A 144,179-nucleotide genomic window follows, 5' to 3' on the forward strand; every position below is an offset into this window, starting at 1 on the left:
CATTATTTTTTAACTTTTTATTGACTCTTTGTGAATTTCATATCATGTACCCCAACCTTACTCATCTCCTTCTCTTCTTGTACCCTCCGTCTACTCTGGCAACCTCTCCTTCAACAGAGAATAAAAGAAAATCTTGTTATGGATGCTGTAGTGTGTCACAGTGGGCCCTTATAGTCTACTTTCATCCACACTTTTTATTTGCAAATGTTCATTGCTCTGGTTAGGAGGCCTCTGGCTTCTGTTACTCAATCAATACTGGAACCTCACTGAGACTCATCTTGGATATACAGTTGTTTCTCTGCATCATGGAGACACTGTGATTTTGGATATGGAGGACCAGTCACTTCATTCATTCCAGCAGCTCATTGATTGTATAGATGTTGGGTTGGGCCAATTCAGAGCCCTGGATCTGGGCCTGAAAAGTATCTGGGTTGGTCTCCTGCTCTCACACCTTCAGGGCCTACTTACCTACAATGCCCCACAAACAGTACCAGCTCTACCCTGATGTTCAAGCAAGGTGCAAGGCCTGCTCTCCCAAGTGCCACAGCAGGTGAAGAAAGACAAGACCAGCTATTCAGTTTTGATGACCTCAGGGCCAGCTCTCTTGCCTGCTGTAGGTAGCAAGGGGTGAGTGGGGGAAGCATCTCTTCCTTGCCCATGTCACCAGAGAACAGACAAGTGAGGGGGTCCAACTTCTTGCTCAAGCCCCACTTTCACCCAGGAGCAACTCTACTGTGCTACCCAGAAGAACCGTGGGGCCTGTGCTCCCAAGTACTGCAGCTGGTAAGGGACAGTGACAGCTCTCCTGCTCTCATGACCCCAGGACCAGGTCTCCAACCTGCCGCAGGTGGTGAGAAGTGTGGAGCGGTATTTCTCCCTTGTCCATGCCCCCACAGGGAAGACAAGTAGTAGAGCTAGGTAGTCCAACCTCATATCCTCAGTGCCAGCTCACCCACAATGTACAGGGCCAGCTCTCCTGAGTACTGCAGCCGGCTAGGGCCAGGTTCACCTCTATTAATCTCACACTCCCAAAGCCAGCTCTCCCATGATTCTCAGGTAAGGGATGGGGCCAGTTCTGCATAGGCCTCAGACATCATCAACATGTACCCACTTGGCAGTCTAGACAGACAGCCTTGTTGTTCCTTAAAATCTTGTCATTCTTTATCAGCTACAAAATGACATGACCTGTCAGTTACTTTTCTACTGCTGTGAAAAAAACACTACAAGGCCACCTATAGAGGTGTCTATTTGGCTGACGATTCCAGAGGGATTGAGTCCCTCACAGCAAGGAAGCATGAGAGCAGGCATCAGTCATGGTGACTGGAGCAGGAAGCTGAGCTTTCATATCCTCAACCAAAGTACACAGCAGAGAATAAAATGGAAGAAGAGTGAGGCTTTTAATTCTCAAAGTCATCCCAGTGATACACTTACTCCAAAAAAAAAAAAGAAAAAATAATAAAACAAATCATATATCCCCTAATTCTCCCCCCAAGCAGTATCAGAAAGCCAAATGTCTTATTGCCTAAGCCTAGGAGAGACACTTCTCATTCAAACCACATCTTGATTTTATTTTTAATGATTATCTTGACTTTTATTAATCCAAGTTTTGTAGCAAACATCACTCTTCAATACTTTCTAAATTTTTTATTTGTTTGTTTGTTTGGGGAGGGATATGTACACCCCAGTGCAGAAGTAGAGGGAAAAGGACAACCTACAAGAGTAATTGGTTCTGTCCTTCATGTTGGTCCCAAGGATCAAATCCAACTTATCAGGCTTGGTAGAAAGCATGCCTCTCCACTGAGCCATTTAGCTGGTCCCCTTTTAAAAGTTTTACTCTAAGATGATTTTGAAAGTTAGTAGCCACATGCTCTGAGGACACATGAATAAAATGGACACTGAGCATAGGAGGCCTCCTGAGGATGAGACAGTGGCCTTTTGAGAATATCTTATACTGCATCCTGCCCTGATTTACATTAGGAAAAGAGTTGCTATCATACATCTTGTGATTCAAAACTAGTCAAGTGTACATTCTGTTCATAGTCTTGCACAGATAGTAGAAAACTCATTACAGTTTAGTTTTCAGTTCTCCATCATTCTCCAACTTAGGACTTCTGTGCACATCTGTGCACTCGCTTTTCTTCACTGTGAGCTTCATCTCTGCAAGTTCAATTTCTGAAGAGTCGATTTCCCCAGGGAATTGAAACTTCCTCATAAGTATCAGAATGAAGAATGCAGGAAGATAGCTTGATCCTCTCAGTGCTGCAGGCAACACTAGGTAAATGCGCCTATTGAAAAAGAGCTAATCTGTATTACATCTTAATGTGTGCAGTGAAAGCTAATTTTGTATATTGTTACAAACCCTTTATTCTTCAAAGAAAAACATTAGGTGGTTATCTTTCCCATGTACTTTACGTAATCTACTGTGCTGCATTATTAATTATGATTGTTAATATGTCAAAAAAATCCACCATAAAAGTTTAAATGGGACTACTTGGCAAGAAGCTGACATGGGCCAAGGACAAGAAAATGGGCTGCTTGGCAGGAACATGACATTGGCCAAGGACAAGGAAGTAGGCTTCAGGCAGGAAATCTGACATTAGACTAGAACAAAGAAGTAATTTCAAGCAGGAATCTAAATATTAGGCTAGAGTAAGGAAGTAGGCTTCAGGCATGAAAATGACTTTAGGCTAGAACAGGGAAGTTGGCTCAGATACTTTGGTCATCCTGATAAGCCCTTAGAAACAGTGATCATGGGAGTGTTCATGGAACTTTGTTTAATGCCTTGCTTGTTCTTTGACTATTTGTGTTTATTGTCTTGCTTGTGCCTTGACTATTTGCACCTATTGTACTGCTAGTTCCTCAATCTAGAACTGGCCTTAATATTTGCATGTAATTAAAATGGTATAACAGCAAAAAGGAGGAGGGGGGATGGGATGGGGGTTTCTAGGGAAGGGAAATGGGGAAAGGAGAATGCATTTGAAATCTAAATGAATAAAATATCCTATTAAAAAAAAAAGAAAAAAAAAAGAGCAGCCTTTGGAATTTCCAGAGATGAAGCTGAGAGCAAAACTCACAAAAACAGAAACACTCAGTGGTACTCCTTCCTGTTAAGGTGGCAAGAGCACTGCAAACTGTTCAGAAAATCCTGTGTAGCATAGCTCATGGCTCAACAGAATAAAATGGAAAAATACTTTGCAGGATGAAAAAAAAAGTTTAAATGTATTTCCTTAATTTTGATGATTGCTAGTTTCCATTGCCATCCTGAATGGATTTGTGGTCATAGAAATACATCTCTAGATGTGTCTGTGAGTATGTTTTCAGAAAGATTACGCTGATGATTAATTTTCACCATGAGTGTGAGCACCAGATGCTAGGCTTTAAGCATTCAGTCCTTTATAAAGGAGCATGTAATGAGACGGAAATCCTCCCACTTCACCCCCATGCCTCCCCTACCATTACTTCACACTAGGCAACCATGCACCCTCTACCATTAACACCATGTAGGTAATTTTACCCCAAGCAGCAACATAACACTACACACAACTTTATGCATCTGAATCTCAGAGGGCCAGCTCTCTGGTTTCCTGGTTCTTGAGGGTAACAGTTCCAGTTATTTCTATGTGTGGCATCATCCTCTGCTTTAGTGACACTCTCAGTGGGTTTGTGCCACCCCTTGACTGAATCAATTTGTATTCACAAAGCCACTAAACACTAAGACTACAGTGGGGCATCTATAGGTTCCCAGACATGAGACCAGTAGTAAAATGTAGATAGCAGGTTTCTTTTCCTGATAGCCCATGGGTTTCTCATCTATTCAGGCTGCAAGCATGAGAGGTCTGTGAACTTTCCAAGACCTAGAATGCCAGAATACATGCTGCCTGAATGTCCTGGGACTCTGTCATCCTAAATGCTGCAGAAGGGCAGAGTCACTTCTCTGTGTCTACAAATATGGGGTTATAGGAAATGAGATATTTGTTTCCATATCGAGTGCTCTTGTTCCAGCTCTCTATCTTGCTGTCTTGTTTACCTCCAGTATTCCACCATGATTGCTTGGCTCCAGATGAAGCCCTGCCTTCCTGCTCCAGGGCCTCTGGGCAGAATACCTGTTCCTTTTCTAAAGTATTTTCAAGGGTCAGGGTAGGAAACCCACTAAAGTTTAAATGTATTAAGCACTTTATAAATAATGGGAAGATATTCAAAAATGTATTATACCATCCATGTGCAATTCTGAAAATGAAGCTACATGAAATCTTGTCACTAAAGAGAATGTTAAATATGAATGGAGATAACTTATGTACTACATAAGTCTCAAAAGTTATCTTTACCTGAAGCTGTTTATATCATACATCCTGCAGGCCCCTGGCTCACCACATTTCAGAGCTCCCCAATGTAAACAGGTTCTGTCTATCAAAGCTCCAAAGTAAATAGGTGCCGGAATGCCAGCTGCAATGAAGAAAGAAAGAAAATCAGCTCATTGGCAGGAAGAAAGAAAAGAGAAGGATGTGTTATTTTGTTTGGAACTAAATATATATGTACATGTATTGTACTATATATTGAAACATATATATGAACTCTAAACTTAGCTTTAGAAATTATGTTAAAATAAATCTTTTAGATAACAGAAAATAAAAACTATGTATAAGGTGCGAAGAAATAATTCATTAAGTTCATAATCATGAACATCATTCATTTTCTGAAATGTCTTCTATTAATTTTCTGTACATCCAACAAATGTAACCATTCACTTCACATTTTATTTTTACTCTTCTAGAAGATTAAATGTGTAATTAAGTTCAAGTAAATTTCTTAAAGACAAGGGAAAACATTTTTCATTTCTGCAGTTACTTCATTCTCAGACTAATTACATATAGCCAGTTCTAAACACAAAGGCTTATAAACTAGAGTTCAGTGTAAAGTGAGTATAGCATACCTATGTTAAAGATGCTACAAGGTCATGGAACTTCCTCAATGTGGATACTTAGGATATTGCAGATTGAGAGACCAGTTATCTCTACTTCTTTTGGCAAATATACATTGCCCCACCCCTGTGTCTGACCTTATTCAGATAACTATCACATGAAACCTTTGGAAAGATCTTGGCTTAAGAGGTCTATAGTCTCTACCCTCCCAAACACTAAGAATGCCATCAGATGGCATCTGAGCATACAGCACAGAACTGACTGCTTTGCTGTAAGTTACCTACCTGATGTGCCCACAGATATATTTAATAAACACCTTCTTCATGGACTCCTTTGCTCTCTAGCTACAAACATCACAAAATTGCCCACATGTTGGAACATGATATTTTGATGACCTGAATCTGTGACCCAAGTAATGGTCACTTCACATTTGAGTCTAGAATAAACCCTTATTCCCTTTAAGGTGAGAGTTATGTTTCGGATTAACAAGATAGTTACTATCTTCTTATCCATATAAAACTAATTGATTTACTAAGCATTTAATATTGATTTGATATGTTAGGGAAATTCTTCATACCAAATACTCTTGTGCAAAATGCATGTAATCCAATTCCAAGTGACTTCTCTTCAGACTTGATACACCTGAAAAATATACACATACATACACATATACATACATAAAATTACATCATGCACATCTATATCTGCCCTAGCATCTTCCCAATGGCAGTTGTAGTTCCTGATTCTAATGCTTAAGCTTTTATCCTGAAGTGATGTTGATACAGCTCTACCTCTGTTACTCTTGAACAGAAGGAGAGTAAGAATTTCTAAAAGCTGTCCTCTGACCTCCACAAATCTAAAGAAGGGCTGAGACCTTTAACAATTAGAAATTGTCTGGTAACCTAGATGAATAGTTTTCTGGTTTCCATGGCAACCACCATGCCATACCCACCATAATGGACTCAAACCTTTGAAACCACAAATCAAATACATCTTTCTTCTCTTAAGTTGTTTGCTAGGCATGTTGCCATGTTGTTAAAAAAGCAACCACACATTATATAAAAATTCAAGATATGGTAAAGGTAGTGATATAGATAAACAAAAATCATGTAGGCTATGACATTTTAAAAACTGACTTTGTTATATGGAGTTAAAAATTTAGACATTTGTCTTTCCTATTCTACCTACAAGAGTAGATTTGAGGTGGTTTTGAGAAATTCATTCAAAGTGGAGTCCTAAAATACTGTAAGAATAAAAACTAAAAATAAATCTTAAAAATTAGGAATATGAAAGCTATTGTAAAATGTGGTCTTTTCCTACCAAATACACATTTGCATAAGAAAATCATAATATATGTAATTGTTGGGATTTCACTTTAGGAAGTAATTCCATGAAATAGTTGAAGAAAACACAACAGACTAGAAAATTAATGTTATTATGTCAACAGTAATATTGTATCATCCATAATTTACATTGCAATCTTGAAATTCACCAAGAATGAATGAAGAAATGTGAGAAAAATAATTTGAATACATCTTAACCTTGTTACATTAGGAAATTATTATGTTAGGGCCTACATGATGGCTCAGTGGGTAAAGTTGCTTGCCACAGAGACCGACAAACTGAATTCAATGTGTAGAACCAACATGGTGGAAGATGAACCATTACCTGTGAGATGTCTTCTCATTTCAACATTCATGGCATGGCATGCAAAAGGGTGGCATGCAAGCAAACACACACACACACTTGTGTATACACAAAATATTTCAAATAATCATACATTAAAACATCAATGAGCCATGTTTTCCCTCAGTGGAAGAGTCAACATCAGAAAGTAAGATAATTGAGAAACTGAGTTAGGGATGGAAGTGGGAACAGGCATGTGGTAAACATGAGACCATCTCTTGAGAGTAGTACATTTGGAAGTTCTGACAGGAGAGTTCAGGTGCTCATCTGCCCTTTACCTATGACCTTCCTCCTCTATGAGGAAAGCCACCCATATCAACTGATCATGCAGCTTTGGAACTGAGGTATCTGGAGTAGTATGGAGAAAAGAAACATCATTTAGCCACAACAACTGAATCTGCCTGGCACATGATGAGGTAATAGAAGTCACAGCCAAATGTCGATCACTTGGATGAAGAAATCTTTAAAACTAGCAATAATCTTTGCTGTTATCTGTCTTTAAACATATGAACTAAAACAAGGCATATACCAAATCTACATTTGTGCAAATATATGAACATTAAATCTTACAATGGAAAATAAATATATATGGACATATATGTAGCCTATTCCGGTGAGTGTGTACGATGAGTAAAAGCAGAGGAAAGGAAGAACAAAGGTGAGGGAATAAAAGAAAAGAGAATTGGAGGGAGAGGGGGAGGGGGAAGAAAGGAGAGAAGAAGGGAAGAAATGAGAGGAGGAGAGAAGATAGAGAGGAGAGGGGAGGAGAGGGGAGGGGAGGGGAGAGGAGAGGAGAGGAGAGGAGAGGAGAGGAGAGGAGAGGAGAGGAGAGGAGAGGAGAGGAGAGGAGAGGAGAGGAGAGGAGAGGAGAGGAGAGGAGAGGAGAGGAGAGGAGAGGTGTCAGGGGAGAAGAGGGAAGCAATGGAGAAGGAAAGGAGAAAAAGATTAGAAAAAGGAAGAGAATGGGGTGCAGAGAGAATGTGGGCAAATAATCAGAAAAGTACAGGGAAAAGGAGAAGCGATAAACTTGTTCCAGTCTGTAAGGATAAAATGTTTTATGTATAAATGAGTTACACATCATGGTTAACTCAACTTGCCTCTGAATTCCAATGAGACAAAAAAAAAGGCAGGTTAAACTGTTTTCCCATTGTTGGTGGGTGTATAGTTCACTAGACTAGAAAGAACACCTGCTCAGAAAATAAACTTTGAAACTTGGCTCTGCAATGTCCTCGGTTTATGTTAGAATTGGGCATCTATCATTGCATTCAAATACCTCCTCATTATCTGTTATTTGATTCATGTTTTTTGTTAAAGACAGAATGAACACAGGATGTCAAGAGAGCCTGGTCCTTTTACACAAAGAGTTTCACACTCTGCTAGTCAGTTAGCTGAGTGGCAACTACTCTCCACCTGTCAAAATGAGATGTCCATTCATAGGCTTAATAGGGGGTGAAAACGGGAAAGAACAAGAAGAAAAATACCAGCAAACTTGAAATTATCATTAAATTTAGCAGTGCTTAGTGTAAGAGTATTGACAAAGGTATGTTAGAACATTGGAGTTCTAGGAACCATGACTCCAAAGGCCTTTTTTGGAAAAAGAAGTTTAATAAACTACCAAAAATATCTAAATGTCATCAGTAGGTTGCTTAGTGGGTAAAGGTGCTTACCACAGAGGCTTGATGACCTGAGTTTCATCCATAGAATCCAGGAATATATGTTAAAATGTTAAAATAAAAAAAGGCCAATTCAATATCATGCATTTATAATATCAGCATTCCCACAATGAAAAAGGAGGCGCAACAGAATTGCTTGGAAACTTGAGGACCAGGTATGCTGGAGTACACAGGGCAACACAGGGAAGATGTAGAAATGATAAGAGAAACCCTGTCTACAAAACAACATGAAAAGAGAGAACTGAGTCTCCAACATTCTGACCTCCCTGTGTTTCTAGTGTAGTGTCACATGGGAGCCTGCACACACACACACACACACATAAACACACACACACACACACACACACACTGAAATTTTAACATAGCAACATGGCTGCTCTGGCAAAAAATCATAAACAAAGACCTTCTAGGTCTGTGTGATCTAGCTGGAATGACACACCCTTAATCCCTCTGGCTGGAATATAAACACACACTTTGTACACACCTTTATGGTAATGTTGGTTTATAGAAGAAAGAAGCCATGTTTGAAAGTGACATCTAATTGAAAAGCAGACAAAGTGATAAACCAGAGAAAGATTGGACAGAATGAGTCAGAGATAGGATACACCCAACTCTCACAAGAACAGCACAGGAAAGAGAGATGACTTAAGAAAGCAGCACAGAGAAAGAAAAAAGACAGTATTACCAGGACAGTTTTATAGAAATGGGTTACAGAGAGAAAAAGCTAGACACATGTGAAGACAGAATAAGGCAGAGAATAGGAAGGAGCCAGAAGTTGAACAAATTGTCAGAGCTAGTTTGAGGCCAAGTAGAGCAATCCAGTGAGAAACTGAGAAATACCAGTTTGAAGCAGTCAGCTGGGAGAGTTTTGAGCTAGGACAGCTGAACTGAACAAGCCAGCCAGAGTTTACAAACAACTAGAAAGTGTGAGTTTATTCAGTAGTAAGTCTTCAGGAAGACAATTATATCTAGTGAATAAAAGTCACTTTTATACAAATGCACACACACACATGTCACATCACACACTTACATATGAACACACTACAAAGAAAGAAAGAGAGATTAAATGAAAGAGTTACTTATTACCTCAGAAGAACCATGTACCCAGGTATGGCTGTGATTGAGTAGATGAAACAGAGAAATACTGACATGATTAAGAAATACTGCAGCTTGTTATCACACTCAGGGCCTTTCTTACACAGCCCCAGGACTGCAGATGAGTTTCCTGATGACCGAATGCAGCTGCAATTTTGAAACACCTGTCAAATAAAAAGTGTCCTATTAAAGAAGAAACATGTTAGTATGAACCTTCAGAATTGTCTGCATACCAGTTAGATCAAAATGGAGAGTGTTGGGTCAATGACATATGACTCAGAATAAGAGCACTCACCTAGTTTGAATGAGGATATGAGTTTGAGCACAAATGCCATTAAATGAAAATACTAAATAAGTAAAATACAGGCTACTTTTCCTCTTTATTCAAGTCTGTTTTTTTTTTGGTATCTCAGAATTTTATCATAAAATATAAAAAGGTAGATTTTTTAAATTTATATTTTTTTCTAAATGCATGGAGTAAACTTGCAAAAATTCAATTATCCTGAATGCACACTATATTTCTTCACATGTATTTGCTTTTTGGTTTGGTTTTTCTTCTATGTGTGTGTGCATATATGTGTGCCATTGCATGCATGAAGAAGTCAGAAAAATGTTATGAGAGCTGATTCTCTCTTTCTACAATGTGAGTATACCAGGACAAAATTATGCTGGTAAGGCTTTGTGGCAAATGTATTTACCCACTGAGCCAACATTCTAGCCCACACATAGTTTTTTATAAAGTAAAAAATATGGCTTTGTTTTATTTTACCTATTGGTAAGTACTAAAAACAACATGTATCTCAGGTAGTTAATGGAATAGCTAGGTGCTTACTCATGAACAACAGAGGAATTTATCTAAGAAGTAAAATCAATACTTATGTTCCCAGGTCTGATTAGAGTGAAAATTCATATTTCATTTTGATTACTAACCATATATCATAAACATGTATAACATATTATAACATGTTTTTTAAAGGGGGAAATGCTTGATTCCTTATCATACTAAACTACCATAATGAGGTTTGGGGAGATGAAACAGTCAGTAACGTCCTGCACAAGCATGAGGACCTGAGTTCTCATCCCAACACACATGTGACAGGTGCATGAATAGAGGATGTGCTTGAAACCCTGGATCTGAAGCTGGGAACAGGTAACTCTCTAGATTCACTTTCCAAGCAGCCTAACAGAACCAGAAAATACCAGGTCAGTGACATCCTTTCTCAGAGGCACAAAGTGCATGGACCTGAGAGTCAACAGCTGAGGTTGCTTTCTGGCCTTCATATGCACAGGTACCGGCATACCATGCACATGTACATGCACACAGACAGACGTACACACACATACACACACAATGCATGCATACATACATACATACATACATACACACTAAATAACTAAATGTGTAAATACATAAGAAAACAAACAAACAAATGGATAAATGAAAGAAGCTACTGATATGAAAAGATAAATTTTTCTCTACATCTCAACTAGACATCAAGTTTGAAGCCAGCTTAAGAGTCACAAAATATTATCACAACAAAAGACAGACTCTATCCAGAGTAATTTATAGCTTTAACTTTAATGTTGATTTATGTGTATGGTTCTGTATCTGTGTGTCTACAAACAGGTACAAGTGGCATAACTGTATCTGAGGAAGGCATAAGAGAGTGACAGATGTCCTTGGAGCTGGAGTTGTGAGCTGCCTCATGTGGGTGCTGCGAACCAAACATATCCTTTGAATGAGCACCAAATGTTCTTTACTCCAGAGCTATCTCTCTAACCCACCCAGGGCATTTTAATTCAAGTAACTTCAACAATGATCTCACCTGCTTTGAAATAATAAAAAAAAATGCTCAGACTCTGTCAAGGATTTACATAATATCTAGGAATTACAACATCAGGTTTGAATACACAGAATAAATTGAATTGTCCACGAAATATTAATCTGTGCCAAGCATGACTACTTTTTTGCTTTTTAGCAGATATAGGCTTAAGTCATAGCACATGTTAATGGAGTACACAAACACCAGCCCAAACACTGAAAGAATAGTTACCATGTGGGTTCCAGTTCCAACAGACTTCTCACAGCCCGCGAGGCAGGCTGACATGTATGCTAGGCCATTGTCTCCACACACTGGATCCCATGTGTTTGTTACACAGCTACACCTTGTGTTGCAGTCAGCAAGGACCTTGTTCTCCCCATGTAGAGGGTTCTGAATTCTGAAATTATTTGAAATAATGTTACAGATGCATAAAAACCTACTCAAGCACTTTATTTTGTCCTCTTCATCTCAGCACGTGCATACATACATACACATACACAGTCAGAGAGAGAGAGAGAGAGAGAGAGAGAGAGAGAGAGAGAGAGAGAGAGAGAGAGAGATTTAATCTTTCCCCCAGAGCAGAAACATCCAAATGTCAATATGTGGTCCCTATACTATGTCCTTGGCAGACAAGTTGTCTTTTACCGTGGTCACATGAGTCAAATCAGATAAGTCAAATCAGATGATATGAATATACAATTTCTTATAATTTTATGTTTGAAATTATTTAAATATAATTTTTACAAGCTTTGAAAGAAATATTAATTTTACTCTCTCTCTCTCTCTCTCTCTCTCTCTCTCTCTCTCTCCCTCTCTCTCTGGGTCTCCATCTCTCTCCTCTCTCTCATGTGTGCTGTGTGTGCGTATGAGTGTGTAGGCACATGTATACATTCACGTGCATTTGGATTTCAGAAGACAAACTTCTACCTTGTTTGAGACAAAGTCTCCCATTGTCCAGTGTTCCAAAGCCCAAGGAGCAGGCCCATGAACTATCAGAGCTTTTTGACTATACTGCTCAGATCATAGGAGGAGCACAGAGATTCCATTTGTCCATGAGGAGCCATCTAGGAGAAGCTAAAGCTAGCAGGGAACTTTTCTGGAGATGGACCACTGGGTTTTTTGCATGGTCTACGATGGGTGGGTTCTGAGAATCAAGGTCCCAAGAGACTTTATCACAGGATTGCTTCTTACTATTTATATGTCATTCCTGTCACAGAGCCTAAGGATTCCTGGACACTAGCCCACCCTATTGAGCAAATTTCCTACAGATCAACATAACGATGAACTTTCATGAATTAATAATATTTAGATAAATTGATGATTTTATAGAATACCTGATTTGATTCGAATAATTTTAGGAAGAAGGTTTTAAGAAATGGTTTTAGTTGTTTTGCCAGAAAAACACAATAAATTTAGAATCAAGAATAAAATGTGCCCCCTTCTCATAGAATAGTAGGGGGTGCATAGTAAGAAATACAATGAGTTTTCACAATTACACTAAAAAGAGAAACACAGTTGGGACAGATTTATAATCAAAGCAAAACATTCATAGGTCAGAGCCGTGGATGAAGCCACAGGTGTACACTATAATAAAGCAAGAGCATGTGGAACTTGCTTTGAACTTAATGAGCTTACAGAATGAAACAATGTGTTGAACTTAACATCAAAATACTCCTGTGACTCCCCTTTTGTATAGCATTTCATCTGTGAAGTAATTTTCTAAGAACTTTGGTCTATAAAAAGGTCAGAGCCAAGAAACAACGTGCTGGCTTGGGGACCTATCTCCTATCTATCCAGCCCTCTATCCAAATATATGTGGGAGGTATTTGGGCATCAGCCCCATGCACCAAATGTATATATTTATAGGTCTGTTTGTCTGTACATATGTGTCTAAGTTTATGTGTAAGCATGCATAAAAACTTGTACAGTTGATTGAGGCAAGTGGGTGGACCTGACCAAAGTGTGTGTGTGTGTGTGTGTGTGTATGTGTGTATGTGTGTGTGTGTGTACCTGTACATATTTGCCTGTGTAAGGGATTTTAATTCTTTTCCTTTCTTTTCTCTCTGGTTCAGGAAAAGTTAATGAGCTCCAAACCTCTTGCTGGGCAAATGAGAGCCAAACCTCTTGCTGGGCAAATGAGAGGTCCTTGAGCCAGAGAGGAAGGAAACCAGCACTTACCAGCACAGATAGTAAGAGAGTTACAGAATAAGAGACCAGCACTTATGTAAGCACAACTAATAAGATTATATGACCAGGTATTGTCAGTCTTTGGCCTTCATCTAACACTGTGTCCAACCCAGTACCATTCTCCAAAAGACCAGGGCAGGCCCCAAGCAGATAACCGACCATGTCAAGCTTTACATGAGTTCTGGAGATCTGAACTTGGGATTTCCTGCCTGTTGAGCAAGCACTTTACTACTTTTAAAGCTGTCTCATTATGGGAGTACAAAATACATAAATAATTTAGGCTAAAAGCTTCAGATTTACTAAGATATCACCATGGCTCCACACATATGTGTGTGGAATCATCAACTTACTCACTCACTGGTAGTCCCTAGACCCTTTTTATACACTTACAATTTGTATGGGGATGCTATAGGATTGATGGGTGGATGAAAACTGCAAGATAACCGTGGACCACTGCCATTAAGTTATTTTAAAAAATGATCCATTTATATATAACCCTTGGAGAAAATAGACTAGCAATTGTAAAAATACTATGGTGTTCATTGGGAAAAATAACATACCCTTCATAAGAGGTAGTTAAGCCAGCAACTGGGAAATTATCACAGGTTATCATAAAGTGAAAGAAAGACAGAAGGTACTCAAACAGGGATAGGCAGAATGCCATGTATGCAGCCTTCTTAACAGTAATCTTGAACTTCTTCATAATAAAGCCAATAAGTAAATATCCAATGCATATTGGAGGTAAGTTATAAATACCTGTAAATGCAAGTAAAATAGTATTTATAAAACAGCAGAAAAATAAATATGTTATCAATTTATCTAATACATATTGCTTAAATGATGGAGCTCTGATATACAAATAATCTTAAACCATACTCACTTGCATATTAGATACAAAGAGGTTTTCAAATGCTCCATGACATCACTTTAAAAACACAGTTAGCAATTACAATTATTTGCTATAAATACTTATACAAGCATGTTATAAACACTTTATGAGCAACACACAAACACATGTACACACATATATTTATGATATTAGATGTTTTGTGTATTTTTTGACTTTGTATACTGGGAGTTTGACTCAGCTCTAGATGATTTTTGCAGGTTGCTGCTGAGCCATGCTTCTCATAGTATAGAACATTGTAACATTGTTGATGTTGTCCAGCATTCTTACTCCCTCTCTTTCCCCATTCAAATTTTTTTTAAATGAAAGAAACATAAATAAATAAAAGAAGGAAGGAAGGAAGGAAGGAAGGAAGGAAGGAAGGAAGGAAGGAGAAGAGAAGAGAAAAAAGAGAGGGGAGGGGGGGGAGGGGAGGGGAGGGGAGGGGAGGGGAGGGGAGGGGAGGGGAGGGGAGGGGAGGGGAGGGGAGGGGAGAGGAGAGGAGAGGAGAGGAGAGGAGAGGAGAGGAGAGGAGAGGAGAGGAGAGGAGAGGAGAGGAGAGGAGAGGAGAGGAGAGGAGAGGAGAGGAGAGGAGAGGAGAGGAGAGGAGAGGAGAAGAGATCTTGCATAGGGTGGATTCACACAAGCCCAGCACCAAGCTTGGAAGAATTTAACCATCCTTTGCAACTCCACACCACTGCATTTAATTTTATACATTTGAGGGTGAGGACTGGGACTTGGACTTTCAGAGAATTCTAGATAACGTAGATGTGCCCAGCCTGTAATCCTCAGTCTTCAAGAGTAAAGGAAGATCCCTGGAATTAGTATACTAACAAGAAAAAGAAAGTGTGGCTATACAGACTCATCAGACTAACGGGGTCTGAGCAACTGAATTAGAAGTAATATGGAGAGCAAGAACAGAAGCCCAGATGTACAGTGTGCAAGTAACATACAGAAGCCCAATGAGTTAACTCTCCATTCCTCTTTGAATTAACATGTTGCCTGTCTGAAAATTAACTGATACAAGCTTCACCCAAGATTTCAGTAACTATGATGGTTTCCCATTCTGCTTGAAGAGAGATCAGGGAGGATATTTCTGATCACTTCCTTTCCCTATCCTTTCTTGATTTCCCTGCAGACTTCAAAGAAGAAATTTACATGAATATCCTAACGGATTTCAATCTTTTCATCACCCAGTCCCATCATCTTATTGTTTATCATGCCCTTGGGTCTAGTGTTTACCATGCTATTTTGGGAGGGAGGAGTTCTATGAAGGGAATACTGAGAGTACATACCTATGAGAAGGACTACCTCTGCAGTCGACTTTCCATATTGCTGTTCCAGGTATTTGGGCAAGAAGGTAAACATATTGATAAATGCATTTATCTGGAGCACGCTTGTAAGGATGAGAAGCATGTAAATCGGATTGCAGGAGAGGCTCTTCATGAATGGCAAGAAGTCTAAAACAAAAGAGCTCATTTGGCCTTGCATTTCACGTCCAGTGTTTTCCTAAAATCATCTTACAGAGTCTGTACTATGAGACAAATGCATTTGATAGATCTTTACCCCTTTGAGGTTCTATATCATTGCTTTAGTCACTTTGAAGTTAGTGACATAATGGGCTATACATGAACCAGAACACAATTGTGCAAGCATGCAAAACTATAAAGACGTAGATTCAAGTCTGTGACCATACTTTTATTTCTTTTTCTCTCCTTTATTTCTACTCATATCCTTCATACACCAGAGAGTGAGTAGTGTGTTCTCTGGAATCTGCAAGAGACTCACTTTGATGAAAGTTAAGTATAAACATTGATGCTATCACTGTGGTGTAAGAATGGATAAACTAACAGCTTAGGAAGGCTGCAGGAATCATACTGCTGCCCAGACAACCACAGCATCTTACCAGCACTTCACAACAGGCCATGCCTTAAAATCACCTAGTGATAATTTTAAACAGCTCAAATCTCTACTCTGCATTGTTGCGTAGGAACATTCCTGCTTGTTGTAAAACAGTCTGTCCTAAAGGAACAATTGTCCTGTAAACTACCACACACCTTCAAATATAGAGGTTTATGTCACCTATCATGTTTTCCCTTTCACCCTTGACTTCAAGGATGCTCACAGCTAAACATTTTCCTTATCAAACTGATTTTTATCTTTCTCTTTATCTTGAATTTCTGGCTATTCATGTTTTTAACTTGGAGTAATATTTCTGTAAAATAAGCTTTAAAAGATAGGAAAATATATTTGCTCATTGAGTGTTCAGACTGACTTGAACTTTTAATAGAGTCTAATCTAAGATAAGTCATTTAAGTCAGGTTCCCTATCGTGTCAGTTGTTTCTGAGTGGTGACTGTGGAAGACATTTAGCACAACTGAGGAGTGATGATTAGTGACAAACTATCTCAACTCAGCACATGACAAGTGACCACTGACCACAGACCCATCTTAAACTAAATAGAGTTTAAAGTTTTCATGTTTGCCTTTAGTGATCCCTTGTTGTTCCTCTTTGGCTTTTTCTTTCTGTTGCTCTTCTTTGTCATTTTTAGTTTCATCCACAATATCCTCTAATCCTTCCTTTGGGAGTGTCTTTGGAAAGAAGAAAAAGGGGATGCTGGCCAGGATATTCACTCCTGCACAGATCAAAAAGCCGATCCACCAAGCACCGACCCAGCGTGTATCAGTGGGAGTTATGGTCAGGTCATCTGTAAAGAAATATAGATATTGCATTAACTTGCATTATTCATTCTGTGTAAACTGTAAAAAGTCATTGAGATTCACAATTTCATCTGAGCATAAACTTTGTATATTATTTGTAAACTATTCACAACTTGTTCTGATTCTTGTTCTTGGAACTTGAGCTTGTGATCCTCTGTCTCTGCTTCTTAAATGCTGAGATTATTGGCCTCTGACACCCCACTGGGGTCTAATTTAGACCTTTAGGAAAATTGTGTGACATTAATCAATTGGGTGAAGTTAAAGTTAAGTAAGAAGAAAAGAGTGCTACGTGGCATAAGAGTTAAAAGTGCATTTCAAACGACAGAAACAAGATTTGAGGCATGTTTACGGAGACAGCTTTAACCTGACGTATCGAAACACCACAGTGGTTGAAGAATGGGGCTGAAAGGACATTTCAGTGGCTAAGAATTACTGTTGCTCCTGCAGAGGTCCCTAGTTCTATTCACAGCACCCACATAAAAATTTGCACCTTCCTGTAACTCTGTTTTTGGGAGATCTAATACCCTCTTCTGACTTCAGCACATACCCACAATCACAGTACATACTAATATACCTAAACACAGACAAACACACGCACAACCATAAACATATACATATATAAATACAATCGCATAAAATATGTTATCCAATAATTTTTTTATTTTGTGTATTCAATAAAAATAATTTTATCTAGCAGTATCTGGTAATATATTTTGCAGCAGTAAATAATCCATTTGTCATATGAAACATTTATAAATTGGGGCTTATCACATCACTGAAAGATCTGTTTTATTAGCCATAGTGATTGACTCATTGGGGAAAAAAAAAACAATGGAAATAAACTTTAAACTAAACTGTGCCTGAGATATGGTGGGAGAATAGTGGATTTTAAATCAGAATGAGGCAATTTACCCTTACCCCTGGCCCCCTTGGGTCTGCCATCTGTAAGTGGTGATAATTTACCTATCTAAGGATCAAAAGAGGCAGAGGTATAGCATTCCTGAGCATTCTCCCAGACTCTAGAAACCGGCTGTTAGAAATAAAATGCACTGTGTTACCTATATTCACAGATCCTGTGTCCACATAAATTCTTGCACAGAAGGATCCCAACAAAAGTCCAATTATTGGGCCAAACACCTTTCCTGTTTCTAAAATCCCTGGAAGCAAACAAACACAGGATGTTACATAACCACACATTTTGCGTGCATAAGAAAGCCTTGAAATTGAATTATTTATAGTCTTCAATGAGCTACATATGTTACTACCTCAGATATATATTTATACATATAAAGAAATGAAGTTTAGTATGTATATAGCATGCACATATATATGTTACATGTACATATGTGAGTTATATACACCTACATTGTTTTTTTTTATAAATATTGAGAAAGAAGCTCCCATTGTTTCAATATGGAATGTTCCCCAGACCCCCTCTGTTACAGACTTGTTTCCCAGGGGGACACCACTAGAATCTAATGGAACCCTTCCTGTGCAGGGCAACATGGTTGGTCTTTAGATCATGTAGAGTAGAACCATATCCCTTCATTTACTTCCCAGTCACAAGTGTGTTTTTCCTCCACCAATCCTTCCACCATAATCTCATGACAGGCCTCCAAAAACACATAGTTTAGCAACATAGATCATATACTTCCAAGCTGTCAGCCAAATTAATATTTGTTCTTATAAAATGTCATCTCTGGCATTTATTAAAGGTAAGAAAGTTGACTGACAGAGAAGCCATTACTTAAAGCCACCTTCCAAATTCTCTTTTATGCTGAATTAAAGGCAAAGGCCGTACTATCACAGGCTGTCCCATCAAAGCAATGATGTAAGCAAGGTCATCTGATGCTTCCATAGCCATGTTTTCAGAGGGTCTCTGTGATGGCTACCTTACATTTTCAACTTGACATAACCTAGAATTACCTGGGAGGAGCATCTTAATAAAGTAATGCCTACAGTGGGTTTACCTGTGGACATGTCAGTAGAAAATTATCTTAATTGATGTAAGAAGACCAATCCCACTGTGTGCAACACTATTTGCTAGGCAGTGAGTTCTGAACTATGTAAGAGTGGAGAAACAGCTGAGCACAACCATGTAAGCAAAGACACAGTGTATACACATTCACTCTCTGCTCTTGTGAGTGTGACCAGCTGCTTCAGCTTCTGCTACTGTGACTTAGTTGTGGTGGAACTGTAAGCCAGATGAACCTCTTTCTCCAAATGAACCCCTCTCTCTTCAAAGTTAGATTTTCTCTCAGAAACAGAAATGAAATTAGAACAGTTTCCAAAGCAGTGTGTGTTGTAATGAATTTCTTGTAGTGCGTCCTCATGAAAGCTCCTCTCTTGGGACTTCCTTCCTGAGAAAGGATGTACCCAGCTTGGCAGTGGCATCTCTCATTCTCTCACTGAGCCACACATGACTGTTGAGGAATAGCAGCAGCAGCCTGGCATGGGATACCCCAAGTCTGAAGGTATCAGAGAGACTCAACTCATTCACAGCTTCTAGCTCCTTGCAGGAGCCCTGTGCATTGCAATTGCCTTGGCTCCTGTCCACTTTTGATATTTATACTTTTGACTCACTTGATAGTGTTGGCCAACTCCTCTTCTATCTGCTTCCTCCTAACACCTTCTCCAAACTGTACATGCATTGTTCACTCTGCTCCCATGGATAGCCCTGTTGGCTTTTCTTTCTCTCACTCGACACACTAAGTAGAAGAATCCCCCCAGTGTGTGGACCTATAGATTCTTAGGACATATGTGTCTTCACAAGACAACCCCATTTCTTCTTGATTTAACTTATTGTCCACATAGATAGCTCTCAGTGTTTACATTTGACTTCTATATCTCTTCAGCTACAGAACCATATATAAAATTGCAGCCTAAGTTTCTAATTTTTAGTTAGTTGATTATATTATTCATACATTTATAGCATTTATGTAATTATACAGATCAATTATGAAAATGAACTACTTATGTACTAAATAATAGACATATGAATTATGTATGTTATTCACCTTAATATGGTTATAATATTTTATATACTTATAGTTATGATATTTAATTATTTTATACATTTATGTTTATAATTTATATAGTTTTGATAAAGAAATTCATATTTTTAAAATTTATTGCAGGAAAAAGATTCTTTTTTTTTTCCTTAGATATTGGTAAAGGAATCTGAACAGAATGACTAGATTAACACTACAAAAATATTGCTAAATTAAAAAGTCTCTAAAAAGAGACAAATGCTATTTTTAATTTAATTTTTTGTAATTAATCCTAAATATACTCTTATCTTCTTCCAGCCCCTTTGGTTTTTTGTTTGTTTGTTTGTTTGTTTGTTTGTTTTTATTAACTAGGTCTATATTAATCAAAATTTCTCTATATACAAAGTTATGGATGTATAATCCACTTATAAACTGAACAGTCTCATGATCTACAGAGCAGTAGCACACTGCCCACACCCTGAAAACCACTAAACATCCAAAGTTCATGGATTTACTCAAGAACATACACAAATTATTCATAATAAACCAAGATCATTTAGGAGGCAACATGAGAAGGTGGCCACTAAGTTGGCTCTTGCTTGGGAGATGCATAGACTGAGAGATTATAAAGAGGAAAACTGTACCATTAACTTCATAGAGAAGCAGAGTACAGAATCCCAGCAGTAAAAGTGAAGCTGGTCAATAAGAAATCAGTTGGTATGGTGAACATGATAGACAAGACATGATCAAAACAGTGTTCGATAAGGCTTACTCTGTTAGAATGGTTTTTTTTTTTCACTTTTTTATTGGATATTTTATTTATTTACATTTCAGATGTCATCTTCTTTCCCCATTCCCCCCAAAGCTCCTTATCCCATCCCCCCATCTTCTGCTTCTATAAGTGTGTGTCCCCAGCCAGCCACCCATTCCCACCTCCCCACCCTCGAATTCCCCCACACTGGGCCATTCAGCATTCACAGGACCAAGGATCTCCTCTTCCACCTATGCCCAACAAAGCCATCCTCCCTTACATATACATCTGGAGCTATGGGTCCCTCCCTAGGTGCTCCCAGGCTGGTGGTTTTGACTCTGGAAGCTCTGGTTGGTTGGTTGGTTGGTTGCTCTCCCCATGGGGCTACAAACCCCTTCAGCTCCTTCAGTTTTCTCTCTTACTCCTCCATTTAAAACCCTGTGTTCAATGGTTAGTTGCAAGTATCCACCTCTGTATATGTCAGGCTCTGGCAGAGCCTCTAAGGAGACAGCTATATTAGGCTCCTGTCAGCATGCACTTCCTGGCATCCACATCAGTGCTGCCTTTGGTGACTGCACAGAATGTTTATGAGAACATGACAAGAAAAAACACAGCAGGGACAGTCAGATGGCTCAGCAGAAAAAGGCATGTGTCCACCAAACATGAACCCAAAACAACAGTTCAATCCCTGGGCCAACACCCAAGAATTGTCTTCTGACCACCACACTGGCATGCAAGTAAAACACACACACACACACAGAGAGAGAGAGAGAGAGAGAGAGAGAGAGAGAGAGAGAGAGAGAGAGAGAGAGAGAAAGGGAGAAAGTAAAATCGTAAAATTATATTTTAAAATATTACAGACACAAAATGGGCAATAGTGAAATTGCAATAACTTATAGGTAAACATCTAAGAGCATTAAAAATAGGAAAAAAAAAACAAATGAATCTAAGAACATTTTCCAGGAAATATTGGAGAATCTGTTAATAGTTTAGAGACAGTGTGGTGGCATCAGAGGACTCTAGGGTCAGCAGATCTGAGGCTCTCCAACAGTGAGAAGTAGCTGGATGAAGGTCTTGTCTAATCAATCCATTGAACAATCTCATGACCTACAGAACCGTAGCACTCTGCCCACCCTCTAGAAACCATAAAACATCCAAATCAATAATCAATTTTTATACTCCAAAAACTTGCTTTCCTAAAAATGATCCCAAGGCTGATTTTTCAAACTTACCAATGTATAAAGGAGAGTTTTCAGATTTGGCAAAGTCTTCTATGTAAGAAATACCCAAGGGCATGATGGGAGTTTCCCCAATTCCACGTATAATGTTTCCTACCAGTACATATATCCACATTAGTGATTTCATTTCTCTTACACACTCTACATTAAAACAAAAGAAAAATACATGTGTATTTTGACAGTATTTAAACTGTTATTGACAGTTTAAATTTTTCTGCAAATGTTTCACAAGTTACAAGCCCATGACCATTCAGTGACTTACATTACTTTGCTAGTTGTGACTCAATGAGTCACTCTTATGGTTCAATTTGAAAGAATTCTAACCAATGGAGTGTAAGTGCTATGGTGGACCCAATTCCCACTCAGGTGGAAGACAGGACTCTAAAGATAGATACCCCTTCCCTGTTCAGTGTTTAGTGGCAACATATTGGTTGAAAGTATTTACACCATCGGAATAGGCCAACAGTAAAAACAAAGACTTTTCTTCACCTCCAGGGACTGTTTTCTACCAGCCAGGGAACCCAGTTAGTTAATATGTGCACTGCCTCATTCCTTCACAACTCTGAGGAAGGAAAAATAAGCAAGTGTGTGTGTGAGTAGGTGTGTGTGTGTCTGTGTCTGTGTGTCTGTGTCTGTGTGTATGTGTGTGTGTGTAGCAATTCATGTTGTATTTACACAACACAGACCAAGGTTTAATGGAAGTTTGAATTCCCTGCAGCCTCAATTACTTTGTTCAAATTAAAGAATTTAAATGCCTAGTAAACATATATTTTTATATAGAGTCCATTATTTAAAACCAACCAAATAATCCCAACAGTTAGAGTAGCAGGTGATTGGTGGAATAACAAAACTAAGCCAAAGAGAATTGAAAGGTGAAAGGAGAAATCTTTGAAGATTTGCATGTACCTCCCAAGTTCTTTCAAAGCCAAATGAACTGTCACAGCTAAATGAAGCTGTGACATCATGTTTTCAGGGAGGTGAAGGACAATGTACCCTCTCCCTTCAACTGGTCAGCATTGCTCATATATGTCTTAACTACAACTGGGCCAGGAGGTCTAACTCTTATCCTTTCCTAGTATTATAAAATCAGTTTCTATCTCTAGGTATTCAGATTCTTATCTTTGATAAACAAGATGGTTTCTGTCTGGAGATCACAGGGAGATGCTGAACCCTCTTCTCAGGTAAAGCAGGAAGTATCAGATACTAAAAGGATCAAGTGCTTTTCTGGAGCTCTCCACTTGGGGAGAATCTTAATTCATGAACTGCAATGAAAGATGTGTAAGGGGGCTTTTCAAAAATCAGATCAAGAGAGGCAAAAGCTAGCATGGAGGTTACTGTCTAATCAGGAGGTGAGATGCTAGCATATGCCACTGATTCACGTTGCTGTGCTTCTGAGGCTTCTGTGGCTCAGAGCTTCAGACATGGCTGCTCCTTGACTCGCAAGTATTTCTGATCTCCACAGATTTCCTGAGGACAGTGACAGCCTAAGTCACAGAAACTACTGCAATTTCTATGGCATGAATCCAGCATAAAATGGAGACATTGTAGCCTGAGGTGATTCTGCTGAGTCAGCTCTAGACTAAGTATTTAGGAAATCTGTTGAGTCTTTTACCATATGTAACTTCAAAAACACTTTGTAAAATCTATATGCAAATGTGTGCACCTTCCTGAGTATATGTGCATCACATGTGTGCAAGTACCCAAGAGGGCCAGAAGAGGGCACCCAATTCCCCAGGACTGGACTTAGATGTGCTTATGAGCAACCCTGATTTCAGTGCTAGAACCAAAGCAGGCCCTCTGTATGAATACTGTGGTAGTTTGAGTGCAAATGCCCCCCATAGGCTCTGGTATTAAATTCTTAGTCTCCAGTTGGTGGTGCTGTTTGGGAACGTTTAGAAAGAATGCCACTGGAGACAGGCTTCAAGAGCTAGAAGCCTCACTTCACTTCCAGATTTCTCTATCTCTCTCCTATGCTGATAGCTGTGATGTGAGCCCCAAGCTTCCTGCACTTACTACCATGCATCCCTGGTATGATTGCTTCCCATCCCTCTAGAAATTTAGTATGTCAACTAAGACCATCAGAAATATCAGATAGTCACACTATGATTCATAATAGTAACAAAATTACAGTTATAATGTAAAAACAAAAATATGTTTATGGTTTGTGTCACCACAACATGAGGAGCTTATTAAAGGGTTCCAGAATTAGAAAGGTTGAGAACTGCTGATCTATAACTATAAACACAAAGAACTTTTCCTTTATAAATTTCTTTCATCATGGAGTCTATCAGAGTAAAAGAGAAACGACTAATACATGCAGTACATTTACTGCATGTAAATGTGTCTGTGAGGGCATGTCCAGATACAGGCCATTATGGCTCTGACATAATCAGTGGACTAATTTGTTGATACAGTCATGAGACTTACATTATTGAACAGTACTGAAAGGTAAGAGTTGTGCCTATTTGGAAGAAGTTGGCTATGAGGATCGCATGTTCACAGAGATTATATCTCATCACTTTCTGCATCTTGTTTGCTATTCTTCCTGCCCATCAAGAAGTGAGGACCAGTATCAACCAACGCTCATGCCACTATGATGTTCTGTCCATAAACATGGGGCCAAGTGACCCTCTAAAACTGTGAGAGAAAACAAAGATTTCCTCCCTTGAGTTATTCCCTTGGATTTTAATAATAGTAATATAAAAGTAACTAATACAACATATGAATAGGCTTTAAAGAAGGAAAGGAGATTCAAAGGCAAATTCCTGGGTAATGAAAGAATTTTGAACGGTAACATAGATGCTCACTATCCCATGCTACACAACCCAGATCTAGGGAAGCTTCTTTCTGGCTGTATTTTCTACTTGTATAATCGCTGTGATGAATAGCTTTTGTCAAGTTGATACAAATTTAGACATCCAAGAAGAAGAAATCTCAGTTGAGGAATTGCCTCCATCATATTGGCCTGTGGGCATATCCATGATGCATTTTTTTTCTTGGCTAAGTGGTGTGAGATGGCATAGACTCCTGTGGGAGGTACCACCCCTGGGCAGGTGGACCTAAGCTGCATAATAGACATAGCTGAGCAAGCCAGAGAAGCAAGACAAAATGCAGCAATCCTCCATGGCTACTGCTTTTGTCTGCCTTGGCTTGGCTTCTCCTATGGTGGACTATAATTGGTAAGCTATATAAACCCTTTCCTCCCTGAGTTGCTTTTAGTCAGTGTTCTACTACAGCAACAGAAAACCAAATAGACTAATCACATAGACCATATGATATGTCTAAATGTATCCTTCTAAGTTATTTTTCCTCGGAAGACTAATTCTACAATGTTTCCTAAGAAACTAAGGATTCTTAATACATATATTCAAACTAAAGAGGGAACGTATTCTAGGTTATTAGACATCTCCCTTCTCTGAAGAAGGAAATAAAATTTGTTCTTTTGTCTTAAATATCTACTAAACCCAGTGTCCTATTAAAGCCCTTCATTCTATGGCCAAGTGTCTGAGCAGAAAGCAATGAGAAGCAGGAGTCAACCTGCTGGGTCTTGCGTTGGCTTTAAGGTCTGGGATCTGTTTTCCACACACAAGAAGCTGTTTGAGGACAAGTTGCTTGTAGGTGAAATCGTTGTTTCATATTCGTATCTGTGTGGACACAGGAAACATTCACTGTGAGGAGTTGAGTGCAAGGAGAGCATCTGCAGAATACTGAATCCTGATTCCCTGAAAGCAGGGGGTCGAGAGCCAGTGAAGACATTTCCAGAGCAGGCAGTAAATCATCATGAATCCTAAGGTGGGACAACTGAAATGATGCAGCAGGTAAAACACTTGCTATACAAGACTGATGGCCTGAGTTCAGTCTGAAACCCTCATGGAAGTATAAGGGGAAGAATGACTGCATAAAGTTGTCCACTAATTTACACATGTACACACACACACACATATGTACATACATACACACATACATTTATACATATATGCAAAGACATAAACACAAACACATACATACAGATACACAGGTAGACAATAGATAGATAGATAGATAGATAGATAGATAGATAGATAGATAATCTTGATGATGAAGAAAGGTGGGGGGCAGGGGAGGATCTTTATCATCAGACTGGACATGTAGCTCTTGGTTTAAACTCCAGAACTGCATGAACTGTGTGTAGTGGTTCATGACTGTTACTGAAGCATTTAAAAGGTGGGGATGAGAGAATCAGAAGTTCAAAGCCACCCTCAGCTACATAGCAAGTTGGAGGGCAGCCTGGGATTCATGAAAGACTTCTCCCTAACCCCCAAAAAAATTAAAAATGAAAACTAAGTAATCAGTATTATCAAAAGAGACTGATAATCACCAAAAATATGCCCATACATTTGGCTCTCAAGTCTCTACATGAAAGTAAACTTTCAGATTCTCTAACATCAACTTTCTGTGGTTTCTATATGATTATTTCCTAGGAATAATTGGTGTTAAAAACAAAAGCAAGAAAAGAGAGACACAATAAAGTAGAATTAAGGAGACAAAATCTTTAGAGAGATATAAACAATACAAAACAAGGCACCTGCCCTGGGCTCTCTCTGAGCTGTAACTCTATTGTTCCTTTCTGTGAATTCAAATAATCTTCCATGTTTTTCAATGACTTCAACAGAAGAAAAATATACACATCATAATGACAGGTGACAAAATCCATCACCTGACAACACAGTGTCATGAGACCAAAAGTGCTAATAAAATATGATCATTAATCTTAAGCAAATCACCAGGATCATTGTCCTAGAAAGAAAATGACAGAATACAAACATAGAGGAAAATGTGTCCATCTAAGTCTTTCTCCATCAAAGAGGATGCTGGATTTATTTCTAAGACTGAATTCTGTGTGAGTAGAGAACTATACTTGCCAACATTTTAATTTCTGTGCTTCACAATACAGCATAAAAAAATCAAAATAACTTTCCCTTAAAACAATTAGCTGGAGATCCACACGGAGTTAGCCAGTGAACTGTGGACAAGAGTCTGTGTCTCTCTACTCATGATCTCAAGAGACTAGGACAGATTCAAAGAATTATCACCTTTGGAAGAAGGTAGAAAAACACAATAATAGTCAAATATTTCTTGATATTGACTTGAATAGAACAGAAGGTAAAATATACTTTTAAAATTCCACCTAGTAACTTTCAGTTCCCTTTAAAAACACTGGAGAAGATAAAACACCCTTCATTTGGTCCATTAGTCACTTAAAATAGAATGATTCATTTAAAGTCCATTTATTCCCCAAAATGAAAAAAAATGATAGAAAATATTTCAGACCAAAAAGAGGGAAAGTCTATTTCCACAAATATGAAGAATTCAGATATGGAGACGTAACTTAGCTCCTCATTGGTGTTTGGCAGGCAGGCACCACTCCTGGGTTTGGTCCTGTGCACTCTGAGCACCCAGTAAAATGAGACCTGCTGGGGAGCATCTGCAATCCCAGCACTCAGCAGGCAAGAGGATCAGAAATGAATGCAAAGCCTGAACTACAAAGTGAGTTTGAGGCTACCCTGAGCTACATGAGACTGTTAAAAAAAAAAAAAAAAAAAAAAAAAAAAAGAGTCTTGTGAGATACCAGATGCCTCTGTGGTTAAAGATGCTTGTATTCAAACCTGACAACTTAGATTCCACCTAAGGGACAAAGCTAAAAGTAATTTTAAAAATTTAAATGAGAGATTGAAAGTATAACATATAGTCAACTTTAGCTCAAAATTTGAGACTGGGACGTGGATATGGAAAATGGCATTGACTCAAAAGTAATGTAACCATAACCATCATGCTGTGGAAACAACAGGATATGTTCCAGGCCTCCCTGGAAGCTGCATAAAGAGACTCCCGATGCAGGGCCCAGCTGGGCACACAAGGCAAAGTCTAAAGTGATCCTCAGGCTTGTCTTTCTTCTCTTCAAGTGGATATGCTCACAGGTACAAGAGGCTCCAAACAGGGAAACTGAGGACACAGAGGCCCCAAAGGAAGGTCTGAAATGGCAGTTTCCATTTTTAAAAACTTTACACACTAAAAGATGATATTCCCATTCCTTTTCTGGCTTGTAGCCAAGTTTCTACCACTTTTCAAGGGTAGAGAGTTCCTGCCTAAAGTCGTAGGTTACACACGTTTCCCAAACAGCTAAAAATTAGCCAGTCTACTTCAACCATGTATTGACTCATGCTACGGGAGACAAAAACGACTCCCATTAACCAAGTCTAAATATGTATACAGAATTCTGTTAGCTTTCTGTTGTTATTGCCTTTTAGATAGGAATAAACAACCAAGATAATCATAAAGAAAACTCTATTGCAGTAAAATCAGAGAAATGAAAGCTACACTTAAAGGAGACAGAGACAATGAAGAGAGATAGAAAGAGTCACACAGGAAGAGACACTGAATTCTTGAGAAAATAACAAGATGTTCCCTCAGAAGAGATATTTGAGGTGGAGAGATTTTTTTTTTTTTTTGACAACAAAAATTTATAAATATGACAATAGTGACAAGCCCATTCTAGAGACTGGATGACAAAGTAAAATCTCCCAGGAAGCAGCAAGGAGATGAGAAGACATAAAGTTAGAAGTGAAGATGGCAAAATATGAATAAAACTTAGGGTTCCATTGCGCAAATAGCTGCAGAAGGAAAAGGGAGTGAGGAAAGAATACAGTATAAAGGAGAAAAAAAAGACAAAAGTTTCATAAAATGTCCTGACTGAAGGCACATGATTGAAGCGTCAAGGGATTTATACCAATAATTATCCATTTCAGAATGTGGAACTAAAAAGGAAGCCTGTCATGAGAGTGATAAACTGGTCATGGGCTTTAGAATACTAATTCTAATTTTAACCCCCACAGTCTTTGAGACAATGTCTTCAAAGAACATACAGATTTTTTTCTCTAAGGAATGAAGTTTGGGAGTTTAAACAGCAAAGAAGTGAATAAATAAGAGCAAGATAGAGACAAAGCAAGGCCATTGTTACGGCTTGTTCTTATAGTGCAACACTTGGAAGACTGGAACAGCAGGATCACCACAAGTTTAAGGCCAGTCTTAGCCACATATTAAATTCTAGACAAACCTGTGATACATAGCAAGACACTGTCTCATAAAGAAAAGCAAATGGTGCATAAGGTGGCTAGAGAGAGAGCTAGGTGGTTAAAAGCACTTGTTGCTCTTAAGAGGACCTGGGTTCATTTTCCAGCAACCACAAGGTAGCTAACAATCACCTAAAACTCCAGTCCAGGAAATCTTACACACTTTTCTAATCTCTGTGTGCCATAAGACATACAGATAGAGCACATAAATACATACAGGTAAAACTTCCATACATATAAAATAGATAAAAGATCTTAAAAACAAAAGAAAGGAAAAGAAATAACAAAAAAAGAGGAGAAAGAGGAAGAGGAGGGAAGGAAGAAAAACAAATTCATAAAAGAGAGAACAATGGAGAATTCCAACGAAATGGCAGTGAGCTAACCTAAAGGTTTACAGTTCTGAGGCAGAAGAGTATGGAGGACAACAGCAAGAGGCATCCCCAGGACAACAGTGAAACACACGGCCTGTATTGGGAAATGTCACACTAAAAGGCAATGAGGGACTTGTGCCATATCAAGAGACACAAAGCCAGTCAAACGAAAAAAAAATATCATGTGCTAAATATTAAATCTATGTAAAAATTGAGTTCTATGACAAAGAACAGCATGATTTTATGTGGGTAAGATTTTATAGTCATGCAAATATAAGTAGTAAATTCTGTATATCATTTAACATTTAAGTATTAAAAACTTACAAGACATGAAGACAAACAAAAGAACTGAAAACTGTCCCTAGAAACCAGGAATGAGAATAAGAAATAACTGACCATACTTTCATGTTTACAATTTTCTGTGTAAGTTACTTCGGCAAAAATGAGAATACAAATCGGCCTTGACATTGATTTATTTCCTGGTGACTCACAATAATGTCAAAGTGTGGACCCCTGGTTACCAAAGTATCAAAGTAGTCCTGAGGAAAGACTCAGCACAAAACTTAGCAGATTCAGAAAATCCAGTTGTGTGTCTCAACTTCATGAAAGAAGTAGATCAAGTCCTGACTTCACAAACAGGCTGGATGGGTCCTTAAATGGCCCCAAAGCCACAGGAATCACACGTCATATTGGCTGACTAGAGACCACTTCCCCTAATTTCCAAATTAGCCTTCTATACTTTGGGGGAGCACTGATCCTCTCAGAGCGGAATTTCTGAGCCTCATTTCTTGTAGGTTAAAGCTGAATCTAAAATATCATCAAGGACTAGAATACTCACCTGCCCATGAGGAAATGAGGTAATGACATTAAGAAACACCCCAGGCCCATAACCACACATCCAGCACCAATCATGATAGGTCTGTGCAGTTTTGTTCCGAAATAACTCACAAGTATGATCAACAAAAGGTTTCCTGGGAGAGGGAAATGAGAATTCATGTTTTAGTAAAGTATTGGCAGCTGTTAGTCAACAGACTCTCCAGCATTTAGACTCTAGAGTTCATTGTTTCACAACTGCATTAAGACTTAAGACGGGGATGGGTGCTTAGGATGTTTTGTGTATTGTTTTAATATACAAAGCAATTGTGGTCCTGAGGGGAGAATCTCTTCCTCTCTGGAGAATACTAAAGCTCCATTCAGGATCATCCACCCAGGGTATTGTATAAAAAAGCTAGTGTAGGCCTGCATTTCACCTCTGACCACTCCTCTCATGCCTGCTCTATGCAGATTCAAATGTGTTCACGTTTTTTAGCTTACTATTTAAAACCACCTTCATTGCTCAGCATGGCCAAGCTGGATGCCTGCTTCTATTGTCATTTCTTCCCTTAGATGACATAATACTGTTCAGAGTCCTAACGCCCCAACTAGCCCTTAGGTCTACATTGCAGGAGTCAAATGGTCAGAGCAAACATTCATCTTCATAGTTTAGGAGAAAGCTTGGTTTACAAAACTTTCTGGGAAGCTGCATACTGACAGAGATGCTTTGATAAGTATGTTTGAGTTGAAAGAATGAGTGGGACCTGTTAGCACAGACCTGCCTTCCCTAGCTACTAAAAGGCCAGGAAAGGAAGACTACAAGATCAAAGTCAGCCTAGGCTACAGAGTGAGGTCAAGGTAATCTTGGGTAACTTAGTGAGAATTTTCTGTGCTGTTTTATTTTAAGTATTTTAAACACAATTTCACCTTGAAGAAAGTAAAAACTATGATTAAACTAGAGACAAGAGATACCAAGTGTTCTGTTTACTTGGTTTATAGAGGGAACCTTTCTTTTTTTCACCCTTTGTACTCTCATATCTCAGTTTATCACCCAAAATCAAGGGATATGAAGTTCATTCACCCTTCTTTGGAATTGTGTCTGACACAACTCAAACACAGGAAAGAATCCTTATTTTCTCTAGGGACTAGGAGTGGAGAGCCATCAATCTCACAGAGATGGTAGAGGACAAGAAATATTTGCTCTCTCCTTTGGAACACAAGTTCTCCACGTCTCCCAAAGCAATCTTCTAAATTGGCAAGAAAAAATCCTTAGCTTCTCTTTGAGTTATCAATGATAGAATTAGATATTGTTGTTCTTAATCTTCTGCCACTTGTCAGGAAAAGGAGGACCTTGTCAGGGTATGTAGCAATAATTAGTTGCCATCATGAGGATATTTAACTAAGTGGCTTCTTCACACTAAATCAGGTATTTCATCAACATCAAGAAGCATGTAACTCAGTCAGATTAAACAGCATAATTTAGGAAATGAGGAGAAATTTTTATATGTCAACATATAAAAATAAGTAAATGTATAAATAACTCACCAATCTCAAAGCTCCCATTAATAAATCCAACTATAGATGTAGGGATATCAAATTGTCTCTCTATTTGTGTGAGCATGGTGTTCATATAAATTCCTGATAGTGATTTGGATAGATATGCCCATGTTAATGCCAACAGAAACATCTAGAAAGAAAAATATTTGAGAAAAATGAGAACATTGTCTTTTGATTATATGTCTGTCATCTACAGACAAAACAGCCTCTACCATGAGATGGATGACTGTATCCAACATAAACATCCCTTTAACATGCAAGAAACTTTGAAGTATAATCTTTCCTCTGCTGTGCTGTCCTTACTCTAGACACACAGAATAGTTGGTTAACAGTTGTGTTGGTAGATATGGCTTTACTCTTTTATCACTGTACCTTATACATACAGAAAGACATGGAGTTGTTCTAAACAAGACACAGGTACTGATTAGTCTTTGGCTCTATACTGTTACCTGCAGGATAAGTGTTGTCCTATTAAGGAAAAGAAGGAAGAAAACACAGAAATGTACCAAGGCATTGTGTCTGCAGCAAGTCTACTATGTTCTCTACAGGAATGACAGTTCTCTGGGTGACCTTGGCCAATCACTTTATCCTCTTGGTTTTTTTGTTTGGTTTTTTTTTTCATTTTGGGGCACAAAAAGCTACAGTCTCACTGCTGGGAGCAATGGCCACAGCAAAGTGATCTCTTTTTATTTCTCCTGGTGCAATATTCTTTGTAACACCTTATCTGAGCAGCCCAAGTGGCATAGAAACACAGGGAAGAATGTTTTGGGGGATCCTTAGATGCAGAATAAAGGGTGGCTATATACTCAAATTATTCTGTGTTAGATTAGTACTTATTTCTCATAAATTTATTGTCACAAATAACAATTAATCTAGGAGCAGAAACATATGCAAAAAATGAATTAAAAAATGTGAATGCCAAGTTCAGTGCAGTTCACAAGTGTAGATATTTGTCTTCTAACTCAAAATCCCATTTACAGAGATGTTCTCTGTTCCCACTGTCAATCTTTCAGAGGATGTGGATAATAGTCACATGGCTTTCATATTTCATTTTTCATATTTAAAAGCAAGGTCTACTATATTTAAAAATGATCAGAATTGGGAAGATCATTTATTTTATTTATATTTTGAGAGAAAAAAGCTAAATAAGCAGTGAGCCCACTATTCGCTCTCTAAAGTACTTGACTCTCTGTAGAAGTAAAAGAGACCAGTGGCCATGCACACTCAAGTCTTCTGCTATGTAACATCTGTGTCATGAAGCCAATCCTACCGACTTTCACCTCAGCACTGCAGAGTCTAAAGCAAACTCCTTTGGAGCAGTCTTATCATGCTTCCTAGGGAAGTTTTCTTTTTCTCCTTTTTTTCAACATGTCTTTATGTGTATGTGTGTGTATATGTATGTCTCTTTGAAATTATATATATATATATATATATATATATATATATATATATATATATATATATATATAGAGAGAGAGAGAGAGAGAGAGAGAGAGAGAGAGAGAGAGAGACCAAAAGACTACTACATGTGTAATTCCTCAAGAATTGTATGGAAAAAAAAATTCACCCAGGAGGCTGGCTCATTTGTGAGTTCCAAATATCTGCCCAACTCCATCTCTTCATGATGAAATTAAAGTCATATGATAAGTTTTTAAATGTAGGTTTTGGGGACTGAACTTGAAAACCTCCTACTTCCAAAGAAAGTACTTTACTGGTTGAGGCATCTCCCTAGGCTCCTTAAGAAATTGTCCCTCCTTTTCTTTAATAGTTTTTATTGGTTAAAATTACTGATTGGTGCTTTCATACATAAATGGTATGTTTGGGTTATTATTTTCTTCTTCTCTTCTTCTCCCCCATTCCCCATCAGTACCCACACCCCTAGAAGTGTTTTTCTAAGATTCATGAGTTTGGGGGATGTTTGGTTGGTTGGTTTGTTGATGTGTGTGTGTGTGTGTGTGTGTGTGTGTGTGTGTGTGTGTGTTGCTTTGCTTTGCTTTGCTTTGCTTTGCTTTGCTTTGCTTTGCTTTGCTTTGCTTTGCTTTGCTTTGCTTTGCTTTAACCCAGGTAGCTTAACCAGGGCCATCTGTGTAACCATTGGTTTAGACCTAAACATCAGTACATAATGAGGTCACCAGGGTAGACATGGCTGAAGACCATGAGTGTCATGATCTCCCCTGTCCTGGGAGACTTTTCTAAATGATTACATGTCTAAGCTTAATAGATAAAAGCTTCAATATAGTACTGTAAACCTTTTGACCATCTTAACATTCTCGATAGTTCGAAATTCAGAGGACAGAATCTATCTTTAAACAATTAAGTATAAGGTTTTCTTTGAAAACCTGTGGTTTAACATGTTCCTATAACATACACACAAATATCTACTGTCATTAACCTCCCAAGTAAAGTAACAGTGGTGGTTTGAATAGAAATGGCTCCTATAGGCTCATAGATTTGAATGTTTGGCCACCAAGGAGTGGCACTATTAGAAGGTGTGGCCTTTTTGGTTGAAGTGTGTCACTAGAGATGGGCTTTGAGGTTTCAGAAGCTCCAGACAGGCCCAGTGCCCCAGTCTTCCTGATACCTACTGATCTGCATATAGAATGCTGGGCTCCATCTCTACCATCATGTCAGCATGCAGGCCACCCTGCTTCCTGCCATGATAATAATGGACTAAACCTCTGAACTCTAAGGCACCATCAATTAAATAGTTATTTTTTAATAAGAGTTACAATGATCATGGTGTCTCTTTACAGCAATGGAAATTCCAAGTAAGACAATAACCAAAGATGAACTTGAGAAGTACTGTTTGTAATAATACCTTATGATGTTTCTCTACAAATGCTATAAATACTAGTAACCAATAATTACAATACTCATCATTATCCTAACTTTGATGCTGGATTTACAACTCAGCAATTAAGAGCACTGGCTAATCTTTCTGAGGACCCAGATTAAGTTCCCAGCACCCACATCCTGGTTCAAAACCATCTCCAGTTCCAGGGGATCCAACACCTTCTTCTGGTTTCAAAGGATAGCAGACACACAACTGGTACACCGACATATATAAGGACAAAACATCTATATACATAAAATAAAAAAAATTTAGAGAAATTAAGGCATCTTAAAGATGGAAAAGAAGGTATAAATTAGAGACAGAGGAGTTATCTACCATGTGTAAGCAGCTGAAGTTAATCTCTCATACCAGTAGTACTGGATATCCCAGAAGGGTGAGCACACACACATGCAGACATAGTGGCAGGCATAGCCACCACACACAGACAAATGTACACGTGCACAGAGAGAGAGATAAAGAGAGACAGAGGCAAACAGAGACAGAGAGAAAAAGAAAGAGAGACAGACAGAGAGAAACAGAGACAGAGAAAGAGATCTTGGAATGTTTTTTATTTTAAAAACTTGGACTACTGCTAGGCAGTGGTGGCACATGCTTTTAATCCCAGCACTTGGGAGGCAGAGGCAGGGGAATTTCTGAGTTTGAGGCCAGCCTGGTCTACAGAGTGAGTTCCAGGGCAGCCAGGGCTACACAGAGAAACCCTGTCTCAAAAAAACAAAAAAACAAAAAAAAAGTTGGACTACCATTTTTTTAATTAAAAACACTAAAGTATAAACAGATTGCATAGATTGCACAAAATGACACATAATAAGTATCTGGGGAAGGTTAGCATCTAGGAGATCTGGTCTCCTCAGAAGCCTGTGAGAACTGAAGGATAATCTGAGGGGAGTTGTCTTCCAATAATTCATACATCATTTTAGGTAAAAATACTTTCCAGGAGCTGAGTCTGAGGCCTCTTTTACATTAATATATGGACTCCATTACATGTGAATAAAGGTAAAACTAGTTTTTGATAGGAGACAGTAGCTTAGCAAAAGAATGTCTGAGGGACTCTACAGAAACTAAGCCAATGCTCAAATTTCCTGGGTTAATGTAAGTGATGTAAACTTAATCCTAAATTCACATTTTGTGATATAAAGATACCCTTGCAGCTAATGAGAGCAGTAGATGTCTCCAAAATACTGAAAAACACCAAAGCAGCCTACAAAATGCAGTTTTCTTAAAAACAATGATTGTTATGTTGTTATTCTAATGCTTGAAAAAATATTGGCCTGCCTGCGTCATAAACTCATCTTTGCATATTAATCAAGAGAGTGCTTCTGTCAGGGAACCTTTTCCTACCCGTGACCTCTGACCTCCTGTCAGGAAGCCGTGAAGGCTGAGTATTAGATTGACCTCTGATTTCAGGCTAAGTTCCACCAGAAAATAATACACACCTAAAACATTTTAAACGCCATCCTCCCTTAAGGGACTATAAATAAGTAATTCTCAACCTTCCTAAGACTATTGTGTATTGAAGGCTTGTGACCCTTCAATACTGTATGTTCCTCATGTTGTGATGATTGCAACTATAAAATTATTTATTTTGCTACTTCATAAATAATTTTGCTACTGTTATGAATTGTAATGTAAATATCTGTGAGACCCCTTTGAAAAGGTCATTTGACACCCCCAAAGGGTAGCAACCCAAAGGTCGAGAACCCCGGCCCTAAATCATTTTGATAAATTTTCTTGGCTGAGTAATCGTGGTAAAACATCTATAAACATAAAACCAACTTCCTTAAGGCAAGGAAATAACAATGCATTGGGTAAAATGGCTTTCATGTTGGAAAACTTCATGCAAACTTTCAGTGCTTGCTTTAAAAGACTTCCATGAGTATATACATGCATACAGAGGAACAATCCATACCTTGATCTTGGAAATGCATCTGACCCCATGGTTTGCAACCCTTTTCTCTGTTTCTCCCATGTTGTTCTTCTGATCGTTTCCAGATGTCTATTCTTTAAACAATCTTACTTCTGTCTTTCCAAGAAAGCAAAACAGTTATTAAATTATTTACTAAACTGTAGTATGTCATTCATTAAACAAAAGAAAAATGGAAAAAATAAAACAACAACAAACAACAAATATTCTCTTAGGGCTAAGGTGTCTGAATCAGGGTTTTTATTACTATGATAAAAATCCCAGAACTAAAAGCAAATTAAAGGGGAGAAGGTTTAGGTTCGTTTAGTTTACAGTTCTGCATCACAGCTTGGATCCTCATGAAGTACTAGACCTGCTTCCTTATGCAACCCAAAACTGCCTACCTTGAGATTACCTTACCCACAGTAATCTGAGCCTTCTCATATCAGTCATCAATCCAGAAAATGCACTACAGGCTAGATCATTGGTCAATATCATTGAGACCTTTTTCTCAATTGAGGTAACCTCTTCCCAAATGATTCCAGCATGTGGAGAGTTGGTATTGAACTGTCCAGCAAGGAGGTTAAGTTGATAAAAAGGTTGATCCCTAAGAATGAGGACCTAAGTTGGAATTCTTAGCAGCCAACTAAAAGCTGGGCTTCTCTGCATCTACCTATAATCCCAACATTAGGAGGACACAAACAGCAGGATCACCGCAGTGTACCAATCTGACACACTTACAGAATCATTCTAGAGAAAGACATTCAGCATTGCTTACAGGCCTTCATAATATGCACATGTGTACATGTGCACTGCACACATACTTATGTATACACACAAATCCATACACACAAACATAAAAATTCATTTATCACAGACACATACTCCCAATCTCTTGAACAAAAACAGTTTAGCCAGTATCTTCAATATTATAAAATTATTTAGGAAGGTCTTTTTTATTCTATCATTGTAAACACCTTCATAGGAAAAGATTGGGTTTGTTGGATTTCTAGTGAAAGAGCCAATGCAAATAACTATGCTCACTGGTTGGTTATATTAAAGATAGCCTTGGAACTTAAACTTGCTAGGTTCTGAACATAAGCTAATGACAAGATGGTTATAATAAACCTTTGAATTCTTTAGCCAAGAAAATGAGACCAAGGTGATATGCTTTGAACCCACTTGAAGGCTTCTGCCTTTAATAATGCAAAGACATTGATGCTTTCTTTATAATTATAGCACTGAGACTGTGGCTTTCATAGTGACTGTCACCTTGTCATCTTAGTTCTTAAGAGAAACTCGGTCCTGACCATGTTACCCTCTCACAAATTTCTCTATAGTTAAAGTAGTTTAGTTCTTCCAATCCCATGGGAAGAGCTCCTGTTGAACACTGGGAGTGATGAGGATATCCATCCTACCACTGTGCAGTATAACATAGCCTAATAATAGAATGTCTTCTTATCACATTCTTCATTTTTCACTGGTTCCACAAAGTCACAGAAGGATGAAGTCCACTTACGATACCACTGAGGCTTTGTGGCATTATGAGTAGAAGTTCCAAGAAAATATTCCCAGCTTCTGATCCACAGAAACCCCAAACAAATTTATGCTATATTGAGCCATTAATGTGATTAAATGTGATTATCAAAACAACAAAAAAGAATGCAAAGACATCCACTGTATTTGTACAAAATCTCTGCCTCGCTGAGCCAACAAAGTCTGTGTGACCAGACTATTTTCCTGAGTTCCTTGCATTCCAAGACTTCCCTGGAGTCTCAGAAAGAGAAACACTCTGAGACACTGTTGATTCAAAGAAAACCTAAGGAAACATTGAATTTTAATTGTGAAAACAACCTAAGTAAAAACAGCAAATAGTTTATCATCTGTGGATAAATCCAACAATTCTATGTTTTAAAATGTCTTAGAAGACACCGGACACCTAAACAGAGAGCTAGATGTGGTTATTTATGACCCATATTCTATATATGGGTGAACATGTCCATCTCTGTATAGGCAATATGTCAGTATAAGTATTTCTATGCAGAAATTGACTTGAGCTCTATTCAACTGTTCCAGCCTCATCAATCTTTACTTATTTTGTGTCTTGAAAGTAGGATATGTTTTATCACCGTCAAAGTGTTTTAATTTCATGTTTATTCTATAAAAATTTATTTTAGCATATCCAGATGATTTCTCAGCAGTATCCACAACACTAACGGATGAAAATGCTCTGAACAACGACTATTCTACAATTAATACAGAATGGCTCTAATTTTTTAAAAACATCTAAAACGTTTACCAGAGTTCCAAATCCCAGGCACCACCAAGCAATCCTGTATTGACTCTAGTTCTCTCCATTGCCTTGCAGTTAAAACAAATACTTTTTGAACACCTACTATGTACCAGTCACTTCATGAAGCATCAAGACTCTACAAAGAACAAGACAAGTTTGCTGTTCTATAGAAAACTGAGATCACTCAAGATGCCTCAGTCACCTGACAAAGATGCTTAAACCCCAATCTCTAGGAACCTATGCTTCTCCTGGGAAAGATAAAACTTAGACATATGCATACACATATACATATATATGTAATACTGTGCTTGATATATAGTGATGGATGACAGATAGATGGATAGATGGATGGATGGATAGATAAATAGATAGATACATAGACCCATAGATAGATATACACTGTGATACATACACTGAGGTACAACTTATTGATTGTGGACATAGGAAAGAAAATTCACAGGATATGGATGAAAATTATAGAGACTATCTTGGCACTTCTGAACAGACACTCAAATGAAACCCCCAGTCTCAAGGCTCCCATATAAAACTTCAAGTCCATTTAACTGAGAGGGCTGGATATTGATTTTGGAAAGAATTTTGACTATTTGTAGTAAAGAGTAATCTCATGATGTAGATCTATAACAAATATAAGTTAAACATCAAACTCTCGACTCTCCTCACCTGCCTCTTTTTCTCATCCACAGTACAATCTCTCATCAACCTTTCTTTCTTCTGTTCCTCCTTGCCCATGCCTGAGTCCAGGTTGGTCACCTGCCCATCAGTAAGAGAGAACTTACTTCTCTCCCATGTCAAAGCTTTCATGGCTTAAAAAATAACAATATCTATTTTTCATTTACTTCAGCCAAGAGAAACTGGGTCTAGTTCCCAGAAGATCACTGGATATTCTTTCTGTGAGTACTAAGTAATAATCATCTGGTTAGTTTTTATCACCACCTTAAAGATTCTTTTGAAATCACTTTTGCTGCGTCAGAGAAGTTTTACAAACAAGTGTCTTAACTGTAAATAAAGCAAATAAAGCCAGGCACTTGAAAACAAATTCAATTATAGTAAATGAACCTCCACCTTCTTCTACTGTGCCAGCCTTCTCTGTGAAAAATGTTATACCTTTTCAGATGCATTTTAAACATGCCTATAGAGAAACAAAGGTAAAGGAACATCGGTTCACTGATTCAACAAATCCCCTGTAATCCAATACTGAACCATGTCATATTCTGCTACTGAACACTTTGTACCTAAATGAGAAAACGTGCAAGAATAAAGGACAGCCACGTGAACAATGTCCTTGGTTAGCACAGCATTGTTTAAAAAATAACTCCTGCTCCCAGGATCACATTGTATTACAGATAAATCCATATCAATCATCAATGCTCATAAAAACGGCACATTGTACTTTTAATTAAGCAGAGAAAAAAATGTGATGTCTCCCCCTCTTTGACATTCACATGAGGGATGGGAGCACACCCCATCAATTCTCACACCACATCAATTCTCAGGCAAAAGTGGCCACAACTCTGAACCATTTTTTTTTGTTTATTTTAAAGATGTATGATGGAATATCTGCTCTCAAACTTTTTAAGACTACAGTGCACAATTGCTAAGTAGGTGGGTGAGCTTACTATGAAGCAGATCTCTAGAACAGTAACTACCTTGCAGTACTGACACTCTATATTCACTGAGCAGAAACTCTAGGAAAGGGCATCCTTCATTTGGGGGGTCCTTGATAACATCTCAAACACAAGAGACTATAACTCTATACAAAGTGAATAAACACGCTCACTCACACTCACTATCCACACAGTTTGTATTATCAGAAAATGCATGCCGTTCATTACATCTACTCAGTACTACTGAATTAAGGAAACAAAGACTTTGCATTACCTTGGCCAAGTGAGAAGTACATACATGAAGACACATTAGGAAACGGTGCTCTCACTGGTGACTGAAAAAGAAATTTACAGCAGCAAATGTCTTATGAAAAAGCACCTGTTTCTAGAATCCTCAAATTACCTCAAACTATGAGAGACAGCCTATTGGGTGCCTTCCAGCTGAAACACTTTTAACCAATAGCAAGCCAAGGAAGGACACAGAGAACCTACAATGACTTGTTTGATTCTTAGCAAATGATTTTATATTTGTCAGCTCCTTCCAAACGGAAATCAAAGGAGATAATACTGAAATCCACCTATTAAGCCTGACATATATAGGTACACTTTTATTTCCTACATTCAAGGAACATAGAATGTGCCCTCCTAGGAAAACTTAACCAGACATCAAGCACATTACCCATTCATGTGCTTTTTCCATGCAAAACAAGACTAGCACACAGACCAACCATCGGCAACCTAGCCAGTTCATAACTTTGGGTGTGTTCTAAGTCTAGATTGAGAAGCAGAACAAGAAATTTGAAACACCAGTTTTTCCTTTAACAGAGCCAGCAGCAAATGATATTAATGTCACTTCCTCCACCAAACATATATAGAGAATGAGGAGATAGTTGCAGGAGATGTCAGTTTTCTACATGTTGAGACATGTGCTTTGACCAGTCTTACCAGGCAGCTTTAAGCTCTCTAATGCATAGTCTTGTTGAAACCCTGCAATTTCTGGTTAAAGCAAAAATCAGGCCAAGCCAGTGTGAAGAGTGCTCACTCTTGATGCCTAGTTGCATCAAAGTTTGGTCCATGCCTTTATCCCCTCACGACTACCTTGTGCTTGCTCTCAAGAGAACTCAGAAGCTATTTGGGGAGACAGATCATTAAGTGGCAGTGGGTAGGTATTGCCATGTTGCAGTCAGTTTCAGGGGAAAAATATCAATGAAACTATTCTCATGCCTGTAATAAATAGTGTCATTTGGGAGCAGTATAATAGCTTAACCACTCATGCTTTGAAATAAGCACAAGTTTGCAAACTAGCTACATGCATATGGAAAGCCACTCAGATTCTCTATCAATAGAAACAGTATCATTCTTTTTCAAAATACTGGTAAGAAAATAGAGTTCATGCTAGATAACAGAAGAATTTAATGTGAGAAAATAGTCACAAATGCAAAAGAGTTAGGAAGCCAATCTGGAAAGCAGGTTAAAGGCTGTACCAGAAAGGAAAAGTGCTAAGATGCAGAGACTCAAGATCTCAAGGACATAAAGCCATCATTGGAAGCTAGGAAGGCTGATATTTCTCCCATTCTCCACAATTCTGGTGTCACACAAATATTTCCCCGTAACACAGCTTAAGAGAGTTACCTGATGAACAGGGAACCTTAGTCTTCAGATGTATGCCTCTGAGATAAAGAGCTGAGAGGGCATGGGTGAGAATGGATGCGAGACCAGATGAACACCAACCAAGACAACTGTAATTCTCACTCCAGCATTAAATACGCTTAATGTACATTATAAAATGGGAGCATAAGCAGCATTGAGCCAATGGTAAGTATTTGCTGCCACATAGTAAACTTAAGTCCTCAGTGTTGTTCTGACTCAGATCTGCAGCTCTCAGTTCCTATACTCACAACTCTGAGTGACAGTAAACACAAGGGTTTGCCATCATGTCAACTGGTTTCTTTACTGAGTGACATGCATGAACTCATCCCTTCAGCATCACTGTAAAAAGGCCACAGTCATCAGATCTTCACAGAGTACAGTCTGTTCACAAGGAAAAGACCAAGTGTTTGGAGAATTGCTGCCAAGAAATCTGCTTGCCAAAAGAGACTAGCCATCACATCCTGAAACACCTGCTTATTTACAGCTCAAGGTGATACTATGGACTCCTCCTGTGGTGTGTGATTTTCAGTTGAGTGACTAACGCACAAGAAATGTCAGAAAGAGTCTTTGTTTCTGAAGGACCGCTGCTACATTGGAAAGACAGCTCTGATCATATTTAGAGAACACATTATTTTGATAAAGTTGGACACCATGGGAGATTATAGATAACAAATAATAAATGTCAACCTAACATAAGCTTCACAAATTTCATGCATTATTCTGAAAACTTTTCTCATACTGGTGCATTAAATTCTCCTAAAGTCCTGTGACATAAGTACTGCCACTCAGCTTTCAAGATACAAGATTTAAAGGACAGAGGGATTCAACAACTGCCTGATGTCACATAGGTCATAATGGCAAAGCCAATATTTAGCAGCAATCTGTCCCTTCTCAGGTGCATGTGTTTATGTGTAAGTCCTAAGCCAGAATCTCCTAAATGGGTTTATAGTCAATTTAATTTTAACTCTCCTTTGGAAATTTCTATGTTGCATTCTATAAATATCATTGGTGATTTTTTTTCCTGGTTAAGAATAGTGGATAAGCTAGAGAACTACTACTTAAAAGCCCTTCTCCTTGGCCAGAGGACTGCACGTGACTCTGGCACAGATGTCAGGTAGCCCTCAAATCCTTTAAAGTCCAGTAAGGGATACTGAAGCTCTGCCTCTGGCTTGCAAGATCACATGAACACACACTCACAGACAAATAAATAAGATAAATCCCTTTAAATAAAGGATAAAGGATACATAAGCCTATGATCCCAGCTTAGCACTACAGAGGGAGAGTCAGGAGGATAGTTGTAAGTTCAGAGTAAGCCTGGTCTTCACAGTGGACTCCATGCTAAAAGATACAGAAGGTGAGCCTGCCTCAAAGGAAAAAAATTAAAGACAGTTGGAAAATTAATTAGTGCTACTAGAATTAACTTAACTTTTTAATATTAGCAGGAATACTATGTACTTCTGAGCAAAACATGTATGTTAACTCTTTTTGCTAATTATTTTCTTTGATTGCCCTCAGGGCATGTGTCGTCTCCTCATTTGCTCTGTTCTTTTATTTTACATAGATTTGAGTTTAATGAGTCAGTCCAAGGTCATACTGAGTCTCAACCCAGAGCCACTGAATGATCAACTGGCTCCCTGAGGCACTGAACAGAATGCCCTGCTGACTGCATACATTTGATATTAGAGCAGTATGGTTCAGGTTTCTAGGTAGGTGATGGAGAAGAATAAATTTCACAAAGGGAACATCGTGGAGCTCTGAATAAATACTGGGGATGATCAGAGACTGGTTTCATCAGAGCTGTGTATATATAACTTGTCATTCATCAGCATCATGCTTCGGGTCATTAGACAACTTTCAGTGTTCACTTGTGTCATCCATGTGCCCTTGTGTTTGCACTTCTCATGGACTATTGGATAAAGAGGGGGTGCATGAGGAACACCGGTGTTCAGAGAGAACATCTGGAGCTTAAAAAATATAATTTGATGAATTACTTTCTCCTGATGCTCATGAGGCAGAGGAAGGGGGGAACCTGGGTGGGAAAGGGGAAGGGGAGAAAAAGGGGAAACAGGATCAGGGCAGGGGGAACAAGAGAGAAACCCAGCAGGCCAAGAGAATTAATGGAAATAAGGAGCATGGGGAAGGAGGGGACACTCTAGAAAGTATCAGAGACCTGAGAGGTGAGAGACTCTAAGGACTCAATGGGGGTGACCTTAGCCAAAATGCCCAACATTGAGAAGAGAGAACTCAAAGAGTCTACCTGCAGTAGATAGACAGGGCCTCAAGTGGAGGGACAGGGTTACTAAATCTCAGTCAAAATTTCTGACCCATAACTGTTCCTGTCTAAAAGAACTCCAAGGCCTGACACTATTACTGATACTATGGTGTGCTTATGGACAGGAGCCTAGCTTGGCTGTCCACTGAGAGGACCTACCAGCAGCTGACTGAGACAGAAGCAGATATTCACACCCAATCATTGAACTGAAGTCTGGGACCCCTGTGGTTACATTACAGGAAGGATTGAAGAAGCTGAAGGGAACCCCACAGGAAGACCAGCAGTCTTAACTTACACACTCCCCAGGGAGTTCCCAGAGACTGAGCCACCAACCATGAACATACACCGGCCAGTCCAATGCCTCTGGCACAAACACAGGAGATGTCTGCCTAGTCAGGTCTTAGGGGGAAAGAATGCTCTTAATCCTCAAGAGACTTGAGAACCCAGAGAAGGGGAGATGTGGTAGGGGAAGCACCTTCTCAGAGGCAAGGGGGAGGAAGAATGGGATGAGGAACTGTGGGGAAGGAAGCGGGGGATGGAGGGAAAGACAGGAATGTAAATAAATAAAATAATAAAAATTGAGAAAAAACAAATTTCATTTTTGATTAAAAATTTTAATCTAGTACCTCAATTAGACTGTTTCATGATTCAGAAATCAGTATTTGGAAAGAAATTACATAGGAGATTGTAATTTCCTGGGCATTTCAGACTTGGAGAAATATCTGCAAATAAAGCTATAAAAGAACTATTATCTCCTCGATTTTAAAGAAAATATTATAAAAGTTTATTGATTGTCTTTAAAAAACATCTTTGGTGTGGAATTTGAAACATTATCAAACCAGCTTCTTCTGATTTTAACAACTTAATAAATATAATGAATGCCAAGTTACAGCTTGCTATCTTTGAATTTATTTAAGAAGTCATTTTCACACACAGTGTTAAGTGGCTACAAAAGTGCTTAACACCCATTAAATAGCATCATATTTAAGAAAGGAGACATTTGTTTGTAGTAATTATTGCCAGATATCGTTATCTCCACATTATCCTGAACAAAACAGATTAGGTGGGGTTATTTATTTAAAAACAAGCATTTTAGAAGTTAGTAAAAAAAAATAGTAACAGCAAACTTTGGGAGTCAAGCTATATAAAAAAGGAAAGAGCAAAAGTGAAAAAACAAAAAAAAAAAAAAAAAAAAAAAAAACAACAACAACAAATAACAGGCTGCTGCCTTACACGGGCTCTGATAAGTGCCACACAGAATAAAGCACTGAGAGGGGAGAAAGGAGGGTGTTCAGATTTTGATATCAGGAGTGTTCCATAGTTAGGTGTATCCAGGATGTGGTGGGACAGCTCACAGCTGATGATCATCAACATAGTAGGTGACCTTAGCACTGCAGTGCAGAAAGAAAAGCCACTGGATCAGAAGAGGAGAGACTGAGCTGCTCCGCTGCATCGCAATTCTGTAACCCCAATGTCTTTATTTAGTAATAATTTAGTTATTGTCAGTGTGGGCATACGTACATTTTCGGTGCATGAGTGCAAGCACAGGTGTGCCATGGTACACTTGTGGGGGTCACAAAACAAATTTCACAAGTCTGATCGCTTTTTCCATTATGTGAGGTTTAGAATGGGATTCGGGTCCTTTCAAGCTGAGTGACAATTGTCTTTACCAACTGAATTGTCTTACTAACTACAAACCTTTGCATTCCATCACATCCTTGTATTCCCAGTTCACATGACTGACAGCTCCTCTCATGTCTCCTAAAAATGTCTTCAAAACTAATTCTTCCCAGTCTTGAGATGATTTCTTCCTGTTCTGAGAACTAACCACACATAGCACTTATGACTTCCTACTCACAGCAATCATGACAAGGTCCTGTATACAGCAGGTAATTAATAAATGTTCATTTCTATTGCCTATAGTTATATAAACAAGTCTGTACAAATATGCTCCATTTGTTGTTAAGAAACTTTTGCTTCTCAATTTTGACATCTTACAGACTTCACACTACTTCAGGATGGACATTGAAATCAAAATGGGCAGCTCTTGAGCAGGGACTGCCTCCCATTGGACACGCCAGTGCACGCCACTGCCTCCCACTCATTGCAGAAAACAGAAGTACCTATTTATTTCTCATGTCAGGGAAGAACAAGAGGTTCATGGAGGTGAGATTCCACAGAGAATTAGGGTGACAGTAATCCAGCATGACAAAACTGATTCCAGTTAGTGTTGGAGGTTGAGTTTCATATCTTGTATTACTTTTAAAAATACGTCTAAGAGAGTGACTGAGAATAAAAACCAACTACACTTTTACTGTTGGGTAATTTTGGCAATTTTCTGTAACAAAGAGCCATAGGGCATGAAGGATTTGAGCTCAATTGTGCTCAGAATGAATAAAGGACACTTTATATCATTGAAGTTCTGGGGTATCTCTGAAATAATCACAGTTGTGGGGTGTGGGGTGTGTCAAAGATGAGCACACTTACAGACACAGGAGATACAGAAGATATTCCCTCAGGTTCTATAAGGGCAGCTGAATCCTTTTTGCTGAACCTCCACAATTACATTTAGAAATGGATTTTGTTATCATAATATAAAGCCATGAACATTATTATTAGATGCATCTGTTTTATCTACATATCTAATGAAGCCTAGTTACCTTTCCAAAAGCTTCTTCTCCTGTTAAATGGCACCATAGAGCATGGCACAAGGAATGTGATTTCCAAATACTGGGGTCAAATGTAGCCTCCATGTGTTGCTCCACTCTGTGTGAATACCAAGTACTTGGCTGTGACTTCATCCTCTGGACTCAGCATGTTCATGTGGTTTTTATACTGATGCCTTTTCTTCATTTTTAAATTTCTGTGCCTGTATGCATGTGTATGCATGTGTGTATGTGTGTGTGACTGTGTGCATGTGTGAATATGAGTATGCATGTATATATATGCGTGCCATGTGTGCACTCTACCCACTAAGCTATTGCCGCAGCCTCCCATCTTAGAGCTTGCTACAGAAGGGGTTCATTGCTAATATTGGAAGACACATCATTAGAGCTTCCTTTCCTGGGGAAAATAATGTCTCTGTTGCTAGAAAACCATTTCCAAAGGGTAGCCATCTGCAGAGCTCCACTGTGGATCTCAGAAGGAACAAATACCTCTGACACCCTCCAGTTTGTACCTACCACAGGTTTGAGATTCTTTAATACATTCATAACTTTGGGGTGTTTCTACTCAGGTGACCCTAGTGATAATTTTCTCTACTGTTAACATAATGAATAGGTATTTGCTAGATTCTAATCCATCTGAGTTCATCTGTTTTATGCATTTCATATCATGAAAGCATGATATGATTTGTGAGTACTGTTGATTACTTTAGTGACTTTAAGCCTTTCCTCATGTTTGATTACAAGACATTCAAGCAGCTGAAGCAATAGTCGCAAAACAATGCATAATTGCCACATATTTGAAGTCCAGAAGCCACCCTAAAACCAAACCCATACGCACCAGCCTTAAATGACCTCAAAGTCAAAAAGTTGAAAGTAAAAAGTAAAAAAAAAGACTCAGAGCACCCAACTCTTTTGGACTAGCAGGCTTTCTGAAGGGCTCATAGGTCAAAAGGCATGGACAGAATTTGTCGAATCACATCCTCCTTTAGTAACCATGAAAACACAATGCTATAGTAGTCCATGAACACAGAGACCTGCTACACATACACTAAAAACCAAAAGTCCCACTGTTTTAAGCAGGTGCATATGTTCACTAACTGCTCACCTCTCTACCTATTCACATAGCACACTCTGCCACAGATGAGTTTGTCAACACAGAGTTTTAATAAAGATAGCCCTTTAAGCTGTTTCTTGAGGCATCGGTGTTGGTTTATAAATTTTTATTTTAATATATCCAAAACACTTACCATTAAAGTTTTAGACTTAACACTGATCAATACAAAATACATGATATACTATTTATATTCCAGACATTGCCCCTTGTACTAATAATTCTCCCCTTAATTTTTGGAAAACAATTAATTACACTTACTTATTGGGAGATTTCTGTGTGCATGCATGATGGGGTGTGTGTGTGTGTGTGTGTGTGTGTGTGTGTGTTCTTGGGATTTGATTCAAGTCCTCATGGATGGTAACAAGTGAGTATTGCCTACCAAGCCCAGCCTCTTTATAGATTTGTTAATATTTTCCCAAGACCCAATCCACTCTAAACATTGTGTTTATGTGATTATCTGTACTTTCTTAGATAAGAAGCAATGATTTTTCTAGGGAAGAGGGGGATTCCTGACCATTTGCAGAGAATAGCATGGGGCTGAAGAGATGTTTCCTTGGTTAAGAGCACTTGCTGCTCTTCCCAGAACACACATCAGATGGTTCTGAACCACCTCTAACTCCAGCTACATGAGATCCAACACCCATTTCCAGCCTTCATTGGCATGAACACACTTGTAGCAGACACAAAGACTACACACTTAAAGTTCTAATTAAAATACTCTAAGAATGTCAGCTTTTCAAAATTCCTGCCAATACAAATATATCTAAAGTCCTATGAAAAGGAACAAATATCACACAGTTTGAGTGGGAATACCATTTAAATGGTTTCATGTCTTCCCAAAGTGCAAAGACACATGTGATACCCCTTTGTTCCAGTATTGATAATATGGGCTTTGATTTTGTGCTCCATGTGGACCTTCCAATTCTATCAGTATCAAGATACTAATTTTCTATTTGTTTCATAGGACATTTGTACGGAGTTCTATAGATCATACAGTCTCTTGTCTATCCTTAATTTACTAATCTTAGCTTCCAGTGAAAATTTAAAACTCATTTAGTTGTGTTAAATGCAGCAGATGGATTTCTGTGCTAGGATAGGGTTTTTCTTATCTCACAACATAGACTAATTTAAGACAATACAAACTTTCATATTTTTATTCTATTCAGTGGATTACAGTCTACTTCCTTGATCACTGCATTAGTTACTTTTCCCATTCCTGAGACAAAATATCTGACAGAAGCACTATGAGGCAGAAAGTATTTGGCTCACACCTTGAGGGTGTAATCCATCATGGCTTGGAGATGGTAGAGAAACTGAGAGGTGGCAGTCTCATTGCTCCCACTGTCAGGAAGCAGAGATGGATGTTCATGTTCACTTTCTCCCCTTTACCCTAGTCCATAGGATGGTACCACCTATATCCGCTAAACTTTCAGGATTTGTCCCATAGATACACGGGAGGGTGTGCCTGTGGTGTGTGTGTGTGTGTGTGTGTGTGTGTGTGTGTGTGTGTGTGCATGTGAGGGTCTATTCATGTTGAGAGCTTCCTTGGTTATTTTCTACCTTGTTAATTAAAGCAGATTCTCTCTCATGAACCCCACCACTAGCCTAGCTAGCGAGTTTGCTAAGGGAATCCTCTGTCTCCAGGGACTATCTGCCCCCATGCCTGTCCTACTTTTACATGCTTCTGAAAACTCACACTCCAGTCTGCATGGTTGCTTGGCAAGCACTTTATCTACTGAGTTGTGTCCTCAGCCCCCAGGTAGTAATTGTTTAAAATGACAAGGCCAGTGGAAATCCAAACATCGTGAGATTCCTAATTAATGTGTCAGAGAGAACTCGCTGAAGTGGAAAACCTCCACAGTGCTGGTGACTCAACGGTGCTTTCACAAGGTGTGAGGGCTTTTCAGGCAAAACAAAAGTTTTTCTTAACAGGCCTTCTGGAGATTTTGGAAACATTTTTATAGTTAGCATTTGCCAAGGTTGCATACTCATATTACACTGTTAGTTAAGAACGGGAAGAGAAAGAGATCAGCACTCAGCTCACTTCCTCCTGTTTTATTCTGTTCTGCCTTACACTCAATAGGATGAAGCTGCCCACATTCAGGGTGTGCCTTCACTCATTTCTCAGCCACACTTGACTTTTTATGTGATTACAGGTAAACAAACATGCCTTATAATCTGAACACCATGAGCCAATGCTCCAGTTTCATCTATTCTAAGCCATGTTTCTTGAGTTAATGGTTTCTGGAAACCTACAAGGAAGTAGCCTTGTAGCCTCTTGCTATGGGCATTTGTTACGAGTTTCCCTTCTGCAAACCTGTTGAGGATATCACTGTTATATATGAAGAAATGCATCAACAAAGATCAGCGAATACCCAAAAATAAGGCAAATGGATCCAGCACAGATGGCCGTGAAGAGGATGAATGCAAATTAAAACAACAACAACAAAATTCCTCTAGAACATTAAAACCAGTTGTCTCTGGCAAGAGTTTGTAAGGAGCTATCAACATTCTGTAACTATGAGACTATATAGAATTAATGTCAGGACACTGAATAGTCAAAGTGTCCTCTCCAGTTCATCAAGAAGTTGTAAAGCAGCTCCCTAAAAGACATTATTTTTAAGACTTTATTTTTCTTGTTTTTAATTATGTGTACATGTGTATATTTGCATGAGGGTATGTGTATATTAGTACAAGTGCCCACAGATGCCAGACATGTCAAATTAGCTGGAGCTGGAGTTATAGGAAGTTATGGGCCTCCCAGTATGGGTGCTGGGTACTGAATTGGGTGGGATCCTCTGGGAGATTAAGAGGTCTTAATCACTGGAGTATTCTCTCTAGCCACCCTGAAAGATACTTTTGTATAACATACATAGACATGTGTTGAAATATAAAACACAATCTTTCTGAGTGCATCCAGTCTCTGGGTTGACATCACATTGGCTGTGTCTCAGGCCAAATAAATAATCATGGTGCTAACTGGCTATGGCCAAAGGCTTCATTTCCCCCTGAGTTTTTGCAAAAGACTTAATCATGACTCATCAGTACAGATTAATATAATTAAATGACACACATTTATTACTAACCAGGCCATAATTATGAATTCGTGGAAATTCATCTGCTTTCAATTTCATCTCCACAATAGCCGAAAGGGTTAGACATCATAGCAAATAGATGATATTTACTCAGATTCCTTATTTTTAAAAAAATCCTATTAGACTTACCAACATGCTGCTTCCCTTTCCTCTGGATGACAGAGTCTGTCTACCTGATGCAATCTAAGTAAAACAACTCCAAAACATCCATTTGGGGTGGCTCAAGTTTCCTGTGCTTTTCTGTAAGGAAGCACTGAGGAGTTTCTATCAAAAATGTACTTTAGGGTGTGAAGGTGATCTGGAAGTGAAATCTGTCAATCATCAATCATCAATATTAAGCCAGCTAATCTGGCTGGGGTATGTAGATATCTTTCAACTAACTCAGTGCAGGAACCCCTCCCTACCTAGAAATAGTGATATGCACAGTGAATGGGGTCTTACAACATCAATTAACAACTATAAAAACATCCACACAGACGTACACAATCCCACACACAAGCCAACCCAATGGAAATTATGTCTCTTCTCTTCATTGATTCTATATTGTGTCAAGTTGACAATCAAAGCTATCCATGACACTAGCATATATAGGTGAGTTACAGGTCCTTCTCTATATATATAGTAAGACCCTGTCACACAGGAAGGAAAGAAGGAAGGAAGGAAGGAAGGAAGGAAGGAAGGAAGGAAGGAAGGAAGGGAGGGAGGGAGGGAGGGAGGGAGGGAAAGAAGGAAGGAAGAGATGGGAGGGAAGGAAAGGGGAGAGGAGAGGAAATGTTGGGAATGGCGTGTCAGAACCAGTTTATCTGGCTTCTGTTTTGTCCATAGCTTAGATTTGTTCCTTTGTCAAAACTGTCCCTTCCCCCCCAAAATGGTGTGACACTCATGCATAAACTGTTAAAATGAGCATCTTTGTATTTGTATTGTTTTCAACATTGCCAAGGTGCTATGGGAAATTAAAATTACAAAATTAGAAAAAAAATAAAATTATTGAAAAAAAAAACAAAAAAAGGAAGAAAGAAAAGAATGGTCAAATGTATTGCAGAGGAGTAACATCCTTTGATTCTGATAAAATTATCGCTGAACACTTAGAACTGGCATCTCCATAAACAAACCCATGTATTTTCAAAGTTTTGGTAAGTTTCACTCACCAAATGACTGATGGACTAAAATATTATATGCACTGACTTTGAGAAATACCAGTAAAACTGAGAAAACTATACACAGCTTTACCGCCCACCTGTAGATCTCAGGGGCCTGAGACAAGGTGCCCCTTGAGCCATTGCGCAAAGCCTTTCCTGCCACACTCTACTCTAACTACCAGCAAGATCACCTCACTAGTAAATTCTTACTGACGCATTGTTACCACTGCTGTTTAAGTTTTGTATTTCTTCAATCCATTTCTTCTATCTATTTCTATCTATTCTATCTATTTCTTCTATTTCTTCTATTTCTTCTATCTTAATAGCAGTTCTTTTGGTGGTTTTCTTCTTTCTTTTTAATTAAAAGTATCTGTTCATCTCTGTTCTGAATTTTAACACACTGAATGCCAAAGAGGTAAGTATATTAAGTCTAAAGAACCTTTTGGAATATTTCATGAAATATGATAACTCCTTATTCAAATGACTACCACAGAAAACAATTTAAATAAGAGAAATAAAATGAACAAGTTAACTATAAAGTTACTCCATGCAAGACTCATTAATTTATCTCCTGTACACAGGACAATCTCCCTACTTTAAATTTATATAAACCTAAGAGTTCTGTTTATTTCATAGAGGAGAGTACTTCCCACAGTCCCCAAGCTCTGGCCAATAGAGAGCTTTTCCTTTGTGCTGCTGGGCTGTACAGGCTTCCCAGGTTGGCTGACTCCAGCTGGAATGGTCACTTGGGCATCCCTGTCTGCATGCTGTCCTAGGCTGAAATGCCTTTAGGATGATTTCATCTGCACTCCCTCCATTGCTGCCTGCTGAAGCCTCTACACCAGCTAGACCTGAAGCTCCATCAGCAGGAACTGAATCCACCTCACCTCTGTGTCACTTCCCCAACCTTTATTCAGTTCAGTGTCTGGAACAAAAAAGATGCCGGAACTGGGGCTATCACTCAGTGATGGAGTGAGCCTAGTGTGCACGGATCCTGGGGCTCAATCCCAGAATGGGAAGGCTCAAATTTATATATTTAAAATGTGGGTTTTCCAACTCTGATGAAAAATATAGCCCAAAACACATCATAAAATTTCACAAGCCATAAAGAAAAGATCAAAAGGGCTTCTACAGAGTTTTATAAAAGTCACACAGTATAATCAGGAACTATTTCTCTCTATAAGGACACCACTTTTCTTTATTGACATACTAGTGGTTAAGCTGGTATAGTTAGTTAAGTGGTTATAGCTGACATATAATGCCTTCAAAGGTAAAATTTAAAATGATATGCTACCTATTGTACATAAGGATCCACTTGTAGGAGAGTGAACAGAGACTAAAACCCAGGAGTGGCATCTTCGATACAAGCACTTTGGAGATAAGACAAGATTAGGTGTTCAAGGTCATCCTCGACTACATATGGAGTTCAATACCAGACTGGGGCAACTTGAGGCTGCCTGTCAAAACAATATGGAATGTTTTAAATGGAATAAAGATAGGATCAGAAACGGAAGACCATGAATTTTCCTGTTCCCTTTCGCTTGAAAAGTTGTTGTAAGACAAACTCCATTTGAATAAGGGATCAGAAGCTGAGGAGACAACTCAGTCACTGAAGCGCTAGCCTCACATGAGGACCTGCCTTTAGGACCCATGTAAAATTGTGCTGCATGATTGTGTGTGTGTACCTAGTACCAGAACTAGAGAAGCTGAAACAAGGGGTCTTTGGGGCTCCCCTTGTAGCCACTCTAACCTAATGGCTGAGTTCCAAGTCACTGATAGAGTATGTTTCAAGGGAGACAAGTCAGCCCTTCTAAGGGTGACTCCTGAGTTTGTCTTCAGGCCTCTACGTGTAGGCACTCAAAACACACTTAAACGTGCACATGTGTGCACGCACGCACACACACACACACACATGCACACACACACACACACAACCAACCAACCAACCAACCAATCAATAATGAGCAAATCATATCTGCCTATGTACAATGAGGTGTCTATCTAATTCCTGATAAATAAATCTTTAGACATAAAGATTTAGTGTTCCGCACTTCATTATGAGTGGCTTTTGTTCTCCTATTAAAATATATATTGTTTCTTTTCCCCTTGAGATTTTCATATGTGCATACAAATGTGCTTTGAACAAATTCAGCCTCCATTCTTCTTTCCAAGTCCTCCCAGAATGTGCCCTACTTCATACACTCCCTCAGAATTCCCTGTAGTCTTTTTAAGAATCTGAGTCCAGTAGTGTACCCTTTTATGTGCTTTTTTAAAAACAGTTCATACTGTGATATTTCTGAGTGTCCATGACACTGAAAAAGTGGCTTCTTTGTCCTCAGTTATAATTTCTCATTTCTCTAGCATTCTCTTTGAATATAAATACACTTTATTGTTATTCCTAATTACTATATTTTAAAAAATCACTTCCTTACTGTCAGACTTAATTGTTCAAAAATTCACTTGTATTTCACAAAAATGGAAACTCCAAACTCCTACGCCCCCTGATGCACCATCAACCACACAAAGGCACTCAGTGTGTGGTCTGCTAATATTTACCCAAGTGTTAATGTCATGATGGCCCACCTGTTCCAGCTGCCAATGAAAGAGTTTCCGTCTACAGGATGGACATTAATGACAGAGTCTCTCTGGTGACAGACCTAAGCAAGTTGAGGGATATATAAGAGCCGGCTTGCTAATTACCAAGCCGCACTTGCAGGCTTGAGCTATAGTTCCTGAAGCTTCAGGCTGCCGACGCATTTTCTGATATTGCTGCCTCTGACCACTGAAAGGTAATGGATCCCCTGTGCTGGGGAAGACATTACTTAGTAAAAGAAATCAATCTTTATGTTACCTGTAGGACACATGCATTTCAGGAAAAAAGAGTAAAAGAATAGTTTATTATAATAGGAATTCTCAGGTTGTTAGAAAGAAAAATGAATATTTGGAACTATTTCAAAGGTGATAAGCATCAGTAAAAAAACAAAAAAGAAGAAGAAGACAGATCTTTGTAAAATACATTTTAAAATTTCTTTGATAGTTCCAATTTACACTTGCATCAATCAGAACTGAAGGGGGTAACTTGATTTCAGTGTTTTTTTCTTTTCAGGAATCTTGAGAAATGATGTGCATCTCCAGGCTGCCAGCTGTCCTTCTCATCCTCTCTGTGGCCCTAAGCCACTTGAGAGCCACACCGGTTGGAAGGTTGGTGACCCAAAAATTCCAACTTCTTTTGAAAAATGTGGGGAAATCAGAATGTAACAAATTACCCTTTGTACCATTCAATTTCTAAGCAAATACTGGTAATGAGAAGCACTTGAAGCTGAATGGTTTCATAACCCTGTGTTCTTTATTTAAGGACAAGGTCAGCAACTAAGTTCTTGACTTGTAGAATGTTTAATAGACAGCCATGACTAGAGATGTTTGCCTGAAAATGTATTAGAACATACAGGGGCAAAGCCAGAGTATGAAAACGGGGCAGCTGAGACACAGACATTCAGGCTGACTGAACACAGTACTGAAAAAAACTGAAGGAATCCCAACAACAACAACAAAAAAATGTTTTTATATCAATTGGAAATTTGGTAGATATTTACAAGTTCTTTTCCCTCTTCAGGGAGGTCTATAAGTATCCAAATTTCTACATCGTCTTCTGAAAACTGATGTTATAAAATAGGAAACAAATGGATGGTTTAAGAAGTTAAATTTCGTAATTAGTTTTAAAGTCATTTGAAAGTCATTACATACTGTAACATTACAAAGTTATAAGAAGTTATTTTATATCAGAAGATGACTTCTGGGCCTCTATGAATGTAATTTACTGATATCTGAAATATTTTTAATGTGTAGACTGTACATACATATAATAGTGATTTCTGAGGAAGGCTTGTTGGAAATATCAAAAGTAAACAAAGAAAATGAAATGGTCATTTGACGAAATCTAAGATAATTTAAGACAGCTGGAAGAATAGAAGTAATTACAACCTTCAGATAGAAACCACTTAAAACTGTAATTCTCCACCTATTTAAAAGATTCCTAAGACCAAATCTATGAATCTCATTTAAATAATATAATGAGAATTTGTACCTAAATCAATTTTGCTCCATATAGTCTTAAAAGACCAAACTTAGTCACTCATTGATAGCTCAAAGAATTAAATTTACTTTTGAAAAAGAATATAATTTAAGTCTCTCATTAGAATTATCGTCATCATCTCTTTATTTTTTCTGGTGTATTTGTTCTTGGGTGAAGGTCTGTGTCAATGTGCAGACATTTCTACAGCACCCACTATGACTAATACAGGAATTATCAGAAAATAGTTTTTGTCATCTCAAGACTTACCTGGTTTCACTGGGTGTTCTCAGAACTGACTTTAATTTTCAATTGGCTTTTTTAATGATTAAAATAACTGTAAAACCAATATGGAGTTTCTAATAAGCAGAACAATTGAATGATTGTGGGAAATCCAATGGTATAACTAATGTGTCTGCCAGTAATTTCTATTATTCTCCTAGTACATACAGATACTTGCTCAGCACCTCTAGCAAGTGTCTCTATGTGTGCTCTTATACAGTGGAATTAACTCCAAAATAGAATAATTCACAGCATGACTGTTAGATAATTTTGTGTTTTTTATAATCATTTATCTCATACAAACTAACAAGATATCCTTAATATGTCTCAATGTATGTCTTTACATCAGTAACTTTTTTGGTGATGGGGGATACACACACACACACACACACACACACACACACACACACACACACATACATACACATGCATAAACATATATGTGTATAATTGGATCACTGGGAGCGCCCAGGAGTGTCTGCACAATTCTACATAATGTAGTCAAGTCATTAAAAAGAAAATGCCTAAAGTGGAGATATCATTTCTTGTACTAGTTAGTTTACCTTTTCCCAGCATCCTAATGATTATTTTTTAATAGTTTCGTGCATGCTCTCATCAACTTTTGGTGGAAGCTCCCCTGGGGGAGAGCAATTTTTCATCTATAAAACAAGCTTAAGAGTTCTTGATGAGTCTTTCGTGAGGAGTGGTGGCTCTGTCATTAACTCAATAAGATAATGTTTTATTTAGAATAACTTATTGCTGTTAATTTCCTCTAGTCAGTTGTCAAAGTCCAGTCCCACAACTTGCCTGTAAGGAACTCTATACTCTGTCCCATCACTGCCAAGAGCATCTTAAAACAGAGATTACACTGCAGTAATAGCTCATTATGTCTACTATCTCATATCTATCTATCATCTATCTACCTATCAGTTTGCTGGTTCACAGGGCAACTTCTAATCCTAGATGCATTTTAGGAAATTTCATCTTTATTTAAAATTTAATATCTGGTGTTTGGAAACATTGCCAAAACTCCTTAAAGCATTAAGTCATTTTTTAAAATATGGTGTTCTTGTATACTATAGTTTCAAAGAAGAGACAATATTATTGAGATGGATACAGACCAAAAATACAGATCCCTCTGAGTGTGGTGGCACACACTTGTAATCCCTGAACCAGAGGGAAGGCAGGAAGGTGATGCTAGCCTGAGATTTAGAAGTGGGAACTTACTTCAAAAATGAACAAATTAAAACAAAACTTTGTGTTCCACAGTGGGCTTCCTCTGGACTGATTGATTCTTTATTGTATATTTATACTAAACAAAAAGCCAGGTCACTTGATGTTGCTGAAAGAGCTTTCTGTAATTAGAAGTACAGGAGTGAGAAATAAAAATAATTGAAATATTTCATATAAAGCATTTAGGCTCAGGACACCTCAACGCAGAGGCAATAATGAGTCAAAACTTCCTCCATAAAGTCCTCACAGGGACATACCTATTGTACTTACTCCCCAGTGGGATGATATCTACTTGGTCCTGGGCAAGTAATAGTTAACCCCATAACTATTACTTTCCACTGTACACGTAACCAGACCTCAACAGTATTTCAAATTTTATAAATCTGAAAATGAAAACACTTTCTAATCCACACAGTAGAGAGTGTTACTATTTTATATCCGCTTACAATTCCATTTTGAAAGTACATTGACAAAGTTTTTATTTCTGAAATATCTTTCAAAGCCCAAGTGTTAAAAGTTTGGTCGTTAACCCGTGGTACTTAGAGAAGACAGTAGAAACTTCAAGACAGAGAGAGCAGAGTAGGGGTCTTGTGTCTTCTAGGGAAGTTTGGGGAACATGGTTTCTTCCACTTCTATTTTGTTTGCTTACTGGTTACTCTGCAATTACCAGCTTGCTTCATCTCACAACGACCTACTATGATGTGCGTTCATAGAGTCCACAATAATGGCCAAATAACCCTCAGCTGAACACTCCAGAACTGCAAGCTCAAATGTCTTTCCTGTCTTTAATTTGATTTATTTCAGGTATTCTTATACTAGCAGAAAGCATGACCTATTCCAAGAATGTAGAGTGGAAATAAATAAATGCCTGAAATAGAGGTACAAATCTGACTGGAGTGGTACATATCTGTAAGCACACTTTGGAGAAGTGGAATAATCACAAGTTGGAAGCTACCGTGGGTTACATGGAAAGATCGAGGCCAGCCCCCACTATGTAGCTAGACTTAAACATAAGTAAATGTATAAATAAATCAGCTAAAATTCAAATAAACTTTAAATCCCAGTTATAATTTCTGAGTTATTGCTACTATTATTATTCAGTTGTATGGGGGCTATAAACCCTTGACATAGAGAGACTCCAGTCGTCACAGCTGGCCTAGCCCTACAGTGAAGTTTTTAGAAAGCAGAAGTCTACATATTCATGCCAAGGACTCCCATGGAGCAGAGTACTGGAACAGTGATCAATTCATTCTTCCCGTAACTCTATATATACTCTAGAGTCAATAGTAACTTTTAGATGACTTTTTTTTTTTTTTTGTCAAAAAGGAGTGCAATTTTTGAATCACCACATATTCCAAACTAGATATAAATTATACATTCTAATTCCTTTTATATAACAGAAAATAAGCCCATCAACAAGACTTAGACGACAATAAGATAAAGAGTTTATTATTATAAGAATGAATGCCATCTCAACGCCCATAATCAGCTTGAAGAAGCTAATGAAGAGTCAGCACCCCTATTCCCTGGGCTTGGGGACTAAGATGGTAAATGTTGGACTGTCTTCCTAGGGAAAAGTAGTGGTTTTGTGGGAATAGAGAGGATTAGCTAGGGGTTAATTGCATAGCCATAACCTATTAGTAGAAATCTGTATAATTAATATCAAGATGAAGATATAAATTCTTAAATGGCATCAATTTACTTTGATTACAAATTTTAAGGTTTTCATTGGCATGAGCTTCTTAGTGATATAAGAGTGAGATGAATATTGTTACTCTCATAGGCATTGTACCAATATAACACATTTAGGAATACAAAGCTTAGACCCAGTCCTTCTTTAACTTTTTTTTTAACTGATTTGAGATGGTCAGCCTGTGAGTTAAGAGACTACAGCAAATTCATGGCTTGGAGTTTATTATAAGGGTGTTCTCTATGTTTTATTTAGAAATAGCTGAGTGGAGTTAACAGGCAACAGTCCAGATTACATGGATATCCTTACATGGATAGTTGGTTTTCAAAACATCAGAAATCCTTAGAATTGACATCACAAACATTTCTGTATTAATCTTCATTTTCATTAGAGACCTGTCTGCTCCAGACAGCTTCCTATATTGAATTCTAAGAAGAAATTGAGCATCCTTGGAGTTACTCCAGTTGTGGTGAGACAACCACCAGGCAAGAATTGCCACTTTCCTTCTACAGACAAATTACTGTCCAGAAAAGGACACACTTGCAGAATAGTCGACTGATTATATCTGCCTATACAGAGTAATCAGCCCTTAATAATTCTGCAGCACTAAGGTCTGTCAGATGATCCTGGGCCAGAAGGCAGAAGAACAGATGCTCCAACGTTTTGAAGTAGAGCGAGTGTCCAGGTGTTCAGAGGTCTCTATAAATTGGCTAAGTTTTAGAAGCTATGCTTTGTGCTTCCCACAATTATAGTTAACTCAGTCATTCTGGATTTCTGGTGGGGTTGAAAACTTATAGCTATTTACCTTGAGAGAAAAGATTTGAGTGGATGGTCGTCAGCTGACATTCATCCTAAAGCCAGGTTCAGAACTAAATGTTTTAGTTAGGATAGATGACAGAGGTGCTGGTTAGTCAACAAGAGGATAGACTGGGTATTAGGACTATCTTGTACCTCACGGGTACAAATTGGCATAATTATGCTCTAATTGTATTTTGAGAGAAAAGTTTCATTTTAACAGGAAGGGTGATGTGTAGGAGGAGCTAAGGTAGGAGGAGTACTGAGAGGAAGAAAAGGAGTAAGAAGAGGAGAAGAAGAAGGAGAGGAGAAGCCAGGTGATGAAAGAGAGAAAGAGGGGGGAGACAGGGAGGCAGATATTCATGTATCTCCACCAGTCAAAGATAGTTGTTATATCTAGGTTGCGTAGTGGGTTACACCTCTGATTGAACAATACCAAACTTATAAAGCCTATGATTAACATTATTTTTAAAAAATGTATAAATGCAAAAAGGAAAAGGGGGCATGGGATAGGGGTTTTCTAAGGGGGGGGATGGGGAAAGGGGATGGCATCTGAAGTGTAAATAAAATATCTAATTAAAAAAAAAGAATGAATGCCAAGTATTCAAAGAGATACTCCTGGTACTGTGAACCGCATGCTGATCCCAGTGAAGACTGTTGTGTGATTCTGTGGTCAGAAATTGATCCTTCTGCATGTTCTAGCTGTCAGAAATGTCTATAACAAAGATGTTTGCAAACCAAAGCACTGAGTGACTGCTATAACTGAGTGACTGCTATAAAAAATTCTCCCCATCTTTGGCTACGTACAATGGTGAAGGTGACATGACTGCCTCTCAACCTGGTTCTTCTTTCTTATTTGTTCAGTGGTACCAACCCTCAGATGGACAAACGGAAGTGCAACACAGCCACATGTGCCACACAACGCCTGGCAAACTTTTTGGTTCGTTCCAGCAACAACCTTGGTCCAGTCCTCCCACCAACCAATGTGGGATCGAATACATATGGCAAGAGGAATGTGGCAGAGGATCCAAATAGAGAGTCCTTGGATTTCTTACTCCTTTAAAGTCAATGCACTTTCGTATCTCTTACTTTATGTGTGAATGCTCTGATGGTTTCCTGAATAATTTAACAGTGCCTTTTCCATTCCCCCAGTGAATGTGCTTCTGCTTGCTTGAGTGTTGATCAAGGTCAGGGTGAAGACAATGTCTGTAATCACATGTTCTTGCTATGCATTTATATTTTAGAGGCACTTAAATTTCTGTTTGTACCTTGTAACTTTATGATTCAAGCTTAACAATAAAGGAGACCATGGGATCATGAAACTTGACAAGTCATTGATAGCTAATAGTTTCTGATTCCAGACATTGGGAAAACAAGCATTCTAAATACCTGCTCAGAAGGTATTTCAAAATAAATTAGCAAGATCTTGTTCTAATTTAATTAAAATATTTTAATTCTATTTTTGTTGTTCTTGTTGGTAGTAAGAGGACATTTTAAAAGATAAAAGTTGTTTGTGTCCATGAGGGGTTTATTGGGTTTTTTTTTTTCTGCAGAAAGCTTTAATGACATGTTTATTCTGCTGAAGAAGCTTTCAGCAAAACTCCAACATATTTGTAGCCAGCATAGTTCAAAAGGATCTTGTCTTTTATTCTGCATGCCTTCAACTAAAAGAGCACAGATCTGTGGAAACAAAACATGTATGTCAACTTATTCTCTTGGCTCAGTCACGGAAGAATGGAAGAATGACATGACTGTGTAAATCGATGTTATAATCTGCATGCTTTTCCATGACTGTAAATTGGAACCATTAGAAATAACACTAATGCACACAAATGTCTCTAATACTTATACCGTTTTTTCAAACTGGGATCTCACTATAGAACCCTGACTGTCTTTGAACTCATTATGTAGACCAGGCTGGCCTCCAACTCAGAAATCTGCCTGCCTCTGCATCACAAATGCATAGATGTATAAACTAAATCATGAACATTTCAAAAACTAAGCAAAAGAGAAGAAAACAGAAAGAAAGAGTGAGCCATGGCTGGAGAGATGGCTCAGCAGTTCTGAGTTGCATCTCATACAGAGGACTCAAGTTTAGCTCCAAGCACCATATATGGTAATTCACAGCCACCTGTAACCTGACTCCAAAAGGATTGAAATCCTTCTTAGGACCTCTATGGGCACCTGCACTCATATACATCTAAATATTAAAAATATGTCATTTTTAAAGAAACCAATGAGTATAATATCCAGGTACATTTATATTTTCATTATCTGTGTCACTATTAATCCTATAAAACCCTTTGATACTGGTACACTTCTGGAATAATGTCAATGAGCTGACTCATGCAAGATCATGTAACTAAAAATGTAGGTCCAGAGCCTACCACCCTGACCCTACAACTCAGGCAGTTTATCTACTTCACACACAAGCAGAAATTCTTGTCTCCTCCTTCTGGCATGCATCGGAGCTTCTGCTATGTGGAGCAGTGCCTGAAAAGTCTCTTCTTGAGTTGACTCCTAAGTTGACAAACAACAAACCTGGCTTTGAGAATAATGGTCTTTGCCCGAAACATTATGAAAGAGGTTTTTTTAGATCTTACATTTTTAGAACCCAAACTAGAAAAAAAAAGTTTGAAAAGCAGTAAATCAAACTTAAATACTTCTAACATTGAAAGATTGTTCATAGTGTATTTTTTCTTCCAACTTCCAATAATTTAAATGCATTATTATTATTATTATTATTATTATTATTCAGTGCGTGTCTGTACACATATGTGATGTGATGTGTGTGTGTGTGTGTGTGTGTGTGTGTGTGTGTGTGTGTGTGTGCACATGTGCTGAAGTACATGTGTGGGTGTCAGAGTACAACAACTCGGTGTCAGTCTCCACCATCTGCCTTGTGTGAGGCTGGTTCCCTTGTTTGTTGGTCCCCTAGCTGGAGATGCCAGTCTTCCATGGATTCTTCTCCTCCTCCTCGTCTGCCCATCTGACCATAGGAGTTCTGGGATTACAGATGCTATTGTTCCTCTCTACACGGGTCCTGAGGATTCACACTCAGGTCTTCATACTTGCGTGCCAAGTGCTTTACACACTGAGCCATGTCGATGGCACCTGTATTCATCTTCCTGCTGAGACTGTTGTTTCTGTGTTTGGGAACTTTGAGTGAGTAAGCCCGGTGTGGTCAGTTCTTCAAGGACTTTCCTATAGGATCCCAGATAACGTGTTCATCACAGCTACTCATGGGCATTGGGCATCTGACTTATGTCTGTTTCATACCTCACACAACATACCTCCACCCCTTGGCTGTGTATTCTGGTCACTCACACAGCTTCTTTCACCTCTGGGATGTGCTCAGCTCTGTGTGAATGGTATACATTCTGTATGTGGAACCCCTCCTGATCCACTCATCTTCCTCTGAATTCCGAGATATCCACATTACTCTTCCAACACCAGTTTGCCCAAGCATTCCCTTACGTACAATTGTGTATGTAACTTCCTTTTGAATTTGAAACTATCATGGTGATGATGACTTCAAAACTACCTTGGAGAAGCTCACAGTTTATAACTTATATTTTGGTCACTGTGCTCAGTTATTGCCTGTCTGTCTGTCTGTCCTGTAAGCTTCCTCAGGTCAGAGTTATATGTGTACTATCTATCCTCCTCATACTACTTAAGTTGTTCATTTTAACAAAACAGGTGTTCAGTGCAAATCGTTGTCACCTGTGAATGATAAAAGATCAAATGCAACAGGCTTTGGGATAACAATAATTTTGGCTAGTACAATGAAGTTTTAAAAGAATGTAGCTTCTTTTTATGTTCTCTTTATAAAACAAGGATAATGATGCCTTCCTCACATAGTTTTAAAGAGTGGGACTAACATAAAGTACCTGACATGCCTTTTGTGTCTAATTAGCCATGACTAACTTAGCCATGATGACTGTACCTAAACAAGGGGTAAGGTGACTTGATATTACAGAGTGTACTTCTGTTAAAACGCAGAACTTGAAAAGTGGAAAAGAGAAATATAATAAAGGTCAGAAACCTAATCAGACATAAAAAAAAAAAAGTTAGAGAAAGCCTCAGAGGTAAACAAAGAGAGGACTAACTGGACAATCATCCACCCACATGCTGATAGGGTATATGCTATCAGATCTCTTCCTGCTCCAAGAGCCAAGGGACACAAAAAAAGTCTGAGCTGCACAACCACATCTAGAATTTCAAAACTTTGACACAGCCATGTAAGACTCAGGCTCTGCAAATCCACTGTCTTCCCTGTGAGAATGTCTTGCTGTTCTCCAGAACAAAGGCTAGGGTCCCTAAAGACTGCCATGAAAATCCTCTTAAAAGCAGATTAGAAGAGAAAAAGGAGGATCCATAGTCCTCAATGGATAGAACTTAAGTGGATGGAAATTTTACCCCATGCCTTGGTTACTTCTTACTGTGGTAAAGTACCCTGACATAAGACACTTGAGGGAGAATGTGTTTATTTTGGTTTACACTTCCAGAGTACAGTCAGTCCATCATGGTGGTGACATCACACTGTTGGAGGAAAGTAGCTGGAAGGAGGCGTCCACAGAAGGAGGAGGAGAGCAATGCAGCTTATGCTCAGCTCCCTTTATCCTGTCTCTGTGGGCTAGCATCCCATCTTAGTCAAGGTGCCTATCAATTGTGGTAAAATCATAACCAAAAGCAACCGGGAGAAGAAAGACTTTGTTTCAGTTACTCTTTTTTTGGTTTTGTTTGGGGTTTTTTTTATTGAATATTTTATTATATTTCAGATGTCATTCCCCTTCCACAGCACTGTCTACCACTGAGGGAAGTCAGGGAAGGAACTCAAACAGGGCAGGAACCTGTAGGCAGGAGCTGATGCAGAGGCCATGGAGGATGTGCAGATTGTCTTGCTCCCCATGGCTTGCTCAGCCTGCTTTCTTATAGAACCCAGGACCACTTGCCCAGGAATAGCAGCTACTCTTAACAACAGCCTGGGCCCTCCCCTATCAATCAATAATTAAGAAAATGCCATATAGCAGGATCTTATGAAGACATTTTCACAATTAAGGTTTCATCCTTTTAGATGACTCTAGTTTGTGTCAAGTTGATATAAAAACCGAACAAGCACACCATCCAAAAAATTCAGTTGGGTCTTCCCACTTCAACTAATGTAATCAAAATCTCCCACAGCATACAGAAGTTTATCTTCCAGGTCTTTCTAGATCTCACTAAGTTGACGATTGAGACTCACACCACATATATAACAACCTGTTAACAAATTAAACTTGCCGGGCGGTAGTGGTGCACGCCTTTAATCCCAGCACTTGGGAGGCAGAGGCAGGTGGATTTCTGAGTTCGAGGCCAGCCTGGTCTACAGAGTGAGTTCCAGGACAAGGCTACACAGAGAAACCCTGTCCAGAAAAACTAAGATCGGATGCTAACCCACAGAGACAGGAGAAAGGGAACTGAGCATAAGCTGCATTGCTCTCCTCCTCCTTCTGTGGACGCCTCCTTCCAGCTACTTTCCTCCAACAGTGTGATGTCACCACCATGATGGACTGACTGTACTCTGGAAGTGTAAACCAAAATAAACACATTCTCCCTCAAGTGTCTTATGTCAGGGTACTTTACCACAGTAAGAAGTAACCAAGGCATGGATTTATGTAGCTCCCAAAATATAGATTTTGGGGATGTGAGTTGCTTTTCCCATGTGGTTTTGTCACTCATGAGAAAACAAAGATATTATCAGTGCAAAACAATGAAAAATAAATAAATAGAAGATTGGTGACTCCTGCTCGGAGAGTGATAAGCTCTCTAGTTTCATTAAACACTGTTGAACCATCGAGGAAATTTCTAATCAACCAATGTACAAAATTCTTCAAAAGTTACTCTTCAATCCGTTTTAAATCTGTGTTCAAGCATCCCAGAGACTTCCAGGTTTTAAAAAAAAAAAAAAAGAAAGAAAATTAAATGTTGTCTAAGGTAAATATACCTTTCCTTGACTTACTAGGGAATGAGGAAGTCCCACACTAGACAGTACCCAACTAATTATTTGGTTAGAGTTGGTGTTATCTAAGTGGAAGAAGTGCGGTAGGTAGTTCTTTCATAAATCTAGATAATATATTTCAAATGTTTCTCAGAAATCATCAAAGGGATGATTATCATGACCAAATACCAAATTCCTCTGAGGATTTTGATTACTTTTAATAAACCTAAAGAAAATAAGCATTCACCAAAAATCTTTGGTATAATAGTGTATATATATGTGTGTGTGTGTGTGTGTGTGTGTGTGTGTGTGTGTGTGTGTGTGTGTATGAAAAATTCAACTAAACAGGGCTTATGGAACATGCTTGCAATTTCCATACTCAGGAGGCAGAGATAGGAGGATTTCTGCAAGTTGGCCTAAATAGCGAAGTCAGGCTTACCTTGGACTAGAAGGCTAAAACTCTAGTTTTTTGTTCTGTTTTTAAGAGGGGGGGAGTCATATAATCAAAAGGCAATAGTAAAACTAGATCTTAACACAAAACACAAAACAAGAACTAAAAAAGAGGCCTCTGTCTTTTGTAAACAGAAACTTCTGCAAAGCTAATTAACTGACTGGAAAGTCAGTCAGTGATCTCGGTGAGGGTTGCTGGTCCAGAGGCATATTATCTCTCGCCATTTCTATCCCTCTTAATAACCACTTAATGCCTTCCATGCCTGGACTGATAGCCTTGGATAAAGCATTTGAAATGTACAGAGCGCCAGCTTTACAGCCAACCAAAAAGCTAGAAATACTGCCAGAAAACATCCAGGCCTGCATCAGAGGCCTCTCCACTTCGTGTTAACCCCCCCACCTAATGTTCCCAATAATGTATTTGATAAATGACTTCATTTTGTACTGCTACTATAAACTGCTTCCATATTGGAGCATGGACTTCTGGGTAGCCTATGTCTGTCTTTATGAGCCGTGGTCACTCACGTTTGCCTCCCGACTAAACTCTCCCTTATGTCTGCAGAGATAAGCTCTCTAGTTTCATTAAACACTGTTGAACCATCGAGGAAATTTCTAATCAACCAATGTACAAAATTCTTCAAAAGTTACTCTTCAATCCGTTTTAAATCTGTGTTCAAGCATCCCAGAGACTTCCAGGTTTTAAAAAAGTCCATGCTCCAATATGGAAGCAGTTTATAGTAGCAGTACAAAATGAAGTCATTTATCAAATACATTATTGGGAACATTAGGTGGGGGGGTTAACACGAAGTGGAGAGGCCTGAGATGGGAACTTTGTCTCTGCCTCAATACCTTCACTCAGTAATTCTAACCCAGCCATGATTCAGTGGTGATTGTCACAGAGCAAAGCTGAGTCAAGAGTTGCTGGAAGTGGTGTGTAGTGTTGCGCCCACAGACAATGCAATGCTTCAAAAGCCCAGGAACAGAATCCTTAGGAACTTCTGGAGCAGATCAACCTCGTGAGTGTGTCTCCAGTCAGCTTATTGAAATGTGACAGCAAAATCCTGAATTGTGACTTCATTTCAGGGCAGCAATTAGAGCAAGTGAATCCTGAGCAGGGTTCTGGACAGCTCTGCAAACTGAGCTTTAGACAAAGTAGAAAGCATGCCGCAAAATCCAGCCATTGTTGTGGTGGATGAAAATGTTGCCCACAGGCTCAGCTGGCGATGCTGTCTGGGAGGTAATGAGACCTTTGGGACATGAAGCCCCTACGAAGGAAGTCATTCCTTGTGGAGCTGGCCTTGAGGTTTCTAGCCTGGCTGTGCTCTTTATCTGACAACCTTAGATATTTACATATTACCAGGACTTAAAAATAATCTATGACTTCAGCCCCTGGCGGTCAGTGGATGTAAGGACCGAGCACATGGAATTATAAATCCTTCTACTCATCCTGTTTGGGATGAAAGAAGATAAAAACAACATAGCAGAAACCGAACTAAGCTCTTGGAGCATCTATAAGAGAAGTAAGCCAGTCCCACAACAGCAATAGGATTAGGCAACAAACAGAGTGTGTGTGTGTGTGTGTGTGTGTGTGTGTGTGTGTGTACGCACGCGCGTGTGCATGTGTGTGTGTGCGCACGCGCACGTGTGTGGATGCATGCGCACACATGCGTTTTAGTAAAAAGCAAAATTATAAACACTTGTAAAGCACACAGTTTAGGTCTGACAAGATAGCTCAGCAGGGAAATGCACTTACAGACAGCCTGAGTTCCAACCCTGGGAACCTACACAGGGAAGAGAGAACTAATTCTCTTGACATACATTCATGGGTTCATGGGGTACATGTGCCACGCATATACACTCACACAGACCCACGCAGATAAATAAATGAATACATAAATATGATTTTTAAAAAATAAGCTGAACTGACTTTAAAAGTTAAGTCAAAGAATAAACATATCGGATTTGCCTATGAATATAAAAAAAGTATTTTAAGAAAGAAAGTAGGCATGGCCAGGTGAGATCCAAAATCACGGCACCGATCCAAGTAAAACAGTGTACTCTGAGCGCAGACGCAGGCTGCTGGCACAAGGCTGAATCCAATGAGAGCTAGGACAATGGTGGTATCATGAATAGCTCAACAGGAAAATTGGAGCTAGTAATAAATGCCTTTGCTCATATGACTAGCGCCCCTCCAGCAAACTCAGAAGAGAAATGGCCATGGCCAGTGTCGGGTTCAAAAATTCAAAAGGCAAGAGACTGAAGGTTTTTTTTAAAAGAAAATTTAAAGTTGCAAAAACATTAGGGAAATGTCAATCCGAAGGAAAAATAATTTTGAAAAATATATTTTAAAGGGGGAGGGGACACAAAAGCAGCAAGACCTAAACAGACAGAAAGCACAGTGGGAAAGCATGGATCTACTTCATAATAATCTGATAACTCCCAGGCTCAAAAATACCACAAATGGAGTAAAGATGATGGTGTGGGGAGATGTCTGAGGAAAAGCAGTTTGTGACTTCAATGTGAGGGAAAATATAACTCATAAAAAGGAAAATAACCCATGTGGGTTTTTACAGGGGCCATTAGATGCAGTGAAATACACCCAAAACAACATATGCCCTGGCTTTAGACAGTACATGAAGGAAATGAAGAGCTGCCCAACACCCAGGGGTCTGTGAGCAGCAGAACACCAGGTCTGTGTGATTTCACTTTGGGGGACCCATCTGATGTCACCTACAGACCAAGCATGATTTATATGTGCATGCTGACACAGAAAGTTTTCCATAGTGCAGCTTTAAATGAAGATAGCAACAAACCCTAAATACCATATGATATTAAAGACCTGAATGAAAGGATCATGGTTACACGATCCATGCATTCCATGCATAACCACGTCTATGGTTACATGCAATGATGGATGTTTTCCTACACTCTTTTCGGATACAGAAAAAATATGAAAATAAGCAACAACTGACTCTGTGTTCCTATTTGTTTGTTTGTGATTTGTTTTGTTTTCGAGACAGAGTTTCTCTGTGTAGCCCTAGCTTACCTAGAACTCACTCTGTAGACCAGGCTGGCCTCGGACTCAGAAATCCTCCTGCCTCTGCCTCCCAAGTGCTGGAATTAAAGGCGTGCGCCACCACTGCCTGGCTGTTTTTAAGCAAGGCTTTTCTTTTTGATTTTTAACATGAATGCCCATGAAGTGTGTGTGTGTGTGTGTGTGTGTGTGTGTGTGTGTGTGTGTGTGTGTGTGACTCTCAGTAGTATGTGTGTGTGCAGTGTGTGTGAGCATGTGTACGCATGTGTGCGCGCGTGTGCGTGGCTGTGTGTGTGTGTGTGTGTGTGTGTGACTCTCAGCAGTGTGTGTGTGTGTAGCGTGTGTGAGCATGTGTACGCATGTGTGTGCATGTGTGTGCATGCGTGTGTGTGTGTGTGACTCTCAGCAGTATGTGTGTGTGCAGTGTGTGTGAGAATGTGTATGCATGTGTGTGCGTGTGTGCATGTGTGTGTATGTGTGTGTGTGTGTGTGTGTGTATGTGTGTGTGACTCTCAGCAGTTTGTGGACAGCATGGATAGTGATGACTCTCCATTGGGACTTGAAGGGTGGGAGATAAGAACCTATGGAGAAGGCAACGCTCATGAAAATTAGAAAGGTTGACATAGAGGAACTAAACAAAGAAAAAGAGGCCTTCCAGGCCATTGACAAAAAAAGAACAACAACACTACTGAGACACAGTTAGGCTCTCTTCTATTCCACCAAACCACTTGTAGCTGCACACTTAAAAACTCCAGGCACACTAAACTGTGTGGGGATAAACCATCATGTTGCCATTACACAGAATAAATCCAGCATTAAATCTAGTTGCCATTGCTATCAGGAATTTTAAAAGCCGATATTAGAAAACTCAAAGAATCTTACATTTATTATGTATAATTAAATCTGCCTCTTTTTTTCCCAAGCAAAAATTGCAGGATCGCACCCCCCACAGCCAGAGGAAATGAGTGACTTTTACCTGCGCATTCCTCACCAGTTCCATTGACACAGTTGCTTCTGGTCTATAAGCTCACTGATGCTGTCCTATGTGAGGTGCTGAGAGACCAAGTCTGTCAGGAGAGATACACTGCAGAGTGCAGGCAGGAGCCTCCTGTCCCTTAGGAAAGCAGGCTGGTGAATAAAGAGATCTTTGTTTACATAACTTCTAATCTTTTGTTAAAGTTTCTTTGGTTCTGAGGGTTGCATAAAACAGGTTATAATCTTGAAAACAGATTCCAAGATTAGCCACTTGGAGCCCGGGGCTCCTCCCTCCTGATTTATTTGGTTTCAAGCAGTTAACTCCTCAGTGGCCTTGGCTCCAATTGAAACATAATGTCAAAAAACCACAGAAAGCTCCTTCAAAGTTACTTCCTGTTGCTGGCACTCAGATTTTTTTTTTTCTCTCTTCTCATTAAGAAGCCTTTAAACAAGCCTCAGGTACATTTATTATTGCCCATTTCATGAACTTAGATGTGCACAGGGGTCTGGGGAGATTGATCCACCAGAAAAGAGTAGGTGTAATATCCCTGCCAGGTAACTTCTGTGTTTCCGTCGATTAAAGAATTAAAGACAGAGTCACTGTGTTAGTTGCCAAGCCTTGCATGCTTCTCATTTAGAAAGGGAGGCTCCAGAGTGTGCGTGGGGTGGGGGACACCAGCTTTAAGGTCTTTGGGGTTTGGGGGGTTAAGATGCCTACTCGATGAGTAACCTTCTTTCTCTTGTCCACTGCTCTAAATGTGTCTATGTACCCCTTTTCTACTAGAGATAATGTTTCTGTCTCTGGAGTTATTGATCATCTGGGACAAAAGTGGGTCTCCCAATCTTCTCTATTTTTGTGGAGTGGCCAGTAAGGAGAGACTCACTGAATATGAAAGAAACAGGCTATGTTTTAGAGAAATAGAAACCTACTGCTGGAGACAAAAGCACCCTCATGCGCACGCGCGCGCACACACACACACACTTGCTTGCGCGTGCGCACGCATGCACACACAGGAAGGAAGGAAGGAAGGAAGGAAGGAAGGAAGGAAGGAGAAAGGAAGAGAGGGGAGAGGGAAAAGGAGAGGGGGAGAGAGAGACAGAAAGAGAGGAAGAGAGGGGTAGGGAGAGAGAAAGAGGGAGAGAGAGAGAGAGAGAGAGAGAGAGAGCAAGAGAGAGAGAGAGAGAGAACTTACTGCCTAGCTCAAAATAGTTATTCCCTCTCCACCCTGCCCTTTCTCCCACCCTCAGTGCCCGCAGCCTGAGACCTGGCTCCAGAACCCACATTTAAAAGCTGATGTTCTGGCATGCGTACACAGTTTCAACACTTGAGAGGTGGCGTCAGACAGATCCCTGCTACTTCCTGTCTAGCCATCCTAGCCTACTTGATGATCTTCAGGCCAGTAATTGACCCTGTGTCAAAAAACCCAAGATGGATGGTGCTTGTGTTACACTCAAAACTGGCCTCTGACCTCCACAAGTACACATATGTACACTCACATGGACAGGGATATGCACACACGAAAGTACAGTGAGCACATAAAAAGAAGAAAAAACAGAGAGATACTGATGCTTAATGTTAAGTCAAAGAAAGCCAGGACAACATCTCTCTGAATACCTGTGGCTCCTCCCAACACTTCTCACCCTGTCCCCTACCTTAAATTTCTCCAACCCAGGAGACGGGCACTGCTTTCCTTCCCCCAGCGTCTCTGATTCAGATAAAACTTGGCCATTTTGGCTATGCACCCTCTTGGCTCTTTGGTCCACTGCTCCTCTTTTAGGCTTCTCTTAGTCCCCATCCCTTCCTTCTCCTCTTGTGCCCATCCCTCATGGACCTGTTCGGTTTGGACCCTTACAGATGCCTCTGACTATTCTCTTCTTTATATATAGAATCAAGCCTTCTCCTTGGCCATACCTAGAAACAACCGTGTCCTCACTTTCATCCACTTAGCAGTTACGTGTATGTGTTGCTCTTTCAGAGGAACCAAGTGTGGTTCTCAGAGTCCACATTGGGCTGCTCACAACCTCCTGTGACTTAAGCTCTGGGGATCTGATGTCCTCTTCCTTGGAAGCCCACACACAAGACACCCATTGACATGAAAAAAGAAAATAGTTCTAATACAGTGAAAAGAATGTGTATTAAACAAATGCTCATGTTTCAGTATAGCTGGAGTGGCTAAAGAAAGCTTGATAGAAATAAATGGAAGGGGATCAGAGGATGCAGGGAGACACTTGTTTTCCAGGACACTGCCAATGCTTGTGAACCCCAGATTGCCGTGAGAGAACCAGAGCTCGCAGATTAGCAGATCGGTGATTCTTTCTCTAGCTGGATTGGATTAGAGCCATGTCAAGCCATGAGATAGTCACACCCTAGGGAAATTAGGATGAAATGAAAATAATATAGCGGGTTGTTATCTTAAATAATAAAGTGGATGTTCACGTATCGGTGAAATGTGACATGCTATGGGTCATTTAAAGCCTTGTCTTATCCCAGCTCCAACAGGGACTACTATTAACCCAGCTAGTTAGCATGTGTGTTTTTAATATTCTTAAAGATCTGTGTGTTGTGTGTGCACAGGTGTAGCATGTGCAGTGTGTGTGTGTGTGTGTGTGTGTGTGTGCACATGCATGCTGGTGAGGAGAAATACATACTTACACATGTGCACAATGGCCAGAAGAGGGCACTGGTGTGTAAGAGGGGCTAATGTGGGAGGAGTAAGGAGAGGAAGAGGAGGAGGAAGGAGAGGAAAAGGAGGAGTAAAGAGAGGAGAAGGAAGAGGAGGAGCTAGAAGAGAGGAGAGAGATGGAGAATGAGAGAGGGGAACATGGAGGCTGATGTTCGCTTGTCTGTAGCAGTCAAAGGTAGTTGGTATATCTAGGTTGGGTATTGGGTTACATCTCTGATTGTAAGGGCATCTTGTTATTGATCATTACTAAATACATAAGCCTTTGGATAATTTAAGCATTAGAGTCTCATTTTCTTACTGGGCCCACGTGCTTGGCAGGATGGTCTGGACAATGCCCAGCCTTGCAGAGACAGCATGGAAGATTGGCAGAGCCATCTCCCACACTGGCGTCTTGTGGGTGGCAGGGCTGGTGTCTCTGGCTGCTGTGTGCACGTGGCCTCTGGCCACGTGGTTGAGCTAGGCAGAGATTCTGCAGCCTAGACAGTCAGATTGACCTGCGGCCGCTTTTTAAATAATTATTACAACACTGGTGTCCTCTGTTGCTCTCTACCATCCCTTTGAAGCAGTGTCTCTCTCTGAACCTGAAGTTTACATCTCTAGGCCTAGCTGGAAACCTCCAAGCCCCAGTGATCTCTGTCTCTGCCTGCATCAGAACTAGATGGGGGCTGAGGTCCAAATTCTGATCCTCAAGACTTTGCAGCAAGCTTTCTCAACTACTGAGCCATTTATCTAGTCCCTACTTTTATTTTCACTTTTGTTTTTATTTTTTGAGACAAGTTCTTGCCTTGAGGCCATTGTGTGGCTTAGTCTGGCACTGAATTCCTGATCTTCCTACCTCCCTGTCACCATGTGCTTACCACATGCAGGATCTTGGAATCATCAAAGTCTGTCTCTACTACCAGTTTTTTCTCTGAACAGATGTTAATCATGACAGTAGCCATTTTATGAGTTAGTGAGAGTATTAAAATATGTGGTTAGTACACATAGGTTCCAGGCTAGCCCATGCACAGAAGCACTCAGCAACTTGAAAGTCACCCTCTGGGTGAGGTGACCAGAGAGATTAATGAGCCTCTCACTCTAAAAGCAGTGCCCAGTTTTACCCATGGAGCTTGATGCTGTGCAGGCATTTGTGGGGCTGTTTTTCTGGAAATGAATGGAAGAACTACAATAATGAGAAATCTCACCCACAGCAGCTGATGTGTGAAGCTGGTGATGTCTGAGACCAAAGGAGACTGGAAAAGTGTTCCGGTTGATTTAGTTAAGTGTCCTTGTGCTAACAAGAGCACATACATGCACTCCTCATGGCTTTTAAATATAGTTACTAAATAGGTGTAGCAAGAGTATTCTTCCTAACTTTTTACTTTTCTTTCTCCAGAAAAAGTTATGGCACGATATGCATTCATATATTTTCTCTCTTCAAAAAAATAATAATCAAATTCCCTCTGTCCAGGCTGGCCAGTGGTGGCATATTTGCCTCTATTCACAGCACTTGGGATTCAGAAGCAAGCAGATCACTGTGAACTCAAGGACAGCATGTTCTACAGAGCAAATTCCAACCTATCTCAAAAGAAAATTATGTCTGTCAGAAAGGATAGCTCTGCCCCCTGTCTGATGCCCTCCTCCTGCTAGGTCCCCTCCCTTCTTCAGCTTCTGTCCATGTCCCCCAAAGATTTGATGAAAGGATTTAAGAAAACAGCCTGTGGAAATCACCAGAACTACAAAACCAACCAAAGTGACAGATGCAAGCAGCAAGAAGCCACACACTGTGGTGGTTTGGGAAGGTTTGCAAGGAGAGAATGCTAGTACTGCAATGAGCATAAAGAAACTCAAGGGTGTCGACATTTTAAGACAGAACCTTCCAAGTGTGTGAAGCAGCAAGTGCAGATGCTTGAGGAAGAAGGAAACAAGTGTAATAAGAAAGACATGTTGGTGGAGAAAGAGCCAAAGGGCCAAGAGATGAAGTGGGAGTTTTGAACACAGGCCAGCTCCAAATCCAGCACTGGAGTACCATCAGAAAGAAGTCCCTAGATTACAAAGCAGGAAAATGATTTGATTAAATTCTTATGGTTTTGCTCTGGGATTTTTCCTACATAGTTGGCTTTAAAAAAAAATAGTATTTTTATTAGCTGTGGGATTTTCTGTTGGAGTTTTTAGTGTCTTTCATATATAGAATTGTGTCTGCAAATAAATATAATTTGATGTCTTGCTTCCCCTTTGTACTGCCTTTATCTTTCAAGCTATTGAGAGAGACAAATAATCACCAATCTCACTCAGTTGTGAATTCTCTGAACTACACAGTATTGACTGGCCTGGTAAGATAAGCTCCCTGGCTCTCGGTAAGAGCATGAATATTCAGGAGTAACCAACCACCTTTTTATTGGATTTAAGTTATCCTCCACAAGATGAAATGCATACTTGGCTAAGAACCTATGGCTAGACAGGGCATAGGCCCTAGGAGGCCCTACTATTAAACATGAACTATTGCTACTATTAACATGAACTTTGTTCATGTTGCCAAATGAACAAAGTATTAAAACAACTCCTAATAACTTATCATTATACCCTTAGGTCAATTCCTCTTTTGTCTCTCATCTGAGAAGCTTCTATATGCAGTAGATGGTGATTAGCACAGAGACCCACAACTGGCCAAGGTGCAGAGAATAAGAGAGTGCTCAGCTCTGAAGGGAACATGTACACTGCGTCCCCAACCAGGGCTCAAGTGTCATTGCAGAAGAGGAAGTGGAAGGAGTATAAGAGCCTGAGGCAGCAGATGGAAGCTATGAAGCTTCACATTAAATTTACAACTTGTCTTTTGTATTTTTCCACCACTGACCCCAAAAACTCGAATTAAAACTAAAGTAACACATAGCTTTAACTGATCTTGAAGGAAAGAAAGAAAGAAAGAGAGAAAGAGAGAAAGGAAGGAAGGAAGAAAGAAAGAAATTGTGTGGGTAGGTGAGGAGAGATGGGCGTGATGAATCTGGGAAGAGTTGGGAAGACTATGAATATAATCAAAACATGAAGCTCTCAAAGAACTAATAAAAATATTATCTAATTTATTTTTTGAAAATTTCATATATACATGCAATATATCCCTCATTTATCCCTCCGACTCCCCCAGGAGCCTCCATTACATTTTTTTCCCAAATTCAAGTCCTCTTTTCTTTTTTATTTAAGACTACCCATATCCATGTGTCAGGGGTTGTCGCTACCCACATCCGACCCGCAGAATAAGGAAACGGCAACCGTGTTCTTCTTCAAGCGGTTTATTCAGCTATCCCTGTACAGCGCGCTTCCTCTCTCTTTCTCTTCTCCCTCTTGTCCCTCTCCCCAGCTCCCGCAGCCCCTTATAAGCATTGCCTTGATCCTATCAGCAGCTGCTGGTCACTGCTAATTGGCTACTCTCAATGATACGAGGTGGGGTGATCGGGTAAGCACACCTCTCAGCACATACAACTCCATATATGGAGTTGTCTTTTCTCTTAAGCAATGCCTATGCCAAGCGCCACCTTGTAATGGTGAGAGCGGAGCCACTTACCACAGCTCCCCCTTTTTTGTTTTGTGCAAGCAGAAGGACATAGAGGTCTGACCCCCTGTATTTGAAGGGAGATTGTCAGCCCCATTTTCACCACCTGCAGTCTACAGTATGGTTACCATGGGCGACCCAACCTGATGCTGTTTTCCAGGGGACAGGAACTATGGCAAAACCTGTATGCAGACAGACATATGTCCGAGGGCATACAGTGCCCTTTGCGGTGCTATGCCCTATATCCTGCTGCATGTTACAACTCAGAGCTCTTCAAATAGCTTACCCAGATTTGCGGGGACTGGCCTCCTTCAGGAACAGTAAATGCTTGAACAATCATGGCATTAGCGTTGCACTGTTGCATACACATCTTCATAATAGACCATAGTGCTAGGCAACTGACAAGAACAAGGCAAAAAGCTAAGAGCTGCAATTCCTGCCCATTCTTTTAGGTGGTTCATTGCAGATCGGATCCAGGAGGCCAGGCCCTCAGCAACAGACAGGTCGACACAGGTGGAATTCACGTGCACCATGGCTAACCGCAGCTTCTGCATCAAGCCATCGAAATCTTCTGTCCAATTTCCTGTAAAATACTGAGACAAATTTCTAGACAAATGAGCTGCTTGACTTGCATTTTCATATCTTACAGATGTCACACAAAGACCTGTATACTTCCACTGACAGCCCAACTGAGCTAATTCCATGAGCACGTCTACTTGCTCCTGGACTAGATCCACTCTTTGATTCACCAGCATAATGCCAGCTCTCAATTGAAATTAATCTGCCTCTGTGTGTCCAGGGCTGTAGCCGCATTGGCCTGCTGCAGTAGCAGCAGTAGCTGACACTGCAATAGGTGTCACGATGGCGGCAGTGATACCAAAATCCCTGCGTGTCCTAAACAGGGTCATAGCTGATGGTGCCTGCAAATGATTTCCCTTTTTGCACTTCGGGTATAAACCTGGAGTTCAGCTTCATTGATCCTGATTACCCTGCAGCTGTGGGCATTGACGCTTCAGGTGTCCTGGTTGCCCGCACTTAAAGCATGCATTATTATTTGCTGCACCTGTACCTCGAGTCATTTGCATCACAGCAGCAGCTAGCCCTGCATTAGATAAAGGTCCTCCTATTTCCCTACAAATTTTCATATTTAGACCAAACAAAATTTTCTTGTCTTTCTAGCTGTAATTTCAAGAGAAAAGCACCTTGTCACTGAGATTTTTCTAAGAAAGACAACTCTTCTTTATCATAGAAGCCAAAAAGCTGCTGGGCCTTTTAAAAGCAGCTTATGCTGACAATCAGTTCCTGGAAAGGTTTCTCCAGCTCAGCTCGACTCTTAGCTACAGGTGTAGGGTAACTTATCAACCTCTGCTGTGCATATTAAGACTGCCTTTCAAACCAAGGTAAACTAGATCAAAGCCTGGATCAAGCAGTTTTAACGATCTTTTCTTTTGAACCTGAAACATAGACCACCAATCATTCAAACAACAATTGACACACATGGACATTGGTGCATCAAGGACAAGACAATAAACAAAGAAAGCAGAACTAAGGATTTCTCCTGTGGAAGAGAGAAACTCAAGACATCTCCCTCTTGTTCCTAGGAGAGCTCTGAAACAGCCTTTTCATTCTTTTTTGCTGACACAACCCAGAGAGAGAACAACTGCTTTTTAAAACCCTTTCTCTCTGATATCCAAGATGGTCCATCTACCTTGTCCTAAAAGCATGTCCTGATCCCATTGTTGCTGTCTGGCTGCCTGATTTTGAGCCACATATTCAGCTGAATATTCTATGAAATAGGCTTTCCAATCTAAATATTGGCCAGGTGTTAAGCAGGCCCACGCAAGCCTTGTACCCACAAATTTTCAATAGAAGAAATTATACCAATGAAATCCTTGAATTTGCATCAGCTTAGTAACAATTATACAGATTTCTACCAATATATTATAGCTGTGTAATCTTCTTTCCTGTTCCAATAAAACCATTACCTTTCCCTAGAAAGACAGTCTAATATTAACCACCTCAGTCCCCAAGTTCAGGGAATTGGGGCACCGTCTCTTCATTAACTTCTTCAAGCTGAACATGGGTGTTGAGATATTAGAAGAGGAATGAAGGAAATGGTAAATTGATAAGCCTCTGATGCCTGTGTTAACTGCATCCAGCTGGAAGTACAGGACATCAGTGAACATGCAGGTGATAAGATTCATTCATCAAAGCTGTGTTTTCTGTAATATACAAATCTCAAAACAAATTTTAGTATCAAAATAATTATTTTGTTTGATTCTCTGGAATCTAGTCTTCTGGAGGCCTACCTCTGTCATATCTGATCCATATAATTCTGGAAGATACAACTACTACTTTAATGAGCTCATCAAAAAACTCATAGAAAAACCTTTTGTCCCAAATTAGCCTTTTCTTAAGCCAGTAACCAGAAAAACCTATACATTGACCTTTTGTCCAGAGGAAAAATATAACTATACAACTCAAAATCACACCCATTTTAAAAGTTAAATCAATTAACATTATCATTCTTGGACCCTTCATTCCTTGGCCATCTTAAGATCCTTCCCTGAAACTGAAACCTCATCCACGGCCTGTAAGAACTTTTCCAAAGTAGCCTTCTTAAGCTCTACTCCTTTCAATTTTTCTGCTTAACTTGTCCCAGAACCGGGAACCTTATAGTCTCTAAACCGAGAACTTATCCTTGTCCCACTTACCTGGGAACTTTATAGTCTCTTCCAAGAGCCTGACTTGTCCCACTAACAGGGAACCTACTTTCACTTTCAACTGTCACTTTCAACTCTTGCTTTCAACTCTCATTTTCAACTGTCACTTTCAACTCGTCCCAATACCGGGAACCTATCTTGTCTCCTACCCGAGAACCTAACTTGTCCCATTTACCTGGGAACTTACCCAGTCGACTGTCCTGAAGCCACAAGAAGTTCTGAACACGTCCCGAGAGGTTTCGGTGGAACCTGGGTTTTGACACCACTTGTCGCTACCCACGTCCGACCTGCAGAATAAGGCAACTACAACCGTGTTCTTCTTCAAGTGGTTTATTCAGCTATCCCTGTACAGCGTGCTTTCCTCTCTTTTTCTCTCCTTCTCTTTTCTCTTCCCCGTGCATCCCCTTATAAGCATTGCCTTGATCCTATCAGCAGCTGCCACGAAGTCACTGCTAATTGGCCACTCTCAATGATGCGAGGTGGGGTGATCGGGTAACCATACCTCTCAGTGCATACAACTCCATATATGGAGTTGTCTTTTCTCTCAAGCAATGCCTATGCCAAGCGCCACCTTGTAATGGTGAGAGCAGAGCCACTTCCCACAAGGGGTTGACACCACTGAAATATGGAGAACCTACCAGTGTCCACACTTGTGAAGAAGAGTAACTCTCCCTGCCCTAAAGCCACCAGCTACCAATAATCATCACATAGGGGTGGGAGCTTGGGAACCACTCCTCAATCCATGCCAGAATTTTTAATTGGCATGATTTTGTGCAGGTCTTGTGAAAGTAACCAGAGTTGCTGTGAGTTTGTGTGTGCAACAACCATGTCATGCATAGGTGAGAGCATGTTGTGGTGTGTTGAGTTAATATGTGGCTGTGGGTCCCCAGTCTGTCTTGCCATGGGGCTAGGGCCTCTGGGGAAGACAGAGGCAGGGAAGTTGACTGTGCTCACTCTATGCCATGTGAAGCCACAGGACCCTGCTTGGGGGTGAGGGAACAGTCTGAGGTCCCTCCAGGAACCAGAGCTAGCTTGTCTGATTCTCAGACTCTTGGGCCCCCAGGTGCCACTGGGAGGTCGTGGAAAAACTGAGAACGAAGTGGGGGTGTATGGGCTGGATTGGCCTGCAGCCAAAGGGAGAGGGGAGAAGCTCCAGCTGTGTCCCTCAGGGATAAGAGTTCTTGGTTGCAGAAGCTCGTTTGGCTTGGTCACAGCTGGCTTGGCTTGCTTGCTTGGGTTGATGGTCTCCTTGGCTGGGAACACAGAGAAGCTTTCTGCAGGAGATTAGACAGCAGCTCTGTAGATGAAGGCGTGATCCACTGTTCCCCACAGCAGATCCCAAAAAGAGAAACAGTCGGTGATCTTAAGATGTTTATTGTCATGGAAGAAAGTAGATGAAAACTATACCCCAGTTTCCTCAGGGCAAGCCTGAGGTTAAATACCTATCGCATGGAGGAATGTCTGGGAAAGAATGTTTAATTGGCTATGCCCCGTTTGCTTTTAGGTACCTCATTAATATGGAGATCTGTCTTGAGGCTCCTGTAGTCATGTCCTCTATCTGTGGAGGGGCTAGTGGGCATTGTCCTATATGACTGAAAGACCCAACTATAAGGAGCCTGAAGTCTGCAAGTGTGGTGAAATGCCTGCTGTTCCTTGCAGGGGGCCCTGCAGGGTCTCTGGCTGGTGCCCAACTAGAAACTAGGTTGCCTTTCACGGTCCTACTGTGGTGTTCATCTCCATCCTCTGACTCATAGACTTTCTGCCCCATCTTACCAGACATCTCCTGTGCACATTCAGAGTACTTTGGGCAGATAAATCAAGGACTTACCAATCAATGCTTTGTATAAGGAAAGGTCTAGAAAACTCCATGGCAACCCATTGGATAAAGGCTCTAGGTCATTAGGACTCCAGGTTATTATGTCTACTATTTGTCATTCTGATCAACTTTTTCATATATATGTACAAACTCATATCTTCTGACAAAACTGACTTGCCCCAAAAGCACAGTCGAATCTGAATGAATGCCAAAAGAATGCTAACGCCATCTGGAAACTTCGTGAGCTGATAACTGCCACTTGGTTACAAACAACATGTTCTTCCCATTTCTTTGTTTCAGTAAGCTACCCTCATTTTTTAAATCACAGATAATGCCTCCTCTTTGAATAGACATGTACCCAAGGCCGGTTGTCTTCCCCATGGCAAAAAAACAAAGTGGCTTGTAAGATGTTGTGGTTGCCTCTTGCTTTGAATCACTTTACAAATGAGGGAGTAAGCCAACAAAGAGAATGTCTGGGGATTTGGAGAAAGAAGGGACACATGTGAACACTGAATTCTGGTCTAACAATTGCATTGAATGTGTAAAAAAGTAGTTTTGTAAAATCCAGTGAAAGTTCTTGTCTGTAATCTCAAAATTTGAGAGGTAGAGGCAGGAGGGACACCACAAGTTCCAGACCAGACAAATCTACACAAGTTCCCTGGCCAAGCAGGGCTACACAGCAAATTTATAGGCCAGCCAAGACAACATAGCAAGGTCCTGTTTCAAATGGCAACCCCAAATAAAGGAATATTGAATTGTATATGTGTTGGGAACACATGGGAAAATATGTTGTGTAGACTGGACGACTTACAATCTTCTGAAGAAGCAAATACATCTTTGAAAAGAACAGAATCTTTTAGCTTTTGTTTTTAAAGTAACAACACAAAAGGTATAAAAATAGTATCTAAGGAGGAGGATTTTGTGTTGTTGTCTTTAAGTCTTGCAAAATAATTTGATTTGTTCAATATTTGTAAAAAGTGAATTTAAAACATGACAAAATAAATACAAACCCTATCACATTAATAACACACAATGACAAAAATATGTAGAAGATAGGGTGCAGCCAATAGCATAAAGAAATTAAAGTTTAAGAAATTAAATTCAGCACTCCACTCCCCAGGCCACAGCTCAGCATGCCTCCCAGGAGACCTGCTGCCACCTAGGACAGTCAGGTGAAATACCCACACCCCAATCAACTGCCTACTGGATCCTTCTCCCTGAAACCCAGCAGTCAAGAGGTCCACCCCATTCCCTCTATACCCTACATTCCAAGCAATACCTCTAGCTGCCATCCCAGATCTTCACTCCAGTCCCTAGGCCACAGGTCAGCCTGGCTTTCTGGGGACCTGCTGCCAATCAGAACAACCAGCATAGCCTGTGTTCCTGGAGGCTTGCTGTTATCCACCCAAGACAACCAGTACTACCAGCTTGACCTGTTTCCCTAGAGGCCTACTGTCACCGAAGACAACCAGAGGCCTGCTGCCATTGGGGATTACCAGCTCTACCTGTAATTCCAGAGGCCTGCTACTACCAGGAACTACCAGGCCACCCAATACAGAGACAACCAGATGGCTGAAGGCCAATACTAGAAAACAGTCAACAAAAGCAAGAGCAATATGGCATCATCAGAACCTAGCTCTCCCTACTACATTAAGCCCTGGATATCCTAACACACCTGAAGAGCAAAACAATGACCTTAAGTCTCATCTCATGAAGATGATAAGAGGCCTTAAAAGAGTAAATAAATAAATCCTTTAATGAAATACGGGAAAATACAATTAAACAGGTAGAGGAAGTAAATAAAACTGTTTAAGACCTGAAAGTGGAAGCAGAATCAATAAAGAAAACACAAACAGAGGCAGCCCTAAAAAATGAAAAACCTAGGGGAAAAAAGAACAGGAATTACAGATGAAGGCATCATAACAGAATACAAGAGAAGCAAGAAAAAATTAAGTTGTAAAAGATATGATAGATGAAATAAATTGATGCATCAGTCAAAGAATATGCCAAATTCAAAAAGTTTCAGACACAAAACATCCAGGAAATCTGGGATACTGTGAAAAGACCAAGCTAAGAATAACAGGAATAGAAGAGGAAGATTTCCAGATTAAAAACCCAGAAAATATCTTCAACAAACTCACAGAAGAAAATTTCTCTAATCTAAAGAAAGATATGGCTATAAATGGACAAGAAGCTTACAGAACACCAAATATATTGGATCAGAAAAGAAAATCCTTCCACTAAATAATAATCAAAACACTAAATGTACAGAACAAAGAAAGAATTATTAAAAGCTGCAAGGAAAAAAAATGTACAAGTAACATATAAAGGCAGACCTATCAGAATTATGCCTGACTTCTCAACAGAAGTGTCATAGAACAAAATGGCCTGGACAGACGTCTTACAGACCTTACAAGAGCACAGATGTTAGCCCACACTACTATACCCAGCAAAATTGTCAATCACCATACATGGAGAAATCAAAATAAAATCAAATTTAAGCAATATTTTTCCATTAATCCTGTCCTAAAGAGGATACTAGAAGAAAAACTCCAACACAAGGAATGTAACTACACCCAACAAACACAAGAAATTAATAATTTCACAGAAAAACCAAGGCAAACAATCTCTCTCTCTCTCTCTCTCTCTCTCTCTCTCTCTCTCTCTCTCTCTCTCTCTCTCTCTCTCTCTCTCTCTCTCCTCCCTCTCTTACACACACACCCCACCACCACCATCAAAATAACAGGAACTAACAATCATTGGTCATTGATACCTCTCAAGATCAGTGGACTCAATTCCCCCAATAAAAAGGCACAGGCTAATAGACTGGTTTCATAAACAGGATCCATCATTCTGTTGCATACAAGAAACACACTTCTAAAACAAAGATAGACACAACCACAGAGTAAAGGGAAAAAGGTTTTCAAGCAAATGTGTTCAAGAAACAACTGCAATAACCATTCTAGATCTAATAAAATAGCCTTTCAACCAAAAGTAATCAAAAGGATGGGGAAGGACACTTCATACTCATCCAAGGAAAAAAAAAATCCATCAAGATTTTGAACAACTGTGCCCCAAATGCAAGGGCACCCACATTTGTAAGAGAAACATTTCTAAAGCTTAAATAACATATCAAAACACACAGTAATAGTGAAAGACTTCAACACCTTACTCTTACTGAGGGAAAAGTGATCAACACAGAAACTTAGCAGAAAAATAATGAAATTAACAGAGGTTATGAAACAAATGAACCTAACAGATATCAACAGAACGAACATTGCACCCAAACACAAAACAATATACTTTCTTCTCAGCACCTCATTGAACCTTCTCCATGTACTTGAACACAAAGGAATCCTCAACAAATACAAGAAGATTGAAATAACCTCGTGCCTATTATCAGATCACTATGGATTAAAACTAGATTTCAACAACAACAGAAACAACAGGAAGCCTACAAACTCATGAAAACTAAACAACTCCCTATTCAATGACCACTGGGTCAAAGAAGATATAAAGAAAGAAATTAAAGACTTTCTAGAATTCAATGAAAATGAATGTACAACATATCCAAACATATGGGACACTATGAAAGCAGTGCTAAGAGGAAAGTTGCCTTCATAAAGAGATTGAAGAGTTCTCATCCTAATGATTTAAAAGTACACCTGGAAGCTCTAGAAAAAAAAGAAGCAAACACATCTAAGAGGAGTAGATGGCAGTATATAATCAAACCCAGGGCTGAAATCAATAAATTAGAAACAAAGGGAACAATAAAAAAAAAAAAATCAAGAAAATCAAGGGCTAGTTCTTCAAGAAAATCAACAAGCTACACAACCCCTTAGCCAAACTTACTAAATGGCAGAGAGATAATATCAAACTCACAAAATCAGAAATGAAAAGGGAGACATAACAACAGTCTTACTTAAAAGCCTGTACTCCAAAAAATTGAAAAATCTCAATGAAATGGATGATTTTTCTAGACAGCACTTACCAAAGTTAAATCAAAATCAGGTAAACTAGTCCTTTAACCACTAAAGAAATAGAGGCAGTCATTAAATTCTCCAAAAAAAGAACAAAAACAAACAAAAAACAAACAAAACAAAAACTGGGGCCAGATAGTTTTAGCATGCAATTCAGACTTCCTACAGATTTTCAAAGAAGAGTTAATGTCAACACTCCTTAAACCATTCCACAAAAGAGAAACAAAAGAAACAATGCCAAGTTCATTCTATGAGCCACAGTCACCCTGACACCTAAACCACACAAAGACTCAACAAAGAGAATCTCAGAACAATCTCCCTTATGAATGAACACTGACATTAAAATACATGCAAACTAATCCAGGAACACATCAAAACCATCATCCACCATGATTAAGTGGGCATCTTCCCAGGGATGCAGGGGTGATTCAATATACAAAAATCCACCAATGTAACCCACTATATAAACAAATTGAAAGAAAAAAAAACACCATGATCATCTCATTAGATGCTGAAATAGCCTTTGACCAAATCTAACACCACTTTATGTTCTTTATGTTTAAAAAAAAAAAAGTCTTGGAGAGATAAGGGACATAAGGTACATACCTAAACAAAATAAAGGCAATATGCACCAAGCCAATAGCCAACATCAATTTTTTTATTTAATTTTATTTTTTAAATTATTCACTTTACATCCCACTCACTGCCCCACTTCCTGTCACGCCTTCCCACAATCCTTCTCTCCTCCCTTTCTCCTCTGGGCAGGTGAGGGCTCCCCTGCATATCCCCCTTACCCTGGTACTTTAAGTCTCTGTGAGGCTAGATACTTTCTCCCTGTCTCCTCCGCCACTGAGGCCAGACAAGGCAGCCCAGCTTATAGGACATAGCCTATGTACAGACAACAGCTTTTGAGATAAATCTTGTTCCAGTTGTTCAGGACCCACATGAACGTCAAACTGTACAACTGCTATACATGAGCAGAGATATATCTATCCAGCCTGTATATGTTCTTTGGTTAGTCGTTAAGACTCTGGAATCCCCAAGGGTCCAGGCTAGTCGACTCTGTTGGTCTTCCTAAGGAGTTCCTATCCCATTCCTGGCCCTCAATCCTTCCTCCTATTTTCCATAAGAGTCCCCAAGCTCCATGTACTGTTTGGCTGTGAATGTCTGTATCTGTCTGAGTCAGCTGAAGATAATTCTCAACTTCATATGGAAAAAGAAAAAACCCAGGATAGCTAAAATAATTCTAAACAATAAAACAACTTCTGGAGATAGCACCATCCCTGATTTCTAGCTGTTGTGCTGAGAAATAGTTTTTAAAATAGTATGGTATTGGTATAGAAACAGACAGACTGATCAATGCAATCAAATTGAAGACCCAGAAATAAACCCCCACACCTATAGACACACTTGATTTTTGACAAAGAAGCCAAAAGTATATAATGGAAAATAGAAAGCATCTTCAACAAATGATGCTGGTCTAACTGGGTGTCTGTGTGCAAATAGATTCTTGTTTATCACCCTGCACAAAACACAAGTCCAAGTGAATCAAAGAGTACAACATGAAACTGGATATATTAAATCTCATAGAAGAGAAAGTGGGAAGTGGCCTTCAACACATTGGTACAGAAGACAACTTCCTAAACAGAACACCAATGGCTCAGGCTCTAAGTTCAACAATTAATAAATGAGACCTCATGAAACTGAAAAGCTCCTATAAGGCAAAGGTCGGTATCCATAGGACACAACATCAGCCTACAGATTGGAAAAAATTCACCAGCCCTACATCTGACAGAGGTCTAATATCAAAACCATATAAGGAGCTCAAAAAGGTAGATACCAACAAACCAAATAACCCAATTTTAAAAATGGAGTGCAGAGCAAAACAGAATTCTCAACAGAGGAATCTTGAATGGCTAAGAGACATTTAAAAAAATGTTCAACATCCTTAGTAATCAGAGAAATGCAAATGAAAAGAACCCATTCAGGTGACACTAAATGCTGACAAGGATGTGGCAAAAGAGAAACACTCCTCCATTCCTGGTGGGATTACAAGCTGGTACAACCACTCTGGAAATCAGTCTGGTGGTTCCTCAGAAAATTGGAAATAGTTCTACCTGAAGACTCAGCTATACCACTCCTGGGCATATACCCAAAAGGCGCTCCACCATAACACAAAGACACATGCTCCACTATGTTCATAGCAGCCTTGTTGATAATAACCAGAAGCAGGAAACAGCCCAGATGTCCTTCAACCAAAGAATAGATACAGAAAATTACACAATGGAATACTATTCAGCTATTAAAAACAAGGACATCATGAATTTTGCAGGCAAATGGATGAAACTAGAAAATATCATCCCGAGTGAGGTAACCCAGACCTAAAAGGACATGCATGATATGTATTCACTGATAAGTGGCTATTAACTCCAAAGTACAGAATACCCATGATACAACCCACAGACTGTAAGAAGTTTAGCAAGAAGGAAAGTCCAGGTCAGGATGTCTCAATCCTACTTCAATAAAGGACCAAAATAATCATGGGATTTAGAGAAAGGGAGAGACCAATGTGGGAGAATGAAGGGGTCAGGGTCAACTGTGGAGAAAGACAGGAGAGAGGACCAGAGCATAAGAAGAATGAGTGGAAATTGGTGGCTGGCAGGGTTAGAGGGTAGGAATATCTCTAGGATGTGCCAGAGATCTGACATAGAGAGGCTTCCAGGAGTCTATTGGAGTGACTTTAGCTGAGATATGGAACCTGAAGTGGCCACCTCCTGTAGCCAGACAGGACCCCTAGAGGAGGGATAAGGACACCAATCCACCCACAAAACTTTTGACCCAAAATGTGTGCTGTCTACAAGAAATGCAGGGGCAAATATGGAGCAGAGACTGAGGGAATGACCAACCAATAACTGAGACTCATCCTATGGGCAAGTAGCAGTGCCTGACACTATTAATGACACTCTGTTATGCTTGCAGACAGAAGCCTAGCATAACTGTCCTTTGAGAGGCTCCACCCAGCAGCTGACTGAAACAGATGCCAAGACCCACAGAGTCCAGGAAAAGCAGGCCAGGGACAGGGGTTTTCTGGGGGGGAAATGGGGAAAGGGGATGGCATCTTAAATGTAAATAAAATATAAAATAAAAGAAAAGAATGTGGTCCAGCGAGGAACTCCATAGACAATCAAAAAGGAAGCCTTTTGAGTGGAAACAGAAGAGATAACCAATGAAGAAAGACAAGGAGTTTTCAGATCATAGAAGTCTCAGACTGCTACAGAATCTGCTTAGATTCAACACAACTCAAATTTCAGGTCAATGCAGATGACCCCCTAAAAAAATCATTATAATCAAGCCACTATAATCAATCAGGGTGGCAGAACAGACTCAGGAGCTGGACTGTGACCCTGAGCTAGAATGTTACACAGCTTTTAAGCTGGAAAAATCACAAACATCTATGCCAAGTTACAGTTATAGTTTTCCACCAATCAGGATTTAGGGATAGGGGCTTTCCTTATGTGGTTGATCTATGTCAACTGATACAGAATGTAGGTTTTAAATCCAACCAATCAAATCTATTTGTTCTTCTGTGGTTAGGAATAGTCATTATGTTTAGGGGAACAAAAGATGGGTAATGGTAGCTGGTCAGCTATTAGGAAATCCCTAGCATCCCCTCAGACCTTGGACCTTGAACTTAGTTTCACCCTATGGTTAAAATGGAGTCTCAGAACAAAACAGCAATATTGCTTTTGCTTATTCCCAACAAGACACAGACTATAAAAGTCATACACAAAAGGGTATTTTAAAGGGTGAGATGGTTTCCGCTGAAGCAGTACTAGTCTAGGATGACACATTAGTGAACTGCCAACTCGTGGGCCAAGTTTGGCCATGTTTGTGTCGCTTGTAGATGAAGGACAATTTTTATGTCTTTAAATGACATGTAGGACTAGTACTTAGTACTCGTGGGTCCAGAGAAAGCACATGGAATGCACAGTACTTCGTCTCTGGAAGATAAACAGATTAAGTGGATGGGGACCTAATTTCCTTTGTTTCATTCTGTTTTCTTTCTCTCATATATCCAACTTTGGTGGAGAAACCAGGAACCCAAAAATACCATTTGTCACAGACAAAACCAAAACATAACAAAAGCATCTTTGTTCTTTGTAACTAGAGAAGCAGGAAAGAGGCAACCTGGGCAGGCAGGAAATACCAGAGAAATGGTGGTGAAGACTGCTGTCAGCAGAGGCAGAATAAAGATTCCCAGCCTCGAATCACCCCCCAAATGTCCTTGTGATGTCATCACAAAAGGAAAACTAGGGGTCAGGACTATCCACCTTGCCTGCCACCAAACATTCCTCCTGCCCCAGGGGAAGCCAGACTGTCCATGCAACACAGCAATAATGCACTGCTCCTCTATTTCCATAGGCAAACCAACAGAAGCCTTTATCCCCAACAACTTCCATTGAAGGGACCACGTGGAACAGCATCCTCTCCCAGCAACACACAAGAGGCTCAACCCATCACCCAACTACCAAGGGCGCCACAGGTGAGACTAATTCTATCTCCTTGGGTGTAAATGGAAGCTATCCACTCCTATCCTGAAGAAGCAGCAGAGAAAGCCATCTCAAACACATGTAACAATCAGTGCATACCAAAACCAAGATCTCAAAATGATCAAGGGAAGTAAAAGGGTACAATTCCAAAAGACTGTTTAATTGCCTGGTTTTATTTCTGTAATATTGAGTAGCAGAATTACAAAAATAGAAAACAGACCAGCACTTATGAGAGTGTGGAAGTGTGTGTGTGTGTGTGTGTGTGTGTGTGTGTGTGTGTGTGTGTGTGTGTATGTCTGTGTGTCTGTGCTTAACAGAAGCAGGCAGATCGCTGAATTCTTTTGCAATGTTAAAAACAATGTTTATGTGCTTGCTGTCTCCTAAGAATCAAGAGCACGGGGTCATGGGATGCTTGTTCACAGGATGTTAAAAAGGGAGCCTGGAGTAAATGACTGGTTGATATGAGATCTGCAAGAGATGAGGTATCCAGAGAATTTTTTTGAATAGCAAGAAAGAATTGCTTGGAGAAAGGTCTTGAGCAGAGAATAGCAAGAGAAAGCTGTCTAAAGAGAGAGCTGTCTGGAGATCTCCAAGAGAAAGCAGAACACAGAGAGCAGACTAGAAAGCTGTCTCGAGCAGAACATAGGGGGCCAGCTTGGACCCATGATTTGAGTCATTTGGTTTTGAAGGGGTGAGAGACACCCCTTCTCTCAGAACCCCTCTCTAAGCTGAGGCTGGTCCTTGGCAGTTATCTGACTTGAGGGAAGTATAAGAGTCAAAGTTAACCTGTAAGCCTCACTTGCCCAAAGACAAGATAAGTTTCTGGAATGCTGGGAGCTGTAGCTTTTGGGGAAATAACAAGCCACATGTTTTCCCTCCTCTAAACAAATTTGTACCGGATGTGCTTGATTGAATGTGGGCAAGAGGCACATAGGCAGAAAATCTGTCAGAATGTATGCTTGCCCCTGATTGGACCTAACAGAAAAATGTAGTAAATTATGGGTCTTCCCCTTTATAAGCCTCTGCAAAACATGGCCATTTCCTGGGAACCTATGGGTAGACCTGGCTAGAATCCATCTTCCTGGACAGTATTTAATTAAAAGCATGCTTCAAATATGGCTCAAAACTGTGGGACTGGTTTTGGTTTTTTTTTTTTTTTTTTTTTTTTTTTAAATCTAAGGATTAACAGAAGCAACCTGGTTTCTGATGGTTGGCTCTGCTCCAGGTGTCACCTCAGCATCGTGAATACTCTAATCTGAGGATAGTCTGTCTACCTTGCCAGACTTTTGCTGTTCCTGGGATCCAAAGGGACTGGAAGTTTCGACAATGACCTATTATTATGCCTTCAGTTTTGAAGGGAGCTGAAATGGTAGATGGACAGACATTCCCCGAGTGACCAATGTGTATGTAGAACAAAGCAGAGGGAAACAGACACAGAATGCAGACAGAGAGACAGCAGGCTACATTCTGTTATCCTATGAGCTCCTAGGAGCAGTCAGTTTTGTTGCTTTTAGAGAAATGAATTTCCAAGTGCCTGTTATAAAATGAGAATATCTCCTTTCACTTTTACCTTATTGTTTTGGGTCTGGCATTCCCAGTGTGAATCAACGCTACTGAACTTGAACTGATTTGATAATTTTTGACACCTAAAAGTCGAATGTCTCAAGGAACCCTGAAAATATTTTTGTCTTAGTTAGAGTTACTATTACCTTTAAAACACCACGGCCAACAGCAAGATGGGGAGGAAAGGGTTTATTTCATTTCTATCCTGCAGCACTGTTCATCATCTAAGGAAGTCAGGACTGGAACTCGAGCAGGTCAGGAATGTGGAGGCAGGAACTGATGCATAGGTCACGGAGGAGTGCTGCTTACTTACTTGCTCTTCATGGCTTACTCAATCTGCTTTCTTATAGAACCCAGGACCTTCAGCCAGGAGATGGCAACACCCACAGGGTTGGAAGGCATCAATCACTAATTAGGAAAATGCCCTACAGGCTTAGCTACAGCCCAATTTTATGGAGGCATTTTCTTCTATTTTTTCTGTCCATAATTTATTTTTTTATTCACATTACACCCCAGTTACAGCCCCCTCCTTCCTCTTCCCCCCACCCCAGTCTCAATTCCCCTTCTGCTCAGTGAGGGGTAAACTTCCCTTGGGTACCACCCCACATTGGGTCATCTGGTCCCAGCAGGACTTAAGCATCTCCTCTCCCACTGAGGCCCAATGAGACAGTCCAGGTAGGGGAAGGGGATCCAATGCCAGGCAACAGAGTCAGAGAAAGCCTGTGCTCCATTGTATGGGGACCCAAGATGTGAGGGCCAAGATACACATCTACTACAGAGGGGAATGGGGGCTTAGGTCAAGCCCTTGCATGCTCTTTGATTGGTAGTTCAGTCTCTGTGAGTCCCCCATGGACCCAGGGTAGTTGACTCTGTAGGCATTTTCTTAATCTAGATTATCTTCTCTCAGATGACATTAGTTTTTATCAAGTTGACATAAAACTATCCTGCAGTTTTCAAGGGGAAAATGGAAACATTTTCTAAAATTTAGCATCTGTCTCTCATTAACTTGAGAAAATACGTGTAGAACACTGTTACCTGAAACAGCAGGTAACCAGGTCTTGCTCTGCTTTTCCTTTTCCAGGCCTTGTGATCTCTGTCAAGGGAACTTAAGACAAGACACAAACAGTGTAGTGCAGAGGATGGGTGGAGTTTATAACAAGGGGAAGTGGAACGCCATGAAGGACCTGAGTGGTCAGAGGAAACACTGTGCCAACCTGCTGCTTAGGCTGGCTTTGTATGAACTCTAAAGCTTTCCTGCTCAAGTGACTGGAAAGCCCAGTGGTGTAGTGCAATGACAAACTAAGCATCCTTCCAGTAATCTCATGACCTCCAGAACAGCTCAGACTACCATGCGTCTCCAGGGGCAGATATGACTCGGAGCTCTCTCTACAACACTTATTTAAAAACCTACACACACACATGCATATATACTCTTGTATGCATTTTATGTTAAAATTTTCCAACCTAATATTGATTATGAAACCTTTACTATTAGCTATGTCCTATTTTCTATTTTGTTGTTATGGATTATAGATGCTATCAATTTTTGAGTTAGCATAAAAAATACAAATATGGTATATTAATACATGTCGTTCTGTGTTTTGTTCTCATTTATTCCTCTAACACACATTTTTTCTGATTAACATATTTTGATTTTTAACATTTATTCATTTTTAGGTATATGGGTATTTTGCCCACATGAATGTCTGTGCAGCATGTGCATGTCGTGGCCATGGAGGCTAGAGAGAACATTGGATACCCTGGGTCTAGAGTTTCGAGGATTGTGAGCTGCCATGTGGGTCATGCTAGGCCCACGATGAAGCACACATTCAAAGAAAGCTAACCTTGTCTCTTGCAGCTATCAATCACTGATAATCCCTCCACTAGCAGGTGAGACTTCCTGCCTACCTTCCCCTCCACATCGTCATAGCCTCTGTGAGTTCATATGCCAACTGCTTTGCTGTGCTCCTAGAACACAATGCACTGTGTCTGCTTCCTCCAGTCTTTCCCACCCCTCTTCACAATGATGTATCTGTGTACAGCCTTGGGAGGAGACAGGTGTGAGGAGGAAGGACTGTAGAGATGGCTAGGTTGATAATGTGCTTGTCATACAAGCATGGTGACCTGAGTTTGTATCCCCAGTTCCCAAATCTGGGTGTGACAGTACAGCTGTGTAAACTCAGGGCAAAGTTTGGGGGAAGACAGGCTGATCCCTGGAGCTCCATGGTTAGTCAGATAAGCGGAACTGGTGAGTTCTTGGTTCACTGAGAGATCTTTTCTCAAAACTGAAGGTGGAAAGTGAACAAATATGAGAGCAGGTATGACCCGTGGCCCTCACACAGGCCTGTGCACTTCTGAGGAAAACTGAGGAAGATCTGGAGAGATAGCTCCGTAGTTCAGAACACTAGACGTTCTTCCAGAGCTTCCATGGCAGCTCATAATCGGCTACAATTTCGGGCAATCAAACGCCCTCTTCTGGCCTTTGCTGGTACTGGATGCACATTGTATCCATTCATCCATCCATCCATCCATCCATACATACATACATTCATACATACAAGTAGGCAAAATATCCATACACATAAAGTAATTTTAAAATGAGGAATTTTCTTTAGCAGCATACCACTATACCTTTATTTCTAAAATGACTGTCTTTATTTTGCATATCAGTGTTTCGCCTGAATGCATGCCTGTGTGTCATGTGTGTGAAATGCCTATAAAGAATATATATATATATATATATATATATATATATATATATACATATGTATATGTATATATACGTGTGTGTATGTTTGTATGTATATATACATATATATATGTATTTAAGATACTAGATAGATGATATATATGTGACATTTAAATATGTCATATATTTAAAATACTTGATATTTTTATTCTTTTTATTCTTGACCATCCCTTCACTGTTTTTGTTATTGTTTTTCTTGTGTTCTAGATAAAGTATAATAGCAAATGATAAATGAATACAGTTTGGATATTAGTTAATATTTCTATTTATGTTGATGACTAAGACAAGCGAAACAAAAATCACGTAGGTCTGAAAGACGTTTATCTGTGACTTCTTGGTCAAGCTGAATGTTGATTTTATTATATTGGAAGGATGTGTCTTCATTTTTGAGCTATTCACAATATATTGCTTTTGCTTTAGTGTAACTTATGCTCAACAGTAGCTGGGTAGTATAAGGAGCTTATGACTTTGGTGTAGTTGGGATGAAGTAAAGCAGGGTAGATTTAAATTCCTAAAATGCTTTGGACTACACAGAGACAATTCCTTTCTCCATTTTACGTTATTAAAGTTATTGAAGAGGAGCAGCAGCTTAATGAGGAAAAGAATTGCAAAAAGTGTACGTTGTGTGTGCTCAGAGAGGAAAGAAAGCAGTGGGCCCAAGGTGTCGTTGAAAGCCGAGGAGCAAATAAATAGTCTCCTGTAAAAAGATGGAGATTAGAAGTGAACAGAACTCACTATTTTCCTGCCAGGCAAGCTACCTAAACTAGAAACAGAAATTAGAATCACTCCTTGAATTGTTCACATTTAACTTGATAGATGCCGCACAATGAATAGTAGGAGACGCAGTATATATCTATAATTAGATATACAGGTTTTCTTGTTATACAGAGTGGTTATCCTCAACTATCCTCAGAGTTTAAAGAATTAAAGAGGCATCAATAACTACCAGTGTTAGACGGAGACGATTGAAAAATAAGTCCCTTAATATTACAATAAAAACGCCAAGCGAGACACACCATGAGGTCACAAAGGTTAAAAACAAAGGTAATAGAGACTACTACAGAGGGGGAAAAAAAGGTGAAAATAACTCAGCCATTTCTCAATGCCATTCCTCAAGCAAATGAATACTAAGAATTTATAACATTAAGAAATGCTATGTTTGGATGCCTAAAATGTACCTGTACATTTTTACTGAGCTCAAAATTGGGAGTTGGAGGCTAACTTCTTCAACAATTCAACAGAACTTGATGGTCATAAAGAATGAGTTCCCACAAATGAAAATATCTCATTGCTAGGTGAAGGGCAGCAATCGAGACTATTCCAGAGACTATATGTTCTTCCCATACAGAATAAGAAGAGGGTCACAGGAAGGTCCTCTAAGGTAGCATCAACCACAGAGCGTTTAAGATGTGGGCGTGGTAAAGGTACAGCGCTAAAGGCTGCCTCCAAGCTTTCAAACGCAAGACTCACGGGAAATACTCATAAGGACTAAGTATGAGCTTCCGGGCACCCGTAGTCCAGTGTCAGTGGACCGAGCGCCGGAAGTGACTTTGCGGGCAGCTACCCTTCCGGGTAGAAGAAAGTTGGCACTTTCACCAGTGTACAGTCAGCCACCAGCCGCCGGGGACCATGGAGGCCGCGCGACCGACAGGGACATTCGTGGTGGTGGGAGGCGGCATCGCTGGCGTCACGTGTGCCGAGCAGGTTCGTCGGCGCGCGCTCCGCCCCCTCTGGACCCTGGAGGCCCGGTTGCGGGAGACTGCAGCCGGACGGCTTCGCGGGTCGCTCTTCCGGCCCTTCGCCACGACCCCTCGGCTGCGCAGCCGGTCGGGATGCTCCGCAGAGCTCTGCTGGAGCGGCTCGGGGACCGGGCGGAGTTGGAAGTGCCTGATTAGCTAGGAATCCAAAGGCGAACCAGACTCCGGGCGGAATGGTGTGCAAATGGGCAGGAGGCCTTGGCATTTGGACAGGAAATCCTCTCACCTTTCAGATTTGCATCACACATGAAATTTAGTTTCTTGATAGGCACCACGTCATTAATAAATAATTCTGACGTAACCTTGAACTCCAAAGATAAAATTTCACGTCCAGCAGAAGTTTGGGGCAAAGGACTACGGATGAGGAATTTCTAATTATGTTAAACAAATGGATCAGATGTGTTTACATGTGCATATTACAAAACGAACTATTGTGTTGCGATCACTATCCAACAAAGTCACCAGAAATAGTAGAAGGAAGTGTTTTGAGTTGTTAAACTTGGGTGGTGCATCTTCCGTTTACTCATCAGGTAAAGAGTTCATGTTCCAAGTTTAGTGGTCAAATAGAAACAAGTCGCGTCATCACTGTGTTAACTTGATCTTAGGAGTCACTGGTAGGAGTGAATTAAGGTAAGGGTTAAATTAACTTCTCTCAAACAAAGAATGTGCAAAGATTTACCAGATGGAGAAGAAAAGCACATTCCACAGTGTAGCCTGCATGGGAAAAAAAAAAAAAACATAATTTAAAATGCAAGCAGTGAAGCTGACAAGAGACAGAAGCAAGGAAGACTGACAGCTCAGACCACATAGGCTGCTATGACACACCGTGTTTAATGAAAGTCTGCAAATAGATGGTTTTGAGCTGGGGAGTGAGGTGTGCAAATGAAAGCTTTATAGGTGCGATTAGCTACAGTGTTTGTGTTAAGGACAAATGGTCGACAGTTGTATGAAGCAGGAAGCTAACTTGTAGATAGTTCTCAGGAGTATAAAGTTCTGGGGACTTGATCCAACAATGAATATACAAGATAGAGTACAGAATACGAAAAAGAAACAAAGGCAGAGAGTGGTCAGGTATAGGAAGTTCAAATGGGTTGAGTCAAAGGACTGTTAAATGTCCTCAGAGCATGTGATTGTTATATGTGATCAGAGCTAATGTTAAAATGGCTCTGTCTTCCCTGAATATGTACTAGTCAGAGAGGCAGTGTGAAGGCTATGGAAAGAGTCGTGCTGAGATTCTGTTTCATATCAGAGCTTTGCTTTAATTTTATCCTCAGTAAAGACAAGTAAAAACACTATTTTAAAAATGAATGGAAGTAGGCAGTTTGTAATTGGCTGTGTAACTTTAAACTGGTATGCAGAGTAAGTCGACCAAAAGTACTGCTGTAGTGGTGTTACATGTTGAGGTCTTTGTTCACCTGTAACATGACTGTATTGTTCATCTTATCACTGTAAGGGTTTAACATTACCAGCGCTGTACCATTGTGGACAGCACTCAGAACAACACGATTTTACATGTGAAGCACTGAAGTTTTATTACCTACACTGCCACAGCATCATAACGACATCACTTACACAGTAGTTCTTTCAGTAATGCCTAATGCTATTTCTCCTGTCCTTTCTCCTTTTAAAATTCAGCTGGCTATCAGTTTCCCAACAGAAGATATTCTCCTGGTCACAGCGTCTCCTGTTATCAAAGCAGTTACAAACTTCAGACAGGTGAGAAACTCTGTGGAACAATCAACTGTGTTTACAAAGATGTAACACACTTCCCTTTCACTGAATTTGTTGTGTCTTGAGAAGTCTGAAGCTTTTTTTTTCCAGTAAAAGTCTATATGTTCGAGGCCAGCCTGGTCTACCGAGTGAGTTCCAGGACAGTCAAGGCTATACAGAGAAACCCTGTCTCAACCCCCCCCCCCCAAAAAAAAAGTCTATATGTTCAATTGTTCAATGTATATTAGATACGGTTACTTTTAACTGAACTAGAAAATTCTGAAGTTTTACCTTTTAATGAGGCAAATGTCACTGTGTGTATTCATATAGGTCTCTAGGTTCCTTGGTGACTCGAAAATAAATGTAAAAAGCTCCTGAAGATAGGCATATTGCAAAAGCCATATGATCAGATTTCCATGCAGTGTTCGAGGAGCAGACAAGGCTAGTCACTGGTCTGCAGGGTTCTGTGTTCCATCACACATTAGCGAGTTTGATCTGTGGGGTCTGAAGGATTGTTTGTGGCCGAAGATCTGACGGCAGAGCCCAGTTCTCATTCCACTGTATAATGCATGTGTTAATCCGCTTTCTATCAACATGGCAAAGTGCCAGAGAGTGTCAACCTCAAGGGACAAAAGAGGAGGAAAGGGGTCTGTCAGTCCGTGATTAGGTGGCTTGAGCATCACAGCCAGTGTGTGGTAGAACAAAGGTGCCCACTGCACACAGGCTGGGAAGCAGAGAGAGGAGCCACTGAGTTGTGGTGTTCTTCTACAAGGAGCCTAATGTCCTTGCTTTAGGCTTCACCTCCTAGAGAGATGGCCAGACCTTTAACTTGTGGGTTTTGGGGAGATATAAGAGATCAAACCACAGCAGTACCGTGGGCTAGCCTTGTTTGTGAGCATGAAACAGCACTACGAGACAAAGGAATAGCCCCTTAAAACGTGCACTTAAAAGTCTATTTGCTCTCATAAAGGTTTCTAAAGTACTGGAAGAATTTGATGTTGAAGAACAGCCAAGTACCATGCTGGAAAATCGCTTTCCCAACATTAAGGTCATAGAATCTGGAGTAAAGCAGCTGCACAGTGAAGAACATGTAAGACTTTTTCTTTTTCTTGTTAAATGATATTTTTGTAATGTTAAGTCCCAGGGTTTGCTTCTTTTCTCCTTAGCATACTTCTGTCGTCACCATTGTCTAAGCCCCTAAACTGTGTAGGCTAGAGGCATCAGTCCCTGTTACTAGAAAATGTACCTGTTGGGAAGTCTGATGGTGTTTGTAGAATACGCATGATCCCCGGCCCAGCACAAGGTACTGACATGCAACAAGAATAACACAGGGTAGTTGGTCCTATGAACTGTCAGTGTCGGGGGAATGTAGACTACATTATAATAGTGTACAAAAGGTACAGTCATGAAATTACCATCAATGCTCAGATGGCTGGGATCTAGTAAGATTTCACAGAGGGAGCAGCAAGCTTGAGCTGGGCTTTTTAAAGATAGTGAGTTAGGAGTTTTGTAAATAGAGAAGGACATTCTGAGAACCGCAGGCCCCACAGAAGGCAACAGGGAAGGCAGATGGTGAGACAGGAGGATTATCCGGGTGTGGGAGAGGAGGCTGGTGAGCAAGTGGAAGTCAATAAGATTGCGTGACCTCAGCTTGGCTTGACAGCCATTTGTCATTGTAAAGGTGTGGCTAGTACAGGATTTTAAGTGAGATACATCTAACATTAACGTTGAGGCCAAGTAAAGTCTTGGCCAACCTCAGGTTACAGCCCACTTGCAGTTCCCAGGTTGGCAGGGACAGTATAATTGGAAAAGGTTCCAGGTTTGAGCTAGATTACCAACTCCTCCGGGTGTTGTTCCTCTCACACATGAGAACAGGTAAGGAGTCTCAGGGATGCTGTGTCCACTGTGAGCTTTCAGAAGGATGGAAAAGGGTGTTTATAGCTGTTTCCACAAGCAGCTCTTAAGTTATGAGTAAATCACAGTTCACTGAAAACAAAGGAAGAGCACCTTGTTCCATGAGAACTTGAACTCCACATCCCAGTGAGTGTTCCTTGTTATGGAAACATCCCAGATAAGAGCTCAGTTATTTCTACAAGTGGAAGTGAGCTCTTAAAGGCATAGTACACAGGGACACTTGAAGATCAGAATGACTCCAGGTGACATCCATCGAAAGCATCCCATGTGTGATTCCAGGCTCCATCGCTTCTGTGTCACCTGTTAGTTAATAGGAATTCTGGCTTTTGTTCTCTTGGAGCTCAGACTGTCCTTGAACTCCTGATCCTCTTGCTTCGCCTCTCAGTCCTGAGACAATAGATATGTCACCGCTATGCCAGCTTGGACTTCCACAGCTAGCATAATTAGCTGATTAAAAAGTTAGCAATAGCTGATTCAAAAAAATAGCTTTGCATTTTAACCCCTCTAAATGTGAATTAGTTTAAAACTTTGGACAGTCACTCTGCCTTCTGTTTGCCAGACCAGATTCTGAAGGAAGACTGGTATGAAATTTCTGTATGAGCTACACTATATTAGATTATGGGGTTACTCATTTGTGCAAAGTATTGTGGGTAATGAAAGCCTCAGTGGGGAGTGAATGCCATGATTGCCAGACTTTACACATCACACATCTGGCACAGTTGTGAACCCATTCACTGGCCACATTCTCACAGTGGCAAATACCACTTGTTTGCCTTCTAAAAGGTACTAGTTATATGTGGACTTTTTATTCCACATTAAGGAACAAAATGTAATTTTAGACCCACTAATGTTGACATAACTTTAAAGCCACGGTGCGCTAGTTTTTGAGGCTAGCATGTTCTTCACCTGGCTTAAAACAACATCACTCCATGATCAGGCCTGGTGCACACCTATGATGCAAGCACTTTGGAGGGGAGACAGGAAAATCAGGGCTTCAAGGTCATCATCAGATACACAAAAAATTAGAGGCCAGCATTGGCTGTATGAAACCCTGCCTCAAAAACACGACAAAAGCATTTTCTTAAATGTATACATTTTTTAAAAGTGCACACATATAAAAATCCTTACTATTAAAGCTAGCAAATACTACTAAAGCTATTATCATTTGTACTTAATAATAAAAATATTATTTTAATACTTTTAATGTTTTATTTTTAAAAAGACAAACTATAACTTCAGCATGCACTGATCATTTGAACCCATTACAAATATAAAGATTATTAAGGTATAAAACAATTAGAATCACATAGTCTTCAGAGGCAGGGAGAAAAAAGATCATTTTAATTTGAAGTCAGCGTAATCCTGAGATTTTCTTAATGCAAATCTCTTTGTTTCAGAGGAGGCAGCCGAGTTTCCATCTGATTCTCCACATAAATTATGGCCAATGCCCATCACCGTCCTCAGTTAGCTGTAATCGGTCTAACTGAGCATGGAGCGCCCCCAAGAGGCAGCCTCTAGTAGATCCTGGTTTGCTTTTGTCTAAACCTTTTCCTTCTGCTTTTCTTGCCCTGTATTTACAGTGCATCTTCACAGAAGACGGCCATGAGTATGTATATAAGAAACTCTGTCTGTGTGCTGGAGCTAAGCCGAAGTTGATCTGTGAGGGAAATCCATATGTACTAGGAATCCGAGATACAGACAGTGCTCAGGTAATGTCTTCAGGGTGAGTCTGACGGGAAAGAGGTTTCCTTGTAAATCGAGTGCTTTACTGACCATGAACTCCTACAGCGTCACACAGAAGGCAGTTCTTACCCATCATCATTCAGAGGCACAGGATGGTTGTTTTACACTGCCAACTGCACTTTGCTAATGAGATACAAAGTCAATGCTTGGGGTTACCCTTTATATCAACACACGTTCATCGATCCATATTGGGATTGTGAGATTTGCAACTAAACAGTATAACAATCATGCCTCCAACAGTAAAGCATACTGAAGTTTCCCAGTAATTCCCCAGCAAGAAATAACATCAATGATATTTGCAAGGTCTTTGTAGCACTTGCTTGGCTTGTTGCTCTGGCCTGTCACAGGCAAAGCCTCCCATGCCTACAATCCTTCCATGTAGCCTGGCAACCTTAACTTTAAATCATGTCAGGGTTTATCACCCCTTGTTACTAAGAAGCTTTCTTTCATCTCCACATCCAATGAGGGTAAGATTACTTTCCACTTATATGGTCCATATTCTTAAAAGCAGCTAATAATTTTCTCCAGGCTACTGTTGCCTTAATTCCTTGAGAATTTAGAGGAAACTTTAGCAGAGCCAACTGGCTTCTTATGAACAGTTAGGCTCACATGACCAGAGCACACTTGTGATGGCTTCAACTTCGCCTTCTAGTCTACAAACTGACTGACTCCTCGGGATATTGTGTGTGACTCCCAGGAGACCCTGCTACAAAGGCAGCTGCATGTGTGAAGGGGAGGCATATAATATTATCTGGGGTGCATATGGATGGTGTAAAAAGGCGGAGGGGGGGCATTGTGTCAATTTTTTTTTAAACATTCAGAGAATATGGGTCAATTTAGACAACAGTATCCCATGTTACGGGTTGGGAGGAGGAGGAGAAAGGGATGATTTCCCTATTCTAGGGTAACTACTGATGCTCCCTGTGTATAGTTGCTGTAAGGCAGTGCTTCTCAGCCTTCCGAATGCTGTGACCCTAGTACAGCACCTCATGCTGTGAGGACCGCTAACCATAGCATTATTTCACTGCCACTTCAGATTTGCAATTTTGCTAGTTATGAATCATAAGTATGTGATGTTCAGGATATCTGATATGCAATCCCTGTGAATGGGTCCTTTGACCCACAGGTTGAGAGCCACAGTTCTAAGGTAAAGAAATACTCAGTGCATCCGGTGTGCCTTTCATCTCCGTGCCTGTTTGCTATGCAGCTTCCTTAAGGCCTATGAGAACTGTGAGTCAGTTTTAGTCGATGATGTCAGTTTTTATAGGAACTTAATGCCTGCGGCTGTTTAGAGAGGAGCAATGAAATCTTTGTTCTGATGTCATTCTAGAGCAAGGAACACCTGTACTTGTAAAAGTGTCAGAAAGAGGACCACAGGCTACTTGGAGCTCATTTTAATTTGGGGGGGGGGGAGCTGGGGTGGGGGCTGGTATGAGGAAAGGTGGTGCAAGAGGCAGGAATTGTCCTAAAATGGTAACATTTCCTAGTTAATGTTACACTGTTTCTGTCCCTGCTACTCTTCAAGCTTCCTGGACATGGTATCCGCCATTCCTACATAACACTGAAGATGTGGGGCCTCTGTTCTTTCAGTGTGCATCACAGGGCATAGGAGGTTAAGTAGCTCACCCCAGTCATCTTGTTAGTAACTGCTAAAGCCAACGACTCCTAGTCCATGTGCCCTGCTTCTCCGGCCCCAGAACTGCAGGAAGTGAGGGACTCTGGGGAAGCCTGTAACCAAGGCCTGCCTGCTGAAAGTAGTGGATTCAGTCATAACTGGGTGTGTGGTGATCAAACAGTGTCTCTTGCTGAGGTTCGCAGGGCCTTAAAATGTGACAGAAAGACAAGGAACTCTAGAGAGGTGCTGCTGTCATGACCACAAGTGACATCCTAGGCACAAAGGGAGCCCATAATGGTAATCAGGACTGGATGCCTTAGCACAGGGGAAATAAGTTTTATTTTGTTGTCCCCTGTAAAATACCCGTGATTCAGATATCATCAGTGATGCCTGTATGCTGTCAAAATGCTATCTCATTATGTCTTCCTAACACAGGAATTCCAGAAACAGCTTACAAAAGCCAGGAGGGTGATGATTGTCGGGAATGGCGGCATTGCTCTGGAGCTGGCGTACGTACGTCTCTAACACTAAAGGACCCTGTTAGGTCGCATCACTATTGGCAGATGGGAAAGACATCTCAAAAGAGAAATAGACATGCTTTACCTATATTTTCAAAGAGAAAGCCCACTTTACTATTTAGCTTTTGTGGAACCCCAACTTGCAGACACAGTCCCCTAAACAGACAAGGTCTAGAATGTGTTTGACCTGGGTAGGTTTGACTCATGATGTGTTCTACAAGTGAACACTGATACTGATCTACATGTGTGTACCTTTGGCAGTTTCTAGTCACTGTTTCTACATCACCTGTCTAGCTGGCCAAACCCAGTTTGTCATGCTCATTTGGATGTCTTAATTTGTGGTTTGAAGAAATGAGAACACATAAACACAAAATATTTTCATCCTAAGAAATTTCAAGTTTAGTACATCCTTAGAATTTAAAGCCAGTGATAGTTCTTTACAAGTGCACGAAGATGTTAGCCTGCAAATCTCCTTTGCGCTTTCTTACCCGCAGCTAGAAGAACCACGGAATGAAGCAGTGTCTTCAGTTCTGTTACGTTGCACCCATCAGTCTATCCTTACTGTGCCCTTTGCAGCCAGATAAAGTGCTGCTTACCCCTCGAACCCCTGAAGCACAGTGACAGGGTGTTGGTGTTCACTGACCCCCAAAATAACAGTCATTGTGATATATAGCACGCCGTCACTGGGTTTACTCAGTAGATACGCCTGCTTTAGTATTCATTCTCCTCTAACTCTTACTGTCCCTAAAGTGAACTACGCTCCTCTGTGCAGTCCATGGCCATTACCTCTGCTGCACAGAACAGGAGTTACTTGCAGGATGTCTCCTTGGCTTTCCCACAGGAAACTGTACCATTACTCCTAGGTATGAAATTGAAGGCTGTGAAGTCATTTGGGCCATAAAGGATAAAGCCATTGGGAATACATTCTTTGATGCGGGTGCAGCAGAGTTTCTGACTTCCAAGCTCATGTCTGAAAAATCAGAGGCCAAAATTGCACATAAAAGAACTATATATACAGTTGAAGGTAAGTGCAGTATCTGGCTCATTTCATTCACAGGTGAAAAACTCTTTTAACTATAAGAAAATTCAGTAAAAAGTATTCAGGAGGCAGGAATGTGGGTATTTATTTCTTTATCTTTATATGAAATGTTCAGATTAGAAAATACATAGGGACTGAAGAGATGGGACAGTGTAACTATTGACCTTTCAGAAGACCCAAAATTAATTCCATAGAATTAAGACATGGAAGCCCACTACATCTGTAACTCTGGTTCCAAGGGACCCAGCACCCTCTCCTGGCCTCCAAGGGAACCAGGAACATGAGTGGCGGACAGATATACATGCAGGCAGAGTACCCGCACACATTTTATTAAAGTGTGAACGGGCACGGTGGCATGCGCCTTCGACCTCAGCACACATGTGGAGGGCTGTCTGAGGCTAGGCAGCCAGGGCTACAGAATAAGAACCAATCTCAAAAGCAAAACAAAACGAAATCTGAACAACTTTCTTTTAAGTTAATTAAACATAGAAAATATACACAATATAAACGGAAATTTTAAATAATTGACAAGCCCTTTTGCAAAACAGTTGCTGCAATTGAGCAGTGCCCATGACTATTTTCTACAAAATTCACTGAGAACATTATTAAGTAGTTTAATTTTAATAATCTTCCAAGAAGTTCTGGCTTATAAAACTTAAGGTGAATTTTTCTAAATTTTGGAGTCAATACAAATTGACAGAATTCAAAATCTAATAGCTAATTTTTGTATTCTTTAAATTAGCAAATATGTAACACTGAGAAGACACACTGGGTGCTTACAGACAATGTGTAGGTGCAAGGTCACCTGCTCTGCGGCTGTGTCCCAGAGCACTCAATAAAGCTGCTAATAGTGACAGGGCCACCATGCTGCATGTCTGCATGTGATAGTACCACCATGCTGTACACCTCCATGTGACAGTACCACCATGCTGTACACCTCCATGTGACAGTATCACCATGCTGCACACCTGCATGTGACAGTGCCACCATGCTGCACACCTGCATGTGACAGGGCCACCATGCTGCACACCTGCATGTGACAGGGCCACCATGCTGCACACCTGCATGTGACAATGCCACCATGCTGCATGTCTGCATGTGACAGCCACCATGCTGCACGCCTGCACGTGACAGTGCCACCATGCTGCATGTCTGCATGTGACAGTACCACCATGCTGTACACCTGCATGTGACAGTGCCACTATGCTGCATGTCTGCATGTGACAGTACCACCATGCTGCACATCTGCATGTGACAGGGCCACCATGCTGCACGTCTGCATGTGATAGTACCACCATGCTGCATGTCTGCATGCAAGAATCAGTACACTGCACAAAGGCTTGGAGATTCTTTGCCCAGCAGTTTTAAAGTCATCTGTATTCATTTCTTAGAAGCCAAAAAGGAAACAAGAACCAAATCTAAAGTTGATTATGTGGGCAGTGCCCTTGGACCAGACTGGCACGGTGGCTTGGCTTTGAAAGGAACTGAAGAGGTAAGTAAGTTCCAATAAACCATGTCCAAATGCCAAATTTCTGGGTCACTTAAGTATACCATGCAGGAAAGGTCTTCAAAGCACTGTCCCTGTTGGCCACCCAAAACAGCAAATAAGAAATTTGTCTAAGATAGCTGTCCAGCCTTCTTGTTAACTGGAGACACCGACATACAGACTACATGGAGAACTGCAGTTCTCATCTTCTGCTATAGGTCACTTAGATGCTCACACTGATCTTACAAAGGGTATTAGGTGGAGTCAAACATGTATTTCATATTTGTAACTGAATAAGCAGATGACTTGCTGTCACTTATCTTGACATGTACTTTAATGTTTTAGGTTACAAAAGAAGCTGTCATTCAAATATTGCAGGAATATAGGCATACTGTATTTACTTTGAAACTTTCAGGTTTAAGTGGTGGGAGGGGACCGGCTAAATGGATCTAACTGGGGATAGAAATGACATGAAATCGTTCTTGCTGGACTCTTGGGTCTCCTAAAATTGCTCTTTTAACATTGGGGGTTTTAAGAGTGAACACTGCTGTCTGCTGTCTCCTCAGTGCCCCCTTCTGATATGGCCCACGGCCAGGTGGGCCGCGATGCAAATGTCATCTCTTCCACTTGCCATGTCATGCTTGGCCTTTCCAGTGCTGGCTGGCTCCTGCTCACTCCTGCTCAACTCACTCTGAGAGGCTTACCTGGAAGCATCAGTGTGCTGTATGTGTCACTGTCTACACAGGCACTGCCTCAGTCGTGCTGACCAGTATTTATTTTGCTTCCAGTTTTCTCACAGTATTCACATTGAAACCAAATGTGAAGTCAAGAAAATCTACCTTCAAGAGGAGTTTAAGATTATGAAGAAAAAGTCCTTGGCTTTTCCAAAGGATCACCATAAGTCAGTTACAGTTGATAAAGGTAAAAGAAAAATTATTACTTAAGTTAATCTTGCTGTATTTTAAATTGCACATGTTCATATAAAATTTGGTCAAAAAACCATCAGTAACTACAGGCCCACATTTCACTACTTACTGGGTAGTTTTTCTAATAAATTCCATGTTATGCAACTTTCCATTTTATTTGGGTTGACAGTATTTAGACCATCATAACCCAACCCAGTCAGTCAGATCAAAACAAAATAGAAGCTTTCATAAGAAACATGCCTTCTATATTAAATTTTAAAATCTGTGTATCTGGGACTAAGTGCAGATCCCTGGACTTACTCTACACCACTTGTGAGGTGTAAAATCCTCCACACACAGTCCACTGCCATCAGGCAACTAATGTTCTATAGTCTTCTAGTTTTTTTGTAGGAAAAGGGATGGGAGAGTTCATAGACAGACTAAACAGTGAGGGATAAACACCAAGAAGAAGAAGTAGAGGGGCTGGAGAGATGGCTCAGTGGTTATAAGACTGCTCTTCCAGAGGTTCTGAGTTCAACTTCCAGCAGCCACATGGTGTCTCACAACCATCTGTAATGGGATCAGATGCTCTCGTCTGGAGTGTCTGAAGAGAGGGACTGTGTACTCAAATACATAAATCATCGAAAGAAAAAAGATAAAAAGAAGAAAGAGTAGGATTAAGCGCTGAGTGACATGAAGTGTTAATCAAATTGCTTCACAAGTTATTTAGAAAGTGGTCATGTCTATACCCATGTCCAAAGACAGTGCTCAGTCTCCCTTAGAGCACCATGCTTTCGAGCACAAGACTGTGTCATTTCCCTCAGTGTCCCAGCCAGAGGGCCTTCAGAAAATAAAGCGGCCTTCCTTCCGAAGCTGTCTGCCTTTCTTTCTCTGTAACTGTAACGTTCACATGTTATTATGGATAACTGCTGAGATGACACTTAAGAATCTTTTTCTCTTCTTTAAAGAAACGTGGCCTGTGTATGTGGAATTGACCAATGGGAAAATATATGGCTGTGATTTCCTCGTCAGCGCTACGGGAGTCACTCCAAATGTACACACTTTTCTCCATAGAAACAATGTAAGGTGAATTCTATCCACTTACCTATTTCCTGTAGTCCTAATCTTTATTGTGTCTAGGTTTCAAACAGCCATTATTTTAGTATTAACTGTAACCTAACATGGCAGCAATACTTGATGTACAGTATTCTCTTCTACTTAGCACCCTTAAGTAGTTAATATCCAGCCTAAGACCATCTAGAGCCAGAGTGTCCTGCTTGTTTAACAGCTGGTGACAGACTGACCTGTGAGTTCTCAGGAGTAAAGCCTACAGACTGTTGTATTAGCATTTTAGCTTTGGAAGTCTTAAAGAATGTTCTTCTGATTAGCGTTGGGGTAAACATTGACTATTGAGTATTGTTGATGTTGAAATTCTGGGACATTTGGATCTGTTCAGTAGGAACTGAATCCCTGGACAGTCTGGCCCAGTATGTGCACTCTGGCAGTTCCTTCTACCTTTTTGATTAGAGATTGGCATTTGTTAGCATGTACAGGCCTGACTTGCTCATGAGAATGAAAAGTTGCTTTCTGATCTTGTCATCCTTATGCTAATGAAAAGTTGTTCAGTTTGATCTAGGAGAAGATGGTGGCCTGAGAGTGGATGACCAGATGCGCACATCACTTCCTGATATCTACGCTGCTGGAGACATCTGCACCGCATGCTGGCAGCCAAGTCCAGTCTGGCAGCAGGTGAGCCTGCACATGTGTTTCTGTCAGTCCGTGTGCAATAAAGCACCAGCTACCAATGAGTCCAGTTATCTGTTCCAGCTTTTCTAATTTAAGTTGGAAGCCAGTGGAGCTGATTTCTGATAAGTAACTAGATTCCCATGTTAAAGTTACTTAATGTTACAGTAGACTGAAATGTTTTTAATTTATAAAGTTGTGGGTGTTAACCTTGCCCCTCCAGAGCAATTATATCTTTATGTCATAATTTGAAATGGGAAAAACAGCTCAAAATAAAGATACCCCTTATTCTGAATCTCCTGGTTTCACATCAGGATTTGCTTTACATCACCCACAATGCAGAGTAAAGGAGTTTCAGGCTCAATGAACTCTGTCAGATGTGTCCAACCCCATGGTCAATAGGCTTGTACCCAGGATAGCTATGAATGTAGCCTGGCATAAAGTTTTGAACTGTGATCCTTTCAAAACTTGGTCACTCAGCTCTCCAGTATGATCTGGAATCAGTATCCGGCCACAGTAATCAGAGGTCAGACAGGCCCACTAGGTAGTTCCAGGGCTCTGGCTCTGCAGGCTCTTGAGGCCCATCTGGCTGTGCTACGCTCTGTCTGCTCTATCGCAGAGACCTTGTTTCATCAAACCAGAGACTGAGTAAAAGTGAACAGTTCTGGGCATGCCCAGAGCTCATGCTGCAGCTGTGATTTGTACAGGAGGTCAGCATAGGGACACCCTCCACACAGAGGGGTAGACAGAGGCAAGTGATCACTTAAAGCCAGCCTGTCCTCCCAATCGCCATGGGGCAGAGTTAAGTGTTTATTTCAAGTGAAGAACCTGAAGCTGAGAAAAGTTAAACATGTAAATGGTTTATTAGTATTTTACTCTCCTGTCACTCTTACTATTTCTGTCTTACATCAAGAGAGTTAAAAAAAAACCTATAAAATGTTATGAAAACATAATAAAGGAGAGACAAGCACTGTCATAAAAAAGTTGAGGTGACTTGTGAGAATCAGTGCCTAAAGTTCACATGTGTCTGTCTGACCAAAGTCAGCTCAGAGGCTGTCACTAAGAAGCAAAGGCTTGGGGACAGGATCAACTTTGGAGCAGAGACTGATGACATTTTGTCCCCATAACACCTAAAATGCTTCATTATATTAGTGAAAATTATATTCAAATATACAGCCAAGTATTACCCCTTCATGTTTGATGCACTAACTTAGAATTAGCAAATCCCACCTTGACTGGTATTCACTTATGGCCACGAAAGATAACAGTAGCTAGAACAAACTCATTGGAAGTACACTTAAGGGAACTTACAAGATTGAAACTTTAGTGCAGAGGAAGTAGTTAAAGTGAATATAAAAGCTTTTGCCACAGAAGTGTGAAGACCAGAGATTTGAGTTCCCTGAACCCATATAAAAGCTGGATTCAGCACAAGCTACTATAACCCTAGTGAGCCAGGAGGCCAGCTAAGCCAGAGTACTCAGTGGAAAAACAACGAAATAGACCCCACCTTAACAGAGTGGAAGTCAAGGACTCAAGGCATCTACTGACATTCATACGTGCACTATGGCACGTGTGTACCCATATTCCTGCTCACGAATATGCCCTGAACGCACGTGTACACATTTTCCAGATGATAACCAGAAGTACCATTTCCTACTATTTCAGATGAGATTGTGGACGCAGGCCCGGCAGATGGGGTTCTATGCAGCCAAGTGCATGGCTGCAGCTAGTATGGGACACCCTATTGACATGGATTTCAGCTTTGAACTGTTTGCTCATGTCACAAAGTTTTTTAACTATAAGGTAAGATGGTTAAGGGAATGGCTATCCTTTTGGCTTGGAAGTATGGCAACTATGGCTCTTTTCTCAAATAATTATAGTTTCAGTGATGTCAAAAATGACATTTCAAGGACTGGAAAGATGGCTCAGTGATTATTGCTAACCTTTAGAGGACCTGAGTTCAGTTCCCTGTTCCCACTTTAGAGAGCTAGCTCATAGCCACCTATAACTCCAGGCGATCTGACCTCCATGGGCACCTACACACCCATGACATGAGCACACATGTATGTATGCACACACATACAAGAGCTCTGACAGATGATTACCCTTTTCAATTCTCTTCATTCTGAGATAGGTCTCATTTGTCCAAACATGCCAGCAAGTCTCAATTCCTTATTAAATCTTTAACCCATGATTCTAGGAAAATGTGGGTTCATTTTGTGTGCGCTCATTCATGACACAGCTCTACTGTTCTAAAGACTTCATCTATATTTTCTACTTTTAATGTTAAAATATTAATGATGAATATAGTCACTGACTTTTTGTTAATATGACCATAGCTGTGTGGCAGTATTATCTACAGAGTATGTTCATGCCATTGAAATGCTTTCCTTGGAGCCCTCCCACTGTAACTATAAGGAACAGTTGTTTCTGTCTAAATTAACATGACCCAGGTAGCTTGAACATTATGTTATTTGGGGGAGTCGGAGGGAGCTGCTCAGAAAAATGACTTTTTCATTGTGATGCAGGTTGTGTTGCTGGGAAAATACAACGCCCAAGGCCTGGGCTCCGATCATGAGTTAATGCTGAGGTGCAGCAGAGGACAGGAGTATGTCAAAGTCGTCATGCAGAATGGACGCATGATGGGAGCTGTCTTAATTGGTGAAACGGACTTAGAGGAAACATTTGAGAATTTAATTTTAAACCAAATGGACCTTTCATCATATGGGGAGGATCTTCTGGATCCAAGTATCGACATAGAGGACTATTTTGACTAAAACTAGAATCTCTTCAGGAATACAAAGTCCAAAATAAGGAGAAAACAAAGTCCATGGGAAGACTTAACAACCACACAGAGTGAATGAGCTCTCAGAAAATGCAGAAGCCAGATTCGAGATTGGAAAGAAATAAAGATAATTCTTAGGATGAATTCATTTAATGACTAATTTGCAGATGCACGTTCCTAATATAGAGTTGACAATAAACCTTGACTCATACAAATGCAACCAGATCCTTTATTTGCCTGAACATCAAAGTAAGGCTGGGGTTTCAGGAGGCTTGCTGTCTTGATTTACTTAGAATGTGCAGAACCTTCTTGCTGATACACAGGTACTGATGAATTACTGTTTTTATCTGAATTACAACAGCAGCTTTTCTCACCAGAAGTCGTCTACATTGCTCAGCTTAAAATGTCACCCACTTGGAAAGGTGAGCCCATGTCAGCATAGGACTGCTTTAAAGGAGAGTCACATCAGAAGATAACAGCTCGTTACAGCAAGGCAAGGGGCTTACAAAAGTTATGTGGACTTAATGTGAGATATATTACATTTAGACAACTTTACATAAAAGTTGTATTGTTCATTATTGTATAAGGTAAGCTCTGAAAATACAGGTTTATATGTATAAAACATGAAGTTGTTTCAAAAATTATAGCTGATTATAAAAATGACCCCAACATATATATACATAAACAGTTATATGTGCAAGATTAAGTAACACTCAGGCGTCATCAAGTTTTCTTTTCTTAGCGCCTATGTTCTTAGAGCCAGACGGCTGAAGCCTGTTTTTAGACTTCTGGAAGTTACCTGAACTTTTTTCTTCCCCTTTCAAATCCACTTGTTGGAACTGACAGGCTTCAGATGATGCAGCCTGCAACAGAATGACAAAGCAGTCCCCTGGTAAGCTTCAGCCACCCAGTTTTCTCATGAGCTCAGCAGTCTCAGAATACCTCTTCAGAATCATCAGCTCTTTAAGGGGCCTGGTTCCTGTCTACACATTCCTAATCGAATATGGGCAACTGTCTTTAGTAAAAGAGGGTGTTGTAAAGGGTGAGTCCATGCCACCACAGCGGGCACTCTGAAGAGGACATGCAGCTCCTAGAGGCTGCACAGCACTCACTGAACAGGCCTGCTGCCTCTGGAGAGCAGACTTTATTTGTTTTGGCATTTTTACTCATTTATGGTGTACATATATGCCCACTGTGGATGTCAGAAGACAGCTTACAGAAATTGGGTCCTCTCCTCCACTAGAGGGCAGAATTCAGTCTCAGGGATGGAGCTCCAGTTGTCGGGTCACAGAAAGGACTTCTATTACTAAGCCATAGTAATAGACTGCAGCACAGCCTTCTTAACCAGAACAGAGCCCAGCCAGTATTATAAGGGAAGTATCTCAGGGACTAAGACTTTAATCTGCAGTCCTCACATTCCAAGTGGTTACAGCCCCCTATTCTATACTGGGCCAGTCTAAAGCACTGCACTCTTATCTGTCCAAAATCAAAACATAGTAAGAAAACTGACATCATTTGTGTCTAACTAAACCTAGTAAAGAACTACAGAAAAGCCCAGAGGCCTCAGACACACACTGAAAATGAATAGCCAGTTACCCTACTGCTGCTCTGTATGGATCTCTTCACTTGCATGGTGACATCATGGGCTTCGTTGCTGAGAAGGCTCGCTCTGGGTCCCACCTTCAGATACGAGATGGTAGCATAAGCCGTGAAGCTGTAGTCTTCTCTGTGGAAGAAAGAGCCACAGAAAACTTGAAGGAGTCACAGAAAACATTGTTAAAACATTGATATAAAAAACACACTAGACCAGCACAAATACAATCCTTAAAGGAAACAGGGTGGGGCTTTTTGTTTTAACTTTTTTGACTTTGTGATCAAGGTCTAAGACTTAGGCAAACTGTTTCCTATAATGCTTCACATCAGATAACTGTAAAGCTCCAATTACGGTGGAAGAAACAAGAAGACACGGCAGACAAATGGGCTGTTACTTGAGATACTGCTGCAGAAGAGCATGTGCGATGATTTTCTCCAGGTCCTCTCGGGGAAGGGCCGGGGCAGCAATGCCAGCCACTCTGAACTTGGCTGCTCCCTTTCCCATCCAAGCATCAATCAGCTTCAGTGGGGTGAGCTTCTCATTCAGTCCTTCGGCCTGCTTCAGAATCTTGATCAGGTCTCGGCAGTGCTGTGTTACATTCTTTTTCTCAAACACTGCAAGGACAGACATGATGGGCAACTGGGATCTAATGGTGAGGGCAGGAAGCCATCTCTGGTTCAACTGGCCCAGCACTGCGGGCCCCTTACACATACTTTTTTTAATGTGCTCGGAATTAAGACCAGAGTGTTCCTCAAGGCTTTATCACCAGAGCAAATTCTGTTCCTAAAACACATGTAGGGATTGTGGTAATGTCAAGAAAATGACCTATCAAAGACCGAAGTGTGCTCCGGTAACAAGTGTCTGCCAGATGTCACTGGGAGGTGAGCACTGCAGGACAAAGTGCTCCTCACTCTCGTATCTCATTCTGCCCATCACACACACTATGACAGCCAGTCTGGGCTCCTAGAGAACATGCTAAATACAAGTCCCCAAACACTAGACTTAGCATCCTGACTTACACGCTGGATCATGTCCGTTTGGTCTCTATAAGAAAGCCTTCTAAACTAGTAAATCAGTATCTGTAGCTAAAAGTGCAGAGACCATCCACTGAAGCATCAGAACCCTGCTCAGTCCAGCTTCTCAAGAACACAGCACCAAGACATGGGCTCCTGTCCTGTGATAAGCCACTGACCAAGAACAAAGACTAGGAAGTACTAGAGATTGCCTTTCCTTATGTAACAGTATTTCTATTTAGAGGAATTCTAACTTAGTTCTTTAAAAATGTGATGCCCTCGTGTATCAATATAAAATGTGTCATACATATTTGACCTACCTGTGTTTTCAATGATTTATATTGCTTTTGAATTTGGAAAATTCTTATCAGTTTGTCTTTGCAATCTTTTTGGAGGGTCTAACCTTCCCACATGAAGCCTCACTGCATTTAGCCTCTCAAGAGTCTAAAACAACAAACAAGCTTACAAACGTCTTTACAGCAGTTGTCACACATTTTGTTACAGGCGGCTGCATTCCACACTTCATCGAAATGCTGTGCTATTAACACACGGCGACACCTGCAGGCACAAGAGAGAGAAGTTACTAATCTAATCAAGTTTCCAGACTGCTTCAGAGCACATACATATCCTGCTGGCTTTCTGCTGCTGTCACAATAGTCCCACAGATGTAGTGACTAGGACCACACAAGTGTACTACCTCACCACTGTGTAAAAAAAATCTTGGTGTCAAAGTAAAGGTGATGGCAGGCTGGGATGTTTCTGGAAGCCGTAGTCTCTGTGCCCTTAATGCTTTCTAGAGGCTGCCCACACTCCTTGGTTCCTGGCCCCCTCCACCTTCAGAGCTATCAACTATGACCTCAGTCTTCTCTCAACACACTGACCTCTCTACTCCCTCTGCCACTTAAGGACCTGTGACAATAATGAACCCACCCAAGGAGTCTCAAGTGGCTCCTAGTCTACCAGCAATGTGTTGACAACCACTGCTTCTGAAGTTATCTGTCTCACTTTGAGGAGAATGTCTTGATGATGAAGTCATTTCTTTTATTTTAGGCTAAATCTGAAAACAGTCTTCATAGAAGTCTCCTGGGCCTTTAAAGAAATTTTCACCTTCTCCTTTCCTTTGACTACTGAGGCATCAGTTGGAAAGCAAATACCATTTTATCACCAGCAGGTCACTGCTTACTTCAGCACTTCTGAGCTGTTCTGTGTATGACAGGTAATAAGACATGGGATGGTCAAGGCCCCAGGGCCTACAGGGAGCTGAGTGCTGTAAGCAGAGACTGCCATGTATTTCCTAATGAGAAACTTGACCCCACCCTGGATTATTCAGTGACTCATAACCAGGCTGAATGGACTTGTCTGAACTTCAGTCCAAAATGCCTATCTTCCAAAACGCCTTTCCACAATCACTATAGACAGCTAAACATCAGAGCCAAGGGGAAAAGGCTTCATTCAGAGCCTTCAACAGACTGGCCTTGAGGATCATCTCAAAGACAAAAAGTGTCTTTTCTTAGATGAAGGCAGTCAGGGGTCCAGGGCTGCGCCACTGTAGGCATCTGCCTTTCCAGTGCTCTCCAGCACTACTGCAGTGAGTGTATTCAGCGGGTACTGAACACGTGACACCTTACAGGGAGGCAGAGGACTCACTTGCTGATATTCTGGCAGTATGACACCATCTCATACAGCTTCTGCTGTCCCACATTCTCCATGACCACCATCGAGCTGATTCTGAATATGTCTCCAAAGCCGTAATACAGAATGCAATCTGCTCTGGAGTCATCGCGACCTGTGCTTTGAGGAATCTTGGGATTGCATCATAGATTTTAAAAACCCAGAACATGCAAAAATATGTCAATTGGCTGACAGAGTTTCTCAATACAGCTAGAAGTTTTTATATGTGAAGTTAATCTGCAAGAGCTACCCTGGAGGTTTTAAATGACTATAAAGAGACCCATCAAAAATCAGCTGGTTAATACAGAAAGAAGAATGTCCATGAGTGTTCACTTATTTGGTTGTACATGTGAATCTACTAAGTAAAAATTCCAAAGCCAGACATGAACATCATATCTCACAATAATACATGAGAAACAATTTTTAACATCCCAACAGAATGTGCAAGAATAATATAAATATGTATAAATCTAATTTTTAAAAACACTTGTTCTAAAAATTAGTACCTAAAAACAAGTATTAAAAACTCAGGATTCTTGAGCACATCCTCTGTAAAGCCTGCTGAGATTATTCCTGGATTGGAAACCTACATACCGGCACGCCCACTCTCCTGATAGTAATTCTCCATGGATTTGCTCATTGAATGATGGATGACGAACCTCACGTCTGGCTTATCAATTCCCATGCCAAATGCAACTGTTGCCACTACCACCTAAAATGTGTTAATATTTGGTCTGTTAATTAAGACAGTTAAATATTTTTAAAAGTAAATTAGGCTTTCAAAAACTACATATACTTTACCTGAAGCTCATTGGCTGACCATTGTGTATGAACCTTGGTCTTATCTTCTGGTTCCATATTGGCATGGTAAGTGCCCGCATGAATTCCCAACTTTTGTAAACTAATGGTAACTTGTTCAGAATCTTTCTGAGAAAAGCAGTATATGATTCCTGTAGTAAAATATGGCCAAGTATTAGATACACATGCAGGCTAAATTCCTGGGAGTTTAATGTGTAACATGCTCAAGACACTGAGTAAGTACAAGGCAGAAAGGGGAAAGGAGTTATAAAATCCCAAGCCCCTAAGCACATACTGACTATTGAGTATAATCCGAGGTTGGATATACAGCTTGCCAGAAATAGAAATGAGCCCTGAGCCACCTGCTGGGGTTCCCAGGACCTCTCTTCTCTCTGCAACTTTATCCCCACTACACAGCACTTCTTAATCTGATGTAAATTCTGTAAGATGATGTGAAGACTGAGTCTGAATAATCTGTCTTGGTGTGGCTAAACTTTCCATCTCTAGGAGTAGCCATAGCCCAGGGGTGTAGGTCTGCCCTCCAGGAGGGACACACAGCTGTAGCCTCTTAGATGTACTTAACTCAGGAATTCCTTTTACCAGAACACCATTACTCTCTACTAACACCCTAAAGGACAGTGCTGAAGGGATACTAGGCTTCAATCTCACTGGTGTAATCCTTAGTCCTGGAACTCAGAAACTGATGCTCCCAACTTCACCCTCCTTCACCTGGCAAGTATGTAGAGTGCCCTCCTGTAAGGTACTGTGTCTTATATCTCCTCAGAATACTGAGGCTCACTCGGTGGGGTACACAACAGACACTGACTAACTTGTCAACAGTACTTAACATAGTCATCTACTCCACAGGAGGAAAAGCAGGCGACTTTCACTCCAACTGTGACAGGGATGTCACACATAGCCCCCTGGACTAAGTGAATGAATTTGACCTCATGTTCTGGTGTCAGTCATGTATCACTGGAGGGATCATGTCATTTCATAAACTCTGAAAATCTTCCCCAAGTTGATTTGCTTTTAGCATTACCTGATTGTCCTCTGTACCGTCCGTTAATGAGCTTTACAATGTCCTCAGTAAAGTCTTCAGCACTTGAGGGCTTTTGCCGAACCTACAGAAAGCTGTCTCATTAAAAAGTAGACTCAGTGCCATACAAGTTGTACCTGCTAACAACCTCTGAGGTGTGCTTCCTTCCCTCTTGGGTAGTGTCTCTTCCTGTCACTCTTCCTGGCCTCAAAAGACTCACCCATCTGACTCATCCCTGCCTCTCTCTAGCCTCTGTCCTTCATTTTCAGACCCGAATCTTCCAGAGATGAGGAGGTATAGAAACAACAGGTAATCTGTGAAGATGGCGGCTTTTCTATTGTTTGACGCTTTAATAAAAACATGAAGCACAGTATGGATGCAATGAAAATGCAGAGATTAAATCTGCCCTTAAAGCAGTGTGAAAGAATTCAGAAAGCCACTGGGATATTTTACCTTCAAGCATATGTATTGGATAAAATCCACATGGGAAATACTGGAAAACTCATTAGTGTGTATTTATATTTCTATTACTTAGTTACACAGATATCAGTAGGGCTCTTGGTTTCACCCCTCCTTACTCTCAATCCTGTGCAAGAAAGAAGTTAGCAAATATACCCTACTTGTTCATATTGCATATAAAAGACAGTATCATTTAACATGGTATAGTTTTCTATTTAGCATAATGTGGATTATGCTGTACAAGACACAGGTAAACTAAAGCACTAATTTATTAATGTCCTAATAATTACTTCATGACCTTAAAACTGTTTATACTAAGTTATTATGTCATAAACCCAATGAAGAAGTATAACCTTTGTGTACCTCATAATAAAGATTTGGTCGGTTGAAAGATGCTGTAAAGGTCAAACATTTTTCCACACACAGGATTTTCTGTGCATCCTTCAAAACATGGTTGGTTGCTGTTGCAGTGAGCCCAATCAGTGAGGTGTTGGGAAACTGGCGCTTTAAGATGCCGAGGGCCTTATAATCTGAAAAAGAAGACAATGGTCTGTCTGTCCCGCAAAGAAATAATGAGTCAGATCTTTAACAGCACAGATGAATGTCGACAGCCATCTCATTTTCTTGCAGACTTAGCTATAACTGAATTCAGAGGCTTTGATGCACTTTTCTTCAGAAATAATGTTCTTGACAGAGGTCACATTAATTCCCTGTTGAAAGCAGGTGTTGTGCAGCTCATTCCTCTTGACTGAAACATTCCTGGCAGGCCATTCCGGCTCAGAAAACTAACGTGACTGAAAAGGCATCTCTCTGAGGTTACATAAGTAAGCAATCAGTGGGAGAAGGGAGGCTCTCCAGGAGTGGAACTGCCTGTAAGTTCTACCCAGGACTCCAGCATTCATGAGTCACCCATGCACCTGTACGTAATGAAAATCCCATCACTTTACCAAGCTGGACTTGTGTAGAACTGTTCTTATGTCCTTGCCTTCTCTATCTGGGTAAATAGCAGTGATCGCCCCAGAAAAGGTCGTGCAATAAGGGACAATAAGTGCATGCTGTCAAGCTATGCACTGTGGTATACTTGTTAGACAAGGGGCTCAAAAGACAGTGAGTCATCAGAGCACTTAACTCTATTGCAAAGAGCTAGAAGACGCCATCCATCATCTGTGTGATCACCAGCAATCCTACCACCTGGTACCACTCAAAGAGTATCAGTTCAGAGCAGGAGACAATGTAAGGCCACTGCTTTAGGAAGAACCTGCTTCTGAGACACCATTCTGACCGGTACCTGTCACACACATTCAATCATGGCCAGTCCTTCATTCCCCTTCAGTACTTAAAATGTTTGAAAGCAACTGAAAAAAGAAATGTGGTAGGAAATGCTAGGTGCCAAGAGAGAATCCTGTGACCTGACCACTGAGGAGAATGTGACTGCCTGGGGAGTTATAGATTTCAGAGATGGCATTGGTGTCAGGTCTGCAAGAATACACAGAAGTTCACTAACTGGGTCAAGAAGGAGCAGAGCACATAGTACCAATCGCTGTGGAAATTATCCAGCATGCCATTCAGGAGAGCCAGATCACAGGGTATGGTCTACCATCCAACCTACTGTCCAATCCATTTAATTCTATTTCCCAGAATTCCTTCCATGTACAGTACCAAGTGCTGCTTGTCTTTGAACATCTTCCTGACAAGTTCTAGCCAACCTAGCTCTCTTCCACTCTTCCTTGAACTCCTCTTCCAACTGCAAGCTTTGACAACCAACACTGGCTCTGTTAGAACCTTAGCAGGCTCCACAAATGTTACGTAGAGGTCATGGCTTCACAGAGGGCTCTCCATGAACTTCCCCACCGCAAGCCCCTTGATACCATGTGTGGCCCTCCCAGCTCTGGTCTGTCTTCCTTCAGTGCTCAGGAAAGTGCTCTAAGGTCACCCACTGGCCCTTTGCTTTCCCCTTCTGAATTCCCTATGTTCAGTTCTTCCTGCAGCTGTGCAGAGTCTGTCTTATAACCAATTTACATAAGTCCTGTCATTTTCACAGTACCTCTGATTTCTGCCTGCATTTTCACTGAAACACTCGTAAGAAAGCAGACTTCCTTGAAGCTATAAACAATAGAGCCAGCTGGTAAGAAGGCAGGGCTCCATCTGATAAGATATGAGAGGTCATCACACAACTGTCAAGTCAAAGACACTGCACAGATGATGCTAGAACAGGCAAACACTGGATGAAGGGAATCCCATTACAAGGCCCAAATCAGATACCTGCAGTGCTGAACTGCAGTGACAATATGGATAAAATCACTGGATGCTCAAATGGGTTCCATTCTCAGAAGCCACATGTAGCTCAGTCCAGTCCAGGGGATCCAACACTCTTCTGTCCTCCTCGTGCACCAGGCACATACAAGGTGAATATACACACACAAAGGCAAAACACTCACACATACAATAGATAAATCTAACAAAAATATTTTGAAGATAATAGTGCTGAAATTTATCCATTTATCAATCAATCAGTCTTTGGGCCATAATATCACTGTCACGGAAGAAATGTAAAGAAAGATAAAGACAGATGAAATAGAACTCTAGAAAACACTGGTATTTAAGGAAAAAATGAAAGAGAAAAAAAAATTGGAAAGTAAGAAATTCAATAGTGTTTGTTACATGACAGTCAACAAGGAAGAAGAAGAAAGTGTCACACGAAGAGGTGACTAGTGTAAACCACACTGAGGTAGAACCTGCAGGAAGGACTGCAGACAGCTAACCGGTTAACTGGCTGACTGATGGAAAGCTCATCTGCGGTGTAAAGCAGTGCAGCCACGTAGACATCAGGGAAGGGGCAACCCCCACCCCAAACGGGGTAGTAGAAGGGTGACAGTCCAGGGCAAACGCAGCAGAAACCATGACTACAACCTAAAGCCTGCATGGGGAAAACGTGAGACCTGTGACAGATGAGCAGGCTGACCCAGAAAGTCCTTGAGTGAAAAATTGCACAAGAAAAAGTGTGCAAGGTCAGGGAATGGGAATTCTCAATTTAAAACTGTAGACAGGTGTGGTTGCACGCGCCTTTAATTCCCATACATGGGAGGCAGAGGCAAGTAGATCTCTGTGAGCATAAGGCCAGCCTGGTCTACATACTGAGTTCCCGGACTACACAGAGACCTTGTTTCAAAAAATAAACAATAGCAACAATAATAGTAATTACTAATGTGTATGTGTATGTATGTGCATGTGTGTAGGATGTATGTGTGATGTATCCATGCAGACGTCAGTGACCACCTTAGGTATTGGTTCCTCATCTACCCTGAGGCAAGATCTCTTCTGCTGTTGCTTCTGTGCTGTATTCACCTGCAGGCTGGCCTGCAAGCTTCCAGGGATTGTCCTTCCTATCTTCACACAAAGTGCTGCGTTGCTAGACTCAGCTTTACATGGGTCCTAGAGACTCAAACACAGGTCCACACCTGTGAATGGATTGCACAGCAATCATTCACCCTAGCCAAAATTGCATTTTTGGTTTTTGTTTTTTTTACTATAATAATTCTGAGTAACTTTCTCTAGAATGCCATTAGGATTAGGTTGGCAGCTGAAATATTACTAAAATGTCTCATCAAATTTCAGCTTCTCTGAGTTGGGTGGGTTTCTGAAAACCCAGAAAGATGAGACTACTTTAAAGTCCTACACATCCCTCAGTTACTAGGAAAAAGTCAAGAAGGGGTCTGGAGTGCTGGATGTGCCATGGGCTAGTAGGCGTGGGCCTCCCAGGCTAACGAGTGGCTAAGATGCTGCAGTAATGAACGGAAGGCAGAGGAAATGAGTACCCACTCCATGAGCGGACAGTTTGAACAGAGGCGGGCCCTTCCACCATGACGAGCAGAGTGAGAACGCACTCCCCAGGGCAAGCATCCATCCATACCAGGCCTGAAGTCATGACCCCACTGACTGCAGCAATGCACTTCATCCACTGCGACTCCAGTCAGTCTCCCAGCTTCATAGGCTTTCTCCAGTCTGGACATAAACATCTTGCTTTTTGCAATTTTCTCTGGAGTCACATAAATCAGCTTTAACTGGGAGTTTTTATTCACCATTTCAGCGTGAACCCATTTTACATGTTCCTATTAAGGACAAAATAAAAACTATCAGAGTAGAGTCAAGTGGGTGGACCATGATACTAAGTGGAAAATCGGCATTCGTAACTTAAAAGGAACAGAAGGGCAATAGCCCAGGGCTCTTCCAGAAGCAGATGCTGGCTCACTAAAACTGTAGCCACCCCCCTTCACCCACCCCCCAATAAGCTCTCTGGCAGCTGTGCAAGCAGTATCTTAGTGACTCATATCCAGAGTGCTGAAGATAAAAATCAGTCATTTGGCAAAAAAAAAGAGGAAGAAACGTAAATGTGTCAATATTCTCCGATAAACAATGTGTATAAATTATTAATAATAAAACCTAAAATGTGAACCAAATACAGTAGCTGTGGCCATAATGGTAGGTTTTACAAATTCACTCATTAAATTTTTAATTATATACCCATGAACAAGACTATTTAGCTGTTTTAATTATCACTAATTTAATGAAGTTATCAAATACCCATTTAAATATGTAGACTCTTGGGTATACTTACCATTAAACATTTTAAGTATTAATATTTTAAACAGATTGCTAAGTGTTGTACTGTGCTTTCTTTTTTCTCTTCGTTAGAGGTACGTGCAGGGGCTAGAAAGATGGCTCAGCAGGCAAAGGAGCCGACTGCCAAACCGACAACCTGAGCTTTATCCTCAGGGAGGGTCCACACAGCAGAGGACAGAATGACTCCTGGAAGTTGTCCTCTGACCTCCACCTGTGCATACACTGTGGCATCTTCATGCCCTACTCCACTGACACGCAAATAAGTGTAATAAGGCAAAACAACAATAAGAGTTTTACACTAAAGAATTTACAATTAAAACATGAGGCCTGGGATTTGTTCGTATGAATATCAAGGGATTAAGGGTATAGGTGGAGAATGGCAGCCATTTGTATTTTTAAAGAATACATAACAATCTACAAGGAACAGCCGGAAAGTGGTCAGTCCTATGGATAGGGTAAGATAGTCCATCTCCACACACATATGTGCTCTTAGTGACTCATCTTCTGTATTGAAACATATTGCACAATAAAGATCCTTCCTTGCTATTTTTGTGTGTGGTATATGTATATGTACATGTGTACATGTTTACATGGCATCAACATCAGAGGCCAGAGTGAACTTTCCTCCTTTATATGCCCCACCTTATTTTTTTGGGACACAACCTCTCACTGAGCCATGAGCTCATCAACTGAACAGGCTAGCTGGTCGGCAAGCTCCAGGGAGCTTCCTGTCTCTAGTTAAACTCAGGTTGCCCTCATGCTGCAAGCACTGTACCCACTGAACCATCTCCCCAGTCCCTCCTTGCTGTTATACTGCGTAGCAAAACATGTTAGCAAATGCTTCCTCTGAAGTGCTAGACAGATGAAAGGCTGTCATGTGGAACGCAGTCTCCATGAGCACTAAGCTCTGAGTTGCTGCAGGACCAAAGCAGTACCTCAAGAGAATAAGCTTGCTGCTTCCAACAAGTTTACCATGGACACGGAACCCAAATGCTACGACTTCATGTGTCATAAGATCCTGGAGCTTTTCATGGTTTGTGTTTTTTATCTTTATAAGTAAAAACAGGCATTGATAATTCATGGGGCATAAAAATTAGACAGTGTCCAATACTAGGCTGTGAGCAGAAGCCCGAGGCTCCTGACATAATATTTAGAGTTTGTACCTTACAGGCAACTCAGATGCAGGTGAGACTCCCACATCAGTTAAGACTTCACATCTGAAAACCCAAACCAGACTCCCATACCTTAGAGCTAGCAGCATTCAACATAGTAGCTGAAATTCCCAACTGTTTTAAAACCATCAGCTGATCTTCCATAAGAGAGATGAGTGGGCAAATCACAAGTGTAAAACCTAAAAGAGAAAACAAACCAAAACCTACTTTCAACTCTCCACTCCCACCACAATGTGCCGAGATCGTCACTTTCTGCACCTTGCAGGCCCTGCCTATTATTCAGGCAGTTGCCAATGCAGAGTTATCAGCTCAAGTAATGAGAGAGATGGGCAAAATAAATGGGCAAATAAGATGAATGTTACGGCAAGTAAATAAAACGTAAGACTCACTGTGCCGGCTGCGGAGATGGCTGGCCAGTTAAGAGCTGAGTCTCACACAGTACTGGGATTCAATTCCCAGCACATGGTGGCTCTCAACCATCTGTAACTCTAGTTTCAGGAGATCCAATGCCTCCTCTGAGCTCATGCATGTGGACACAGATGTACACTCACACACATAAAAACTCAAATATTAAAGTACTTTTTAAAGGAAAACATAAATTTCTACCTTTCTTCAATCCTATAGAAACACATTTTACTATTTTTAATTTGTTACCCTCTTTAACAAGCAGCATAGACACTCTCAATGAAATAACATACATACTAAATTGTATTAGGGAAAAATTATTCAAAGCTGTCCAAAAGAACATAGCTTGTGCTGCTGAGGGTGGCAGGCACACGTGGCCTTCACTTTCCACAGCAGACAGGCAGCTTGAGTGCAAACCAGTGAGCAGTGCAGTGACTGACGGGACTCATGTGCGAGCTGTTGTGAGCTGCTCAAGTGACCCACCGTTCCATTTCCACTCTCCGTTCCCTACAGTCACCTGGCACTCACGCTGGGACCTTAACAGGGCTCTTGCCCTGTCTGTTACAATCTTTCTCTTTCCCACACTTTCACCTTCTTCCTCACTAGGGACAGGCACTCAATACACTTAAACATGGTCATGTCCCTATCGTCAGAAACCAAGATGGTCTGAATCCTTGAACCTTGAAATCCTTGTTGGAACCTAATACACACTGGGATGGCATGAAGAGCACAGCCCTTGGGGAAGAGAGTAAGTCAGGAAAGGTGAGGCCTGGGATTAATGTCTCAATAAACAAGGATCAAGGGACTAGCCCTATGATATGAGGATGTAGCAAGAAAGGGCCACATCTGAGGAACAGGTCCATTCTAGACATCTAATCTGCTGCCATCTTGGTCCTGGCCTCCAAGGGCTCCAGAATTGTGAATGATAAACTTCAGTTACTGTAAATGATGCAGTCTAAGACAGTGTGGTACAGCACATCAGACAGACTAATACTGCTCTCCTTTCCTCGTCAGCCATTCTTTTCCAGAGTACCCAACCCTCAGAAGCTGGGCTCCAGTCACTCACTACAGCATTTGCTGTCTGGGTCACATGCCAGATCTACCTAATTCATAGCCAAGGCCAAAGACTATTCCCAGCCTCTAACCTAACTTTCAGGTCCTGGTTTTGTGTGACCTTCTGGCAGCAGCCATCAGAGGTTAATGCCCCTTCCATCTCTCCTATCCCTAGGCTAATCACAGCCACTCTCCTGATTATCCTGCTGTGCTTGTCTATCCTCAGCTTTCTGCAAGTTCCTCCTTCTCTTGGTTTCAGGTGTCATTCAGTCCTCCTCTCTCCCATGCCACTTGGGAGGACACAGTTCACTCTGGTGGGTTCAGGGGCATTTGCATAGTGCAGGCTAGCTCACCTGGCCCGGAGCTATTTCATCGCATGCTTCCTCCCACTGAAGCCCACTTGAATGCCTATAAGCACTGTGAACTCTCTATGCCCAACCCTGACTTCACCGTTTCTCTCTCCATCCTCACATGAGCTCTTTCTCCTGTGTAGCCACGGTAGTAAATACCTGCTACTGATAACAAGTGGGATGGAAAGTCTGCTGAGGCGTGAGTTCGAGTCACATCTACCACTTCTACGGTACATACCGTCCGAGCACAGTGCTGGCAGCTGGTAGCATAAGCTCTTTCCTCCTCCTGTGGGCATGACCAGAAAGATGTCCTTTCTTGCCATGGTGACATTGACAGTTTCCAGCTGCAGAGGTCTGAACTTTTGCAGTTTAAAAGTATTTTGCAGCACATCTTTTACCTTTCCGGACCATGGAAAATCTAGAAAGAGAAAAATAAGCTAAACAGATTAGAAGGATCAAGAGTGTAAATGAAATGTAAATGGTCGCTTTCCACATAAAGCTACCAGAATATATACAAATCACAAAAGTACATAAAACTTTTAATATTTATGAACCATCAAAACGTTCATAACAATTTTGTAATTAGTGTAAGTAGTCAAAACAAAGCATAGTGACTGTTTTATGGTTATTATATCAGAACCTAATGCAAACACTTGCCAATAATTGAAAATTAGCACGCATGAAAGAGGGCGGTGCTCAGCCAGGCACAGGAAGGACAGTCAGTGGTGACTAAGGAGCTCACAGCTAAAACATCAAGCATGAATGAACTTAATCAAACTCTGGACTCTGGGTGTAAATGTTTTGCATTTAGAGATAAGTACTGAAAATAATCTCCATATATATACCAACTTATAATTTCCTGACGTATTTCATTAAGTTTAACAATAAATATGTTTTGTACAGCAGTTTTTAATTGTTTGTATGTATATGTGGGTGTTTGCCTGCATATATGTCTGTGTTTCATGTGAGTGCTTGATGCTTCAGAGACTAGATAGAACAAGGTGTTATATACCCTAGAACTGGATGGTTGTGAGCTACCATGTAAGTACTGGGAACCAAACCCAGCAATCAGTGCTCTTAACCACTGAGCCACCTTTCTAGCCCTTCACTCAAAACTTTCAATTAAGAATGGGTTGTTCTGGGCTGGGTGTGGTGGCACATGTATTTAATCCAGGCATTCAGGAGCCAGTCAGATCTCTTTGATTTAAAGGCCAAACTGGTCTGCGTGAGTTTCGGAACAGCCAGGGTTTAAAGACTGAGTCTCAGAAATAAAGAAAACAAAAAAACAAACAAGCAAACAAACAAACAAAAAAAACCAAGGGGCAGGATCTGTTTGGGTAGGGTTTGGCTAACTTTTTATTTTAGTTAATGTTTAAAAATTTAGCTGATATTCATTTATTACTTTTTGACACTGATGTTTGCTATGCAGAGAAAATAAAACCGCAAATTTCAAGTTTACATATAAAATATTATAGCACATGGATAAAGACTATCTGCCTGCAAGTTCCCCATGCCAGACAGCTTTATCTCCTGGGACACACTGATCCAGAGTGATGTCATTCCAGATTAAAGCAATCAGAAGGCAGGAGACTGGCACACCTTCTTTATTCCACGCAGCTGGCGAGCTGTCGCAGTCGCCGCTCGCCTCAGCAGCAGAGCCCTCTAAGCACTGCTTGATTTTCTTTGTCAGGGCCGACTTTCTCTGAAGGAGCTCTTGCTGTCTCTCTGTAAGTTCTTGAATCTGGATGTCAATTGCATGGAGCTCACTGGTTACAGAGTCCAGTTCCTCTGTGAAAGCTGGGAAAGGGGAGAAGAGAGACAGAACAAACAGCGTGAGGTTCCCTACTGGTTTCTAGAAATTCCTCTGTCTAAATTACAAGCCTGGAAGTAGGAGAGCGGAGGGCTAAGAACATGTTCTAGAGTCACAGAGACCTGGACTCGCCTGCTTCCCAGCTAAGCGACCTGTGTGAAACTGCAGCCAGCACTTCGATGTCCCCTCCTACCAAATGTCCATAATATGCACTTATTGAGACCAAAGTACTGTTGGCAAAATTCAGTGGTTCAACACACAGGAGTTCTGGATGGGCCCTGGTCAGCAGCTAAACATGTATTAAATGGTAGTTGCCATTCTCATCATGTCACACAGAACTGGTCTAGCAGTCTCCTAAATCTCTGCAAACAAGCAAGCCACCTGGTGACTGAGCCATTACCTTCAAACACCTCCACGTCTGGACTGAGGCAGTGCATGGTAACAACCTGCCAATCATCACAGGCAAGTGATGGAGCGTCTGAGATGACAAACAGTGCTGTGATAGCCTGCTCTACAACACATGGCTATGGACTTAGGAAGTCTCAGGATGCAGTTCCACTATTCACGTTAAGTACTGACTCAAGTATCCAATCACAGTGAGGTTCTTTGTGATACCAAATCAAGGAAAGTGAGGGAAATTTTAAAGCTAATGGTTCCACATGTGCTTTAGTAATGGTGTAGTAGAATGCCTCTTCACAGGATCAAATCGTGGTTATAATCTAAAGGGAAGAAATGAGGCAGCCACCAGGTCCTCACTGGGATGCCAGGCATGGGGTCAGGTGCTCCTGCATCTCCCTCATGTCAGGGATCTGCTGGTGCTCCTTGTTCCCATGGGTCAGAAGCCAGCTTCTGCAGTACCTGCTGCAATTTCTCTGTGTTCCTGGAAGTTTGGGGTAGGTTTGTTTGCAAATGTATGTGACTGAGGTCTTGGCTCTTCTGCAGGACACAGCATCTGGATGTGATGGTACACTGCTGCAAGTCCCAGTGAATATCCAATGAATCCTCCTGAGTTTTGGCTTATCCTACAGGATACAGCCCACCCATGCAGGCCTAAGCACATCCTTACCTTCCCATGCTCAGTAATCTCACTGTTGTCACAGCTAACCAGGCACCGCTACCTACCTAACTCCCACAACCACACATAATATCTTACTGTTGTTACTGTTATTTTATCTCTGCAGTGCTGCACCTAGGACTTCTGGTGGACCACACAAGCATTTCACCCCTAACCTACAGACCAAGTCCTCTTTGTATTCTGAAAGGTCTCACTGACATACTCAGGCTGGCCTTGAATTTATAATCCTCCTCACTCAGCTTCTCTAATACTGAAATTACAGTCATGTGTCATCACACCTAGCTGGCCACAATTTTCCACAGATACTTACTACCTTCCTTCTGAAATCAACTGTGGCCAGCCCCAAGTATTCCAAAACCTAAGTCACCGTGTCACCTGTGCTTCCTACCATGAGCACAGCCGTTCATAAGCACACTGTCCAGACCATAATGGAGACGGCTTATGAAAAAGTGAGCTCAAGCAAGTTCTCAGTGAAGGCAAGAACAAAGGTACAAGCCTATCTTGCCCCTCATCATCCTCATGACCTTATGACCTCTCGGGGAGTACCTTATACCTTAACTCTTACTGTTAGACTGGGGAAGAAAAATACAATCCAGGCTCAACTTGGAGAAGATTGTGTGACACACTGGCACAGTATGAAAATGAACATGATTATTGCAGGGAGCCCTAAGCAACAAATCGAAGAGAGTTCTAGTTCGAAGTTCCTCTGCCGGTGCTCACTGCTTCTCACAGTACCTAGGGTACAAATCCATACTGATCCACTGCCAGGGATAGACTGACAGGATGGTTAGGGCTGGGCAGAGAGAATCCTGGGAAAGTGGCATAGGGTCTGGAGAGCACTGTGTAGGAAACCCACATGGGCATAACTATGAAGTTACTAGCGTCCTCTGTGAAGGCCCACTAATAATAATAAGGAAAATGCTAATTCATCAAGTAGACAAAACCATCTGGTTATCTATCAGCTAAGCCCATTCTTGTACAAGAGCAAGAACAAGCTGCCCGTCTTACAGCACCAACATCCACTCGCTCAGACTTATCTAGTCAGCGTCCAGCTTACAGACAGCACATACTCATTGAGTCTCCTCTGTGGCATCATCCTTAAGAGGAAGCCCAGATGACAAGACACTGGAAGCTTCTGTGATGCACGTATCTCACTCACTTAGACACTGCACATGGGCTTACCTTCTCTGAAATGCTTCCATGAAATCCACTAGACTTCCATTTACAAAATGCCTTATGGACCATATTCATATTTTACACAAACTACTTCAAAACACAGCACATAAAATTCTATGGAATTCAGTAATCAAATCATGCACCCCAATGTTTAGAAGTAGCTACCCTGAGAAAATAACAAACTCATTTCAAAAGATCAGTTATAGTGCCAGAGAGAGAAAGACAGAGAAAGAGAGAGAGAGAGAGAGAGAGACAAAGAGAGAGAGAGACAAAGAGAGAGAGAGAAATAGAGACAGACAGACAGAGAGAGTCATAGTCTAGTCCACATCAATGAGTACTGATGCCTCTCCTGTAGCTCAATTCACAACATTAGGAAGCAGCTGCTCCTCCTACTCTGACCTTGAATGAGCCACTAGTTAAACTGCCCCTCAAACTTCAGAGGCTGCTGGTCTTGAGAATCTAGGTATCAAGGAGAAGATGCTTCTACCAAGGAAAAGAACAGTGGCTCAAGAATGGAAGCCAATGGCCTGCACTTGGACACTAGGAAATCAACAGGCAAGAGGCAGCTGAGCTGGCTGGGGAAGGTAACTGTGACTACTAAGGAGGAGGTGGGTTGCTACCACACCATAGAGATACATAGAGATAAGGACTGTATCTGGAACAGGGGCTCCTCGGGCACCTCCCACCATCCCCATATATTTCTATGCTTAAGCTATTACAAAGTGACAATGGCAACTCTAATAAGAATACCAATAAGGGAAGTTTTCACATAGAAACAAACCAGAAACAGCTCACGTAGGAAGCTGGAGAAGGCAGCTCTGAACACCAACTCTGACTGCTGACTACCAGAAATAAGAGCCGCACACCATGTCTTTCTCCTTCTCTTTGTGATTTGGCCATGCTTGTGGCTTTCTGGTTTTACTTTCTTAGTTCCCCTCCTGTTTCCCAAACATCTAACATAAACTACTAGTGGTTAACCTCCTACGTCAAGCTGTGACTGAGATGAATGAAGGAAATCTGTGGTCTCACTGGGAGCTGTACAAAGAAGAGTGCCATGGCAGAACCATGATTGCACCACTGCCTTCATTTGTAAATTAAGTCAGAGGCCAAGGGGTGGGATCTGTGCTGTGCAGCCTTAGCTAGGGTGGAACTACATTGCCCAGCATCCCCTAATCTAAGCAGTACTAGAAAACCAGACCTTAGAACTGAAACAGAAACCTTTCTTTCCGCATCTACATATCTGGATCAGTGTCCGATCAGGCCTGATCACCTTCCTGACATGCTGTGAGGTAAGCTCAGGAAAGCAGCAGGGCCTCCAGAGCCTGTTCTCCTTTAGTTGTCTGAACCCACGGCCAGGCTGTGTGCAAGAACAGCAGCTCTGTGACAGTGTCCTCCTTCTGAGCTGCATGAGAGCTGAGAAGTGGACATGTCATGTGTTGTGAACTAGCAGTCCATCTTCACAGAGAGTATTTTGCTTTTGCTCTCAACGTTCGAGACCTCTTCTCGCCCTGTATGCCTTTCAGCCACCTCAGACCTAATCTGATACACACAGACAACAGAGAAAGAGGGCTTAACTACCTCCCATGGTCAAGTAAGGGTTAATCACTGCAGTAAATCCTTTCAACAGCCTTGGCACTTCTGCTTCTCTGATCAAATTCTGCCTGATGCAGGTGTTAGTGTCAACCTATGCAACAAAGTCAGCACACGTGACCCCTACACAAAGTCCTGAGGAACAAGACTGAACAAAAAGCTGGGTGCTGAGACATTACTCAAGATGATACTATTTCTAAAGCTAGTCTCTCCAATACAGACCTCAGGAGGTGAGAGTAATCACGCAGTGAATGACTTCGACAATCCATAAAGGAGAACACAGCCAAGAGCATGGGGACACTGCTGCTCCTCCAGCTCACGAGCATGTTGAGGAGAGTGGCTCACACACCAGTGTTCCTAGGTTTGTGGGTCATGTGTAGATATTCTAACAATGTCCCAAGCTGAAGTTAACAAATGGTTTCCTCCTATCAAATACAAAGCAACAAACCAAAGGCAATTTCAGAGGGTGCTTCAAGTACAGATCAACAAATGGGTAGAGCAGTAAACAAAATAGACTAACTTCTTAAACCAGATCTGTTCCACTATCTGATTAGCTTTAAATCATAGCTCATTGGAAGAGCTTACGTCACGGTAGATAAACTGAGATGTGAAATCCAACCACACCCACACTATACCTCTGCTCTGCAGCACCTGGTAGTCTCGTCTTGACGGAGAAGTGAAGACTATTTGTGGAAGGATCTAAACAAACTAGTACTACTGATTACCAAACTGCAGAATGTAAGAGCAGACGAAGCCAAAAACTTAGGTCATATATCCACACTTGCATTTAGGCAAACTGTAACACTGTATGCCTGTTTGTGTGGCGTGTGGTGGTGAAACACCCTTATGAGTGTTTTTTCTAAAGAGAACTCAATCTTGTTTCCCAACTGATAGGGTAGCATGCAGCAGGCCATAACCACTACACCCCAGAAAAGACTGGCGAACCATCCTAGTTTAAAAGTTCCCTGCCCTTGCCAGCCACCCTTCAATCAAACCAAGTGCAAGATCTGATATTACAGCACAGTCTGAACATGTAAAACCTGCAATGGAGAGAAATACATCAACACACTGCGAGCTGACCTGGGGAAGATCAGCAACTGAGTAACTGCTTCTGGGAACTTAAGGCACTACTCAGAACGCCACATAAAGATTAAGATCCCAATGTGTCCAATGTAGCACTTTTTATGCTATCAGAGAGAGGCAAGAGAGTCCAAAAGTTCAAATACTTAAGGTCAGTTTAAAACAATGTCACATATTTCAGGTGTTGTGTGAGGGGAAAGAGGGGAAGAGAGACGAGGAGGTAAAATGAATAAATAAATTAATGGAAGAAATAAAACCTATTAAATCATAAAAATTTTAGTACCATGTCTGGAGTCTATATCTGTTTTTTCAAATCACATTCAAAAACTGTACAAACTGTTAAGAATGTGGTTGAAAACTAAGAAAGCTGGTGCCAATTAGTGTTCATATTAACTGGAGCAGTGGGGTTATGAGTGATTTATATTTTCTTCTTTGTGTGTCCTCAGTCTCCAAAACATCAAGCAAAATTATTCTAAGAGCCCTCATGGACTGCTGATGGGAACATAAATAATACAGCCACTGTGCAAACCAGCACCAAGTCCTCGAAACATTAAACATAAAATTACCATTTCATCAGTAGGTGCAATTGTAGGTATACACTCAAAAGAACTAGAGATGGCCAGTGAGCGGTAATGTTTGCTGCACTTGCCTGATGACCTGATTTCCAGCCCTAGAATCCATGGTGGATAGAGAACTGACTCTGCTCTCTCTACAAATGCTGTGGCACACATACACCCATATTCACACATACACACACACACACACACACACACACACACACACACACACTGAAACATCAACTATTCAACCACAGACCAATAAACAAACAAAACACTGCATAGCACATTACATACACTGGAACATCAGTGGCTTTAAAGGGGAAAACTACTTTATACTTTGACACATATTAGCGTGTAGACATTACGCCATATGAGGTTAGACAAACACCCCTGTGTATAACCCCCCTAAACAAGTTTGGAGAGAGGAAGGAGAGTAACTCTCCAGGGTTGGAGGAAGCAAGTACGAGAGGTTTTATGGAACAGCAGCCATCTGGGTGGTGAGAAGGGCCTGGAGATAGACAGCAATGACAGTTACACAGTGCAGACGCTCTGATAATTCGTGGTCTGTCTGTTTACTATTACTCACAAGGGAAATCGTTGTGTATATTAATAAAGTAGCTAAAAAAATAATTTCTAGAATCAAGATTTTTCTAACATTTTAATAAAAAAAAAAACAAATCAAAGTAGAAAGACAGTAACATGCAAGGAACAATTGTATCCACTAACCTGAGACAGATGCCATTCTAAAACTGAACCGGAGATCCAAACGTCCTTCTAAAGTGAAAGAACAAATAGGTAACATGCTACCAGCAATACTGTTGAGGTTGGCACAGGTCCTGACAGCATGCACAGGCATTAGTGACTAGGCAACGTAGGCATCTTCAGGGGCAGAGGCCTGTGCAACACACTTCTGGTGCAAACTGAGTGTGTGGAGGAATGGAGCCTTTCCAATGTTCCTGCCCCATATGAATATGAACAGTCATCCTAACCATTCCTCTCCCTTCCTTTGTTCCTGGAGAGCATCATTTTCAAAACGATTCCATTCTCCTTGCTTCCTGATGGCAATACATCTTTCTCCACTCTCTTATGACTTAGTTCTGCTTGCTTTGCCTTTTGGCTTTAGCATGTTTGGCCATACAGGGTCATGAGTTTAATCTCCAACACCACAAAACGAAAACTGAACGAAATCAATACTATCAATAACGCTCAGTCAATGACAATCTGTCACTATTATAAACAAAAAAGTTATAAAGCAATATAGTTTTTAAAAAACCTTACAGACACTGGTGCCAAATAGAATGTCAACAACATTCACCAAATACCCTACAGTTGCAAAGTGATGAAGCCAAAAGGCCGAAGATTAAATAGTTCTGCCACCAGGCCCATGTGCACTTTAGCAACGTGACAGACTGTTCCTCTATGGCTTTCTCTGACTTAAAAACTGGGGTGGCTGTCTCCCAGGTACTGAAACTAAGGGCATGCACAGCCATGCCTGGCAGGACTCATCTTACAAATAAGAAGGCTAGATTTTAAAATAATAATAATAAATGAATGGATAAATGAATAAATAAATAAACCAACCACTCGGCAGTTCACTGTGCACTTGCTTTAGAGAGTTACAGTTAAATGCATCTTTAAAAAAAATCAGTATTCTAAGCAAGACATTTTCAGAACCTTCTTTCTTTTGCAGGGAACTTACTCCGTTTCTCTGTAAAATTTGCTCACTTGCATATTAGTACTCTATTGGCCTAAAAGAATCTGGGACAGTTAAAAGTGGAAGAAAACGTGATTTATATTAAAATTTAATGATTAAAACTTAGGCCTGAATATTCGCTTCCCCAAAATGCTATATTTTTTTTGCTCAATGACAATCTACTACCATTACATAAAAACAAAATTAGAAAGTATGTTATATTTTGCTTAATTTTGTATTATTAGTAATTATTTGGGTGGGTGTGTATCCTGCCAAGAATTCCCTTGCAAGAACTTAGGTTTTCTGCCTAAGTTTCAATAGTTTGCTAATTTTAAAGTCATTTTGTGTTCAGTGAGAACACTGGCTTTTATTAGGGGTGGTGTTTTAGTTTTCTGTGCTAGCAGTCAGGATCCCATTGTGTTCGTTAACTGTTATGAACAACCTTTTTGCTCAGTCAATGACAACATGTCACCATTACATAAAAACAAAAACAAACGTTTGAAAGCGTGTTATATATTGCTTAATTTTATATTTGCTAAATCTAAGAGTGCTCTCCAAAGACAGATTCTGCATTCATCTAGTCTCACTTGAACTGTTTCCTTTATTGATTAAAGAAAAGAGTAAGAACAAGACTAACGGACATTTAAGGATGGGTTTAAGTCAAGACTCCTCCTTATCACTTCCTAGAGTGGTAATATTCCCTCTATGGTCTGCAAGATACTCTTCTATGAGGGCAGAGATTGATTCTCTTCACTTTTGTAAACAGCCTAGCAAAAATGCCTTTTCCAGAACCTAAAAACAGACGCTCTCTCTTCGTTTAGGAGTCCATTTCCTCTCACTATTTCAAATATTTTTTTTTACTTTGCTGCCAAAAAACTGTCCCTTGCCCAAATTAGGTAACTTCATAGCAAAAAGCTATCTCAGCACGAAATACAACCAAGCACTAATTAAGTTACGGAGAGTCAGTCAAAAACATGAACCAGGTCAGCTATCATCAGTGCGGGAGGAAAATGGACGCTAACCCTGAGCGCATCCCTCCACCCCGTCGGCTCCACAAGAGGAAGAAGCGCATGCTGCGGCGACCAGAGCTCCAAAAGGCAACGGCAGAGACGACGCCCGGCTCCTATCCGCCCCGCCGACAGCCTCGGCTCCACGCGCCGGAACCGGCACTTCCACGAACCTGTCAGCCGCTCCGCGCGTAAAAACCTTCCCGCCGCCCAGTCCTAAGCGCCCACCCTTCCGGATCAGCCACCTCCACCAATCACAAGCCATCGCCTTCTCTGATTGGCTACGTGGTGCGTCGTCCGGGAGCACATTCGAACAAAAGCGCGTGCTATTGGCCTCGCTGCAGCCAATGGCGAGCGACCTTGCGGCTCAGCGGCGGCAGCTGCGTGTTTCCGGAAGACGTGGCGGCTCGGGCCCGGGCGGCGTCGCCGAGGCTCTTCTCCGGACTAGGCTTCGCAGCGTGTGCCCCGAGGCACCGCCGTCCTCGCCGCCGCCGCCATGATCTCCCTCACGGATACGCAGAGTAAGCGCTGCCGGGTCCCCGCGTTGGCCGGTGTTCCCGCCGCAGCCTCTGCTCCGCCCCACAATGAATGGAACGAGCGCGGCGTGGGGCGGCGGCCCGCGGGAGGGAGGGGGTCGCTACGGGAGGACCGCCGACCTGACCCGGCTCAAGTGGTGCCGCCGCCTTCGCCCCCTCTCCCCCCTCCCGTGACATGGATCCGCCGCCGTACCAAGTTTCGGGGTGGCGGGAATGGGACTGCCCGCCTGTGCCTAGCCTCCTGCAAGGCTGGCGTGGTCGGGGGCGTAGAGAGCGGTGTTCGCGGTGATCAGACACTACTGTTACTAACCTACCCAAAATTCCCTTGCAAGAACTTCGGTTTACCTCCCGCTTAACTTTCAACCAAGTTTACTAATTTTAAAGTCACTTTGTGCTCAGAGCATTGACTTTGATGTTTTAGATTTCTGGGTTAGGAGTCAGGATCACACTGGAGGTAAATGAGGCTGCCCTTGCGCTCATTGTGTCAAGGCTAGCCTCCCCACTTGCAATCCTTCTGCCTCCGTCTCTAAAGTTCTGAGGTTACAAGCATGAAGGACCCTGAGTGTCTGTATAGGTAAAGGATTTCTTTATTAGTGTTGTATACAGTGCTTCGTGGTGTGTTTTAGCAGCTGTTTCTGCCTAGCTCATTCTGATCAGCTTTGCTGTCTTGTCTTTTTTGTGACCCCAGAGATTAGAGCATCCCAGCCAAGTGTTCTCCAGACTAGCCGAGTGTTAGCCCTGGCTCCATCATTTTCACTGTGATTTTGACATTTTTCTACCTTTTCTTGTCAATCTTAATTAGTTTTCTGTTCATGCGTCTACCCAAGAGGTTTACTTTTTAAAGATACTTGTATGGGTGTGACGTCTTTTGCCATACTTTGGCTCGTTGCCATGAACTTGGTTTCTTCAGACTCTATAGTCACCTTAGATTTTCAAGATTCTAACATCCCACCGAAGTGAAACAAAAGTCTTCTATGAAGTTATTCTTGAGTGGAGTTTGAAGATTTAAATTCAAGTCGTGGCTCTGGGCAGTGGTGGCACATGCCTTTAATCCCAGCACTTGGGAGGCAGAGGCAGGCGGATTTCTGAGTTCTAAGCCAGCCTGGTCTACAGAGTGAGTTCCAGGACTACACAGAGAAACCCTGTCTCAAACAAAAAACAAACCAAGTCGTGGCACTCTGGAATGTCACAGATCCTTTCTGATTCCACACCCTGGCAGTCCATTCTGTGTCTTACTGTGGACTGTACAGCTACCTTTTCTAGCCCATGGATGCTGTCTATTGGTCCAGTCAGGCTCATTTAGTTCTAGTCAGAAATAAGTGTTCTTTTTTTTCCCCCTACTGTCACTAAGTCTTATGAACTTGTTTCAGTTTACTGCAACATGTAGTTATACAGATAAGAGTGCTCTTAATTGTTTTTTTAATGTGTTTTTTTAACATGCATGTGGAGGCCGGAGTCATAGCATCCTGCTGGAGCTGGAGCTACAGAAGGTTTTTAGCTGCCTGATGTGGATGCTGGAAACCAAGTTGGATCCTCCAGAAGAGCAGTTTTTATTACTTACATGTTTAATTCTTACACCAGCATAGGAAGGCAGACATGGACCATTTATGAATTGGAACATGTAAGGTATTCAGTTACACACAAAGGCAGAAAAAGCCATGGTACTGGGATTACTGACTTAGAAACCTTTGTTCTTTCCACTGTAGTACTAGCTTCTGAGGAGACTTGATGTAAACATTCCCATCTTGGGACGGTACAAGTCTTTGGCATATAAATTACCCTGTGCTTGGGGCAGAGAATGTCACTCCAACAAAACTAACACAGTGGGTAATTGGATTCTGGACAGAAGAAGCTGCTTTCCCCTTGTTTTACCAGATTTCTTGGGATGGTGAAATTCTGTGATGTTCACTTGTTCATTTTCTGAGGTGAGATGGTGAGTTACAGCCAGTGGTTAAGGAACCAGAGCACGTCAGATTCAGATTGTATCTGTGCTTGTTGACTGTGGGGTTGAACCAGTAGCAGCCCAGAAAGATGCCAGCATGAGTCATGGCTTTCAGATATGAGGAGGTTGATCAAGCTCTGAGCAGAGTCAAGTGGATGACAGTTCATGATTGGCTGAAGATGCTATAGTACACCCTCCCCCATCCCAGCAGAACCTAAAGAAATGCCAAGACTTACTCAGGGAGATGAAATGGGGACAGCTTCCAGCTTACATCTGAATTGTCACACTAAGTGCAATGCTGCTATGCTGTTTGTTTTACTTAGTTGAACTCTTCCGTTTCTTAAAGGAATGTGATGAGGAAGGTGGGGCTGCTCTCAGTCTGTGAAGGTGTCCCCATCACTAAAATGTCAGCTGTGATTGACAATGGACTAAACTTTATAAAATAAATATAGACTTTATAAAATAAATGGTCTTTCTTTATAAAATTTCTTCAGTAGACCTTTCTTTATGCTAGCTAATATATCATATTGCTTTTATCAAGCTTTATTTTTTATAGTCAGAAAAAATAAAGATAGATTATATTTTCCCAAGTATGATTCAAGCAGGAAGCCCACTGCACATGTAGGCCTTTTGACTTCAGAGAACTTGCAGATGGATGAGGACAGGGACAGAGGGAAAGGTGGAGGTGAGAAACGGGTGTGATGAGGCTTTGACCTCTTTCATGGGGGATTCCTGGCAGCACTGGGCTGGTGCCAGCGTGGCAGGAAAGTCCACAGGCAGCTGTCGCCTTCAACCTGCACTTCATGAATCAAGGCTGACTGTGGAATGAGAAAACTGGGTCTGGAGTCTCCCTGCTGCCTGGTGTGGCTGCTTTCCACACTGATGCTTAGGTACAGCAACCAGGAGTGGGCTACTTATGGGAAACTTGAGCCTCAGAACTTTGTTAAGGGAATCATAAGGCACTGGGGGCCCTGCGCTGTGAACGGCCTCCTGAGTGTCTTTTCCACTGCAGCTAACTCTTAAAAAATCTGGTACCTACTGGGTTGTTCTAGACTAAGATTAAATTTAAATCACTTATGTTCTGCACATTCCAGTACCCTTGAGTTTAGTGAGTATGTTTTTAACTGTAGGTAAAAATATTTATAATGGTTAAAATGGATAGATACTTAACAGTAGTTTGATTTGGGGCACCTTGAATCTCCTCTCTACATGTTATCTTCCAACCCTAAAGTGATGTGATTCTGACTACAGTCCAGTGAGACTGGGAGGATTGTAAATTGTATATTCTCTGGGAAGTACTTCATAGTACCTGACTCCAGACAGGCTCTCAATGCATAGGAACAATTTCCATATCGTTTCCTTCCTTTATTTTTAAACTTGAGGAATGCTTTAACAGTGTGTGTGTGTGTGTGTGTGTGTGTGTGTGTGTGTACGTGTGTGTGTACACGTGCCACGTGCACTTTGTGGCCAGATTGACATCTTGTTCAATCATTCTCGATACATACATACATACACACACACACACACACACACACACACACACACACACACACACGACAGGATCTCCCGCTGAACCTGGAGCTCACTGATTTGGCTAGACTGCCTGGCCACTGAGTTTCAGAATCCCCATCTATGCTTCACCAAGCCGGGGGTTACAGGCATGAACCACCATGTCTGACTTTTTATGTAGATGTTCGGGATCTGAATTCAGGTCCTCGTGCTTGATTTCCATCTTCATAAATGAACATCTTGGATGTTGCATCATGCAGATAATTTGTGAACTCAAAGGTGGTCACATTCAGATCCCTGGACTGTTACTTAAGAGAGTTTCACTTCTGTCTTCCTCTATATTTTTCCCTAGGAAATTAGAGTCTAACACCTAAATAATTGCCTTAGGAAATTCTCCTGAGACATTTGAGCAAGAAAGTATTCCTTTGGTCTTTACATCTCAAATACATTTAAATAAGAATGGTGGGTAGACAGGTTTGTAAATTCTTTCAGAATAATTTTAGAATCAAAATGGAAGATAGTATCAAAAAACTTAGGACATGGAGATGTAGAAAGAGGTAAAGGTAATAAAATGTCAGCTCATCAGAGCCCCACCCCCATCCCCACGTTGAGAGGATGTGTTGTAACTGGCCTGGATTTTAGCTCTCTAGAGCTGAAGGGAAAATAATAACAGGTCAGAAAACAACAATTCTTTAAATAAAAAAAGCAAGCTATCCTCTAACAGCTAAAGCAGTGTGACTGAGAGATAGATGGCAGATTTGGCATTGTGACATTAACACGAGTGTATCTGGCCTCGTACTGAAGGTAAGGCCTAGGGAATGCAAGGCCAATACAACATTTTGATACAGGATAGGCTTCTTTAAACTGTGCCCACCACTGTATTCAGTCCCTACAGCAGCCCTTGGGCTCTCCTACTGACTTGTTAGTTTCTAGGTAAAGCAGCAAAAATGTAGGCTAGGTTAAGATTTCAGGTTTTAACTTTAAACATGACATTGGTAGTGTAAAGTTTGTAGGTGATAGTTAAAGCCTGTGCATGTTTGTCTAAGTCAGAGTGGGTTTTATAGGTAAAAATGTATATAAGCAGAAGTTTAGAGTCTTTTCCTGTCTCCTGCCTAAGAACTAGCGATTCTCCTCTTCCTGATTTACATTTGGCTGTAGAACTGTTGGTGCTGCCTCACTTTGTAGTGATCTTGATGCTGGAGTCTGGGCTGCTGGGTTGGGGACCTGTAGCATTTTGTGCTGGGTTTATGGGGATGTCAGGGACCTGATTCTTCTTTGTTTTTAACCATATGGTTTCTTGCAGAAATTGGCATGGGCTTAACAGGATTCGGAGTGTTTTTCCTGTTCTTTGGAATGATTCTCTTTTTTGACAAAGCACTGCTGGCTATTGGAAATGTAAGTCTTTGAATGTGTGTCTTTTAAATTTTCACCAGGCAGCTTTATCTACTAGTAATATGCTGCTTTTTAATCATAGGAAATGAATGTCAGGTTCACTGTTTGCAGCAGCAGTGAACCCTCAGCTCTGTGTGACTAGCAGACAAGCTTAAGAAGGTTCTCACTAGGTTTATTACTCTAATAAGTTTGTGGTGGGATTTACAATGGGTTAAATGAGTGATAGCCCTGAATAGGAGATGGAGGCAGCTGACCTAGCGAGGCACAGTGCCTTAGGCCTGTATGCTCAACACATAAAAAACTGACATAGGATAGCCACAAATTTAAAGCTATCCTGGGCTACAGAAAAAGATGCTGTCTCAAAAAGTAAAAGAAATAAGACTTGCTAGCCCCTTCCCTTAGTAAACTTATGAAAATATTTAACGAGAATTTCTAAGACTGTACATGTGATTAAACTGTGTAAACAGATTTTTAATAATTTAAAAGTACATCTTTTTGCCATGAGATGGCTCAGTGGGTAAATGGGCTTGCCACCAGCCAATCTCTGAAACCTATTTGATGAAAGAAGAAACCCAACTCCTCCAAGCTAGCCTCTAGCCTGCCTGCACATGCCCCCATACAGGTAAATAAGTGAATAAATCAATTACTTCTTTTCCTGAATACTTGGCTGTGGTGTTAGCTAGACTCCTTAGAAACAGCATGCCTTGTTTGCTTGCTTATGTACTGCCCTGCCCGTGTGTTGGGAGGTTGTGCAGGAGCTCCAGAAGTAAGCCATCCCCCTTGGGAGAAGGTGGAGAAGTCATTGCAAGATATTAGATGTTTTTGAAGTCTGTGGCCTATTTTAATTAAAGAGAGAAAGGGTAACAAAGTTGATGTTTTAAGCCGGTGGTATTAACAGCACTGCTGTCTGGGAATGAGACACTTAGCTTGCTGTGTATTGGTAAGTCACAATGGTTTTCTGAGGAAAGCTAATGGGGGAAGTACTTCCCACACAGTGAAAGAGAAACAAGCTCGGGGGTGAGCTCTTATCCACAGGTGGATCACTTCTGCCCATGCGCTCTTCTCCTGGGCTTCACACTGATCTAATGCTGACTACATAGCCATCACCCAAATCTTCCATTCCTAGAAACCTCCATACCCCACAGAGACAGTTGCAGAGTCAGGGAATACATTTGAGCAACACAATAAAAGCTGGCTGGCCATCCAGGCCTTGAATAGGCCTTTTTCTTTCCTATCCAGTCAAGCTGGAGCCTGCTATAGAGGTGGATCCCTCATGCCGTTGCATCCTCCTCCTTCTCTGAATGGAGATAGACAAAGAATGAGGCCAGTGAAGGCAGCCAGGACTTCAGCTTGCTCACCCCACTCCCTGCTCTTACTGCTGGCCATAAGTGCAGGACTCTGGCATTTGTTACATCAAAGGCCAGTCAAACTCCCTCACTGTGGAACTGTCTCCTGGTTCTTCTGCAGTGTCCAACCCTTCTCTGTGTTTCATTGTCTTTCTCTCCTAGGTTCTGTTTGTGGCTGGTTTGGCTTTTGTTATTGGTCTAGAAAGAACGTTCAGATTCTTCTTCCAGAAGCACAAAGTAAAAGCCACTGGATTTTTCCTGGGTGGTGTGTTCGTGGTCCTTATTGGCTGGCCTTTGATAGGCATGATCTTCGAGATTTATGGATTCTTTCTCTTGTTCAGGTGAGGCCCTTTTTTCTTTCTTTCTTTCTTTCTTTTTTTTTTTTTTTTTTTTTTGGTGAGCCATAGTCTCAGATGACTATTACAGAAACCCAAGGACTAGTGTGGGAGACTCTCTTCCTGAATGACCACTGCTTATATTGAGTTTTTATTATAAGTTTAGGTCAGTCAACTAAAAACTGTTTTCTAAATGTAAATGACTGCCTGGGTGAGATAGTAAAGTATTTATAAAATATCTTCATTGCTACAAAATTAATTTTATTGCGGTTTGTAAAGTATATACAGGGTTTGGCATTTCTAACATGATGGATAGATACATGGATCTGTCATTTTGTAATGTTGCTTCATAGTGGCTACTATTTGGTGGCAGCATGTTCAGTGTATGTGTGTGGTAAGCAGTCCTGTAGTGAGCACACTGGGAATGCCGGTAAGCAGTCCGGTGGTGAGCACACTGGGAATGCCGGTAAGCAGTCCGGTAGTGAGCACACTGGGAATGCCGGTACGCAGTCTGGTAGTGAGCACACTGGGAATGCCGGTAAGCAGTCTGGTGTGAGCACACTGGGAATGCCTGTCAGTTGCTAGCTTGCAGGAGCAAGTTAGCCAGAAAACAGTGTGTGTGAGAAGACAGTGCCCAGCAACACTGTTTGTATTTATTTTTAAAATGCCAGGCACAGTGTCACCTAAAACATAAAAATGAATTAAGTACCAAACCTGTCTTAGGGGAGCTACCATTTCTGATATGGAAAACTGACTGTAAAGGCCCCAGAAATGCAGAGATAATGTCATGTCACCACAGAAGGACATAGAATATTCTAAGAGCATGGTAGGGAGGAGCTTATCCAGGAAGAAGAAGGAATGTTTGGATAAGCTGAGTCTTAAGGAACGAATAAGAGCTCATCCTGTAAGTCAGCATGGAGAGGGTGGTTGACTGACAGGGATAGACTGAGTTGTGAAAGCTGTTGTTTGTTCTGCAAAGGAGAGCTGGTCCCCATGGGAGTGGGCCACAAGCCAGAAGAGGCTGCAGACGTCTGAGGTGCTTATTGTCTTACCAGATTTAGGCTGAAGAGCAGTGTCTGCCACAGAGAGGCAGGGAGGGACACAACAGATGCTTAAGCCAGAAACAGTTGATCCAGGAAGGCATTTCTGGGAGAATACTCATCAGGCTGACGTGCACATCAGGATTCAGTGAGATCGCTCTGCCTAAACTCACC

At 40.8% G+C, this 144,179-nt stretch overlaps 5 protein-coding genes across 16 annotated transcripts in view; 3 read left to right on the forward strand and 2 right to left on the reverse strand.

Moving 5' to 3' along the window:
- Nucleotides 1-1,378: 1,378 nt before the first annotated feature.
- Nucleotides 1,379-71,139, reverse strand: LOC117715809 (solute carrier organic anion transporter family member 1A5). 7 transcript variants are annotated; one of them, XM_076940785.1, is made up of 15 exons: nt 70,936-71,139; nt 36,579-36,692; nt 31,807-31,948; nt 30,287-30,419; nt 25,506-25,612; nt 21,963-22,061; nt 18,048-18,146; nt 16,755-16,976; nt 15,565-15,729; nt 13,944-14,139; nt 11,428-11,593; nt 9,365-9,537; nt 5,497-5,561; nt 4,326-4,443; nt 1,379-2,285 (listed from the first exon to the last, which is right to left on the reverse strand). In XM_076940785.1, the coding sequence occupies exons 2-15, from the start codon at nt 36,636-36,638 to the stop codon at nt 2,066-2,068; spliced, it is 1,965 nt and encodes a 654-aa protein (XP_076796900.1). In that variant the 5' UTR covers nt 36,639-36,692; nt 70,936-71,139; the 3' UTR covers nt 1,379-2,065. The 7 variants fall into 7 exon arrangements, with proteins under 7 accessions (XP_076796900.1, XP_034368542.1, XP_034368543.1 ...); XM_034512651.2 differs by having other exon boundaries at nt 21,963-22,109; nt 36,579-36,688; nt 70,936-71,138; XM_034512652.2 differs by having other exon boundaries at nt 21,963-22,109; nt 70,936-71,138.
- Nucleotides 55,124-61,817, forward strand: Iapp (islet amyloid polypeptide). Its single transcript, XM_034512653.2, has 3 exons — nt 55,124-55,215; nt 55,533-55,627; nt 61,360-61,817. The coding sequence occupies exons 2-3, from the start codon at nt 55,545-55,547 to the stop codon at nt 61,556-61,558; spliced, it is 282 nt and encodes a 93-aa protein (XP_034368544.1). The 5' UTR covers nt 55,124-55,215; nt 55,533-55,544; the 3' UTR covers nt 61,559-61,817.
- Nucleotides 71,140-96,054: 24,915 nt separating the features above from the next.
- Pyroxd1 (pyridine nucleotide-disulphide oxidoreductase domain 1) lies at nt 96,055-111,960 on the forward strand. Of its 2 annotated transcripts, none has more exons than XM_034512180.2 (12): nt 96,055-96,229; nt 97,918-97,998; nt 98,963-99,082; nt 101,487-101,615; nt 103,700-103,773; nt 104,646-104,806; nt 106,213-106,313; nt 107,096-107,228; nt 108,181-108,293; nt 108,839-108,961; nt 110,621-110,758; nt 111,484-111,960. In XM_034512180.2, exons 1-12 carry the CDS (start codon nt 96,155-96,157, stop codon nt 111,730-111,732), a joined length of 1,497 nt encoding a protein of 498 aa, XP_034368071.1. In that variant the 5' UTR covers nt 96,055-96,154; the 3' UTR covers nt 111,733-111,960. The 2 variants fall into 2 exon arrangements, with proteins under 2 accessions (XP_034368071.1, XP_076796906.1); XM_076940791.1 differs by lacking the exon at nt 96,055-96,229 and adding an exon at nt 96,668-96,812.
- Nucleotides 111,947-136,146, reverse strand: Recql (RecQ like helicase). Of its 5 annotated transcripts, none has more exons than XM_076940789.1 (16): nt 136,079-136,146; nt 133,932-133,979; nt 127,514-127,711; nt 126,153-126,332; nt 124,179-124,285; nt 122,225-122,423; nt 118,678-118,844; nt 117,859-117,940; nt 116,820-116,968; nt 116,613-116,730; nt 115,995-116,133; nt 114,814-114,905; nt 113,729-113,948; nt 113,337-113,466; nt 112,540-112,603; nt 111,947-112,187 (listed from the first exon to the last, which is right to left on the reverse strand). In XM_076940789.1, the coding sequence occupies exons 2-16, from the start codon at nt 133,945-133,947 to the stop codon at nt 112,174-112,176; spliced, it is 1,875 nt and encodes a 624-aa protein (XP_076796904.1). In that variant the 5' UTR covers nt 133,948-133,979; nt 136,079-136,146; the 3' UTR covers nt 111,947-112,173. The 5 variants fall into 5 exon arrangements, with proteins under 5 accessions (XP_076796904.1, XP_034368069.1, XP_034368070.1 ...); XM_034512178.2 differs by having other exon boundaries at nt 135,921-136,129; XM_034512179.2 differs by lacking the exon at nt 133,932-133,979 and having other exon boundaries at nt 136,079-136,144.
- A 121-nt stretch (nt 136,147-136,267) lies between these two features.
- Nucleotides 136,268-144,179, forward strand: part of Golt1b (golgi transport 1B) — a 13,373-nt gene continuing 5,461 nt past the window's right edge. The window contains exons 1-3 of the mRNA XM_034512181.2: nt 136,268-136,426; nt 141,196-141,287; nt 142,793-142,971. Coding sequence (XP_034368072.1) covers nt 136,402-136,426; nt 141,196-141,287; nt 142,793-142,971 — 296 coding nt within the window. The 5' untranslated portion in view covers nt 136,268-136,401. The remainder of the gene's footprint in view (nt 136,427-141,195; nt 141,288-142,792; nt 142,972-144,179) is intronic.

Source organism: Arvicanthis niloticus, chromosome 9 (assembly GCF_011762505.2).
Source record: "Arvicanthis niloticus isolate mArvNil1 chromosome 9, mArvNil1.pat.X, whole genome shotgun sequence".
Classification (NCBI taxonomy): Eukaryota; Metazoa; Chordata; class Mammalia; order Rodentia; family Muridae; genus Arvicanthis; species Arvicanthis niloticus.

Excerpts from the sequence above, each read along its gene's own strand:
- Pyroxd1 (XM_034512180.2), top strand. The coding sequence starts at position 96,155 with ATGGAGGCCGCGCGACCGACAGGGACATTCGTGGTGGTGGGAGGCGGC. Across the intron at positions 101,616-103,699 it reads GAGATACAGACAGTGCTCAG|GAATTCCAGAAACAGCTTAC; the intron begins GTAATGTCTTCA and ends TTCCTAACACAG. Across the intron at positions 107,229-108,180 it reads GTCAGTTACAGTTGATAAAG|AAACGTGGCCTGTGTATGTG; the intron begins GTAAAAGAAAAA and ends TCTTCTTTAAAG.
- Iapp (XM_034512653.2), top strand. The coding sequence starts at position 55,545 with ATGATGTGCATCTCCAGGCTGCCAGCTGTCCTTCTCATCCTCTCTGTG. Across the intron at positions 55,628-61,359 it reads AGAGCCACACCGGTTGGAAG|TGGTACCAACCCTCAGATGG; the intron begins GTTGGTGACCCA and ends TTATTTGTTCAG.
- Recql (XM_034512174.2), bottom strand. Across the intron at positions 124,286-126,152 it reads GCCAGCACTGTGCTCGGACG|GTTTTACACTTGTGATTTGC; the intron begins GTATGTACCGTA and ends TTTCTCTTTTAG. Across the intron at positions 116,134-116,612 it reads TCAGGAGAGTGGGCGTGCCG|GTCGCGATGACTCCAGAGCA; the intron begins GTATGTAGGTTT and ends CTCAAAGCACAG.
- LOC117715809 (XM_034512651.2), bottom strand. The coding sequence starts at position 36,638 with ATGGGAGAAACAGAGAAAAGGGTTGCAAACCATGGGGTCAGATGCATT. Across the intron at positions 25,613-30,286 it reads CCTCATTTCCTCATGGGCAG|ATACGAATATGAAACAACGA; the intron begins GTGAGTATTCTA and ends GTGTCCACACAG. Across the intron at positions 4,444-5,496 it reads ATTTTGCACAAGAGTATTTG|CTGGCATTCCGGCACCTATT; the intron begins GTATGAAGAATT and ends TCTTCATTGCAG.